This window comes from Bicyclus anynana, chromosome 2, assembly GCF_947172395.1.
Source record: "Bicyclus anynana chromosome 2, ilBicAnyn1.1, whole genome shotgun sequence".
In the NCBI taxonomy this organism is placed as follows: Eukaryota; Metazoa; Arthropoda; class Insecta; order Lepidoptera; family Nymphalidae; genus Bicyclus; species Bicyclus anynana.
In genome coordinates, this window is record NC_069084.1 from 2,145,316 (window position 1) to 2,289,494 (window position 144,179).

General features: G+C 35.3%; 5 protein-coding genes across 13 annotated transcripts; 3 read left to right on the top strand and 2 right to left on the bottom strand.

Annotated features, from left to right (window-relative positions):
• Nucleotides 1–18,159: 18,159 nt before the first annotated feature.
• Nucleotides 18,160–107,051, top strand: LOC112043746 (protein Wnt-7b). 9 transcript variants are annotated; one of them, XM_024079303.2, is made up of 9 exons: nucleotides 18,160–18,401; nucleotides 52,136–52,412; nucleotides 83,828–83,959; nucleotides 84,494–84,591; nucleotides 99,031–99,142; nucleotides 100,518–100,683; nucleotides 104,291–104,490; nucleotides 105,012–105,154; nucleotides 105,884–107,051. In XM_024079303.2, exons 2-9 carry the CDS (start codon nucleotides 52,288–52,290, stop codon nucleotides 106,033–106,035), a joined length of 1,128 nt encoding a protein of 375 aa, XP_023935071.2. In that variant the 5' UTR covers nucleotides 18,160–18,401; nucleotides 52,136–52,287; the 3' UTR covers nucleotides 106,036–107,051. The 9 variants fall into 9 exon arrangements, with proteins under 9 accessions (XP_023935071.2, XP_023935072.2, XP_052743826.1 ...); XM_024079304.2 differs by having other exon boundaries at nucleotides 100,518–100,674; XM_052887866.1 differs by having other exon boundaries at nucleotides 52,142–52,412.
• Nucleotides 107,052–109,978: 2,927 nt separating this feature from the next.
• LOC112043747 (GATA zinc finger domain-containing protein 1) lies at nucleotides 109,979–112,635 on the top strand. Its single transcript, XM_024079305.2, has 4 exons — nucleotides 109,979–110,392; nucleotides 111,001–111,145; nucleotides 111,699–111,885; nucleotides 112,399–112,635. The coding sequence occupies exons 1-4, from the start codon at nucleotides 110,139–110,141 to the stop codon at nucleotides 112,563–112,565; spliced, it is 753 nt and encodes a 250-aa protein (XP_023935073.1). The 5' UTR covers nucleotides 109,979–110,138; the 3' UTR covers nucleotides 112,566–112,635.
• Nucleotides 112,636–114,366: 1,731 nt separating this feature from the next.
• Nucleotides 114,367–118,997, top strand: LOC112043749 (U6 snRNA-associated Sm-like protein LSm6). The gene is made up of 2 exons (XM_024079307.2): nucleotides 114,367–114,605; nucleotides 118,094–118,997. Exons 1-2 carry the CDS (start codon nucleotides 114,515–114,517, stop codon nucleotides 118,240–118,242), a joined length of 240 nt encoding a protein of 79 aa, XP_023935075.1. The 5' UTR covers nucleotides 114,367–114,514; the 3' UTR covers nucleotides 118,243–118,997.
• Nucleotides 118,998–127,163: 8,166 nt separating this feature from the next.
• LOC112043759 (uncharacterized) lies at nucleotides 127,164–129,550 on the bottom strand. Its single transcript, XM_024079321.2, has 3 exons — nucleotides 129,336–129,550; nucleotides 128,091–128,173; nucleotides 127,164–127,440 (listed from the first exon to the last, which is right to left on the bottom strand). The coding sequence occupies exons 1-3, from the start codon at nucleotides 129,366–129,368 to the stop codon at nucleotides 127,323–127,325; spliced, it is 234 nt and encodes a 77-aa protein (XP_023935089.2). The 5' UTR covers nucleotides 129,369–129,550; the 3' UTR covers nucleotides 127,164–127,322.
• A 1,238-nt stretch (nucleotides 129,551–130,788) lies between these two features.
• On the bottom strand, nucleotides 130,789–141,088 carry LOC112043751 (calcium-independent phospholipase A2-gamma). The gene is made up of 10 exons (XM_024079308.2): nucleotides 140,474–141,088; nucleotides 139,572–139,894; nucleotides 138,292–138,429; nucleotides 137,774–137,869; nucleotides 137,234–137,432; nucleotides 136,821–136,907; nucleotides 136,410–136,528; nucleotides 134,643–134,837; nucleotides 133,687–133,915; nucleotides 130,789–133,152 (listed from the first exon to the last, which is right to left on the bottom strand). Exons 1-10 carry the CDS (start codon nucleotides 140,592–140,594, stop codon nucleotides 132,887–132,889), a joined length of 1,773 nt encoding a protein of 590 aa, XP_023935076.1. The 5' UTR covers nucleotides 140,595–141,088; the 3' UTR covers nucleotides 130,789–132,886.
• Between the last annotated feature and the right edge of the window lie 3,091 nt (nucleotides 141,089–144,179).

Here is a 144,179-nt window from a genome sequence, read left to right on the forward strand (position 1 = left end):
ACTGGCTCGTAGACTATAAGGTAAATCAAACAAACATTTGTAAAAACCACTTGGTACAGTGACATAAGCTTGGAGTTTAAAATGTCTAAATTATGAAACATCTAGCGGATGCCTGCGACTTCGTCCGCGTGGATTTCTTATCTTATCATCAACTTAACTTGATCAATTTAAAAATTCATGAAGTTAAGTTGATGATATTTAAAAATTACCTCTTTCATTTAGAGTTTAGATCAACCGGGCTTCGGATCACGTATCCTAATGGTCCCCTTGTACTAAAACTTGTACAATCCTTGACAGAGTAGCTAAAAATAGTCAACTGCGATTCCGATGGTGGGTCGAAGAGGAAAAGCCTATGCAAATTTTGGGAGGAATGGACTGACGAAATTTTTTCTAAGGCTCGGAGACCATAAATTCAGGTCCTGATCGGTCGAAAGTCGAAATTATCTCTTCTCTCTTAAGGAGGTTCTCTTTTAAGGAAAGAGTCCTGAATGCATATAAAATAGGCCAATGATGAAAATTATTTCAAGTATCGATATCATAAATTCGTCTTTATAATTCGGCTGTATCTTCAAATGACCATTTTCGTCAATCAAAAGGGTTCTGAGTACAAGCGTGGGGCTGTTTTTTTGTCACCGTGTCCTATTGTGGCTTATCCATGAGTATAGGAACCTCGTAAATATGTCATCGGCCCCGATTATAGCATTCCGGATAGTGACACCATGCTTCCACAAACAATTTACGACTGATTTTAATACACAACAAGAACTTCTTGGTTTTTATTGAGAAAGAATACAATAAGAAACTTGAGCTTTTTCATCCTAATAGTTTTTTACACATCATGCCCACGTGAAAGTGGTGGCGAGATATTTATATACTTTAAACTACAAAATTCTAGACTAATAATGTTTGACTCTATAATTATGTATTAGTACTATCAACTCTTAATAATAATTACAGAAACTAAGGACTTAACGTAACGTTACACCAACGATTTCCTAATTCCGCACTGCTGGTAATTTCTCGGATGAAAGAAAGGTAATCCAATATTTCAAGCCGAACTCATAACCCATCCTCACACACCACCCAGTTAATCCAGGACCACCTGAACCTTAAGCAATAATCATCATCATCACGGACTGCCTATTAGGTACATGGACTTCCAACAAAACGGTATGGCGCTATGGCGGCTCGAGACCGTTTTGTTTGCGGCTCCCTGCAACCCGCTTGATGTCTTCGGTCCACCAACACTGCACTTTCCGGTGCGGGGTCGCCATTCCAGCTCCTTGAGACCAACGTCCATCGGCCCTTCGCAATAAGCGCTTATAAGCAATAATATCAGTCAGCAGGCAGTGTATAAGCCACGGCCTCCGTGGCGCAGTGGTAAGCGCGGTGGATTTACAAGACGGAGGTCCTGGATACGATCCCCGGCGGGCCGATTGAGGTTTTCTTAATTGGTCCAGGTCTGGCTGGTGGGAGGCTTCGGCCGTGGCCTACCACCACCCTACCGACAAAGACGTACAGCTAAGCGATTTGGCATTCAGGTACAAAGTTGTGTAAAACGAAAGGGGAGTGGATTTTCATCCTCCTCTCAACAAGTTAGCCGGCTTCCATCTTAGACTGCATCATCACTTACCATCAGGTAAGATTGTAGTCAATGGCTAACATGCAAAGAATAAAAAAAAAGGTTTGTAATATATTGTAATATCACATCCCATTCGTAATGGTAAAAATGGTCACCCTACGCCTCGTCCTTCAAGCCAAAGGCTCGATATTATTTACAGAGATTTATGGAATAACCTGCAACACAATGAACGTTAGCTTATATCTTTTGTTCGTACTCCACCGCCGCGATGCAGTCGATATTGGCGGATCGGTTTCTTATTTTTCATTTATTACTATGTAGATAGGAGATACCCACGACTTTAGATACCTATCGCTTACCTTCCTACATCTTGTAGAAAATGATTTTTTTTTTAAAGTCGGTAGTAGTTTCGGGGCCAATGCGGAAACAAACAGACAAAAGACTAATCTTACCTCCATAAAATATTACTTGAAATAACGGATACTATATATATCCGTTATATACTACCGTTAATCACGTTAAATTATCATCATCATTAACAGCCGGTGGACGTCCACTGCTGGAGATAGGCCTCTTGCATGGACTTCCAAACAAAACGATCTCGAGCCGCCAGCATCCAGCGGCTCCCTGCAACCCGGCTTGATGTCCTCGGTCCATCCAGTGGGGAAGTCTTCGAGACCTGCCCCCCTATCCAAGTGGCACGTCGATTCTCTTTCTACGATCGAAGCGTTAACGATCGTAGAAAGATGATCTGATCGCTAACTGTGGCCCTATTAAAAAGGCTCAAAGTCACTCTTGGCGCAGTTAATTTTGAAACGTATTTAACTGAAACCTATAAAAGACGTAGTACGTCTGCTTAAATATAGTTTAAGTCTCAGAGTTTTATGTATTTGTTAGTAATATATTAGAAATTTCAAGAGCATATTGTATTGAAAAGTATATTCGTACTGGATCGTCAATTGATTTTTTTTTTCTGTCTGAGTAGGTGCCGATAGCTCCCTGCGGAATCACTACGGCGTCACCGGGGGGGTTGGGCGAGCGCAGAAGCATCGCCTGATGTGACCCGAAGGCTGAAAGAAAGATAGAGGACGCAACGGCTCTCTAAGGGCGTCTCCTATGAGACTCGGACCTCGGCCTAGAGGGCCATTCTGGAGGAGGTAACCGTGACCTGAGTGAATCAGTCCGGACGCCCCCAAGATCGTGACTTAGAAAACCCACGTCCGGGTGACGTTAGATATCGGGGACCTGTGTAGCTTGTGATTGTATTGCCTGGGATCGTCAATTGAAGGAAATCTCCAATTGTGAGCGAACTCTGCGCGCGTCGGTACAACACTCAGTGGAGGTGGATATTTTGAAGCGCGTATAAATAAGCGTTTATTGCACTTTGTCTCATAAACTCTGCCACTGTGCCAATGTCCCACAGTGTAGAGATACAGTACAACCAGTACAAGCCACTTGCAAGCGGTGTATCCGTAATAAATACTTAGGCATCATGACTCTGAACTAGTTCTAAGGTTTCGTCAAATGCATATTCATGAAAATATGATAGATTCATAGATTAAAAATAAGCAGACTGCATCTCTCTGTCAAACAACTGAAGCACTTTAGTGGCGCCGAGTGTGAATGTGTGTGATTTAACAAATTAATGGCCCTCTGTCTTCATTCATTTTTAACAAACGTCCGTTTGCATATTTAATAGAATAACTTGAATTGAAACATAAATTATGTACCTACCTATCTACCACTCATGCACCTTTAAGTTAAATAAATTTAAGCACGTTAATTAAAAAAAATAAAAACTTAAAAGCGCAAAATAACATCTTTGTTCCTGCTGTTTTGCTGTTGATTACCTGCTAATCAATTTGAAGAAAACAAAAAAACATTGACTAAAATTGAGAATCTAATCCTTTTTTAAAGTCGGTTACAAATAAATAATAAACCGATTTCTATGAAAACCCTCTATAAAAACAGAAAAATAAAATCATTTTACCAATAAAATTTTTAACAAAAAATTTAACCAACGTCAAAATCACAAAAATAAACTAAAACGATAAAATCATTATGTTTTAGGATATAAAGACAGTTCTATCCCAGTGGTTCTTTCAGAAACGGCTTTAACTATTACGTCACTGGCTTTGCACCATCTTCAAAGTGATCAGAAGGTAGCACATACGATGTTATTTTTTGCTTTTTAGTTTATTTTTGTGATTTCAAGTCGGTTAAATTTTTTTGTTAAAAAGATTTTATACAATTCTTCTCATTCACTTTTAGTACCTATCGATTTTAAATGTTGTAACAATTTTGACTATCGACTCGTATATCAAAATAGCTTCAGTTCGACATCAAACAACTGGAAGAAATTGTTGAAGGAAAGTTATATGAATGGGATTTATCGGTAAATTCGTGTTGGGTACCGAATTTATTATTACAACCATTGTGACAACAATTCGCTGCCTCTCTTTCGAAATTTGCCTGCCAATCGTAAGGTCCTAGGTTCCCAGATACATTTCATAAGCCAATTATCAATTTTAGGAAACTATTGTAGTTTTTCTGTCTGTAGAGTCCTTTTCATGAAAAGATGTCCTGCGAATAAAACCTGAACTAAAATTGACAGTGTCTTACATAAATGACAACAAGACCGCCATTACCAAATGACAATGAGAACCAATATGACATTAGCGACGCTTCTGGGGGACTTCTTTCATGAAAAGGACTTGAATCGTCAACTCTGGTATTTTTACTTAGTTGATAAATAATAAGTTTGTTTAAAAAAAACGTCGTCTAAACGTCAGCTATTTATGATATTGTTTTTTTGTAACACAAAAAGCAATAATTGTAATATCTAAATATATTTATTGCATTCATTGTCCTTTTAAAGACCTTGTTATCGGCTAAGAAACTATACCCAAACAAATTACTCAGAATAATCTTCTTAACTTCATAAACAGTAGTAATAATACATTTATAATATTTATCAAATATTTATTTCTATTGAAATAAATAGTCAATATAAATTCGCGTCTAAAGTATTTAATTTAAGGGAATGTGTCCAGCCGTGGGCGGTTATGGGCGACGATAAACCATAGGCGTTTAGCAAACATTATAGTGATGTGCGGTTATTTCGTACGTAGTCAAACGCGAAACCAGGACGTGTTTATTGATAATTAAGGAATAATCGGGATGTAAAAGTCGAGAACGAAGATTTGATACAAACAGCTCAATAGATACGAGTTAATAGGTATATAAACAGTTCTTACAGTGGCGAAATTATACCAGCTGATGCCCGTGGTGAATTCTTTGAGTGAATTGATTAGGCTCAAAAAAATCTTACGTAATTTTTTTTTCAATGTTTGATTACTTCAGAGGCCTCGGATGCTGGAGATCCTTTTTAAGCTGTAGGCCCGTAAGATTTTGCAAAATATAGTTACACCACTCAGCTCTTAATAATAATTAGCCTGCTTTTAACTGTTAGGTGATGTCAAATGCAGATTAAATATAATAGTAAATTGTTTAAAATCGTGGAAAAGTGCTTATTTTATTTGTAGTCCCTACAACCAGTAGCACAGAGAATCCTGTACAAGAAACTCTTTATTTCTAGTAGATATCTATTATATCTTTTAAGAAAACTAAACTAAAATGAGTTTATATTAATTTGCACCAAAAACATTAAAAGAAATATTTCGTGTGTAAATATTTATTTTTTTCAAGACAACTGTACTAACAGAGACACAAGATTAGTCGGGATACATCGTCCCGACTTGGGCCAACACTAGTTTATTAGACTAAAAGGTTTGATACAAGTTTATGTGTTACAAGCGATAGTTTATGAGATTTCGCTACTTATTGCAATTAATGGCAGATTGGGCCTGATTTAGGTTTTAACAGTTTTATCTCAATAAGTTTAGGCATTATCATTTCACACAGCATATGCATTCCAAATAAGTTAATTTAAATTTTACCAGTAAGACATAACTAGGCACAGTTATTATTTATTTATCTATCTACTTGTTATGGATGTGATGATGATGATGATGATAGATTTGATTTTTGTTGTCTGCTTACATTGAAACTACTGAACCGATTTGAAAAATTCTTTCACTGTTGGGAAGCTGCACTATCCCCAAGTGCCATAGGCTATATTTTTCCCCCGTATTCCTACGGGAAAGAGAACTATGCGGGTGAAACCGCGCGGCATAGTCTGCATAGTCTGATAGTATGTATATCGAGCTATATCACAATCTCACCTGACGGTAAGTGTACTTATAGTATGTCATCATCATCATATCAGCCGATGGACGTTCACTGCAGGACATAGGCCTTTTGTACATCACGATCCTGAGCCGCCTGCATCCACCGAATCCCAGCGACTCGCTTGATGTCTTCAGTCCACCTTTGTCGACTAGTCCCTTTCTAGTGCGGGGTCGCCATCCCAGGACTTTGAGAATGTATACTATGTAGTATGTATTATGTTAGATATGTAGTATGTAGTATGTTAGATGATGCTTAATGTATTTACAATTAGCTTAGCGAGACGATGATGATAATATTAAATGAGTGAACAGCTTTATATAAAACCCAGATTCGATGGTATGTTTATTGAAGTCGTCAAATTAAATAAGTATAATAAATTGACTACTAAAATTAACATAAAATTATTGTACCTACTAAATACAATTAAAGTAAGGGTTTTTTATTTATTCACTTGCAATCTAATAATCTGATACAAAGGTAAAAAAAACTTCAGCAAAATCACCTAAAAATCTATTTCAATAATGGCCGGTAGTAGACGCGACCGGTTCTATAAAAACGTGCTAAACATCGGCCATTAACAGGCGAGACTTTATCTTATCCTTTTATCTTTGAAAAATTTAGCAAATTAACAACGCCGTTCGGCCATTAGTATTGCATAAGCCGAACACATGCATCAAAATAAACTGCGGGTTTTATTGGTTGAGTGTAGCGGATTGGTAAGCGGAGCATTGACGTTATATTTTAGGTTTAGGATTAATATTTATGGCTGCTTATTTTCAGAATATTACTAACTCTTGTGTAGACATACGTTGGACTAATTTAGGAAAATCTTTAAATAATATAACCATTGAACACAGTTGACTCTGTTATAAGTTTCACAGTTTCCCTTCGTGTTTTTATAACCCTATAATGCATTCATTATCTGCTATTTCAAAATCTAATTTAATTAATTAAAAAAAGAAAGGAGAACGCCAGGAACTGACCCAGCAACTTTTTTTCAATGCATAAAATTAAAAGAGAATTTTCTCAATTCTCTGCATGTGTGAAGTCTGCCAATCCACTTTGGGCTTGCGTGGTGGACTATCAGCCTAACCCCTTTCATTCTGAGAGGAGACTCGAGCTCATCAGTGAGACGAATATGGGTTGATAATTATGAATAAAAAAATAGTAACAAAATTATGCTCGAAAATTACTATTTATTGGTGAGTAAAGTTCTATATCTACCCTTTCTCGCGTTCACCATTGAAACTTGAAAATCCGAAAATAAATACAAAAATAATATTATGAACTTGAGATAACTATAAATATTGTAAACATGGCAGTCATCACATCCAGTAACACCAATTTTTAAATCTGTAGGGCCTTAACCCACATGCTTGATTAATTTAGTCAGGCGCACACATTTAAAGCTTTAAAAATGTTAATTACATTTTTCTAAACTACCCTTTGAAACGAATATTTAGTGTATCCAGACCCTCAAAGTCGTCCACACAAAAAGCAGCGGTCGCCAAAGCGGCAGATCTCGTCGCGTCGAGATAAACACGTCAGCGCGCATATCGGCCGCCATAAAACGCGTGACGGATCGCTACTGGCGACAATGGGGTGACACCTTTTTGGAGATCCGTACGCGAATTTTATTCGATGTGCGTTTAAAACTTTTACTTTGAAGAGACTTTAAACCAACTTTAATCTATACTTATAATAAATCTGTAGAGAGGTCAATTCTGTACATAAAATATATTTCCAAAATAACTATCAGGGGGTGATTAGATTGATAGTGATGTCAAAAATGCAATCAGTAAAATTTTCGTCTGTCTGTATGTTCGTTATAGAAACAAAAACTACTCGACGGATTTTAACGAAACTTGGTAGAATTATTCTTCAAACTCCTGGGCAGGTTATAGTATAGGTACTTTTCATCACGCAATGCATCAAAGCAGTGAAGCAGTGAAGAGAAATGTTAGGAAAACGGGAGAAGTTACTCCATTTTTACAGTGATACTGCCACTTCATCCACGTGTAATTGAGTTATTCACAAATCCCGCTGAAACCATGGATTTTACCGTTCCAAAGATTAATCCAGACAAACGAAAAAAAAATTTAAAAAGCTTTTTTGCGTTTTGATATCCTGGAAATACCTATTACGCACTTGAGAAAACACTGTTATTTTGGAATCAAAGACAGATACTACAAATTTATTTGTATGTATTATGCAAATATCTATTTATTTATTTTACTGGCAGGGCATTATTACGTCACAAATAAAAGAAGATTTACACTGTGATAGGTGCCACGTTATAAATTATCTTTTTTCCTTAAACTATAAACTGGTCTAAAACACATATCTACTAGTACCATCCCACAATACACATATTTGGGTACCTATCTCATTAAAATGATTTAAACATGACATTTAAATTCCATCAAAATTACGAGTATTATTATATCAAAATTATTATTTTACAAGATATAATTAACCAATTTCCATTCAATTTCTTTGCCAATGTCGTCCAAGGCTTAAAGATAAAGATCTAGATGTTTACAATCTTAGTATCAAATTACAAAATTAATATTAATTTTGTAATTATTACAAATTTAACTTACAAAATAATAATTTGTAAATCATATGCGTAACTAATTGGACGATATCCATAAATTGTTCTATAATAATAATTTAAATGTATTAATTGATTCTTTATTTAATAAGATCATTAAAGTAGCCTACCGTTAAAAAACATTTTTTTAATAATCTTTGTAGGTAATATTATTTTATGAGCCTAGAAGATTAAACAACTTAGCGATATTTATGTGGTGATAGCCCAGTGGATATGACCTCTGTCTCCAATGCCGGAGGGTGTGGATTCGAATCCGGTCCGGGGCATGCACCTCCAACTTTTCAGTTGTGTGCACTTTAAGAAATTAAATATCACGTGTCTCAAACGGTGAAGGAAAACATCGTGAGGAAACCTGCATACCAGAGAATTTCTTAATTCTCTGCGTGTGTGAAGTCTGCCAATCCGCACTGAGAGGAGACTCGAGCTCAGCAGTGAGCCGTATATGGGTTGATAACGACGATATTTATGCTGCTATTTTTCGTTGCGATGAGACGAAAGAGACATGAAATGTAAAATAACTCTTGGTTCATATATCTTGGGCCTACACAGAATTCTCTGTACTATACATATTTGATACTTATAAAATTATTGGCAAATGTTCATAAAATAAAATAATGTTGTATTAAATAAATATGTCATTCTGATTTTAAATTTCATAAATAATCAGTTGTAGATATTAGAAGTGATAAAAATTTCATTTGACCATTGTTTTTATGAAATAAATAAATTATACAGAACCCTTCACTCAAGTGAACTAAATGTATCAAATGCGTCCAAAAAAATGGTCTCCCTTTCCCGTGCGACCAGTGGGCACGCTCATTGTTTTGTGAGGCCATTTGTTTACAAATTAATTGACAACAAGTATACTTTCGGACCCTTATAAACTAATCTGACTAATAAATCAATTGTTGTCTAAACTGGGCATTTTTTGTAGAGTGAACTGAACTAGCTCGGACCATAAAAAAATTTAAATAATGAAAAAAAACTTGCCACAATACAAAATAAGAATTTTTTGCACATACATATAGGTGAGTTTCGAACATCAATTCTCTTGTCGTTTAAAAAATTCCTCAGTGTAACAATCTTTATTGTATCGACAGTGCAGCTCCTATGACTGTTTTAAGATCGTAACTGTTTTAAGTTTGCCACGGTTAAGTCTGAGTACTTTTATGGTTAAAGCAGAAGATAGATGCTAGAAGAAAAAGGAAAAAAATAATGTGGTCTTTCAGAATATGACTGAACTTTGGAAATCAGTTTTCCAGAGAACGTGACAGCTGAAAAGGGGCGTGGAATGGATAAAACATACAGCCGAAAATCTTTTCAGTGGTTCAATAAGAGTTGTCTATCATTATCTATACTAGTCTATATATTTTACACTAGTCTATAGGTGTAGTATCTATTAGACTACTAGTATAAAGAGAAAAGACATTTTTGTATTTGTGAATGTTTATAACGAATAAGCTCTGAAACTACTGCACTGATTTTAACCGTTTTTTCCTTCATAGAAAGCTACATTACCAGCATGTAACAGATGATGTTGTATTCCACGGGAATGGAAACTACGTGGATAAAACCGCGGGACGTGTACTAATTGTGAAATATAATTGTCAAAGACTATAGACACTATAGACGTGGCACTTTAATGCATCCTTAAAATATGTGACTTAAAGCAATTTGTGGGCTATTCTATTTTATATCCTTTGTACACGCCTCGGTCGGTGTCTTTGCGTTTAGTATACCTTAATTGAATTACCTATAAAACCTCTCGTTAAGGTTACCCATGTTTATGGCCAAATGCTTAGATACAGTAAAGCTGTATAACGTAGGAGGACAGTAATTCTCGTTTATAACATACTAGTCGACGCCTCGCGGTTTCACCCGCATAGTAGGAATACGGGGATAACATATAGCCTATAGTACCTACCCGGTGATAGGGTAGCTCCCCATCAGAAAGATTTTTTTAAATCAGTTCAGCAGTTTTGGAGTATATTCAATGCAAACAAACAAATAATCAAATATTTCTTTATAATGTTAGTATACACTAGCTGCAATAGGCTTCGTTTGCGTGAAATTTAAATTTTTACCAATTCCGCAGAAACCTTAATGGTAACAAATGTTCGCCACACGCTAGATATGCGCCGGCTCTTAGTGACAATGTTAACATTTTATGGATTGATTTGAAGGTAACCTCAGCTGCGGGTGAACGTAACAATCATAATTCCCACACAAGCGCCGTAAGATAATAATCGTATGTTGTATTGATAGCCGGACAAACTGATACGGTAATCGGTCGGTAATAAGACGCGCCGTTTTCCTAGAGTTCGCGCCGCGAACGGACGCTATAGCGTGCGCCAGTGTCATTATGATGCTTGATTTTTTTAATTAATTTATCATCGTGCTTTGTATGTATAATACATGAAATCAAGCTTATATTATTAATTTAATTTTCCATTATACTAAAAACAGCAATGTCAATAATGATAGTTTGATAGTAACAAATGTGTTGCACCATGCCAGATATGCGCCGATCCTTAACACATGCTCATTTCAAGCACGAAAGCATGCTACTATTTAGCTGTTGCTACTTATTAGCATGTGTATTGCAACAATGCTAATAATGAGCATGCTTATTTCGAGTTCGCTCAAGAATCAACAGTCGTGCGATTTATGAGCATGCTACTTGCTGCGCGGGTGGAAGGGGGCTTTTAGAGCGTCTGAACAGGTTTGCTTATTGAGTATGCTAGTCTATCAGCATTGCTATTCTGTATTCTCTTCACATTCATCTCTCTCTGTCTAACACGATACTATAGACAGAGAGCGATAGATACAAATTAGCATGTGTAATTGGAATGTTTGCTTAGAGCATGCTTATTCAGAAGAATAGTTAAAAATAGCATGCTTATTGCTAGCAAATGTAAACTGATGATAAGCATGCTCGTATGGAGCATACTTTTTTAGCATGCTATTTTAGAGCATGTGTAACAGTACCTTAAGTGACAATGTTAACATATAGATTGATTTGAACGCAACCTCAGCCGCGGGCGAACGTAACAATCATAATTCCCACACAAGCGCCGTAAGATAATAATCGTATGTTGTAGTGACAGCCGGACACACCGACACGGTAATGGGCCGGTAATGAGGAGACGCGCCGCGGGCGGACGCTAGCGTGCGCTAGTGTCATTACGATGCTTGATTTTTTTTTAATTTATATAATATCGTTTTGTTTACGGTTACGGGCTATTAAGTTGTTTTACTTTTTTTGTAAACTTTGTGTTACTACGTAAGACTTGATTGTTTTTTTTATTATTTTTTTTTAATTTTACTCTACTCTTTTAACAAACTATAGTAAAAATAAAATTTTTGAACAGAAGAAATAACTTAAAAACGTAAATTAAATGGTAAGCTTTTTGAATATGCATCATTGAATTCTAAAAGTGAAACGTAAGATTGTTTGGCAGTACTTGCACCAGATAGGTCCAGAAATATTACTGCCCAAATCCAAGCGACAACGTAGTACGTACCCAGTTTAACTGACAAAAATCTTCTACGTTTCACTCGAAGTATCTATACTTATAATAAAACTGTACTGGGTGAAATTTAGTACATTGAAGATATTTTGAAATACTGAGGTCAAAAATATTTTTATTTTGTATGTCTGTCTGTCGGTATTTTATGTTGACCGGGCATGCATTCAAACTACTGAAATAATCCAAATGAAACTTGGCACGATTTAAGGCCATAATACGAAGAAGGATACTTTGTGTCATAAAAATTAAATCAGAAGGGAGTGAAACAGGTTTGAAAGTTTACATCGATCTCCACGCGGATGAAGTCGCGCTAGTCCGCTAGTAGCAAATAAATCAATGCTCTTAATTTCAATTAGATTTGTTCAGTATAAGTGTTTTTCCTGCTTACGATTACGAGGACGTAATCGTTTCGTGTCCAATAGACACTTTACTGCAAGTTTAATCATCCTACTAATATTATAAACGAAAGTTTGTTACTCTTTAACCCCGCAACTACTGAACCGATTTGGCTGATATTTAAAACGAAGGTAGATAATCCGGGATTAACATATAGGCTACCTTTATTCCCGAAAAATACCACGGATTTTGCGAGATTTGCGAAAAACTGAATTCCACGTGGAAGAAGTCGCGGGCGTCCGTTAGTATATTGTACTTTTATTACACGTATTCTATACATGTGTTGAGCTTGTAATTCATTATGTTCGTTTTGCTCTATTTGTCTCGGAGACATCGCTCGCTGTTATCACTAGATCTCGCTCTATCTATTATACTCGCACTAAAATCTCGGAATCGAAAGGACAAGTTCATTTCCTTTGAATCATTAAATTGCCGCAGTAATATATAACTTGTGTTGTTGGAAACCGATATTTTTAAATAAAGAAACAAACTGCTCTCTGTGGTTTGGATGATCTGTAGCCGTGACGTCCTGGATACTCCTACGTCAAGCTATATGAAATATTGTGTATACTTACCTAGATATTTAAACTACAGAGCTGATTTTAATATCATCATCATCATCATTATCAACCCATATTCGTGGTTAGGCCAACAGTCCACCACGCTGACCCATCGCGAATTAGCAGACTTCACACACGCAGAAAATTAAGAAAATTCTTTGGTATGCAGGTTTCCTCATGGTGTTTTTCTTCACCGTTAGAGACATGTTGGAGGTGCATGCCCCGGACCGTATTTCCGTCCGGAATCGGAGGTAGAGGTCATATCCACTGGGCTAGCACAGATTTTAATGTGGTTTTCTCTAATAGATAGGTTGATTCAAGATAAAGTTCTGAACCTTTACAACAATAAAGGAGTGGTTCAGGGTTCCACACAACGCTCGAAGTTACATGAGTCCGCTACTCAACCTAACAGATGATTATGATACTGGAGCAACACAAATTAGTACTAACACTAGAAGACGGAGTATAACCCAAAGAACCGCAAAACAATAATCAGAGGCGTTTCGAAACAAACCGAACAACTCGAGAACAACCGAGCGGGGTTGGGTTACGCGCGGTGTTGTTTAGAGACGATTTGGTACCGCCACCAAAATCAGTAAGTATAGATTTTTTTAAAAACAACTTCTTTACAGTATTTGAATTCAAACTTTCATGAAAGTACTGTTACACATGCTCTAAAATAGCATGCTAAAACGTGCTATTAAGTATGCTCCATACAAGCATACTTATCATTAGTTTACATTTGCTAGCAATAAGCATGCTATTTTTAATAAGCATGATCAAAGCAAACATTTCAATTACACATGCTAATTTGTATCTATCCCTCTCTGTCTATAGTATCGCGTTAGACAGGGAGAGATGAAAGTGAAAAGAATACAGAATTGCAATGCTGATCGACTAGCATATTCAGTAAGCAAACCTGTTCAGACGCACTAAAAGCACGCCCCCTTCCACCCGCGCAGCAAGTAGCATGCTCATAAATAGCACGACTGTTGATTCTTGAGCAAGCTCGAAATATGTGCTTTCGTGCTTGAAATGAGCATGTGTAACAGTAGCTTTATTTAAGTAGACTATAAGCATTAGGCATATTTTATATATATGTACTTGAATAATGAAAATTTTAATTGATGTATCAAATTTAGTTTCTGAATTAAGTAATGTGTGTTACCGAAGATTTAAACAAAACCCCCGAAGAACTAAGTCTGAAGATGGACTTTTAATTTTTTTAGGCTGAAAATTAATAATTTATATTCCAGATATCTTGTAAAAAATAATTTACTATGCCTCACTTAATAGTACCTATGCGTTTTGTTTAGAATTTATGGTACTTTATGGATCGCTCGATTAGTTACGACTTAAAAGCATAACAAACAAATAAACAGTCAAACTAACTTTCAGATTTACAATATGTGATCGTGTCTGTTAGCAATATTTTAGACGCTCACTTTGATAATTGAGATGTTTTTTGTATAAATTAACAATAAAGGGCAAACGTTATAATATATCAGTTTTGCGGACAGTACTCCAGATATTAGGGAAATCTGCGGTTTGCGGCTGAAACGGAACCTTACTGAGTAACGGGGTAGAATGCATAAATTCATGAGATAAGTTCATCTAGACGGACGAATAATTTTATGTTCATTAACATTTGCATGAATAATTATTCATTATTCATTTATACGTATTTCGCCGGAGGCGCTAGTACCCATGAATATCTGGATCATAATGTATCTACATTATAATTGTAATGAAATTGATGGATATAGTGAGGGCAGTGTCCGGAAAAAACTACATATCGATTGATGTATTACAGGCAGCCTCATAAATTCTTGTGTTTATTACAAGTTTATTAATTCAGCATTTAATAAGTTGCTTTAATAATGACGGTAATTATGACATACTAGCGGACGCCCGCGACATCGTCCGCGTCGTTAATTGGGAACAGACAGAAAGGTAAAATGTGTAGTGGTACCAATTAAGTATTGATAGATAGGATAATTTGACTTACTTTTTCTGTCAGCATTCCATTTATATTTACATTTTCTCTGAATCTATACTAATATTATAAGGCTGAAGAGTTTGTTTGTTTGTATGAACGCGTTTATCTCAGGAACTACTGGTCCGATTTGAAATTCTTTCAGTGAAAGATAATTTTAGATAGCCCATTTAACGAGGGAGGCTGTAGGCTATATTTTATCCCCGTAATCCTACGGGAATGGAAACCACGCGGGTGAAACCGTGCGGCGTCAGCTAGTCCTAAATAATTATAACTTAAGGATAATTTATTTTTGCGTAATTGCGTAATAAGATCATTTATAACAAACTACTATATTTTTAGTTTTTATATAAATAGGATTTATAAGTGAGTGAAACATTAAATCAAATTCATTTAAATTCAAGCAATTCAGATTAATAGCTACATAAATAAGAGACCGGACTGTAAAGCAAGAAGTGCTGCATAGATGGTCTGTTTAATGATGAGCCGAGGTGCTAAGCTTAATATGCTTTGGTCCTTAGCGTAATATGCTTTGGTCCTTAGCTCAATATGCTTTGGTCCTTAGTTTAATATGCTTTGGTCCTAAGCTTAATATGCTTTGGTCCTTAGCGTAATATGCTTTGGTCCTTAGCTCAATATGCTTTGGTCCTTAGTTTAATATGCTTTGGTCCTAAGCTTAATATGCTTTGGTCCTAAGCTTAATATGCTTTGGTCCTAAGCTTAATATGCTTTGGTCCTAAGCTTAATATGCATTGGTTGTAGATGTAAGATGTACAAGACATGCATGCACATAGGTTAGTGGAACTGAAGGAACGACAGCAACGCTGATACATATTTGTATTATTAAATTATCATCTGCCGTTGAAGAGCGAGATAACGGTTTTAGATAAACCGAATTTCGATAGTCAAAGTCAAAATCAAAGTCAAAATTCATTAATTTCAAATAGGCTTAGTTTACAAGCTCTTTCGAAACGTCAGGTAATAATATTAAAGTTATGAGGGTTCCAAACGCGCCTTGGTCCAAGAAGAGCCCACAACAAATTCAGCCAGGTTATGCAGGATACGAAACCACCTTTATAATAATTTAACAACACGTTTCTGCTGAACCGACACTCCTTTAGTTTACACACATGAACCCTAAACCCTCCTATCCTGTCACAGTACAACTTTAATCATAGCGAAAACACTCATCAAAAAACACTTCAACCTACCCAACACATAGCTACATGCACCGTTTGAAACGAAAAAAGAAACAAATCGTATTTTAGAAAAATTTGCATTTTTTATTAGTAAACAATAATCATATTTCAAATTTTTATATTTACAATTTTATAAAATATGTTAACGGGTTTTAAATACTGTACCAGTGGGAAACGCGAGCTGATTATGTTACCGAGTGGTTCAATTTACGAGTGAACAGTTACAACCAGTTGTAGAAAAGACATCAACGGGCGTTCAGGACCGCTAGCCCACAAATTGCGTTTCTTGTATTCGTGTCAGTGTCGATAATTTTTTTTTTACAACTTTAGATTTTTATCGATGACTGGTTTGCACATGACTACGATCTCGTCTGATACGAGTGTGGTAGATTGATGTTTGTCATCAGATGTCATCGTCTAGACTGATGACGATGACATCTGATGACAAATCAAATAATTAATATTATTGTCATCAGATCAGCTGGCCTTTTCAATAGCTTGGAATACCTTTAGTTCATATAACCAACTAGCTATTGTTAGTCATAGACTTATAAAACAGGCAGACAGTATTTCGCCGTCGAACAACTGAAGCGCCATAATAGCGTTGAGTGTGTGAGTGTGAAGTGTATTTCCGAAATCTATGAAATGAATGGCAGTCTGTCTATAACTAAATGTGCATCTGTGTGCGTGTCAGTATGTTCGTTTATATGCGAACTAGTAGAATTAGGGTTTGTTTTTATTTTTATTTTAGTTTAGGAGATGGTGTCTGGACTTTTACGTCTATGTTGTAAGTAATTCTTAAATCACGTCATTCACTGTTTATTTAAAAAAAACATACATACAGCCGAACGTAGAACCTCCTTCTTTTTGGAAGTCGTTTAAAAAGTGAGTTTTTTTTCCAAAAAACGGGACTAATTACTTTATATATTTAACGATTTTTTTGTATGTACCTACCTACTGTTAACGGTCTCATTTAAAAAATTTACATCTAGTTGGGAACCACAGATTTTTCCGGGACTTATGAACGCGCGGATGAAGTCGCGGGCGTCCGCTAGTCAACAAATAAAATGAATAAGTAAGCATAGAAATCGAAAGCTATTTCCCATAAGCGTTTCGGTGCTATTAACAATATATTATGTTATTCATATAAACTGGTTGGGCAGGCAAAGTGCCGCGAGAGTGATAAAAAGATAACTAGCCACCTCAGGGCGTTGGAGATTACCATCAGCTGATGTTGATATGACAACCGCGGCTGTGCGTAAAAGGGTTTCGTGTTATAGAGCCGATACATCTGTTTATTAATAAATACCACTTTTTTTAGATAATGGATGCAACTACTTTGGCTCTCGATTCTCATAGCATTAGTTTGGAAACAGAAACTCATCATCAAATTTCTTTTTTATGAAAATTAATGAATTTTTGTAAATTGTAAAATGATATTTTTTTGGAAAGATCGTTTTAAATGGTAAAAAGATTAAATTGTTAACTGTAAAATTAAAAATAGTTTTAATTTTTTTTAACTTCGTGTATCAAGATAATATTATAATAAGTAAGCGAAAGTATAAAAAAAATAATAATCAATTGATTTACATTGAACATAAGTTACTGTCTGAATAAACGGAATTTGAGTTTGACTGTATTATTTTATACCAGAACATGAAAATTTCTGTTTTTTACGGCACCCAGACATGAATTCCAACCACGTTCATAAGTCTTTAGGAAACGTTACCGCATGGGTTAGTTGGCTTTTCGCGGAGGATAGCTAAATAAATAAATCCTTATATATTCATGATGAACTTCCGCAAAGTAACGCCTGCTTATATCCAATACACGAATAAAGTCAGATACCTATCTTCTAAAAAGATAGCGATATTTCCAAATGTTATTAATCTAAATTAATAGCAACATCCATTGCTGCAATTATATTTAAACGGTCAAATTGCTCTTGCAGACAGAGTAATGTACACAAAAGTCTACGAGAGCAATAAAGTAAATGACACGATGCTCATTCCGAGTCACTCTTAGTGGATGCTGGGAGCTCGATTGCAACGGACGCGTGACGCGAGCTTTGCCATCGTCGGTAAAATATTTACGTGAAAACTTTTACGGAAATTCTGTTTCAATTTATTTTGTGTATGCGTACACAAAAAACATTCGTAAGCATTTGACATTTATTTATTGAAAGTGGACTGAAGGTGACTGTGTTTATTTTGAGTGTATTTTTCTTTTTTTTTTACTTTTTAAAGTATTGAGGTAAAATCGTATGTGAAACCGTAAGTTTTTTTTTGTAATAAATAATATGTTATTAATTTTATTCGTACCCATTATTTTAATTTCATATTTCGTATCGTATTACGTCAAGAAATTGCAAATGATTATTATAAATGAACGATTTATTCAATAAATTAATTAAATACATTGCATAAATATCAATCAACCGATTTAGCTGCAAATGGATGAGTATTAATTAAAAAATAGCGAGAGGTGTTTAAGTTATTTTGATCTCCGTCTCAACAATTTAAACCTATGGATATACCGACTTCGTTCTCGCAAATCAAACGGAAATCCATATAAATAAAAATTAAAATTAAAATAGTATATTTCGTCATCGTCTTTATCGTCAAAATATCAATCCTTACGTCAATAGGTACTCCATTTACTATAAAGGTATATTATCTAATCATATCTGAAAATTGCATGAAAATATTTGTTCTTATTTTGGAGATTAACGTAAACATAGAGAGAAAGAAAAACGAAGAAAAGCCGGTGTTTTAAAGTCCAATACCTACATGTGTATTTTTAAATATATATATAGGACTTATATCTTTTCAAGTATGACTAATTATTTCCCCCAACTAAGGAGAGGCTTACATACTCACTAAATCATATTAGAGCCTCGCGATAGATATGTTACAGATCCCCTTCCTCATACAAAAATTACCCTCGTGAAGTAGGTAAACATAATCGATAAATAAAATAAACTTGAAATAGTCAACTGTCTTCCATCATTGTACCTAATTATACGTTTACAGCTGTGATTTTCTCAAAAACTTTTAAATGGGTTTTCATTATGAAAATACATATTTTTAGTAAGTAATGTTATTATAAGTACCTTCATAAGTATGTACATCTGTTTATTAATAAATACCACTTTTTTAGATAATGGATGCAACTACTTTGGCTCTCGATTCTCATAGCATTAGTTTGAAAACAGAAACTCATCATCAAATTTTGTTTTTATGAAAATTAATGAATTTTTGTAAATTGTAAAATGATATTTTTTTAGAAAGATCGTTTTAAATGGTATCTACGTTAACAGTTGTGATTTTCTCAAAAACTTCTAAATGAGTTTTCATTATGAATATACATATTTTTAATAGGTAATAAGTACCTTCATAAGTACCTTACTTATGAAGATGTCCTTTTAACATAATTTTATTAAGTCTATGTAATTCGAAATACAATAGATAAGTTATTAATAAAAATAAACTTCACAATAGTACAAGTTATGTTTATTTCGTTTTTGAGCAACGTTATCATATAGAAAACATGTGTAACCTAAACCTTGTTTTTATTGCGTATCATGCGTTTTTTTTTTTGCTTCAGTGCATTTTGCATGCCTATAATTTACAATTCATGATTGTTACCACAGAATAAAGAATGATCCAGAATGAGTCTTTACAGCAGCGTGATAAAGTCGATGAAACCCATAAAACCCAAAAATTACGCGTCTCCTTGACATCTGCATATGCAAACTTTTTTCATAATTTGTATTTCAACATTTAACACTAACAACAATTACGTAAATTTATATAATAATCAATAATTACCATATTCCATCTTATTTCTTTAGTTTTTGTAAAAAGTTTTAAAATATTTAAGACGCCATTTTCTATCGAATAATATTGAAAATTACTGATGCGACGCTTCGTGTCGTACTGACTCGAGAATGTATTCGTTTTTGAATTTTGTATTTGGAACGGCTACGACACCGTAGTGTTTCGTGCGCTCTATCTGCATATTATTCTTTATTCTGTGATTGTTACTTATATCGTTAGTTTAGTGGTTATCTATGAGGCTTCGTAATATGAGGTCTTGGATTTGAGACCTGACTATGTAGTAGGTATAGAGATTTTATTTTCTCCAATTAGTCGGTTGTAGAAAATAAAATCTCTATACTACACTTAGCCGTGATAGCCCAGTGAATATGACCTCTGCCTCCGATTCCGGAGGCAGTGGGTTCGAATCCGCTTTCAGTTGTGTGCATTTTAAGAAATTAAATATCACGTGTCTCAAACGGTGAAGGAAAAACATCGTGATGAAACCTGCATACCAGAGAATATTCTTAATTCTCTGCGTGTGTGAAGTTTGCCAATCCGCATTGGGCCAGCGTGGTGGACTATTGGCCTAACCCCTCTCATTCTGAGAGGAAACTCGAGCTTAGCAGTGAGCCGAATATGGGTTAGTATGGTGGTAATTAGTCGGTTGGAGTGTTGGGAATCGAACCCACGATCTTTCGATACTAAGTTTGGTACCTTTATCGAGGAGATATTGAGGCGACTGAACTATCACCAACAATTTACAATGATCTAAAAAATATATATTAACAAGTCAAAATGAAGTTGCAGGAATTTAAATTTAAATTACTTATTAGATATAATATTCATACTACGGACGGAACCCTGTTTATTGGAGTTCAAACTCACGCTTATTTTTTTATACCACCCGTCAAACCGCAGTTAACAGTTGAGTGTGGTTTTGACTCGCTCCAGTTAATCCGTAAGCAGTTACCTTCCATTGACAGTCAAGCGACACCTTCGGCTTTAATTGCTTTCTATGCTCATATAATTATAATGGCTCTTGAGCCTTTATAATTTAAATATTTACTTATTTGTGTTTAAATGGAAAATCCAGGTTGTAGTTTGACCTACTGACCCTTTTATGTGAGTCCTTTGAAAGATATCGTCACATTTTATTTAGCCGCAATCGCACGAGAGTTTTTTTAACGGACTTTAAACAAGCGTTCAAATATATAAAGTTAAATGAAGGTCTATTTCCACTGCCCAAAATTTAAAATGCAACACTGCTCGAAAAAAAACGCGTCAAGTCTTTGTTGTGTGAACATATACTTGGGTATGCATTTGTTCTATTTTAACGCTTTTTTAACTTCCTTTAAAAAAATCTGTCGTGCTAATGGGGGCTAAATTGTACCAAAATTTAGGTTCTAAACCCCTATTCGCACGAGCGCTTATTTAACGGACGTTAAAAATCCGTTCAAATAGAACAAATGCATTCCCAAGTAATTTTGGGCGTTAGAAATAAACCTCCATTTAACTTCATAGTATATTTGAACGCTTTTTTAACGCCCGTTAAAAATACGCTCGTGCGACTGGATAGTAACTCATTTAAAGAAGAACGACAGATTTAAGCAATTGTTTAGGCCATCCCGGGTAGGAGGGCACCACAGCCAATCGAGAAAAAAGAGCACACGAAAGTTAAAGGAATTTCATATATGGATAGTCTTCCCCACAGGGGAAAATTGCTTTGGGCATAAGTAATTTAATCAGTAAGAGCTCAGTAATTTGAAGCCCTACCTCTTTTCTGTTACGGGGACGAACTAAATCAGAAAACCCTTGCGTTTTATCCCAGTCCGTTGGACTATTGTCATGCCGATTCTTAGAACAGTTTCTACATGTTTTATCTACCCATATCTCTACGTATAATCCCTACCCTAGTTAAAAACCTTTTGCACGCCACTGTGCATCTGCCTTTGCTTATGGACATATCCAATCCAGTCCAGTCCTGGATATGTCTATAACTATTTAAGAAATTATTTAGGCCATACCCTCTAGGGGGGGCACCAGAGCCAATCGAGAAAAAACAGCACACGAAAGTTAAAGCAATTTCTTAAAAGGATAGGGGGGCCCACAGGGAAAGTTTTCGGGCATCAAGTTACTAAGCACTGGATCCATGTTGCTGCAACGGGGATTCACTAAACCAGAGAGTCCTTGCGTTTGATCCCAATCCGTTGGACTATTGTCATGCCGATTCTTAGAACAGTTTTTACATGTTTTATCTACCCATATCATATAGAGGATTACCAGCAAAATCTCTGTATAACTTGCTTAAAGACCTTGGCCTCTCTAGAAGTGCAGCTAGTTCTATATTAGAACGAGTATCCAAAGCTGCTCTAATAGGATCTTACCAAATTTGGATAGGTAGGGAGAACAACACGAGCAGAGAAGGGGAGTGTTGATCGATCGTCAAGGAATTCCTTAACCCTACATCCAGTAGTCACAAGTCCTGGACTTTGCTTGGTGTTTTTCTCTCTACCACGCGATGGACCCGGCACCCGCACGGTGAATCCATGGAATGGATATTCATCTCACGTATAATCCCTACCCTAGTTAAAAACCTTTTGCACGCCACTGTGCATCTGCCTTTCTTAGTTATTACTAATTGAAACCTTGCACGCACACAATATTAAAAGCAAATATGTATTAACGTATCTATATTCTGTACGCCGAAGACCTTACTTTTCATTATGTTAAATTATTGTAATTCGTGTAAAAGTTAATGAAAAGTAAACAAATAAAACAACTTCACACGCAAAATTTGCATTCTAAATAGACAATTTATTTAAATTCGTTAGTATTTTGTCAACTCACGAGTTAGTTTGAGACATTTTGAATTGATTTCGGCTTCTGATAACAAGTACGGAACACTGTTAAATTCAAAGTTTATGTAAAGCGCGGACGCCCAAGGGGAACCAGTTTTTTTCTGATAACTTTTTACTAACGTCTTATCTTAATGAAACAAAGCCCAGAAACTTAAAAATTCAACTACGAAAACCGTTCAGCAATTCTAAAGACTACTATGATCAAACAGACAAATTAACTATACACTTTCAATTTGAATTTTGACGGCCTCCGTAGCACAGTGGTAAGCACGGTGGATTTAAGACGTAGGTCCTGGGTTCGATTGAGGTTTTCTTGATTGGTACAGGTCTGGCTAGTGGGACGCTTCGATTGTGGCTAGTTACCATCCTACTGACAAATGTCTCAATGACAGATGTCGTGTAGAAACCGAAAGGAGTGTGGGTTTCATCCTACTCCTAACAAGTTAGCCCGCTTCCATCTTAGATTGCATCATCACTTACCATCAGGTGAGATTGTAGATCAAGGGCTAACTTGTAGAAAATGAAAAAAGAATGAAAAAAACACATGATTAATATAATAAAAACAATATGACAAACAAACCCACTAAAGTTCTGTTTCTTTTCTTTGCAATAAAATAATACGTCATTGGAAATAAGCTTCATGAGACTGTAAAGCTGACTTTGCCCAAAAACTCCGGGCGGAAAAATAGTATCGAAAATTTCTTACCCGACCCATGCCTCGAACCCAGGACCTCGTGACTAAGCCACATAGGCTATCCACTGAACCAACGAGATTGTTAGTTATTAGTAAGTTTACCTTAATTTTCGGACTAGCTGACACCCGTTTCTCCCGCACAGTTCCCGTTCCCGTAAGAATACGGGGATTAAATATAGCCTTAAGATATTCATAAATAACGTAGCTTTCAAGTGGTCAAAGATTTTTTAAAATCGGTTTAGTAGATCCAGAGATTACCGCTCACAACACGACAAACTTTACCTCTTTATAATATTCGTATAGATACTCGTAGCCATTTGATTACAAAAATATCACCTTTAAACCCGCCAACCTGCATTGTAACAGTGCAACCCGCATAGTGGGGTTTAGCCCAATATCCTCTCTCATATAAAAAAGGATGCCTGGCAATGTAGTGGAACAGGACAAGTTATTAAAAGCTTCTAATGAGCTTTTTACAAACATCTTTCGTCAAATTAAACGAACTTAAAAATAATCCGTTAACAAGTGCGCAAAACGCGAGGAAAAAACGCCGTAATGAGTACTTACTTTTCCGTCATCGGATCATATTTTTAAACTTGTTTTATTAATTAAGGCTCACCGCACACCTGTCGCCCCGAACTTAATTTCGTCAATTAACCTTTTTTTTTTAATTTCCTCATTCCGTTACAACATGGACCAGATTTACCAAGTTTCACAACAAACTGTTTGATTGGATTTAATGGACGATTAAAAGTAATGAAAAGTATTTTTACGGTTGTAACCATGTTTGAGAATAGTTTGAGGTATTTAACTAGACCATTTAAACTTATGACGGCCGTGTGGCGCAGTGGGTAGTGACCCTGCTTTCTGTATCCACGGCCGTGGGTTCGATTCCCACAACTGGAAAATATTTGTGGAACATGGGTTTTTTTCCAGTGTCTGTGTGTATTTATACATTATATAAGTATTTATATGTAGTATATAAATGTATATGAATATTATAATATCAACTATCTTAGTACCCATAACACAAGCTGCTATGTATGCTTACTTTGGGGCTAGATAGTGATGTGTATTGTTTAAGTATATTTATTTTTTTATTTTATTTTTTTTTATTTTATGTTTCGTTTCTTTTGATTAAGAAATTGTAGCTAAGCTGAATTTTTTAATAATCGAATTGGTTCCAGTCTTTCGTTCAGAAAAAAAATCAAAAAGAATACTTTATTCTTAACTAGCTGAAGTCCACGTCTACCTTCGCGTAAAATTCTATGTTTGCAAATCCCATGGGAATCATGGATGTTTTGGGAATAAAGAAAGCTGTATGTAGAATATGTTCTGTTTCAAGGTCCAATTTTTCTCTATAACAAATTTCATCCAAATCGATTTAGTGATATAGTGGTGAAAAGGTAACAAGGTAAAACTTACTTTCGTATTTATAACATTAGTATGGATTTTTTCAAAATTAACAAACAACGTTTTCTGTTACTAATCTAATATTAGAGAAAGGTTCAAAAGATTTGATTTTTGTTTGTAGTTATTTATGATTTAACTAAAAAACTAATCGACCAATTTTAAAACTTCTTTTATCATTAGAAAGCTACATCTTCACCGAATAATTTTAGTTATATTTTTTTTACCTGAAACGGGAATTACGCAGCTGAAACTGCGAGGCATCTACGGATATTAATAATTTAGCTAATATTTAGATTAAATATTATAACACAAGGCTATTTATTCATTTTCGGAGCAAAGTTTAGGTGAGATAGATTAAATAAGATAATAAACTAATAAAAACAGAAGCAGCTATTTTCATCTAATTGGCAATAAAACTTTACAATACAGAAATGATTTGCGCAATAAAACCTTAAACGCTAAAGTGGGCTATTAAGTTATAAATCGTGATAAATTAATTTTCATAAGTCTATAAGTTTTCAATAAGCCAATAAAAATTAATTGGCGGGGCCGTACGTTTTTGGGATGTTGAAGTTAACTTGACATATTGCATAAACATGATTAATAAATTATTTATTGCTGAATTATTATAAAATGACGTGTTTTTATCTGGATAGCAAATTACCAAAGGTTATATTTTAACAATCTACATTGTTATGTATGAGTAGACAAAGATTTTATACTGTTCTAGTTGACGCCGCGCGGTTTCACCCGCGTGGTTCCCGTTCCCGTAGGAACACGGGGATAAGATAGCCTATAGACTTTCTCCATAAATGGGCTATCTAACACTGAAAGAACTTTTTTAATCGGACCAGTAGTTCCTGAGATTAGCGCGTTCAAACAAACTCTTCAACTTTATAATATTAAGTATAGATATGCCCCTAGCGCATCGAAACTGAGGCAAACAAAGGTACCAAATTGACCTTATTTCAATTAGTCGCATAGTAAACAACGAAAGTAATTTAAACAAATAATACCTAAATATTGATATCTTCCTCATGTCATCATCATCATGGCAGAGAAAAATGTTTGAAAGTAATTGGTCACATTTTGGACAAAGTTATTATTCTTAGATTTTCAATATCCACTGGCAATAATCTAACTTCTGAGAAAAAGTAATAAAAACATCTTTTACAAATACAATTAAAAAATAATCGGCAATTGTTATGACCAATATACCTAAATAAGCCTCGCGGTTTCCCTGTTGTTAAATTATAAAATATAAAATAATAGGTTAATGTAATATAGCCTTCATTAACTAATGGACAATCCAACACTGAAATGTTTTTTCAACTCAAAGCGTAGTTCTGGAGATTAGCGCGTACAACCAAACAAACTTAAGTATAAAATATTAATCACATGGTATTGATGATTCACGAAGATGGTTAAGCTAAATACGGTGATTAAGAAATTGTATATTCATAAATATGTATGTGGTATTAGTATAATAAATTACGTATGTCATAAAAATCAATTGAATAACAATTTTAATTATCCTAGACGGATACGGTAAAGAACAAGTGGTATAAAAGTAGAAATATTCCAGAGTACAATAAAATGGTTCGATGAGTCAATCAATCTAGTATACCTAAACGAATAAAATTTACAATCACTTACTACGCCATCTACAGCTCGAGCAGATTAACTTTACACCTGGCTCGAATGATGTTTGTACCGTGTTTGTTTTGTTATGTTTGGTAACTAGGTGTCAAGTTAATTCGCACGAGTTCTATATCTAGTTGGCGTAGTAGTAGCGGTAGTAGTGACAGCACACATCGATGTGTTCAACAACAACAACAAAAAATTAGAGTATAATTCGTTATTCATTTGACACAATAATAACTAGCTGACTCCGCGCGGTTTCACCCGCGTGGTTCTCGTTCCCGTTGGAATACGGAGAAAATATATATCCTATAGCCTTCCTCGATAAATGGGCTATCTAACACTGAAAGATTTTTTGGAATCCGACAAGTAGTTCCTGAAATTAATGCGTTCAACCAAACAAACAAACTCTAATATAATTTATAATATATTTTAAAGAAAATTTTATAAACAAACACTACATTATTTTAAATAAATAAGTTATGAAATGATATGCGTTTACTACCTTCATTTCTAATTTGTTTGTTGGTACATCGAGTAGCGCTGTAGGTCTGGCTGGTGGGAGGCTTCGGCCGTGACTAGTTACCACCCCACCGGTAAAGACGTACCGCCAAGCGATTTAGCGTTCCGGTACGATGTCGTGTACGAAAGGGGTGTGGATTTTCATCCTACTCCTAACAAGTTAGCCCGCTTCCATCTTAGATTGCAAAAAAAACACTCCTGCGATAGCAATAGTGAATATATGACTGAATTTGTTGAAACTGAAGTTTGTCGGTCTATTCGCCAAACATATGATAGGTTGAAAGTTTCAAGAGTCCAGAGTACAATGATAATCGATTGATGATTCATCGGAATACGATATACGTAAACGAATAAAATTTACAATCACTTACGACACCTTGTTAGACGCACCGATTGTAAATGATAAGTGCCCACCAATCTATTTAATTATGACAATAAAAATAAACGTATTAAAATCAATGAATCATTGGTAAGGGAGATAATGCAAATTATAAGTCTGCTCTGTATTATAAGACCTCTCGGTTACAGGGCAGCTTATTTTTTGCTTTAATTAGTAAAATGTGTAAATTAAACCAATATATAAAATACACAGACACAGAAAAAACTGAAGTAACAATACGGCGATTGATGAAATCAATAATAAATAATCGTTAATTAGTTTATTATGCACAAAGCTCTCCGATCCGAAGCTGCTCTGTTACATTTACAACACAACAGACAATTAACATCGCGGCGGGGTGCTCGCTCTATCAATTAATTACACTGTAGTGAACAACACTGATGTAATGATGCCTCTACACGTTTGTTATGGACTGTGCTTATAAAAAAAACAAAATAAGTCTTTATTGCTGGTTTTTATCTTTACATACAACTTGCTAACAAAGTAAATAAAATGTAGGATTAACAACTAGCTAAAATAGTCATTTTCCATCCGATTGATCTCCCTTTCAAACAGCTTGTCTTGTACAGGCAAAGGCCTCCTCTAATATTTTTCACGTATGTGTCTTTTCCTATTCGCATACATTCTGGTCCTCCTATTTTCTTAAAATCATCTTCCCATCTCTTCATCTGTCTATGTATATTGTATATGTCTATTGCGTTCTCTCATTCCGTTATTATTTTTGTCCTTTTCTCTTTCTTTTCTCTCAACATATGTCCCGTCCACTGCCATTATAAAGTATAATAAAAAAAGCTGAAAACTGTATCGCATACAATTATAGCTGAATTAAATGTAAGGTGTTGGACTGGTTAATTGCCTTGTTGGTCCAGTGAAGTTAGCTTGTGAATCTTAAAGTCCTGATTAGTTAAAAAAAAAACAAATTTATTAGAATTTTCGTCCAAAAATTTCTCAATAGCAGTTTGAAAGTCGGTGAAATAGAAAAAAATTCTTGTGACTCTTAGGAAGAATAAAAACTCTTTAAATTCTCCACTATTATTTGTTTCTAATCGGTATAAAATGGCACAATCTCCCTTATATCAATTGTATTAAAAAAATAATTAATTTTACGGGGCAATGCACTTTTCAGTTGTGTGCATTTTAAGAAATTAAATATCACGTGTCTCAAACTCTCTTAATTCTCTGCGTGTGTGAAGTGTGCCAATCCGCATTGCGCCAGCGTGGTGGACTATTGGTCTAACCCCTCTCATTCTGAGAGGAGACTCGAGCTCAGCAGTGAGCCGTATATGGGTTGATAATGATGATGATGAAACATTTTAATCAGTTATGATTTCTTTCTATATTCGTTTTATCAAAGTGACATTGTGTCATCCAAAAGACGTGAAAAGCAACCATTAGCAAACCTTCACCCTCGACGCTTGCAGAAACAGAGAAAAATTACAAAGAAAAGATAGAGCAACAGATAATAGCTAATTAATTATTTATAAAACAAACAAGCTACAAATTGCACAACTTGGTTACAATTACAACAAAACTGACAATTAAAATCACCGCGGGGCGTCTTTTACTATAAATTAATTAGTAGCTACACTAGCGATTCAATCTGACCCTGCTGCGACAGGCAAATAGAGCCAAAATACACTGATTGGTGGAAACTTCATAGTATTGGTAGATCAATTTGTGAAAGAAAAAGCCGCGTGGAAAGGCGATAAAAAAAAGACGTTTAAAGTACCAGGCATGTTACTATTAAAGCAGCTTCTAATTTCAACAAAATTGAACATTTTTGCAAAGAAAAATCAAAAAATCGTTGATCTTGAGTGTCTCTATTTTTGCAGTACTTTTGTAATGTATTGGGAGTTATTAACCTTTTTAAAAATACTGGCAAATTGTTCAATTAACTTGACAAAAAAAAACATTGTAAAGGGGGTATTATAAAATATAGTACCTAATTATGTCCCTAATGTGTATAATTATAATATAATAATTACAGTAGAAGTAGTTTTCCTATGAACAGACAAACTTGACGTTTCAACTTTTAGCAAGAGTACATTTGTTTTTTAATTTTTTTAACATGTGTACTCTAATCCTATAAAAATTAGAACAGTGAACTAACTAACAAAAACACCTACCGTTACATATCAATAATATATTAAAAATCCAGTTACAATTGGCTCTCAATAAAATCCTACTGTAGATGGTAAAAATACATAAAAGATGTCTGTCTTACACGAATCCGCCGGCACAGTATAAATCACATCAAACTATGTATTTATGGGCGTCATTATCATTTTATGTGTTGCCGTGATAGGCCGTCAACGCAGAAGTGACATAACCTTAAAGAAAGAAAAGTATAAATATGCATGTAGTAAAACGGTAGAAGTCAAGAGTACAGCTCCTTGGAACCTAATTAATATGTTATAAACCAATATGTGGGTGGCCGCTATTGAATAAAAGTTTGAGTTTGACATATTCGCTACCTAAACACCACGTGACTATTTTCTTCGTATTCCTGACAGCAAACCCTTGCATTTAATACCCATATATAAGTATACTGTGCCCATATCATGGACGTGCATTTAAAATAGCCTGTCCGCCATCTTGAACGTCCGCCATATTGGATTTAAGTCACGTGACTATTTTTTAACCGACCCTTTTATTGTATATCCATATCATGGGGGTGAATTTCAAACAGCCAGTTCACCATCTTGAGATCTAAAATTTTCTTACATACATAGTTACAAGTAAAGCTAATAAAGGAGTGTTAAAAACTTACATAAAGCAATAAAAAATATTGTATTTTGCTCTTTCTTCTTCATAAGCGACTCAAAAAAAGAAGGAGGTTTCTCAATTCGAATATTGTATCTCTTTCATTCATCTTATAATACCAACGCCCTCCAAATTGAACGCACAGATCATAACTGGGTTATCATCTTTAATCTCAGTTTCTGGTAGTTATGGTAGGACATGCTGACTACTAATGCTAGGTAGAAATACTACATATACTTCTATTTACACAGTTAATAGATTTATACTCTAAAATTATAGTAATAGATTTGATCACCATTGCAATCTATTTATAGGCACCATTAAACAGAAGCGCTAAAATAATGTAAGCAATCAAACGCAGCAGCAAACTAAATCAATTTGCTAACGGTGGCTGCCATGTTTATTATTTCTGAGACCTAGAAAACAGATGAACGTTTTCCAAATGTCAAAATAATGATAAAATAAGAGCATTTGGTATGCAACGCGGACCACTTTAGATACCGGCTAAATGAAAGACGTAATCTTCGCACTCGGACTGTGGGTTATAAAGTTTATTTTTAATTTTTATGGTGGTAAACTGCACTTTGTATCATAGAGTGCAAAAAGACATTAAAGTTTTCGAAACTGTAATGATTTTTTTATTTTTATAGTAAAGTTTTGTAACATTCGTTGAGCAAATATTCTAAACTTTTTAAATAACAAAAAAATATATATATATTTTAATGGATTTATACCTAATACTATCTATGAGATATCTATCAGAATGAGAGGGGTTAGGCCAATAGTCCACCACGCTGGCCCAATGCGGATTAGCAGACTTCACACACGCAGAGAATTATGAAAATTCTCTGGTATGCAGGTTTCCTCACGATGTTTTTCCTTCACCGTTTAAGACGCGTGATATTTAATTTCTTAAAATGCACACAACTGAAAAGTTGGAGGTGCATGTCCCGGACCGGATTCGAACCCACATTTTCCAAAATCAAAGACAGAGGTTCACTGGGCTAACACGACTCTTGGATTTGGATTGTCAGGATAGTAATATTATTCCTTCTTAGATAGGTGTTGTTTTTAAACAAGGAATATTTTTCATAAATTAAACACCTGCTTTTATAATTAGTATAATATGTTTTATTTATTTATTATTTATGTTTGCAATCGCAAATAAATAAAGCTTATACCTTTTATTATTGTGTAATTGTTTACAATGATTATTTATTTATTTCTACCATAATTATCTTTAAAACGAGCAATTTTTTCATTAGATTAGTCAAACAGAAAGGTGTCCGATCTTTATGTCTTTATCCTGGAACTATAACCCTCGATCCTCATGCCGATTGTAGAATTAGGCAGGTATGCAGGTTTCCTTCACCGTTTGAGACACGTGATATTTAATTTCTTAAAATGCACACAACTGAAAAGTTGGAGGTGCATGCCCCGAACCGGATTCGAACCTACGCCCTCCGAATCGAAGGCCAAAGTCATATCCAATGGGCTATCACGGCTCATCTAGATTAATAGTACTTACTTGTACATATGTTTTCTGTGTTAATAGTAAACTTGGCCTAAAGTATCATGACACAAACTGCATACATTACCTACAATTCAATAAAGGTGCCATAATAATAACGCACTATTAACTCTATAATATAGTAACCTTAAATGCCCTCCCGCAGCGCTAGACGCTGTAATCTAAATCAAACTAAACGCCATTTACGTGCTAATCAAATAACTCATAATCCACAATAGCTCTAACAGAGGAATGTACTGCGAGGTCTTAAGTTCAATCCCTACTCGCATTACGTACACAAGCTTTTCAATTTGCAGGAGAATGAGATTTATTTGACAAACAAACAAACAAACTCGTACAATGAATTACAATCTTGTCTCTATAGCTCTAGGTTCAGAGGCCGGGTTCGGAGTCGAAAAGTTTCGGTTCGCTGTACTGGACTTGACAACTTCTAGAGGAAACAAGATTATTGGTTATTTTTAAAAGACATTTGGCCTTTTTCAATAAAAATACACCTAGAGAGCATCGATCTTCTATACAAAGTGGATGCACAATCAGCGACATAAAAAACGTCTCCACTCAATGAGTGCCAAACACTTCTTGGCACTCAATTCAAGTAGTCACATTTTCAAATTCAACCTTACACTTAATCCTTAAAGTTAAATTTGCTCTGAATTTGGGATTTTATTGATTATTGGACTATATATAAAGGCCTTTAGGTATAATTTTCTTTACCAATAATTCTAAAACTGCCCAAGCAAAATTGGCCAGTTTTTAAGTGACGTTTTACATGTTTGTGCATCCTTTTATTATTAGAGGTCAGTGCTGGAGAGGTGTATTTTTATTAGTATGTGTCATCTTATATATCCGACAAAATTTCAAACACTTTTCATCTGGTATCCTCAACATCACTTGTTCCGATTATAAGCTCCACCACTTCAGAGGCTGGTATATTGCAGGAATGAAGTGCGAGTGTGAGAAAAGACACTGAGTTTTTTCCGAAACTGTGTAGCGCTCCGACACTGACCTTTAAGGCATTCGCTGATTTCTTAGAGGTGTCATTCATTAGCGACCCTATTTTTCAGAAAACGATAGTCTTAATTGATTCATTAGGACATCGTTTAACGACATCTCCACGTAACACGTACAATGAAGGAACATTTTCAGCACTAGACGTCATACTTCAATCAATTTACACAAAACCTTGATGAATTTATAATATCTTCCGTTCTCATCTATACTAATATTATAAAGAGGAAAATATTATTTATATGTTTGTTTATTTGTTTGTTTGTTTGTAATGAATAGGCTCAAAAACTACTGGACCGATTTTAAAAATTCTTTTGCATTCGAAAGCTACATTATCCACAAGTAACATAGGCTAAATTTTATTTTGAAAAAAATAGGGTTTTCGATATTTGCGGTTTTCGGACACAAGGTCTAAAAAATCAACTAGAAAAGTTACTTATTTTGCGTACGCTGCCTAAACTATAAAAGATTTAGGCAGCGTATTTTAAAACACCTAATAGTAATAAAAAAATCATTTATTCGGCCAAAAAAACATAGAATAATTAGGAGGAAACATGAGACTTAATACTAAATCTTCGGCTCAATGGGGCGCTGCCTCAGCTCTATGCTGAAATCCAGCCTGAAAATCAGCGCTACAGTTATTTAACTGTAGCGCTGATTTTCAGGCATGACCTCAGGATGAGCTGACGGACTCATCGGGAAAGCGTTGGGTCGTTTCCTATATTGGTTTCAAAATTTAAAAAAGATAAATACTGTACTACTATGTATCCACATACCTATAGTAAGTTCTCTTTCCAAGACAATGAAGAGTAATTTACAAGTATTCAGTTTTTTTTTTTTTAATAAATATACTTAAACAATACACATCACTATCTAGCCCCAAAGTAAGCATACAGAGTAGCTTGTGTTATGGGTGCTAAGATAGTTGATATTATAATATTAATATACAATTATATACTACATATAAATACTTATATAATGTATAAATACACACAGACACTGGAAAACACTCATGCTCATCACACAAATATTTTCCAGTTGTGGGAATCGAACCCACGGCCGCGGATGCAGAAAGCAGGGTCACTACCCATTGCGCCACGCGGCCGTCAGTTGTTAATACTTGACAAACTAATCAGGGTTTGATTCTCGAACCTGACAAAACAAATTAGCAGCTATACCTAAAGCCTACACCCAATCTTATACGCCCCCTGCGGTGCTAGGCGTTAGAATCTAAATCAAATTTTGCGTTCTAATCAAATAACACCAAGCGCATAACACGATCGAATATGTATACAACAACGTATTTATTGAACAATGCACATAAATATCATGACTCAACCCCACATATGGTGCTCGTTCAAACGTCTGTTTTGATGACTATCGCTAATATCTGATTGATACTAATCAGTAATCACAAATGCAACCAGATCAGTTTCTAGAACAAAAAATAAAAGCTATGTGTACCTACATACTCTACCATTACAAAGGTCAACACGTCGATTTTTAAATTAAACTGATCTTAATTGAATAACCAGAAGATGTTTCTGTAAGTTTTTGTTAGCATACTTAAAACACAAATCTTTGACTTAGACTCCGCGCCAAGAAAAAAGTCCCGTGGCTGAAACTAAAAACTAAAATTGACAGCGCCTTACAAATGACAATAAGAACGCCATTACTAAATGACTATGAGCGCCATTTAGAAATTGGCGCCGCGTCTACGGGACTTGTTTCGTGGCGCGGAGTATACTTAAAATACGATCACAAGTGGCTCCACTCAATACAGAGGTCGGATACGGACTTCAGGAAAATCATTTTACCCGGGATTTTTTTTAGTGGGAACTTAGCTTCCCGGTACTTGTTTAAAATCCTTAGCTTATAGAGATTCAACATCCATGGCTATAGCCTACCAACATACCATACCTGTGCCAATTTGTAAAATCCTAAATTTATTATTAAGGACGTCATAAATACCTGATGCAGGTCTGCTGGCCTATTCACTGTTTTGGTATTTATTATCAACTTATTAAAATAAACATCAAATCAATTGACAAAATATCATTTACCTTGTTATGATATCCACCAGTAACCACCGGATGACATTTATATCTATACTTATAATAAATCTGTAGAGGTCGATTCTGTACATGAAATAGATTTCCAAAATAACTATCAAAAATGCAATCAGTAAAATTTTTGTCTGTCTGTCCGTCCGTATGTTCGTTATAAAAACAAAAACTACTCTACAGATTTTAACAAAACTTGGTACAATTATTCTTCATTCTTCTGGGCAGGTTATAGTATACTTTTCATCACGCTATGATCAATAGGAGCAGAGCAGTGAAGGGAAATGTTAAATGTTAAGGGAGAAGTTCTCCATTTTTACAGCGATACTACTGTGAGGTCTGGATTAAAGAGGTCTAAGGGCGGACGAAGTAGCGGGCGTCCGCTAGTTTTTACATTGAATCTCAATTTCGTATATGTCAACTAGCATACGTCAAAGATAGTAAATTAGCCTGCTGATCGCCAAATATTTGTATCTTCTATCTATTTGAGACTCTGCAATTTAGAAATCTATATAAAAAACTAATAGTCTGTCCGTCAGACATCGGATTAACTTAATTGGACACGTCGGAACACCGCTCTATTGTTTTTTGCTTTTGCTGGTGGTCTGTGTATAAACTATTGTTGTTGTAATCCGGTTTCGTTTCTGCTGTAATAGAGTATCGGATGATCCCTGTTTTCACTCAATTTCTAAAAAAAAATACTTTTGCTGTGAAATCGAGGAGGCTTTCATTTAATTTAGATTTAGAAAAAGTAGTTTCTATTTTATATTATTACTAGCGGACGCTACGCGACTTCGTCCGCGTGGAATTCAGTTTTTCACAAAACCCGTGGGAACATGCATGTGTTAATCCAGAGTAAAATTTATTTCTATTCCAAACTTCAGCCAAATCGCTTCAGTTGCCGCAGCGTAAAAGAGGAACAAAGATACTTACACACTTACACGCAAACTATCGCCTTTATAATATTAGTTTATAACCTTACCTGTATTCTGACTTATGTGCCTTCCGAACCGGTGGTAGAATCTTTACAAATAGTCAACTGACGTTTCAAAAGTGCTTGTTAACTGAACCTACATGAAATAAATGAATTATGAATTAGAATTTTGTGTATTATACTAACGCCTGTCTGTAAAAATATTGTAAGTAGGTATACGTAAAATAGTTCTACCTATTTATTACCTCATTGTATCTAAAACGTCAAAATAATGCTATTTAATCTAACTACTAACGATTAACTTATATAGTATTAGTAGACTTTGTTATTTATTTCTAAAATCTTATATAAAGGTTTTCTGAAAAATTAAACTAAACTAGAACAAATTCAAGGAAGTCCTATTAGAACCTATTTGAAAAATTCTATCACAGTTAGGAAGCTATACTTTCCCCGAGTGCTATAAGCTATATTTTATCTCCATATTCCTACGGGTACGGGAACCACGCGAATGAAACCGCACTGTGTCTGTTAGTACGAATATCTTAAAAGTACTCGTATCCCATATTTATGTAGATACTCGTAATTTGAAGAAGCTAAACTGACAGTCAAATATAATTATTTGTTATAAAATATAAAGAGATGATAAGAGTTTTTAGATAAATACTTACGTCAGCCACAAATCTATGATCTATGATTAATCTAATATTAATCACAGATCAAGGTTACGTATAATTGGATAAAGATTTTCGGGTGTCAGTTTATTTTCATTTTTATATATCGTAATGTTTATCTATGGATTGATATGAAATTTTGACAACTACTAGATATTATGATATTATTTTAGGGTCAAAAAGTATGTTTTGCTTTAAGGTCCCTTTTACCATTAAACTAAAATTAATCTTAATCGGTTCACCCGTTTAGCCGTGAAAAGGTAACAGATAGACAGAATTACTTTCATTTCATTAATTTATCATCCCATATTCGGATCAATGCTGAGCTCGAGTCTTCTCTCAGAATGAGAGAGGTTAGGCCAATAGTCCACCACGCTGGCCCAATGCAGATTGACAGACTTCACACACGCAGATAATTAAGAAAATTTTCTGGTATGCAGGTTTCCTCACGATATTTTTCCTTCAGCGTTTGTGACACCGTTTGTGATATTTAATTTCTTAAAATGCACACAACTGAAAAGTTGATGGTGCATGCCCTGGGACGGATTCGAACCCATATCCTCTGGAATCGAAGGCAGAGGTCATATCCACTGGGCTATCACGGCTCTCGACTTACTTTCTCATTTATAATATTAGTATAGATTGCACACGATTCGTCCATAATGTATTTCTACATACAAGGATTTAACTTTTTCAATTTAATTAAATTTTAAAAATTAATCTAAAAATAAAAACTGATCATTCGGAGGACTTATGTAACTGGATTTATTAGAGAACAAACATAACATATTTGCCGATGTAATAGATTTTATTTTATTAATACAACGTGAAGGAATCGTTGGCATTTGGGTCGTCTGTTATAAACTGTGATTAAAACTTCAATTTACACTTGATTAAGGACGTGATACACATATATCGCAAATAATTTCGATGTAAAACGATGTAGATATTTTTTTAAACATAATAATATATATTAATCATTAGTGATTAAATGCACTGTGTTTGATACCTACTTCATCCATATTAAAGTACCAACGTAACTCTGTTATTAACCGACTTCAAAAAAAGGAGGAGGTCCTCAATTCTTGTCCTCAAGTCTATGTTTCTTTCTTTTGTGTGTACTCGTATGTTACTCGATTACCCGATTACTACGACTATATCAGGTTTATATGATCACTTTGAAGGTGGTGCTAAACGCCATTTCTGAAAAAGAATTACATGAAAGAACACTGATTGAATTAATACATCATCGGGTTAGCACCGCCTTTAAAATTTCACCTGCAGGTGTAACGAAATATTATGATATTTATCGATTTTTAGTTTAGTTGATACGTTTTATATTTTTGAAGTTGGTTCAATTTTTTTTTTTTTTTTTTTATTACATGTATTTTGTTATATAAACCTCTGAACATCTGAACCTCTTTGTGAATTTTGTTAGACCTCAAATAAATAGAATATTTCCTGTTTATCGCCAGATTGAAACTTTATAGTGGTCAGTGGTGTGGAGCTTAGGGCGATTCTGTTAAGATATTAGTCATTGATAAAAAAGCGTGATACAAGAGGTTGATGTTACTTGCTTCTCATCACTGCCACTGATAATTTTTAGAAGCACTAATATTTAAATAACCGATGATCTGCCTTGATCTAATGCTGTTTTTATCACAAGGACTTAAAACACGGACTTAAAACATGAACAAGGACTTAAGTTAAACTTAAGTCCTCGTTCATCATCGTTTTATAGAATACTAGCGGATACCGGCGACTTTGGCCGCCATTAGAGGTCCCGTCGTTGCGTGAGGTCTACTGTAAAAAAATATTTTTTTTTATTCACGTCTAAAAAATATGTCGATTTTTTTCAATCTAGTAGAACATTAACGAACCCTTTAAGACTATTTAAAAAGAAGGACCTTCTCCTTTTTTGAAATCAGTTAAAAATTAAATCACAGTAGCTTACATTAAACATTTAGTACACCAAAGTAACACGTGTTGGTACGTCTACATTCATTACCATGTAAAGATCCCAACTGCCGATACCGTTGAAATATTAACCACTTACAGCTGACTTTTGGTTCAACGAGTGTTTAATACAACCAATTTATCCGTAAAAGCCTACATTAATTCACTTAATGGTGCTGAAAACAATGTTATTAGTCAATTTGCTAAATTAACCTAATGAAGTTATTTATTTTATTGAGTTAGCTAACTATTTTACAATATTACAATAATTATATTTAACCTTTTAACTCTTGTATTTAGCTTTGAATAAATTTGCAATATACGATGACATTTATAATTCTTACTGGCAGACGCCCGTGACTTCGTCTGTGTGGAATACTCTGAACCTTCTTACTTCTCACAAATTTCCCCCTTAAATCTGAAATTTTCAAAAGCTTTTCTTATTTTTCTTTTCATAAATTAAACTAATGTTCTCAGCTTACTAGCTTCAATAGTTTTGGCTGGCCGATACACCGTCCACCTCCCACGTAATAAATAGTATTAGTAATTTTATCATTCATCTTCATTCCAGGGGATATGACCTCTGTCTTTGATTCGGAGGGCGTTGGTTCTAATCCGGTCCGGGGCATGCGCCTATAACTTTTCAGTTATTTTAAGAAATTAAATATTACGTATCCCAAATGGTGAAGGAAAAACATCGTGAGGAAACCTGCATACGTGAGAATTTTCTTAATTCTCTACTTGTATGAATTCTTTGCCATTGTGCCAATTCGCAATGACCCAGCATGGTAGAGTATAGGCCTATTCCTTCTCAATCGGAGAGGAGATTTTTGCTCCACAGTGAGCCGAAAATTAGTTGATAATGATGATGAATTTTATCATCCACGAAAAATTTGTAATAGTGAGTTAAATTAATGACTAAATAATGATAATAAGTAATTACTGATTATTATGAACTTCCGCAAAGTCCGGACTAAACTACTTCTTCTAATTATTAAACAAATAAAGGCTGACAAACCTAAGATAAAAGTATATCACAATACTATGTGTGTCTGCCAACTTTGCCTACATATGCAGCAATGATACAGTGAAAGCTATAATTACTTGAAGTTATTATCGGCTAAGTAGGTTTATAGCTTGAAACTCGGTGTGTACAAGCGAAAATAGATCCAGGAATGTGTAAGCTTATTGTTTTAGTCTCGTACAAGATAACAATCCGCTATTTCTACTCTCCATATGCCATTTCCTCTAATCTTATGCCTACTAACAGCAATAATCTTGAACTATAATTTCCATTAGAACCGTGATAGCCCAGTGGATATGACCTCTGCCTCCGATTCCGGAGAGCGTAGGTTAGACTCCCATCCGGGGCATGTACCTTCAACTTTTCAGTTATGTGCATTTGAAGAAATTAAATATTACGTGTCTCAAACGGTGAAGGAAAAACATCGTGAGGGAACCTGCATACCTGAAAATTTTCTTAATTCTCTGCGTGTGTGAAGTCTGTCAATCCGCATTGGGCCCGCGTGGTGGACTATTGGCTTAACCCCTCTCATTCTGAGAGGAGACTCGTGTTCAACACAATATATGTACCATCAAATTATTACTAGAAAATAAGAGAACTAACAACATAACAATCGAATAGTTATGATTTTGTGTGCAATTTACAGCTCAAATTATATACTCATAAATGTCAAATATTTTGTATATTTTTACTTTGCCACACTATTTAAAATGGCAATAAAATATTTTATAGTATTTTTATCGTCTGTGTTTTAAATTTTAATTAAAAAACGTTTAAATGTTAAGTATCTAAATGGGATTATAAATTATAATTAAACTTATTTTTCTATGATAAGCTACCTGCTTATTACCTATTAAAATAGGCTTTGTATTTTGAAAATATAAGAAAATATTTTTAAAACTTGCAAACTCATGTGGAATTCGAGGGTGATACGTAATATTTAAAGAATATTTACATAAATTATATAAATATTTTAAGTCAAATTAAATGTATCAAATAAATACTTTACTGTTTTGATTGTCTTAACCACAAAGACTGCAAAGATAAATTAAAAAATAATAAATTAAAACCCTTGCGATCATTTTATACTTTTCATGTCTTCATACTAGTACTAGTAGTATATTTTAGTAGTAGTACATTTTGGGTACTTTTTTACAAAATGTTTTCCGTAGTAGAAATAAAATTCAGTAAATATCTTGTAGCGTAAATATCTTCAGTAAATATACAGCGTGCTTCGCGATTACATTTTATAGCAAAGTGTGTCTGTATTCCAGTATCATAACAAATCATTAAAAAGATCGTAAAATACTAAAGTGGAAATTATGGAGCTTATTTATTTATATCACGTTTTCATTTTGCGACACACTCAATTAGAGGGTAGTCGGAAATGTGAAGCAAGTTTGTAATTACAGCATAACTTAGGGTATCCATGTTAGCATTTTTAAAATGGAGCTGTGTATAAATATATTTTTTAATATTTAACCGACTTCAGTAAAGGAAGTTCTGTATTTGTTTCATATTTCGGTTTTTTTTCAATAGAGCTATAAGTTTTTGATTTAGTTGGGTCGTTAATTAAATGCACAATAAAATTCTTACTTAGTAAATAATTATGGCGGCAAATATATTTTTAGTTTTATTATAAAATACAATTAGCTATGTTCTTTAGACTTAATTCTTCTTCTGATAATGTTCTTTTGTATAGTCTCATTCCCTTTGTAAATAAATAGACAACAGGTGAAAACGATCTACGACAAATCGAAATTTTAATGCATCTTTGAACTTTTGAGCAAATTTAGACCAAAAAGTACTTTTTTATGTGGGTACATTTATACATTTTTTTTATAATACTTTATTTTTATCTGATACTTTAACACTCGATAACAACTCAATGATTCCGATTAGTTTTTTATGACAATCCGAAAATGGATAATGTCCCAAATAAGCAGAAGGGGTGGCCACCTTAACCGTAGCTTCATTAGTGTTTAATTACCCGTCCAGCACTTGCTGCAGCGGGAATCGAACCCGTATTCCGTGGTCATACAAACCATGACACTTATTGATCGGAATCGCCTTTGCGTCAGAAAAACTTGGCTTCTTGGTATACCCATATCAGTCGAACTTAAGTGGATGCTATTGTCATACAGAATTCGACTCTATTGTTTAGTGGAGAAAGTTCTAAATGTTTATGTGTTTTGCTATCTGATTGTTGAATTGATTTAAGAAAATCTTTTATATACTGGTAAGCGATACGTTGTTATTGTCCAAGTATAGAAAATCTTGGGTCGTAAAAGAAACGTAAGGTTTTCAGTTCTGTAGATAACATCTGTTTGACTTGTGTTCCATCGATAAGTAATAATGCTAACAAAATTACTGCAGTATGCAAAGATTATATAATAAAGATATGTCACTAGCGTGTCAAAACTAAGGCCAAAAAAGCAGCTAATTGACCGCATTTCATTAAGTGGCAACGAAAATTTACCTAAATATACATAACATAAAATGTCGAGTGTTTTTTTATTCTTTACAAGTTAGCCCTTAATTACAATCTCACCTGATGGTAAGTGATGATGCAATCTAAGATGGGAGCGGACTAACTTGTTAGGAGGAGGATGAAAATTCACACCCCCTTTCGGTTTCTACACGACATAGTACCGGAACGCTAAATCGCTTGGCGGTACGTCTTTGTCGGTAGGGTGGTAACTAGCCACGGCCGAAGCTTCCCACCAGCCAAACCTGGACCAATTAAGTTAACTCAACCGGCCCATCCGGGGATCGAACCCAGGACCTCCGTCTTGTAAATCCACCGCGCATACCACTGCGTCACAGAGGCTGTCAAATTTGAGTGTTTAGAAGCTTTAAAAACTGTATATACATAGATATATAATGGAATTAAACATAAAATTGTGCATGTGTGCGTCAGTGGAGTTGCTAAATTCGGCTCTTTTTAGCGGTGGTTTTGTGGTCACGTAACATGTCTATAGTACGTATAATGTCGTTGGCAGTGTGTGCCACAGAAACAGATTTAACATAGGTATCTTTGTCTGAATGTGTTACTACCGTAGGATCCTTAATGTGACCTCAGTGCCATCACCGGCGAGATCTCTGCGAGAAGTAGCCGAGTGCTAGGTGACGAACGCGATATCAGGAGAGAATATCTCTCTTTGTCAACGTCATCTGTGCTGGGGAAGACGCTGTATAACTCTAGAGAAAAACAGAAAAATCAATGAAATTCTTGTAAATCAGAAAAACTTTTAGTCAAAAATTAATTTGGTACTGCAGTACCCTATTACGCTTACAAGAATTGATATTTGTACCTTCAATTTAATCTATTTGTACCTTCAATATAAAAGACATTTTCATTATTATCATTCAAGAAATCTATACAAGCAAACTTTCCTCACATGCATTTCGACACCCAAACCAATTTGTTTAAACCTTAAAAGTAACTTCTTTCTGATCAATGAATGCGAGTTTCATTGCATTCAATTAATTGTTAATTGTGTAATCACTATGTACTCTTAACTAATGGCCGGTCAATTATCAATTTGTTTTATAGGTTGCCTAGATAGGTGATTAGGCGTAGTGATTACATTCTTTGTAATCGTGACCATTTCTTGAACCCACTTACTTTTCTGTTAATAGCATTGTAGGCGTATTCTCATAATTATACTGATTCTAGGTTAGAGTGGGTCATAACTCATAGATCCATTGGACTGTACCTGTCGTTGACCTAATAATAATTTTCTTTTTCTTTTTTAAGCGTAATTTCCTTTCTCTTCAATTAAGTGAAAAGCTTTTGCTATGAAGGTGCTATGACAATAGTCCAAATAAGATATACTCTTGACCTCTAAGACTTGAGTCTGAAAATTTTAGTGGTTACACTCTAACCCAACCCACATTAGAGTAGTGCGGTGGCTCCATTTCCCCTCTCCTATCATAAGGAAACCCTGACCGTCTATTGCACCGTTAAAATAATTATAATTGACTAATTGCTATTAGGTCTAAGCATGTTATGGTGAGCCCTAACCGTTTGATGTTTTTTCTTATGTACCAAAATCAAAATACGAGTATATCTTGCTTATTTAAATTTTTTGTATCTTTTTTTTTTGTACTTTTTATTTTACTATAAAATCATCATCATTACAAAGTATAAACTAATATTAAAACTACCTATCTATATTAACTATTTATAGCTATTACGTTATTACTTAATATTAACAAAGCAAATGTACTTTTGAATTACTATAACTAAAGACTTGGGCGTCATAGAATTCATTCGAATAGATGTTCATTAGTAAGGTGCCCAGAAAGCTGGCAGTATTGCCACGTTGTATCGCAATACTAATTATTATCTGACCTAATGGGGATGATGACTAGGTTTGAATATATTGTTTTTTATGATATATTCGGGTAAATAAGGTCAATGTTAACTAATTTATACGTAAAAAGCAAAGATTGTCTGGATATTTGCAAAATAAATAAGATTATAAAATTTCAAAAATCTATTAAAAATCTTTTATCGTAATTAGATAAATAACCATAGTTTCTTACATTAAATGTGACATTTTTTAATAAACTATACACTACTATACACATAAACGCACAAATAACAAAGATATTAGTAATTTTGTTTGAACGCCCATACAAATCTAACGATTATTATGTACCTACGACGTCATTAGTTCGTACCATTTTGTATAGGGCATTTTTCAGGGATCTGCAGCAGTGCCGCAAATCTGACTCTTTAAATCCCTGTAGCTCCGAAAGTAATAATCGCAGACATCCGGTTACTTTTACAAAATTGCTTTACTATTAGCATACTCCTAATTTATATACAATTTAAAAAACTGTCATCATCCCTATTATAGGTCAACCTTCTGGTCATGGGAGGCGTCTACTAATCCCTTTGCGATTTCCTTAAAAAGAAAGCGAGTACTCGGACCCCAATTTTAATATACTTGCCCCAAAAATTTATAAACACTATTGAAACGTCAAATATATATATTTAAAATTGTAATTACCTTACTACCGTTTATTGTTGTACATATTATCCGTCCATCTGGCGGTATGTCAGTCAAAAGTCTAAAGCCGTAAACATTACGACAGCCAGTCACAGGTGATAATAAGTCTGTTTGTAGAGACAACTACTGATCCAGGAAATAAATTATACTAAAATCCGTTTAAAAGTTTATCTGTCTTTATGTCAGTTAGGTATGCACTGACCCTAAGGCTATAAACACTACGACAAGCGGTCACAAGTGATAATAAGTTACTGTGTCACATAATAAATGGCCGCCGCATGCAATAAAGCGATGATACAATGCATCGATCCGACGCCATACATCAGCAGAGCCTCATTATAAACGGCTTAGCGAAAGGCTCAATGTAGGAGAGACATCGTAATAATATGCTAATGAAATATTTTAAACCGGTATTTGCCTTACGCATTGGTCGAGTGGGTATTTTTTATTTATTTATATAAAATTCTTTATTGCACACAATGTCATAATAAATAAATAAAAATAAAATATCACTATGTAATAGCAACTTGAAACTAACAATAGCATGCAAAGGCTTTGGTTAATTCGTTTTGAAAAAATATTTATTTATTTATTTATTTAGTATGATGTGCCGTGTTCAGTTCCGGTCGCATTTATTAGTATAAAGTTGGCTGCAAGTCTTTTATTCAAATACATCTAGAGGACTTGTTCACGCTTGCATCCAGCGACTTCCTGCAACGCGGTTGATGTCTAGTCCACTTTGTCGGTCCACAGTTGACTTTCCGGTGCGGGGTCGCTTTTACTGTTCCTTCAGACCCGAACGTCCATCGGCTTGTTTCTTTTGCGAATCTCTACAATCAAAACAATATATTATGCGGGAAGAAGGTAAACTGTAAAAAGAACGTTTAGAATTGCAAAGAAACAGATAAACACTATATTAGAAAGGCAGCTCAAAATCAAATGGTGCAGAAAGAAAGAAATAAAATATATTTATAACTACACTAGCTGACGCTACGTGGTTTCACCCGCGTTGTTCCCGTTCCCGTAAGAATACAGGGATAATATATACCCTATAGCCTTCCTCGAAAAATGGGCTATCTAACACTGAAAGAATTTTTCAAATCGGTGCAGTAGTTCCTGAGATTAGCACGTTTGCAGCACAAACAAACAAACTCTTCAGCTTTACATTACACAGCAGCGCAGTGTTACACACGGCGAAGAGATGACATTCGTCTTTTGCGTCGGAGATTTGTAAGTATTCCTCTACCGCCATCAACCCACATCTATTTACATAATTCAATCTAAATCCGCATGGACACGCTCACACGACCGGGAAATCGAACCCGCGTCTAACGAAGCGACGCTACTATAAATCGACACTCAATACTCGGCTCAATATTGACTATAACTATTCATAACCGAAGCTAACGAGATCAGATATCTTTGGTGTTGTAAATTTTAGTGAAATCAAACCTTCTAGCTCGATTTGACACTTTGCTCTTGTTTTCTTAATTCTGAAACGATTCTTATGAGATACTAGCAGTTGCTTCGTGGTTTCACCCGCGTACGTTCCATTGCTAAGAAAATTAAAACGCCTGGAACTCCATTATCTATTGTTTAGTGTGCTATAAAAATGAAGTTAAATCACTTACATAACTCGGTCAAAACCAGGGTGAAGTGCCAGTGAAGTATATTACGCATCATTTAAGTGACATTCAAGAAACAATGTCCTTCATCGAGTCACATAAATAAAAGCGATTTTACCGAGCGGAGATATCGATATTGTTCATGTAGCTGTTATCAACAGTTGTAACTTGTAGAAAGTTTACAAGGATCGTGTACAGCCGACGAAGTTGATGGTCAAACGTGAAACGTTCAAATTGAGGGTTCTATGACTTTTATATTGACGTAAATACGTCTTCACTTGCTTACAATAGCCGAAGAATAGGACGATTTTTATGCAGGTTGGTGCGGTTGACCATCAATCGGAATGATGACAAGACAATGACTTTGGAGGACACCGGTCATTATCATTATATCTGATATTGATCAAGAGTCAATTATTGTCACCCTAAGCCCGCTAACTCCATGTAAAGACTAATAAAATTTTAATAAAAAAAATACAACCGACTTCAAAACCTAAAAACGTACCCACTAAACTAAAAAGCGAAAAATAACATCATAATATGTTCTACCTGCTGATCAGTATGAAGGCGGTGCTAAGCCGGTGATGTATTAATTCAAGCCATGTGAGCATATCTTATAGATTTAGATTTTGCAGACAGTGTTGTTTCATGTGGTCCTGTCAGAAATGGCTTAAATTAAGACAACACCGGCTAAGCACCGACTTCATACTGATCAGCAGGTAGAACATATTATGATGTTATTTTTCGCTTTTTAGTTTAGTGGGTACGTTTTTAGGTTTTGAAGTCGGTTGTATTTTTTTTATTAAAATTTTTATTATTTTTCAATTTTTAGTGTAAAATTTCATCTCAAACGAATACATCAGACACCTAATGACAGTCACAACCCATCTTGGTACAAAATTCTCAGCAATACAAATTAATCAAGCCCAAGCACGAGGTAGCTACCGTAATCCGTCAAGGGGTTCCCTTCATTGACCTTGGTCTTCATCATCAGACCCCTAATAACAGACACAACTCATCTAGGTAGAAAGTTCTCAGCAATACGAATTAATCAAGGCCAAACACAAGGTAGTTACTGTAAACTGTTAAGGAGTTCCCTTAATTGTCCTTGGTCTTCATCACCAAACCCCTAAATGACAGTCACAACCTATCTATGTGGAAAGTTCTCATTAATACAAATTAATCAAGCCCAAACACAAGGTAACTGCTGTAAATCGCCAAGGAGTTCCCTCGTCTGTTTTATGACTCCATCATCAGATCGATTTTAAACCTTCATAATTTTGTATTTCTCAAAGGTACTAAATGGAAAAGTTTACAAACACATTAGACACCCATATAATTTTCGAAAGTTCCCCTCAATTTCTCCAGGATTCCATCATCAGATCTTGTCATGATGGCAATGGGACCAAATGGGGACTATACCGTTTCAAACAAAAAAAGAATTTTTGAAATCGGTCCAGGCGTCTTTGAGTAATCGGTGTACATACATAAAAAAAAAAAAAAAAAAAAAAAAAATACCGACCGAATTGAGAACCTCCTCCTTTTTGAAGTCGGTTAAAAATAAATAAATAACTGCCATTGACTGCCGCAGACTGCAGTCGTCGGTAGCAAGCGAAAGAACTTCGAAGAAACTAAAAAACAGAGCAAGGTTTTTAAAACTCATAATAAATGTAATAAACATGACAATTTTGCTGGCATAAAATAAAACTTCTATTAAAAAAAAACCGGAGTTGAATGAATTGTTTAACACGATGAATGTATCATCATCAAAGGTTTTGTCACTATTTTGTACATCATACTGAAATACAAACGATCACGATTTATGTACACTACAAACCCTCAATAGCTCAACGGTAAGAGCAGTCAGACTCATCACCGAAGGGTGGTGGTTCGATCCCCGCCCCGTTGGTCTATTGTCGTATCCACTCCTACTCCACAGTATTTCCGGAATACTTGGAGGGGAATGGGAAAATTGGTAATTTTAAAAGATATGGTAGTATGGTTCATTCTAAGAGCCGATGGACGTTGGGGTCCCAAAGTGCATGAATGGCGACCCCGCACTAGTAAGTGCAGTGTTGGCCGACCCCCCACCAGGTGGACTGACGACATCAAGCGAGTCGCAGGGATTCGCTCGATGCAGGTGGCTCAGTATCATGATGTTTGGAAGTCCCTACAAAAGGCCTATGTCCTGCAGTGGACGTCCATCGGCTGATATGATTATGATGATGATGATGATGAAAAGATATGGAAAATATTCTTTAAAAAAAATACGCTAAATTCATAATAGCCTTCGCTGTAGTTGGTTAAAAGCTAATTCTACTCACGGGACCCCTAAACTGAAGATTATTTCAACACAATATAAACTCTACAAGGGAACGCTATTAAAGTGCCCGTAATATTCTCATTGTCTTCAAATTGTCTTATTATAAGCAGATAAAATGTGTAAGTTATGCCTTTTCTGTATCAGGGAGGTAATTCCTACGTTGTTATAGAGGCGCATTTTAAAATTGTCGTTAAAGTCTAGATACTTGGACTAGAAATTCATATAATTTTGTTGATAAACTATTTTTGGAGTTCAAGTTAGAATGATGTTTAGGGTTCCGTGCCTCAAAAGGAGAAAACGGAATCGAAGCACGAAAAGTAAAAATATTAGTTTTGTTTTTTATTTTTTCTTTCTTTTTGTAGACTGGGCATTATGCTGAAATCGCTGAATAATGTCAAATGAAATTGGCACGATTTGAGACTATATTACGAAGACGTTGAAAGGATACTTTTTGTCGCAGAAAAATCAGAAGGGGTATATAGGGGTGGAAATTTTGTATGAAAACTCATTCTTTTTTCAATATACATTTGTAAAAATTAGTAGATGCAATACCAGAAAAATCCATAAATTAAAGCTTTACAAGGTTTTTTTATAATTCTACCCTTAAACGGTTAAAAATGTCATAGAAGTCTTTTAAATAAAATGTTCATGTTTTGAGTTATTTTCTCGTAAATGGTTAGTGAGTGAAATAGGGATTGTAAGTTTACATTTATTTTCACGCGGGCGAAGTCGCGGGCGTCCGCTAGTTGTCAATAATACTGACTGTGTGCGTGCACCCTGAGCGTGGACATTTAGATGGTAATCGCTGATATACGAGACCCTTTCACACTTACCTACTCTTATCATAATTTGCTCAATAACAGTTCAGTTAAGTATGAAATATTGTACAGTACGGACTTTCTATTTAAATGCAGGATAACTTATAAGTGTGGACAAATCTTAAAGTAATATAGGTTGACAGATCTAAAAATAGTACACTAATTTTGGATTAAGTTGGTAAAATCACACATAGATATTATAGAACATAGTCTACAGTCGTCTCTTTCTCTGTTTGTTCACAATAAACTCGAATACTACCAAACGGATTTCCATACCTACGGATTTCATCAATGGATGGAGTAATTTATCTATCAATCAATTTATTTCTTTGCATTATTTATACAGGTGGTCGGTAGATGTAGATGGTAAATGTATCTTGCCAATTAGGCATGCAAATTATTTATTAAGTATTTAATGATTCAGATGACAATTCACCATTTAAAATTTACATCTTTACAATTAAAATATGTATGAAAATAAAATAATATCAACTTAAATACTCATTTACACTGTACAATTTATAAAAAGGTTTAGGTATAATAAAGTATAGAGAATTGATAAATATGACCTCTGCCTTCGATTCGGAGGGCGTAGGTTCGAATCTGTTCTGGGGCATGCACCTTTTCAGTTATCTGCATTTTAAGAAATTAAATAATTATCACGTGTCTGAAACGGTGAAGGAAAAAAAACATCATGAGGAAACCTGAAACCTGAGAATTTTCTTAATTCTCTACGTGTGCGAAATCTGCCAGTCCACATTGGGCCAGCGTGGTGGACTAAGGCCTAACCCCTCTTAATCTGAGAGGAAGCTTGTGCTCAACAGTAAGCCAAATATGAGTTGTTAATACAGTTGTTAGGTAAATCAAGGTTTTGTGTAAATTGGTAAGAATATGACGATAATCGTAAACATACACGTCGAATTTTTGTATTACTCGTAATATAGTAATCTATAGAAATGTAGTTTCATGCAAAGCATTCAAAATTCATACTAAACTAAATACTTACTTACAAAAAAACATAGTCTTGAATTGAGAACCTCCTCCTTTTTTTTGAAATCGGTTAAAATACCTCGTTAGCGTTAGTTTACTTACTGTGTAAAAGAAACCCGTAGATACGCAAGTTTCCGTAGTGCTAGTCACAACTCACAGTAGATTGGGATATTCGTTGAAATGTCAGTCAGTCAGTCAATTAGTGTAGTAAAGTATTCAAATCAAGAGTTTAAGGGGTGGGAGGGACCTTGAAAGTATTTCTAAATTGCTGTTAATATACATACTGTCAGTGTACTATGTTTATTTGCACTTACACAAGGTCTTGAGACTGGAGATATTTTATAGATATAGTACCTACTAACTTCAGCATATTTTTGTAATTAGGTAACCTATTTAATATCGTCCACTTAGAAGGGGCTAAAAAAACTGCGCGTCCCGATGAGGGCTGTGACCTTGAGGACCATCTTATAACGCAGTTAAGCCGAGTTGGATTCGGCGGTTAACATTATTCTTGAAATAGGGTAGTTGACTCATATCAAATTTAATATAACCAACATTAATTTCGTGTAGTACCTAAATGGAAAAAGGATCCGAAATTAACTCAGAGGCACAATTATTATCCCCCCACTTTAATATACTCGCATAATATATTAAAGTAGGTGTGCCTCTGAGTATATATCAATATAAAATAATAAAAGTTAAGAATTTCGTAGAAAACTTAATTTAAAAATTAAGGATTTAATCAATTTTTGCAAACGATAAAAACGCTGTCCATGTTGTGATGTTATGTGAAGTTTCTTGATGTCACTAAAGAATTAAAACAAAACTCGTGGAATCGAGGATCTCCTCCTTTTTTTGAAGTCGGTTAAAAATATATTAATTTGTTTTCAATCTAGTAGAACGTTTATGAACAATTTAAGGTCCTTTTAAAAAAATGTCAACTAGCGTATTGGTTCTACTGAACTATCATTTAGTCTCATTTAAAATACATGGCTAACATAAGAAATCTGAAAATTTCAGCACGTTACTCCTATATTTACTCTTATTACGGAAGCGTGTACAGCAATATTTTGTTATTTGGTTAGCAATGATTACCACGTTACGTATATTCACTGCATGATGTATGACCACTATGGCAGTACCGATTTCGACAACGGCGACGAGCAGAGTTTCGATTTTTTGATTAAAATAATAATAAATTTACAATACCTATAGAAATTCCTATTTTCTAGGGGATCATGTCATTAAAGGTACTCCCACTTCTGAACCAAGAATATATGAATAATAAAGCAATGCATGCAAAACTGAATCAGACTGGTCGTTAAAACATTACAACAATTAGACTTCTACGCCTATTAGATTAGTGACATTGTATTCATATTAAAAAAGCGGTGCCTCATCGATGTTACACATTTATCTCCAATATTAGTCCAAACATTTATCGATGTCACGCCTCATAATAAATGTGTGATACTATCAAATTATTTACCTATTTTGGTAAATGAACCACACGATCAGTGGGAACGGAAAATTGTGTCAAAATAGTAACGAAATGTAACAAACGATTATCCAATAATGTTTAGTTGACTATTGTCCAATAATATCACAGTAACTATCGAAATCTTGCTTCGTCTTCTATATAAATAAAAAACGATAAAGAAAACGCATCATTTGAGAACAGCTTAAGCGATATTTTATGTGTTTGTTTATTTATTAGCTAATTCGTTCAAAATTTAAAACATTTTTAATTTACAACTATTTTATTACAAAAATGTAAACACCAATAACACCAACTACTCGTAATTATAGGATGACAAACAGATTCTTTCGTATTTAAAACAATAATATGTTTTTTTTTTATTTTAATAGCAAAACGTGTTTCAAAACAAAAAATATTTTACCTCAACGCTTTAATTAACAAGAATTTAAAGTTACAGAGTGCCTGCATAAATATTATTAGCATCTAAACAATATTATGTTAAGTGCACAGAAGTCGACAAGAGAAAAAGTGCTGGACAAAAAAGTGACAGTGAATATGTGTTTAAAAAGATAAAATCGCAACAAATAATTAGGATGTGACGCCATGTTGGAATGCGTGCGTCGCGCAAGCCCAGTGGTGCGCGCGTCGACGATAGCTGGACAACATTTCTTTATCAACACGAAGATCGTCTTTTTACTGGTGCCCTTCATTTTACTTCTGTCTGTGAGGTGAGTTTCTTTATTTTGTATCTTTGCCTTTACAAAAACTCTAAAATCAAAATCTAAATTCATTTATTGCAAGTAGTTTACAAGGATTTTTGAAACGTCAATTTGACTATTTGCTATTATCAACACCACCACCATTTTGGAAAGCAGGTTCTGCTGAGAAGAGCCGGCAATAAACTTGAAAGTTGATCTTTACAATTGTTAAAATCATTACAATTTCCTTTACTTTTAGGTCGTTGGATCAACTTCCACCTTCATACAGAAGGTGATCTAATGGCCTTCAAGCCTACCAAAATTATACAGATTGTGTAGTAACCTCGACTCTCATTTTACATTTAAAGTTAAAAAAAGCTTTGAAATTGTTGTACTTTTATGACAAAGATTCGTGATCTCTTATTAATATTTGTCATTCATATCGTTAATCGAACATTTTACCACCATTCACATATCTAGTTAACAGTATAGTTAACAATATTAATGTAGGTCAGCATAAACAAACCCCTACAGATATACCTCCCTTATGCAGAACCCCTACACACATATAGAATACTGCTCTTTTAGACTCTGGTAAGTCAAACTCTACATTTCCAGAAGAAAAAATCCTCATTTACGTAGGCGAGTGGTTATCCTTATCATAATGTTAAGTTTTAATTTTAAATAACTTGAGCAAAATTTAATAACGAAACAAAATATTTATTAAAAGTCCTGAAAGATTTATGTAATTTAACCATTTTAAAATTATTACTGTAGATATAAAGATACATATAATATTAAACTTGATGAACGCTGTTGACTGTAGATAAATTTCAAATTATCGACCAGAGGACGGTTATAAAATGGAACAGCGTAACTAACATAAATGCCAAATTATCGAGCTCATATATCATGGCATCTTATTAAAGCATCGACGGAAGGACGATGAAAAAAAAAAACATTTTAAAAAGGCTCATTCCTTATTTCAACAAAGGAAAATGAGACGATAATAATACTGTACCCTATAATTACGTTCAATAAATCTGCGAATATAAGGCGAAGCGGACAAAAACCAATTTTCTATACGCAGAACAAACAAAAAACAAATAATATAAGATCAAAATCTTTGTGAACATCAAAAGCTATTAACTCTGAACATGCGAAGTGAATAGAAATGATCTTGTTAGCGTACAATTTTGTAAAGATTTTGACGTAATTTTGACGAAGCTTCGCCTTGAGAATTTGTGGGAGGTGGCAGGTAGAGTAAAGTAAGGTAAGAAGTTCCACAGCTTTTGAGATCGTATATTTAAATTAATAACAACTATCGTTAGTTTGAAAGAAGCCGACACAAAAATACCTTTCATAGACTATAAGAATTGAATATTGGATAGAAGCAGGCATTACTTTGCGGAAGTTCATCATGATTATATAATGATTTATTTATTTTGCTATCATCCAAATAATATAGTCTTTGCAATTGCACGTTGTAGAGTCAACATCTCCTGAGGATGCTCCGGTTTCGGGGTGAAACGTACGTAGAGAGTATTTTGTCGGACCTGGGTGACGTTGTCGCATGGGTTCGCCGAATTTTCGCGGATGATAGCAAAATAAATAAATCATTATATATAAGAATTGACTAAATAGGGTTTTTGTGAATCAAGAGTTAAAATTGCCTATCTATAACTACTTCATTGTAATTTTGGTAACTAATATGTTAATTCAGCTATTCTTTTCAAATTGTTAATCTAGGCGTTCGAATTCACAAACAAATGAAATCAATAATACAAATTCTTCTACGTTTCCAAATTGATCTAAAATTCGGCATTAGAAATAAATACCCACACCTGTTCACCAGTTCTCCCAAATAAATAACAGATGAGGGTATATATTTCTTATACCCGATCTCGTACTAATTCAATAATTATAAAATTATTATTTGTTTTGACACAAGAACTGAAAATCTCAGAGTTTTCAATAGTACACTTTTGTAAAACAAGCTCACTATCTAAGTTTTTTCGATTTATTTACATCTGTAGTCTAAGATTTACATTGATAAGTGTGTACAGAGTACACCTAGCACAATATAAGCAAAGATGCTTATATCGAATTTATTAGTTAAAATTAATATATCCACAAATCTCGCAAATGTAAGCATAATATAAATGTCATCAGCATGTATTGACATAAATCTCAACATCAATGAACAATATGACGTTTACAAGTACAAGTGACAGATGATAATGTTGTATGAATGCGAAATAACTTCCAAATCGTCGACAGTGAAACAAACAAGTAACCGCGTGATATTTCTAAAGGTAACTTGATGCTATCAAACCCATTATTACTGCCAATCCTGTCTGCCATAACCACTTTATGTGAAATCACCTCTGTTTCGTCCGCACAATGTAAATAACACCGTATGCAACTTAATTTAAAGTCACAAATAGACTAATTTTTTATTTTACGAAATGACAACTGATAGATTTGATGTGGAACTTAACACTCCTCCCATCAACCTACAGATATATAAACTTATTCGGACATATTTAATTTGAAATGTAGTAACTTACTGAAATATGAACTTAAAAAAATATATAAATAGGTCAAGAAATCAGTACCAGCTTTACTTAAAAGTTGAAAACCAGAAATAATCTACCGAGGTCAAAAACTTTCACTTGAAAATTTTCAAAATGTACTAATATTAGGTATACTGAAAATATCTGTAACTCCCGCTTGAAATCCGACTAACAGTTAAAGCAGTATAGAATGAGACATAGGTACTTAGATACGACCCAAAACATAAGATTTTATGGTATAGGTATTCTAATAACCCATCCTTACTTTTATGAGAGGAGATATGTAGCTTAATCCCACCACGGTGCTCCATTGCACTTTGACGAGCTTAAAGTGACAATGGCTGACTCATTAACTACCATTATCAAATATTAACGATGGCTTAACGAGTAATCTGAAGCATGCGGTATAACATCATTAAGTACTATAAAATACTTACTATTTTAAATTGCAATACACACAGTATTGCAATTTAAATAGTATGTATTATATATTACACACAGTATTATATATTAAAATAGTTGTATGTAATATAAAGATTCAGGAGGTGTTAATTAATATTTTCGATGTGTGAGTTTACCTCGTACCCCTCATAAAACGACAGACAATTTTGTAGATAAATTTGAGTGGGATACAAGTCCAAAGAATTTAACTCGATCGACAGAATGACAAAGTAAGTTAGAAGCATCAACCAAAGCTAGTTACACTTTATAATGTTGAGGGGACGAACGCGTCTTCGAAGGTGGATATAAATGGGATGTTCGACGTGATTAGTGCTGTCACTCAACAACCACGCTGATTGCGTTGACTGACGTTAGATATGTTAAGTCACGATGCTCGTCTTGCTGTGGTATTGCTAGCTATCTCTGATGCAATTGCTGTAAGTGTAAACGTTTAATACTGTTACGAAGAGAGTAACATTAATTTGATCAGTCTGTCAGCCTCTGTTATGAATTATGAAATAATGCTTGATAAACATAAATAAATAAAACAAAACTAGCCTGTATTTCTGTTGTTTTAGTATTCAACTTTCCATATTATAAGTATTAAACACAGGGCCGGCCCGTCCATACGGCGAACGGAGCGGTCGCTCCAGGCGCCAAAACCTAGAGGGCGCTTAAATGGTAAGGAAAAGTAAAAGAAATTTCTTTTTTTCATGGTCACAAAACATACAAACGTATGTTTTTTGACCATGGTTAAGCAAATGAATGAATGAAGGAAATTTTATACTATTACTATTGAACTTCAAAATGAGGGTAATTTCAAAAATGTAGGTATGACATTCCGATTCCGTGACTTTAGGCTACGAGCTATTCAAACGTCCCTAGCATAATGTTAGGTGCAAACAGGAGAGGCGCCATAATTGGATTTCGCTCCATTCTAAAATTTACTTCGGGCCGGTGCTGATTAAACATAGGAGTTACAAATACAACTAACTAAAAACACTGAATTGTATTCATTTGTATGATATCCCTTTATTAAGGTTTGTTTCACAAAGGCATTCTCTAAGGTTTCTCACATTTTGTCTTTTGTCATTTGTATCCATTCTGGTACTGTTATTTTCTTTAAATCATCTTCCAGTCTCTACATCATGAAACGGTTTCTTGATATGGATTATTAAAACATTCGTTGATTTACACGAACACATAATGTTGATGACATTAATAATGTCCTCATTTTTAAAGAACCTTCCTTTATTGCGCAAACAATAAAAGGAATATATATATATCTATGTTAAAACTTCTCAAGTTTTTTTGTTAAAGCTTCTAAAGTTTTTTAATGTTCTGTTCCAATTCAATACATTTTTACAACTATTCAGTTTTTAGAGTCTTCCCAAAATCTACGATTAATTATAACAAAAACTTCTTTAAGCGGCCTCTGTTATATTTAAATACCTAATCGCCAAATCTTCTCGGAACTCATCAAATATTAGGCTAAAATACCGAGGAATAAAAATTCTTTGGACCATTGTGATTCATAGGGAGAGGCATCTAAAATACCCATAACTAATGCGAATCATTTCGGTAACGGTTTTGTTGTCTAACTGCTGGACCACAGTGTCTCGTAATTAACTATCATTCAAATGATTTTTTTTTTTATAAATATTTATTTGTTTTTGAATTAAACCATCCAAAATGTTAGTAAGAATTTAATAACTTCGATACGATAGCTAAAATTCAATACTTTGTTCAAATTGACTGACCTATTTCGGAGATACACGAAATAAACATAAATTGATCTTTTTAACAGTATAAATAACGGACAATAAATTGTTGATTATCTGTTGTAGATTCATCAATGGACAAACTTTCTCCTTTCTTCTAAAATTACAATAACACTTTCAAAAAGTACATCAATCGGAAAAACCGTTAAACATTATTGTGGCGCATAAAAAATAATTTAAGCACGTTAAAATTAAATGAAGACTTCTCGACGGAATCTTGTTAGCGAGTGACGTAAACGGCGAAAAGTCATAAATCTGGAATTTATTGTGGTCCGTCTACTACCGCATTATGTTTGATTCACGTTTATTTCTCTCTAAGCGATCGTTTACACACGACGTGAATCTGCCGCCAATTGTAAAATGACTCATTTTCGACCCTAGTGTGAACGTATATCAACGAACTGCATTTTTACGTATATACATGTAGAAATTTACTTGCATTGTCAGAAGCAATTCAGAACACTGATGACAACAAAAAATAAAGTTACAATTAGGAGTTGCACATCCATCATTTATATGCAAAAGTTTACAATATGCAATTCGATAACTAAAACATAAAGACGTAATAATAGATATAAGTCGTATAACAAAAGCCGTATTCACGTAAAATGTGCTGCCGTATTCACGACACTGCACGAAAACATGGTTTTAATTCACATTATTCTATACAGCATATTATCATTCACAGAACATTGTGACGTAGTACATAGTATAGTATAGTAAATCAATGACTATACTATACTATAGTATGTGTTATGAACGAAAATTTAAATATGTATGGCAAAGCAGTTAGGTTAGGTTTTGACGGCCTCCGTGGCGCAGTGGTATGCGCGGTGGATTTACAAGACGGAGGTCCTGGGTTCGATCCCTGGCTGGGCCCATTGAGGTTTTCTTAATTGATCCAGGTCTGGCTGGTGGGAGGCTTCGGCCGTAGCTAGTTACCACCCTACCGACAAAGACGTACCGCCAAGCGATTTAGCGTTCCGGTATGATGTCGTGTAGAAACCGATAGGGGTGTGGATTTTCATCCTCCTCCTAACAAGTTAGCCTGCTCCCATTTTTGATTTCATCATCACTTACCATCAGGTAAGATTATAATCAAGGGCTAACTTGTAAAGAATAAAAAAAAAAACGTAATTGCGTTGTTTGCTCAAATTCTGCAAAGACTTTATTGTCTACTTCACGTTAGGTGTGAACGAAGTCTTAATCGAAAAGTTTATTACGTTTCAGACACTAACAACTCCTCAATATAATAACCTTAATGGAATTAAGTACTTCGTAACTTGAGTGAGGATCTCTTTATTAGTGGTAAACATAAATATAGGTTTAAAACGAACATTAACGCAAGCCACTCACGATTTAGTTGTCCATCATGTCTGAGAGGCGCTTAAAGGACATGGGCAGTAAAAAAATATCTAAATATTATGGTTAATGGTATGGTTTTGATATTTTATTCACTGCTCACTTCCTTCGTTCTGCAGACTTGTGAGTAAACTTGAGAAAAATATAGACCTTTCTATCGGGCGAAGAACATAATTTTAATCTGGTTATTAAAATTAAAAATATATCCAAAATAACTTAATACGAATTATCTTTGAATATTGTACTGAAAGAATAAAGTGAAAATTGAAAGTGAATAAAAAAGTTTTACGGTCAAAAAGACCTTGGTCTGCACCGGACAAAAATTAAAAAAAAAACAGACAAATGAATAACACTGTAAACGTGTCAACGTGAACGTTAATAATAGATCTATATTTACCTTGCAACTGTGAATCTGCAAAGACTATATTTTTCAGACAATGAGATCTTCAGGTAATGCGTAAACATGTTTTCTATGTTTATGAGTTTTATTCAAATAATATTGCGCTTTAATGATCACTACAGTGAATTAATCTTGTTCATAAAGGCTCAAATATGAATAATTTTGTCATTATAAACACTGTATCGAGTTAATAATCACTCGTAACCAGTAAATACAAATGTCATTTATCACACGTTTTATTATTTGTGTACTACATTTTGATTTGCTGAACGTGAGAACAGAGTCGTAACTGTAAGTTATTGCGAATTATCAATTCCATAATACACCATAAAATCGATAGATATTATTATAGGAATTCATAATATTCGAAATTCTAAGATTGATATTACTTTGTTTTGTATGCCTGCAGGGTATTTAGACTTTAGGCAAACAATTTGAGGTAAATTAAACCAATAGTAAGTAAAGTAATTTCTATTAAGCAAACTTTAACTAAATTGTTGCATAGATAAGTGTATATTTGTTAATTTTCATTAAATTAAATCTAGCACCTCTCCGTTGTAAACTAAAGCATCTCCAACTACGTCAAACTACACGTCTGTCGATTCCTGCAAGGAACTAATTAGCGGGCGCCCGCGACTTCGTCCGCGTGGAATAAAGTTCTTCAGAAATCCTGCGGGAACCATGGATTTATGCGGGATGAAAAGTAGCTTATATATATATATCCAAATTTCAGCCAAATCATCACAAACTTTCATACAAACTTTCCCCCCCTATTTTAACCCCTTGGGGGTAGAATTGATAAAAATCCTTTCTTAGCGGATGCCTACGTTATAACATCTACCTGCCTGCCAAATTTCAGCCCAATCCGTCCAGTGGTTTGGGCTGCGCGTTAATAGATCACTATGTGAGTCAGTCTTTGAGTTTTATATATTTAAATGTAATGTTACCAATCCAATCCACGACACCTAGCAACCTCTTTATACTCTGCAATATCATTAGCAGGCTAGGACCATCGAAAGGTCAAGTCTAGACCATTCAGAGGTCACATATAGATGCTAACTGTATGCACTCATCAATTAAATATAGGAAGTCCACACAGTTGCTTCTAGTCTTCTAAATAGCATCGTTTTAGCAAATATTATCAGTAATAATTAGCATTGCCGTAACAATACAAGGCTCGCGCAAGGCTAGCAATGATTACTTACTAATAAATAACTTATTTAATACGAGTACAATCGTAAACATCACATTTATGATTATTGCCTTGACTCTATGAAATTATACTAACGTATTCATAAGTAAAGTGTTGATTTACCTGGTACCCTGGTGGTGGTGGGTATTCAAAGACTCAAACTGGAAGTGCATGGACCAAAAATTATACTAACTTGAAAAATGTATAGGTCTATTACCTTATAAGGTAATAACTGAAATAGCGCAGTATCTGTAAGACCGATTCTGGTTAAAAAAGTGACGTCATCCGGAAATCTCCCTGGTGAATATTTAAAAACAAAACAAAGCAATTTGTGTTATGCCAGATAAAAGTAATTTACATACTGAATATGCTCACTCTTAAACGTTTACAGTAGCAATGTTGATTTTACTTGTAGTTCTCTAACCTCTTTTAAAAAACTCATCAAGTTTACTTAATGATTAAGGATTAGTTTAGTGATTTTTGCATTTATATTGTTGTCTCGTGTAGTGTTGTCATTTAAGTGCTGTTCATGATAATTTATTAGAATAATGCTGTGGTCACACCAATAAGGTGGAATCGTATTTAATAAGTTTTATGTATGTTATTTCATATTGCAACATGATTGTACCCAGTACTGTGATCAAAATATAAAAAAAAAAAAAAAAAAAATAAAAAAAAAAAAAACTTTTCAAGTGAAATGTATGAAGGTATACGTTATATAGATTAATTTGGACTCAACGTCTATGCTACTACTACTGCCCAACATTATCGTAGATATGACTTAAATAATCTTTACTATTATTATAAAGATGAAAAGTTTGTTTGGAAATTTGTTTGTTTGAACGCGCTAATCTCAGGAACTACTGGTCCGATTGGAAAAATTATTTCTGTGTTAGATAGCCCATTTATCGAGGAAGGCTATAGGCTATATTTTATCCCCGTATTCCTACGGGAACGGGAACCAACCAACCGGCGTCAACTAGTTCGAAATAAAAGTCCTACAAAATCATTAGACATGTTAATACTTTTTATTACGCAACGTAATAGGCTTACAAGTTTGATAAGCGCCCTAATCTTTCGTATTTTTTCTCCTTTTATCGTGTTATTAACATGACAACCCAACAACTTAATAGATAGCTCCGAGCTATCTGTTAAGTAGTCCGAGCTATCTGTCAAGGATTATCCTTGGGATCCCATGAGCTTTGGCATTAGAAAGTGGTAAAAGACAATTATTTATAAGGGCGCATTTTAAATTAAGCTTTTAGTCTTGATATTTAAAAATGCTTTCTTGCATGCTTGCATGCTTCCCATTAATAATACTTTTGCGATTAAAAAAGATAAGTTATATGAATGTATTGAATATGGCTTGTTTTATATTTAATACTTACGTATGCATACGTGTATGTACTTTTCTATTTCCGCCATTTTTCTCAATAACTACCTTTTTTGAATATGTACTAGCCATTTGACAGAGTATGGAGACTAAATGGAATATAGTAGGAATACGGGGATGTAGCCTTTGTTAATCGCTAATTATTTAGCTCTAAATTGTTAATTTTTTTAAATCGGTCCAGTAGTTTCGGAACTTAGTCGTACCTCACAAACAATCAAATCTTACCTCTGTAATTTGAAAAAATAAAATATAAATAATAAATATATAATTTTTTATTGCAACCCACACAAAAAACAGAAACAAGATACATAATATTTATAAAAATGCTAATATCATTATAATATTAAGTATAGATCAACTCGGAACAGCCCTTCAGGTCCATACCCGCCCCGTTGGTCTATTGTCGTACCCACTCCTAACACAGTCTTTACTGACTAGTTGGAGGTGAATGAGAATATTGGTAATTTTTAAAAGATATGGCAAATATTCTTTAGAAAAAAAAAGAAAAAAAATGTGTGTCCGTGAAAGAAACCTTCTAATATCAAGTTCACGTATGTAATGACACAGAATGTATATAATAACGCATAATGAGCCACTGTCCGCGTCACACAGACCGTGTCGCATTGTCCGTCCGTCCATCCGGTCCAGTAATGATATACTATTATAACGTATAGAGTTTCCAGCCGCTGTTTTTTTGTAATAAGTGACATTTTTAGTATTGTGACAGTTGTCAAGTGTATTTTTTGTAAGTACCGTCGCGATGAAATGCCTTTAATGTTTTGTTACGGAAAGAGTCGTTCTGATTTATAAACTAGCGACTCACCCCTTGTCCCGCCACGGATAGCAGAGAATTACTAGCTATAAGTTATTTTGTTTTTGGTGTCAAATGCAAAAAATATGGTCAAAATTTATTCACTGTTGTAGCTTTCCATTGGTGAAAGATTTTTTTGACTTGGTTTATAGGGAGGGGCGTAACTACCGCCATATCAATGATACGGGGCCCCCTGATAACAGAGGTCCCTTATGTATAAAAAAAAATTGTAAAATGTAATCCACTGTTAATATATGTCCCGAAAAAAAAACAGTAAACTGCCTAGAGTTTCGGAATAAAATCAAAAAAGGTTTTTTGTTTCTTTTGTGAGATCTTTACTCTTCATTGGCCCCCCAACTAATAGTGATACAGGGCCCCTTCAAGGCACGCTACGCCACTGTTAGGCTTAAGAATGGCAGCGTAACAAACAAACAAGTTCTCATTGGCATGTATATAAAGAATATTTATTTTTTTTATTTATTTATTACTTCTTTTTTTTTAAATTTTTAACAACATAAGTATAATAAAATACAAAACATTATTAAAAATTTATAAAAAAAAATTCACCCTCCCGCTGCGGGACATTTGAGTGTCCAAGCAACCGGTGGTCAGGGCTCCAGAGTGAGGAACCTCCTCACAATACGCGCCGTCTCAAGAATCACTGCCTTTTGTATCCGACTCTTGATCCAACAGTTAAGCAAAAGCTTCTTAAGATGTTGGTCGAAGCTTTTCGCTATAAGACCATTGACTGAAACAACTATCGGAACAATAATAGTTGACTCAACATTCCACATGGCGGTAATCTCGTGAGCAAGGTCCAAGTATTTTGATACTTTTTCCTTTTCGGCTTTAACCAGATTATCGTCATGTGGAACAGTAATATCAACAATTATTGCACGACGCACTGACCGATCGACTAGCACTATATCAGGTCTATTGGCTACAATATACCTGTCAGTGATAATCGTTCGGTCCCAGTAGAGCAATGCACTGCTATTTTCAAGAACTGACGCTGGGTCGTACCTATAGTAAGGCATCTCAAAATCGATAAGGCCATATTGAAGAGCAAGCTGTTGGTGGATTATCTTGGCTACTTGATTATGTCTGTGCAAGTATTCGCCGTTAGCAAGGTGAGAACACCCGGACACAATATGCCTGAGGGACTCCCCAGGACGATGACACGCTCGACAGATGTCTAGAGTGCCATCTTTCATAATGTGTTTCCGGTAGTTTCTCGTCTTTATAACTTCGTCCATAATTGCACAGACAAAACCCTCGGTTTCCCCAAAGAGGTCACCGAATTGCAACCAAGATACAGATGTTATTTGATCTACATCCGGCCCAGTAAGGGCCTTGTAGAATCGTCCATGCAACTCCTTGCTCTTCCATATTGCCACACGATCTGAGTTACTGATTACTATAGGCTTGCGCCAGTTCTCTTTGCCTAGGGATAGCGGGGTAAGTCCCTTATCCACTGCAACGACATCCTGATACATACTCACATTCATCTTGAGAAAATGATCTCTGAGATTGCACACCTCACGATTATGGAGGTTCCTGGCGTTTAAGAAGCCACGTCCTCCACACTTGCGTGGGAGGTACAATCTCATTACAGATGAACGGGGGTGATGCATCCGGTATGACGTCAGCAGTTTACGGACTTTACAGTCCAGGGAATCCAGTTCGGTTTGAGTCCACTTTAGAATGCCAAAAGTGTATATGAGTAAGGGCATGACCCAGCTATTAAAGGCACGCACCTTGTTACCGCCTGATAAAAGACTTTTTAGGACTTTTTTCAGGCGGCCAAAGAAGCGTTCCTTCACTACCTGTTTCATATTCCCTGCCTCAATACAAAGTGCTTCTGTCATTCCAAGGTATTTATAGGTCTCGCCTTCAAGGAGTGATCTGAGAATGACAGTTTCTGAAATAACTATATTCTCGGAGCTCACTATCCTTCCTCGCTCTACATTGATGACCGCACACTTGTCTACACCAAATTCCATCCTTATGTCATTGCTAAAGGTTTGAGTAATCTTCAGCAATGACACTAGGTCTGTACGCTTTGATGCATACAGCTTGAGGTCATCCATGTAAAGCAAGTGAGATATGAGCTCACCACCCCTGCGAAGGCGAAAGCCTAGCCCTGAATCCCGCAGTAAAGTACTGAGAGGATTAAGGGCTAGACAAAACCATAAAGGGCTCAAACTATCGCCCTGGAAAATACCTCGCCTTATCCCTATCAGTTCATTCGATTCAGAACACTCAGAAGCGCCTGGGTGACGAAGAACTGTCATCCACTGTCCCATACATGACTCAAGAAAAGAGCATAGTGTTGTATCGACCTTGTACAACCGCATGACCTCCATGAGCCATGAATGAGGCACCGAATCATAGGCCTTCTTGTAGTCTATCCAAGCAGCCGTGAGATTTTTTCTGTTTCGCCGAACCTGTTGGCAAATAGCAGTGTCTATGAGGAGAAGTTCCTTTGTACCACGAGACCGGGCCTTACATCCATTCTGTGTTGGGGCCAAAATATGATTTGCATTTATATGCATCGTTAATTTTGATGACAGAATGGATGTAAGGAGCTTATAGATGGTGGGTAAGCATGTTATCGGTCGGTAGTTTTTGGGGTCTGTGGTACTTCCGGATTTGTGTAGCAGGAACGTGACACCAGTTGTTAAAAATGCCGGTAGCGATCCAGTGTCAATGGCATTTTGAAATTGCACTGCCAAGATAGAATGGGCGCTACGAAACCATTTTAACCAGAAGTTGTGCAATCCGTCCGGTCCTGGGCATTTCCAGTTTGACGCCGGACGAATTGCACAACTTACATTTTCTGTAGTAATGGATATCGGAATCATTTTTTCCACCATTGCACACTCTTCCTTGACAGTACTCATCCAATCGCCTTCAGTGTGGCCTACGGGGGCCGACCAGATGCTACGCCAGAAATCTGACATAGCATCAGAAGTCGGAGGTTCCCCATCTGTCACACAGACACTGGATCGTTCCCAGTTCCTGTACACTTTCCGTTGGTCACTTTGGAAGATCCTATTCTGATTATACCGGTCAATACGCTCTTTATAACGCCTAATGCGTTGTGCCCATGCATAGACTTTCTGCTTCAAGAAGTCAATGCGTTCGGTGACACAAGCCAAGTACTGGAACGGACGTGTGTCAGTCCCAGCAAAAGCCTGAGTCACAAATCGCATAACTCTAGGACGATTGTTGCCCTCCTTGAAGCAGATTAGCTTAGCTATGAGAGTTCTAGTCAGTGTGATACGCCTTTCGATTCTGGTCCGCCAAGCTGGTGCTTGACCCGTCCTCTGCGGAGCCGTGCGTGGTTCAGGGAATTTGACACCCGCAATACGACACGCCGCAACGGCTCCACAGAATAGAATCGAATGCGTATCACTTAGGTCCTCAGATGTTACGAGATATTCACCTAAAATCTGATCTAGAACCCCCACTAACGCCATATTTCGTCTATGTACAGGCAAACGAGGCAATTTTGGTCTTAAATTAAGAGGCATGTACCTATACGTCATAATAGAATCCTCCAAAGTTCTCCTCAATTGCTCATAATTCTGGCTACTTACTTGCATATCGATACCATCCTGTAGCACCTCTGGGATGTTGGTTTGCATTGTTTGCTGAGGTAAGCTACGGATGGTATCGATTTGTACTGAAGTAGAGCGCAGTCGTTCAAGGTTAGCTTCATCCAGCAGATGACGTCGCTGGATTGCTCGCACCTGATCCGATAGTCGCTGCGCAGTCACGATCACTGTTGGCTCAAGAGTCTGAAACATAGACAACATCCTTGACCGGTACGCAGTAAGGTTAGTTCCCCCCTCTGTTGCCCCATAGTACGCACGCATGACGCTCTCATTGAGTGGACGAGACCATCTCATGCGGCGCACTATACCACCGGTAGCGGGAGCACTCACTGGAGCCCGCAGCTCCACTTGCCCCAAGCTCTCCGGTAGTATATCGTCGTCACTCTGCTGCTGGTATTGTTGCTGTTGTTGTTGCCGCCGCCGTGTGGTGACACCCCGATGAGTCCCCCGAACCGGAGTGGGTGTCACATCCCCCGCAGATGTTGGCGGGGTTTTAAATTCCTCCGGCGACGACGGCGATGATGACGACGATTCATAGTTCTTGATTTGTGCGCTCGTTCTGCCGCCTCCACGACGCATGTTTTATCTTATTTGGGTTCATTGTAATATTTATTATTAATATGATTCGATATAAATCAGTTTGAATTTTCATTGTGTTTATTTAATATTAAAAACTCAAAAGCTTATCCTAACTGTATTCTTTCTCAATAAAAAAATGAATTAAAACTCAAAAAGGATTAAAAAAATTTAGGTAGGACCGCGGCACTTCTGCACTTGTTTCGTTTTCGTTAATCTATCTAAATATATAAAACTCAAAGGTGACTGACTTACATAATGATCTAACAACGCACAGCCCAAATCGGGCTGAAATTTGGCATACAGGTAGATGTTATGACGTAGGCATTTGCTAAGAAAGGATTAAGATCAATTCTACCCCCAAGGGGATAAAAATAGGGGATGAAAATCTGACGAAGTCGCAGGCGCCCGCTAGTCATTTATAAAATAAAAAAATCTTGAAAGGAAAAGTGGTGGGGACCTATTTGTGGTTTATACAATGTACCTTTTTAAAACATACCTACATTTAAATCGAAGATTTTTTATCGATAATTTTAATGTAAAATTAGAACAGCTCTACCAAAGATTTACTACATTTGTGATAGCGTGTTAATAATACTTAATAATAAGATAATCCGTGTCTCTATCAGACAAAACCCACACAGACACAAATATATTCCCGTATTATCATATCATTGGGCTCTTGGGTGTAATTTGTAGTCTATTACACGCCTTGTATGTGTTTACATAAATCAGGGAAGCCGTTTTAATGAGATCCGATAATTTCTATATCGCCCTAATGATAATATATATCGTGGGTTCCGAACCGATACATTCCTTGCTGTGTGTTCCTATTGGACCTATATCATTGCACCCTACACTAAAAAACGTTTAAATGTGACTATTTATTCTACCTCTCCAACTAATTGAAAATTATTTGCTAAGAGCTGGCATGATAATAATTCAGTGGGCAGGGATTAAATCCAGCATCTCCAGCCTTAAACCCAACCGTGGAGCTACTGAGCTTAGTAATGTTTTCTGCGACGGAAATCGGTTTACCTTTGTAAAGTATAATATAATACGTAACCTTTTGACAGGTCCGTTGGTTTATGAAACTTTTTTTTTTTATTCTTTACAAGTTAGCCCTTGACCATAATCTCAAACAAACTGAAAGAGCATCAGCAATGCACAAATACATCTATTATTAAAATATTATCCCTGTAAGTGGTTGCTAAGCTTTTTGAGAAATGGGTATCCGAATTCCGTTGGTGGTAAGTGTCATGTGGCTGTTATTACACTGCCAACCATGTCACATGAACACAGCTATACTGCTGGTGATTAGTGGCAGAAATTATAGGTTAAAGTACTTCCACCGATATACAATATTTCTTACTAATACTTGTCACAATAAGTTGAAATTATCTAGATAAGTAAGTACATCAATTTGAGCAACGGAGTCGGTAACAGTGTGGAACAAACCAAATCTTACATAACGCTTTATCAAGAAGTCCGATTCACATGTTTTCTTCGTATACGTACAGACCACCTCTGCCTCGCTCGGTTTTAAGTTATTTATTTGGCCCGAGGACTAAATTCTTCGGCGATTGGACTATTTGCATGCCTTCGGAGGAATTTGTCGATGACTTTGAAGATTATTTACAGTTCGGACGGTTGGCGCGGAGCGGGAGTTTTGTGGAAAATACAGTCTATCCTTTTTGTAAATATTTAACTAGATGACTCTCCACATTTCCCATGGAAATACTGCGATAAAATATAGCCTAAGTTATTCCTTATAATATCAGCTATCAGCCAGTGAAAATCTTGTCAAAATCGTTGCAGTAATTTTAGTCGGAACGAACAAACTGACAGATAGACGAAAATTTTATCAAGTAAATAGGTAAGTATATACATTACAAGTACGCTACTAATCCTTCACTACTGTGATCTGATAACAGCTATCGATACGAGAAATCAAACGCTAACATTCACATGATCTAGTGTCAAGTGACCTAAATCATTGAAGATTGTAAATACATAAAATTAGAGTCTCTGTCTATTTTGAATCAAATTGACTTGATTGTGCAACCCAAAACTCAGTCTATTTGAATGACCTAATAAAATATTATTTTTTTTCTTTATGACTACGATTTCTTAGTTTTCTACGTGTGTGTAGTCTTCTAATCTGCATTTGGCCAGCGCGCAGCGTGGTAGAATAAGGCCTAATCTCTCTCATTTTGAGAGGGGGAGTTGCGGGGTTTTGAGTGCTCAAGCAACCGGTGGTCAGGGCTCCAGAGTGAGGAACCTCCTCACAATACGCGCCGTCTCAAGAATCACTGCCTTCTGTATTCGACTCTTGATCCAACAGTTAAGCGAAAGCTTCTTATGATGTTCGTCGAAGCTTTTCGCTATAAGACTATTGACTGAAACAACTATCGGAAAAATAATAGTTAATGATCAACATTCCACATGGCGGTAATCTCGTGAGCAAGGTCCAAGTATTTTGATACTTTTTCCTTTTCGGCTTTTACCAGATTATCGTCATGTGGAACTGTAATATCAACAATTATTGCACGACGTACCGACCGATCGACTAGCACTATATCAGAGTTTACTGACTCAATATTATTATCCAACGTAAATCCATACAGGATAACAAATTGTCCGTGGATGAAATCACGGCAAGCAATAAACAAACCCCAATTAAAATTTCCACACAGAAATCTTAATTGCACGTCTAGTTTGCATAAGACAAATCGTCTTGGACCCCAAAATGATGAATGCAGAACATTATTGGTAGGAGATAATTAATAATTGATTTATAGTATAGTTTAGAAATTAGGCCAAGCTATTTAAGGCCGTTGAACTCGTATCGGGGTCAGTTTAGACCCCCTGTGGTTCGCTGAAGGTGTAGTGAGATGAATTTATGTATCGAGGTGTCATTTCGGTCAAGCTAGATATGGTATGGCCGCCCTAGCGTGAAATTGATGTGGAAAAATCTGCCACTTAAATATAGAATTATGTGATTGATTCTGTTCCTGACTTAGTAAGCTATTTTTAAATTAAGGTTAATAAATTGACATTGCAGGATTGTATAAATATTAATGTAAAAAAACAAAGGTTAAATCAAAAATCAGTTCAATCAATCTTCTTAATTAATGTACTCAATTTTGTCTCTAAATGACTTAAATAATTATTTTTACAACAAACGTTAATTAGACATCAACGGGAGCGAAGTTGCACACAACAGTTACGAACCAAATAACTTCCTAAGATGTAGAATATGACAAAGACTGAGATAAACATACATTCATACATACATTACGTACACTCTAAAACATAGATAGCTTTATTTTGCTGAAGGGTTATTTTAATCGTCGATAGCATTACGAGTATATCCGCGGAATTTCTCTATAAAAATGTTGTCTCTTTAATATTCATCGTGATATTTTGTTCTTACACAACGACATAGTACGTTCTATGTTGGTTAAACTTAAAGTTACTCCAGTATTATAGTAACCCAAAAAAAATTAAGAAAGATACATTTAAAGGGCGCTTAGAATGCGTTATCTTAATGTACTGATTAACAATTTAGTGGTATTTAACAAAACAAATCATTTACAAGGCATCCCCGAGCATTGACCATTACTCGTAGATTACTTTGACTATGAGGGCGAACGTAAATTTTTACGATTCTGTTAACACACGGTCGCGCAGCGCTTCCAACTTTGTGCTTGTTTACTGAGTTTTAAAAGAAAGTTCTTTATGACAAAAAATTTTATAGATTCTACTACTGCTACACTTATGAATGCCGTTGCAACGATAATTTATCTTTTTTAATCTATTTCGAATACCTCTTGGCTTTCAGTCCAACCCAGAACACTGCAAAATTACGCTAAAATTACTTCGTGATGTGGGTACACAAATGCACATATTCCCAAAGTTATATTTATTATTCACTGGTTTTAATTCCACAGACTAATATTTTTTACGTTCTCAAATATCATGGATAACATAAATCAAGGACAGTACCTTATAAGAAATATTGATGACAAGTACAACAAAAATATCAATCACATTAACATCGATACATAAAGTTTGAAATGATAATTAACAGAAATAACTACATATTTATAAACTAATAATTGTAAGTGTCGCTTGAAGCAAGCGTTTGTTTGTCATCGGCTAGAGCTGTGTGTGGTCAATAACAAGATAAATGGGATATTTGGATCGCGCGTGTATCTGTAACACGATGTTGTTTATTGTCGAACATTTGTTTGTCGGCCCTTTGAGATTTTCAGGTTTCTAAGAAGTTATACAAGAGACATTTACGAGTATGGCTAATAGTCCAAAACTTGACCACGATCACTTCTGTATATAATTGTTTACTGTTTCTGTATAATTGTTTAATTGTTACGGCAAGAGTTTTGATGACGAAACTATGGACTTGGGGATTTCTTTTTAGTTAGCCTTGTATACAGAAAACTAATCTATCCAATGCGGGTTTAGGGTGTTTGTTTAATGTTTTACTCTTTATCAATTGCTATCGAATGTTTATGATAATGTGTAAAATAATAATCGCGACTCTGTAGAACATGCTCTCCGAGGCACAAGGTAGTACCACCACTAACTTCCCAACTCCGAGCTGATATATTTGCTTTTGAAAAAGCTGTAGAAGCTGGTCATTGATAAATATTTTATACCTGAACTCAAGGATAATAATTAATACATAAGTAATAGGACATATTATTACCTATGGTTGGAGTATGGGCTTACAAATTTCTCTTTTAAAATCACGAATATCTAGCTCTTATAGGCTCTCAATCTATTACGATTGTTCCACAGAAGCTTTCACCTACTTCTCGTATTTCACCCGTACTTGCATTGCTGTATTATTAAAGTTCAAAACTTTATACTTATTGCGCTCATATAATCTATAAAGCTACATTTTATTGGATCTTCAACTCCTACAGTTCACTTTAATAAACAATTATATGTAAATCATCATTGCATAGTATAAAATGAAGTCGCTTCCGCTGTATGTTCTCTTAGATCATTTAAACTATTAAATGTATTTTAATACAGGTTTCAGCAATAGATTGAGTGATTCAAGAGAAAGGTTATATTATGTATAGTATAAGAAGTACACATTACAGGCAATATATCAGAGATTTAAAAAGTGGAGACAGCTACTTTTGAAGGTCTTAAAGAAATCCTGTAGCATAGACTAATCTTAATAAGTCAATCTATTTATTTAAAATATAAAAGATTTTTAATATTGATATGGTCACTATAAGATGTTTTTAGGTTAGCTAATCACGTAATAACTTGAAACAGAAGATCCCTTAATTACGGACAGATTAAAGCAATCGACTTGGTATTACATGGATCTCACAACTTTTTGTGGTAGAATAACTGATTGCGGGAATTGCTACATTTTACAAGTGTTTTTTTATGGCATTAATCTTTACATTCTACATAGCACCTGTGCGAAACCGGGGCGGTTCGCTAGTGAATTATAAATAATATTTACTCCATAATATTTATCCAGTATTCTAAGTGAATAAGATAAGTCAATTATAAAACCTTTTATTGTAATTAATACCAACCATTTATTTGTTTGTACTAACATTAATTATTCTGTATTAATCAAACCTGCCGTAATGACTATGTATTACTGGCGGACGGCAATTTGTTTTATTGTAACAAATTGGACTTTATCATTGACATGATATTTAATTTAATGGGTTGCATATTTCATATCATTAATCTGTGTTGATACTATAAATGTGTATGTCTGTTTGTTACGATTTCTCGCCTTAACTTCTTAAACGATTACCGTAATGTTTTGCATATACGTTATAATCATCATTATCTATGACAACCCATTTTCGGCTCACTTTTCAGCATGAGTCTCCTCTTATAATGACAGGGGCTTTTAAAAGCTGGGCCGAGTGAAAAGCTGATACGTGTAAGTCCATTCCCTCAACAGTTTCTACACAACATCATAATGGAACGCTAATCGGATACCAGTACTGAACCGAACCACGGCCAAATGTTTTCCTTTTTTGAAGTCGATTAATAATATAAAATCCGAAATTGACCCGTGCTGGGAATATTTCAATAAAAAATTTCTTTATGAGCAAAGCTTCTAAAAGCGAAGTTCAGTATTATTGACATTTCAAATCCTTAACCAAAGCTAGAAAGCGTGAATCTTAGATTTAACGCAAACTTAACTTACAAATACAAGACTTAACTTACAGTCATTTACAAGTAAGTGTAACAATTAAACAAAATACAGTAAAATTTCCCCGTTAATAAAATACTAGTTTACTTTCAATCTCAAATTAAGGAGAGGGTTACGGAATTCCAGTTAAGTTGAACAATCCAGGAGGTGATCGAACCCTTCAAAGTAAATTGTCACAGAGCTTATCTTCTCAATTTATTCATAGATATTTAAAGTTAATACAATTTAAAGCGATGTTATAATAATAAACGCGTTAAGAGGTCCTTTATCCTCCATCACACTCGAATAGGACTCGGCGTTGAGTCTCGTCCGCAACCTAACAATGTCACGCGGATGGCACTTGGTGACGAGCGGAGCGGAAAATAAAATATTTATTATGGCGATTGCTTACAATCAGAATCTTGAAAATACCTATACTAAATAAAATGTAGATAATCTGAAACAAATATTTAAAAATACTATTAAAAATATTAAATAAAATATTTGAATATTAGTAGACACCCGCGTGGTTTCACCCGCGTATTTCCCGTTCCCGTAGGAGCCTATTCAATGCAAACAAACAAATTATGAAATCTTTCCTCTTTATAATATTAGTATAGATAACACGATACAAATAATTAAAACTAATGTGTCAGTTTGTAATTTAAAACACAAAATGCATATGAAAGTACAGGAGTAGCTAAGCCTACTTTTATTTTACTAGGCACAGACCGTCAGAAAATCAGAAACTTGATTCTGATTCTTGAACTTGTATTTGTAAGTTAAGTTTGCGTTAAATCTAAGATTCACGCTTTCTAGCTTTGGTTAAGGATTTGAAATGTCAATAATACTGAACTTCGCTTTTAGAAGCTTTGCTCATAAAGAAATTTTTTATTGAAATATTCCCAGCACGGGTCAATTTCGGATTTTATATTATTAATCGACTTATGTGTGTTTATAAATACTGAAAAACGTTTTTGCTGTGATGACATTCCTTAAGTTTACATACACAAACACGTTTGTCTTTACTATTTCGTCAAACCGTTTTACTGAAATAAAATAGTGGTGAGTTTTTCACTTTATCGCTATTTATCGTGTAAGAGTCTCTACCTTACTTGTGGCTCGTCAAATGCATTCTATCTGGCGTTCCGTAACGACGCATAATTTTATACAGCGCTTACTTTAGCGATGTTCGCTTATCGTCCAGATAACGATATATCGTATTATCGTGGCCTATTACAGATTATTAACGTTCTATTTTGTACTATATCTATACTTTGGTTTGTACTAAGTACACAGGTAATACCACTACACTATGGGTAAAATTTTGTACTAAAGTATCTAACATAATCCATACCAATAATATTATAAATGCGAATGTAAATTTTTTTGTCTATCTGCCTGTCTGTGTGATTAATTCGATCTAAAAGCAGAACATGGGTTTTTATCTATGGTTCTCATAGAATGGCTATTGGAAATTTGTAGTCTGCCTTCCGAACCGCTAATATTGTAAATTTGTTTGGAAAAAAATAAAAAAATGTTTGAAATTTTACTTTGACGGTTATAACAAGGTATCAAATTATGAAAAGGATAATGTGCCAAAGAAGGCGCATGATATTTTATTACTGGAAAATTCATAAGAGAAAAGTTATGATATACCGTTGGCAATTTCCAGTCAAGAGTATAACTAAGCAACTTCTAGAAAATACCACAATATATTCAAGAAAAAAAAATATGAGTTTATGACACCATTAAAAACATTTTTGCTTGTTAAACTTTACTTTAAATAAATATCTTTTTGTCCGAAAAATAATAAATCCGCCAGTTTACTAGTTACAACACCCTAACAGGGTTCTATTGTAATAATTATAATTTAATAACATTAATTAATGACAGTGGACGTCCATCGGCTGATATGATGAGGATGATGATGAATGACATTTAATTTAGGACATGTATTTTTATATAATGGAAATGTAACTATAATTAATGAATAAATTAATTGCGTTGCACTGTTGGTTGTATATTCGTTTACCATCAGGCGTGTAGGTAGATGAAGTATAGCAAAATATTAAATTTAGATATCCCATGCAGAATCTGCGTAGCACTTTACATCTTCTTGTATCCTAGTCCACCTTAAGAGCTTGTTAAATGTCTATCAAATGAGCACTCTAAAGTGCTTGTATATGACATCGTTGCATAGAAACGACACATTATTCAGTGCCGTGACCACTCCGGCTCAGTTTAGCTTGAGAATAATATTGCTTATCTAATGGCAGATAAATATGAATCGCTGCCTCTTACAGCAATGGATATCGACGTTCAAGATTACATTACTGTCGTATAAAGCTTAGATGATGATTAGATTTTGTTATCGGACTATTTTATGGATATTTGTAAGCTTTAACACGATTGGCGTGCGATAAAACTTACACGTACTTTGTCTACTTATAACGAAGTAACAGACGCTCCGCGAGTATACCTGTAAGAATACGAGGATTAAATTAATATATTTTTAGCAGACTCAGAAGTAGATTACGGAAATAAGAAAACCAATGTTGAACAAATCGAACTGTAACCAAAACAAGACTAGAGAGAGGACGTCTCTTACTCCATCATCATCATCATCGTCATCCCATATTCGGCTCACTGCTGAGCTCGAGTCTTCTCTTAATTAACAAATCAAACTGTAACGGCTTGGAGTACCATAATGTCGAGGAACGGGATAGCGACAATGTAGGGGCTGTGAATACTACAATAGCGCGGTTTGTTATAACTAAACTATGCAGGCTACAAAACTCAACAGACTTATTACAGCTCAGCCAATTCTGACTATAACTAACAAAAACAAATTCATTTTGGTTACTGTTCACTTTACGTGGGAAATGCGTTGTTTATCATTTTATGCGCGTAGTGTGTTATTTATCCCACTTCTGATTTTAGCAGACTCAGAAGTAGATTACAAAACTGAGAAAACCTATGTCGAACAAAATTCACAATATTTGTCAGGACAACTTAATTAAAAAAATCAAACTGTAACTAAAACAAGACACTATAACCAATTTTATTTAAGCTACTAGCAGATACCGCATGGGTTTACTCGCGTGGTTCCAGTTCCAGTAGGAATACGGGAATAAAATATAGCCTATAGCACTCGGGATTAGTGTAGCTTTCCAACAGTGAAAGAATTTTTCAAATCGGTTCAGTTTTCCAGAGACTATTGAATACAAACAAACAATCAAATCTTTCCTCTTTATAATATTAGTATAGATAATTTTAGCTATAATCTCGAATGAATATCCTGAAATAGTAAACTACGGAGGTTTATAACACTAAATATTTCTATTTGTCGTAATTGAGTTTAGTAAATTGAAATATACGTTTGAAAGATAAGTTCAGACGGGAGCCCACGCGAGCGGTGGGCGCCAATTACTTGGTGATTTATTTGTATTGCTCTTAAATTGATAAATAGAAATTTGTAATTATAAATGGAAATCAAAGTTAATTATAGACTAAGCATTAGACACGGAAGCCTACAGGCAGACTCAGCCAGAGTAATATCACCAATGTCCCAACTCTTGAAATTTATACTGCTATTTTCTTAAAAGAAAGAAGAAGTTTAGTGTACAAACTGACCCAGGATCCGTATCCAGCCTGCAGGTATATTATAGCCAGGATCCGAACCCAGCCTGCAGGTATATTATAGCCAGGATCCCAACCCAGCCTGCTGGCATATTATAGTAACCACTGGATTGGATTATCAAGTCAGTTACAGATTGGAGTCTAATTCACCCTTCACCGTTCTATAATAGGACTGTTTTCTTCTCTTATGTAATCTACACCGCTGCGTTCTATATCCCTTGGACGCGTACTAAACAGTTAAAACCTTACTCGTATACGCATTGCGAAGATATAGAACGCCCTTCCAGCTTCCGTTATCCCAACCACCTAGGTATAATGTCGGATATGTTTAAGTCAATGAATAGAAATCTTCTAGACAAGCGTATTTCACCATCTGCTGCATTTATACCAGAAAAGAAGTTTGAATTGCGACCTCACAACAGACGTGACGTCCCCAATAGTTCGACATCCAACGAATCGAAGGAAGCTGCTGGTCGCGTGGCTTAGGACCAGGCTTGAGGCTTAGTTAGTGGAAGTGTTTGGAAGTACCTACAAAAGCCTACAAAATATATTGCATTAAATATACATCAACTGATTTAATAATGCATCAGAAGCAGACGAACCAAAGTCACTGACATAGCTCAGCGAGTCGCGAAGCTGAAGTGGCAATGAGCAGGACACATAGTTTGAAGAGCCGATGGACATTGGGATCCTAAGGTGCTGGAATGGCGACTTTGCACCGGAAAGCGCAGTGTAGTTCGATGCCCCACTAGGTGGATCGAGGACATCAAGTGGGTTGCAGGGAGCCGCTGGATGCTCGCGGCTTGAGACCTTTTTGTTTGGAAGTCCATGCAAGAAGCCTATGTCTAGTAGAGGACTTCCATCGACTGTTAATGATGATGATGGTGATAACTTGTATATCAAGTGTCTGCCCTAATCAATCACCTTACGCACGCCACTGATGAATACGGTATATTGTATTTAATGATACAAATCATATAAATAATTGGCCAGATTTTAAAAATCTATAGGTAATTATTTGTTTGAAACTATTTTACGATCAGCTGATATCAATGAACCAACTTGCCCAACATGAATGTGCTAACCGTAAATTATGATTGCTTTTATTAAATTAGATATTAACAAATTACAACATTGAAAATTACATCCGCAGCTCGTAAAACATCACAATAATAATATTTATCCCGTTTATCAGTAACTACGAGTTATCAAGCACTATGTCCTTCATTCGTGGGGAGGAGACTTGCGCGACATTCCTGATGGATTGCAGACCAAGGGATCTTTATATAACTAATCGACAAACGATCGTCATGTGAATATTTTATACTTTTACAATTCAATCAACCAAGAATAGCAGCAGAGATTTTTAAATTTTCAACCATGTTATTGATTTTTTTTATCTGCGTCATATCTAAGTAAAAATGTTACCATAAAATCAACAATTCCTAGGTATATGAAATATTAGTATCAAATTTCTACTTTGTTTTATGAGTACATATTATTAAAACTATTTTACAAAATAATTCTTGGCCTCTGCATCAAAATGTTTTCTTTCTTTATTATATTTAAAGTTAAAACATTATATTCAATATTGTCAAACATTTGCTTCGGTTATAAGTTGTAATGCTAATTAGAAAAATATTTTAAATCACATAATCGTGAGTTTTGTGTTTGTCTCAATCTCTCTATTTACATAGAGAGATCGAGTATAGTGTTAAACAAAGAAAATAGATGATTAATGTGAAACAAACCTAGTCGAGTTACAGCACTAGTAAACCTCCTTACAGTGCTCGGGTAATCGAGAGCGTCTACTCTCAGGCGCGATGGTCGACGGCGCGAGTTATCTGGACCACAATTCACACAATTATTAGCTACACAGACAGACAAGGCTGAGTGGGTAACACCGGTTTGCTATATTGAATTTTGCTGTAACGATACGGAGAAATTATGTTTCCTGACTCATAATTGGGTGAACCATATTATTTTATATAAACCCGGACATGCTCACCTGAAGCTCCGTTACCTGCCGAATAAAAAAAAAAGAATCTTGTCCATTCAGGATAATATGAAACTTTGGACGACAATAGAAATTTCCACGCGAAGCAGATTTTTGATCACGAAAGGCCGTGGGAGACAATAGTGTCCGATGCTTAGTAACTCATGTTAAAAGCATCAGAAATACTAATAAAAGTAGTGGAGGGACAAGATGACATTTTCAGGATAAAAGTTTATACTATATACAATATTGGGTCGCAAAAATACTCCCCAATTTGCACTATTTCTGAGTATTTTTATCGAGATAAATCAAATAACAGACACCCGCGTAGTTCTCATTCCTGTGGGAATACGGGTATAAAATATAGCCTATTTTACTCGGTGAAGATGAAGCTTTTAAAAGTGAAAGAATTTTCACAATCAGTCGGAGTCGCTTTTATCGTTAAATCGTAATCAAATGTTACCTCTTTATAATATTGTTGATAAAGAAGAACGCCATTATTAAGTTTCTGTTCTGGTTCGAATAAATTGTTGATCCAATTTACACCACACATACCTTCCAGTCCTAAATCACTAACCTGAAAGTGTGGTTAAACTACACCTAATGCACTGTTTTATTTGATCCACTGATAAGAGAAAACTTGTGCAAAAACTTAGAGAAATGATAACAAAAACTTACTACTGAACTTGCTCGCGTTTAATGAGATTATATTTCTTTATATTTTTTTAACGATGACGATCTCTACTACTGAACCATTTTATAGTTTTCCATAGACTATTTTCACTTTTTGGACTAGGGATGATAGCGGGCGTATACCGAACAAATCTAAATTTCATAAAAATCGGTTGAAAGTAATTTTAATGTCTAGGAATGTTTGGAGAAGAGAACACACATACGAACCTATAGCGTATCTAAGTACTAGCGACAGACCCCAAATTTTCATAAATATCAGAGCGCCGAAGTTATTTTTTGTAACCGACTTAAGTACGTAACGTATGTTTTTTCTTCAGTATCAATTTAACTAATTCAATAATACTATATATATACTATTGAACTATGGAATACTCATTTAAGATTTTAAGTTTACATCGCACATGTCTGTAGACATGATTTTTCCGATTTGTAAAACATGAAGCGATTTAAGATTCATTGCCTTTGCCGACTAAATCCAGATCCAACCAAAGTTACTTGTCTACAATTCGTAATGGCGTACACAGGGTTTTTAAATAAGGTAGGCACTTCACGTCCAAATTGGTCCAAACAGAAAAGTCTTTCTCCAGTCCAGATCCTTAATGTGTCCTCCTGGATACACATAAACTATTAAAATACCCACTCAAACACACACAATAAATGCATCCGTTCTATTGTATTGCTTTAAATATTAAATAAATGCTTAACTGTAAGAAAAGCTGTGTTTTAGGTATACACGATCCAGATTCGTAATGTATCCTCATGGATACACATAAACCATTAAAATACCCACTCAAACACACACAATAAATGCATCCGTTCTATTGTATTGCTTTAAATATTAAATAAATGCTTAACTGTAAGAAAAGCTGTGTTTTAGGTATACACGATCCAGATTCGTAATGTATCCTCATGGATACATACACATAAAAATTAAAATACCCACTCAATCACACACAATCAATGCATCTGTTCTATTGTATTGCTTTAAATATTAAAGAAAATGCTTAGCAGTAAGAAAAGCTGTTTGTAGGTATAGCAGTAGACCACTAAATTGATACTGACGATGAAAAGATTTCTGCATAGAGACCGCCATTCTATATTGAATATTTGTGGAACAAATCAACTAAATTTAGGTAGGACTAACTGACTAAGATAGACACTAACATAGGCAAACACGACCTCATTGTCTGGAAAGCCAAAATGTCACTAAGCCGAAATCACAGAACATCGAGCTATAATAAAATTTATTTCTAAATATATTAGGTTCAAAATCGCACAATCCAGAGCAACAGGTGGCATAATATCGTCACCAATACTTGTCTATAAGAAATTACAATTTTAAAGAACTTTGAACCCTATTATAAACAGATCAAAAGTTAAAATACTTTATAACAATGTCCAATTAAAATGTAAGGAAATATATTCTTTGTGACAATACAGAAGGTGCTATTTTCGCGTGTCAATCAACAGTGGACGTGTAAGCCGTCGTCTCATTAATACGTTGACGGTAATGACATGTACCAATTAACGGTGAGCCGCGACAGACCGACAGGCAATTCACACAACTCCTACACACATGTAATGCAATAGACATATCGAATGGGAAATGTTTAATTTCTATGCATTTATTTTTATGTGTCTGCACCTTTGGATCAATTGACAACAACTTTTAAATCATCAAAATGTCTAATATTCAGAGATCCGTAGAACATTTTGTACAACTGATTACTATCAAGTTATTTTTTCGTGACTAGCTTCATCTCGATGAGACAATCAATTTTTTTATTTACGAAAATTCTTGATTCTGGTAGCTGAGTTACCAGGAAATAAAAAAAATCTGACTTACTCATGAAAAATTAACTTCAAATCAGTTGTAAAAAATGTTCTACGGATCCCGGACTATAAAGCACTTATATTATTGCACCAGAGATTTAATTGTCTCGATCTATTGTTGTAGAAGGTGGTGGTGGAACTCTAATACTGGATACCCTCGTAATAGCCCAGTCAATTTGTCCCCAGTTTTAAGCTCTACATTTTTTATAATAAATGACATACAAATCATAACACTCAGTTATAGGACCATGTTATCAACCCATATTCATCTTACTGCTGAGCTCGAATCTTCTCTCAGAATAAAAAGGGTTAGGCCAAATAGTCCACCACGCTGGCTCAATGTGGATTGGCAGACTTCACACACGCAGATAGTTAAGAAAATTCTCAGGTATGCAGGTTTCCTCACGATGTTTTCCTTTACTGTTTCAGACATGTGATATTTAATTTCTTAAAATGTAAGCAACTGCAAAGTTGCATGCACCGGACCGGACCGAACCAATTTACCCGTTAGTTATAGGAACCGAGCTAATCTCGAAAAACTAAGTTTTGCGACCTTGAATAATTTTCGCCGCAGACTGGAGATTTGATGAGACTTTTGAAACAAAAGAAGACCTAAAACATCAAATGAAGATATACCCGAGTTTACAGATTATCTCTCATTCTGAGTTTTAATCCTTATTTTACTGGAGTATACAATTATTATTAAGGACAAAATTTTATCCTTGAGACCAGCGTTTACGTATAGCGTTCAGGTATTAAGATGCAGTTACGCAATTAATTACCACCATGCCTGTCAAAACAAGTAGCACAGCAGGGTTTCAGTGATTTTACAGACACTGAGACTTAGAGTGTTTTTCAGATGGCATGGGTACTTTAACAGTCGCCTGTATGACGTTCTTAATACGTACTATTATCGTAAATCGCGGCAAACTTTCAAGAGCGAAACGGACGGTCACCCGGAAACGAACTGTAAAATCATTCATTTATTTCAAGACACCTACTCCTATGTCTCCGGTTAACGGAGATAGAAAGAAAAATCGAAGGACGTGATTCTTGATAACAGTTGCTTTCGAATAAGCGATATATAGTTGCATAATATCAAGTACGTGCGTTGAAAAATATCCCAACCTTAACGCTAACTTCAAACAAAGGCGTCCTAAAAACGTCCTTTACGATTTAAACGATGACATGACGGCATTGAATGCTTCCCGGGTAACAGAATCACAAGCTACACAGCGTCTTCGCCGGCGAAGATGAGGTCCCCGTTAACTAACGTCACCTGGATCTGGATTTTCTAACTCACGATCTTGGGGACGTGCGGACAGATTCACTCAGATCACGGTTATACCCTCCCGAATTGCGCTCTAAGCCGAGGTCCGAGTCTCATAGGAGACGCACTTATGGAGTCGTTCCGTCCTCTATCCTTATTTCGGATCTCATCAGGCGATGCTTCTGCGCTCGCTCAAACCCCCCGGTTTAGCCGTAGTGGTATATGGAGCAATCGGCACTTACACTACACGAATAAAAAAAAAGTTAAAACATAGAGTCGTTAATTATGTTTAAAGACGTAGAAAAAATTACAGTTTCAACCACAAATGTGCAGTGATATTTTTCTCGGTCCTATTAATTATCACAATCTTGTAAACTGAACCGTAACAAAAAAGCATCGAAAATGTCATTCATTACCACAATCTCAGTAATTAACAAAGTAACCCAACGGAAGTGGTACGTAGCTATTGTTATTACAAAATTTAGCGGTCGTCTGAATGAATGTTTGTCAAAGCAAATAGTGCCATTTGTGTTCAATGACTGGCAAATGAGCGTTCCATCAATCCATTTGTTTTGGGAACTACGGTATAGCCGCTCGCTTCGCTGAACATTTAGATCACGGATACATTTTAATGTAACGGTAATTACAAAGTTTGGATGATGGTTGAAACAAGTAGATTTGGCTAGGTTCAATAATGATTGACATGCGATTGGAACGCGTGAACACGCGATATTATTTCGCATGAAACTCCACTGAATTTTTCGGAGACAGTTTTCAAATTAATTTGTTTTCTTCTCAAGTTTTTTATTTATCATCAGTTGTTTCTGAAATGCCTTGATAGCCCAGTGATATGACCTCTGCCTCCGATTCCGGAGGGTGTGGATTCGAATCCGGTCCGGGACTTGCAACTCCAACTTTTCAGTTGTATGTATTTTAAGAAATTAAATATCACGTGTCTCAAACGGTGAAGGAAAAACATCATGACCTACATATCAGAGAATTTTCTTAATTTTCAGCGTATATAAAGTCTGCCAATCCCCATTGGGCCAACATGGTGGACTATTGGCCTAACCCTTCTCATTCAGAGAGGAGATTCGAGCTCAGCAGTGAGCCGAATATAGGTTGATAATGATGATGATGATATTTCTAAAAGATAAGGAAAAATTATGAAATCTTTCTGAACATCACTCTCCTGAAATATTACATCCTAAAAATGCCGACATACCTTCTGAGGATGATCGAAGATTTGAAGTTTCATTAGAAGTGATGAATCAATGCCAATGTGCTTCCTGACTCGGTGACACACATTTCAAAAAGCTGACTGCAGCGTTCGTGCTCCACTCGACTTGATTATTGTGCAGTTTTAACACAATTTCAATGTTACGCTGGTTCTCTTTTGTGTCTTTATAAAGTGGACTGTATGTTTCAATGAATGTATACATATAAATGACGGTTTTAGCCCAAACTAATAAGTTATTTAAATAATTTGCACCAACCATGTGTCGTCTCCACCTTACACGCACACACGATTGCATTTCAGTGATCGGCGACTTAATGATGGCGTCTTCATTTAGCGACGAAGTAAGAGCAGAGCAAGAGCTTTGTTGATGTTTTTCTAGGTTATATGTGTGGCTTATGATTATTATCGTTGTTGCAGGAACAGCGCGTCGGGCGGAGTGTCTCTGGGCGCTCACCTAGTGTGCGCGCGCGTGGCCGGCCTCACCGACAAGCAGCGCGCCATGTGCCGCGCCTCGCCCGCCGCCATCGCCGCTGTGGGCGACGGACTGAGGTGCCTATTGTTATTTGTATGAAACACATTAACAGCGCGTCGGGCGGAGTGTCTCTGGGCGCTCACCTGGTGTACACGCGCGTGGTCGGCCTCACCGACAAGCAGCGCGCCATGTGTCTGTCGCACCTCGCCCGCCGCCATCGCTTGTTGTTGTTTATAATATGAACCATCTCGGCTGGGCAGCGTTCGGGAAACCCTGCGACATCTTTACGCCAAAATTCCACAATTCCTAAAGACAAAAGTCTTGGAACTGTGCTTGTTGCCAGTTTGAACGATATATGTCTTATCGCATCGTTAGGCTTACACTGGTCTGCGCCTAACCAGTCTTACTGACAAACGGAGCCGCATCTAGTCCATTACTGAATAATTATGTGGAATGTTCTTCCCAGTCTGAGTGCCACCTATAATTTGAACTGTGTGAATAGAAATCTTCTGTACAAGCGCGCCCCAACTTAACTTCACCATTACTTTCCTATGGCATACTTCTAGTTAAGAACAGCCCTACCTTTTGTTGAAAAATGTCTTTTTGTCCAGAATGGCGTACACAGAGTGTCGGTCTCAGCTGGGCGGCTACCGGTGGAACTGCACCGGCATCGGAGACGGGAACGACTTCGGACATGTCATGCCTTTAGGTGAGCTACAGCGTCATACTGTTACAAATCTCATATCATTTTAATTTTCAGCCTATTTAACAGCCCATTGATCCAGGCCTTTCTCCTTACAGTAGAAAGCATATGGATCTTAAACACGGGAGATGTTTAACCTAACCTTTAACCTTACGAAAGAGGAAAAAATGGAGCTTGAACACACCACGCTGCTCCAGTGCGGTTTGGCGGCTACGTCATTCTGTCTCATAGGTCCAATGGTTATCCTGTGTGGCTTCGGATCACGACATCCGGGGTTCAATTTGTAGGTCAAGTTATCAAGTTATGCAATACTCAGCTTTCTTTCTTTTAAGAAATTTTCAGTAATCTATACTAATATTATAAAGCTGAAGACTAAGTTTGTTTGTTTGATTGAACGCGCTAATTTCAGGAACTACTGGACCGATTTACAAAATTATTTCTGTGTTAGATAGCCCATTTATCGAGGAAGGCTATAGGCCTATAGCTATTAAAGTACGAGTAAGCTGACATTAACAAAACAAATGAATTAAATAAGATAACATTAAAAAAGTGGTGTATAAAAAAGTGTTTGTATGAAGTGTCCTTCCTTTCAACAGGCATTTATCTTAAGTGGACGTCCATCGACTGAAAGTGGTGAAGTATGTACAAAACCACCTATAGACAAAAATATACAGTTGTTTTTTTTTACTACAGCCTGTTCGTGATACGAGACAATCATCAACGTATGTACCTAAAAAGTTTAAAATTAAAAACATATTAGAGTTTTCTTCGTGGGTAGTCTCCCCCCAAGGTTCGGGCTATAGATTACAATTTTACGATCTGTTCACAGTAGGCAATCCGATAATTGATTGTACGGTCGTTAAAAATTGGTATATTACGTAAAGTATACAGACTAATGAAAAAGATAGAGGTCCCAATAATAATAAAATTCCTTGTCTTTCAACCATGAAAATCATGAAAAGTGTTCGCTTGGTCGGATCTTGATCGGAAACAGAAGGCAGTCGTATTGCTTGAACTACAGATTCAGGAATAGCAGGGAATCGCACTTTTTTATTAGAATATATTTTGTATATTTTTTTTTAAACATTATTTAAAAAAAAATAAGTAAAAATGCCTGATAATAACGAAATTGACAATACTTTATATAAATTCACGTATCGCAAGCATACGTTCAATTTAGTTTTGATTTACTTTATTTTTAAGGTTAAGTTTTTTATAGAGTTCATTTTGATTATGGAACCAATTTTTTTTTGGACATTACTAATATATAATTGACTGAAATTATAGATAAACATTATACTTTCTACATCTATCCTTTCTACCAAGTCTACGTAAAAGACGCAATAAAGTTAGTAGTAACAAAGATGTGATGCTCAAAAACAATAAAAACACTAAACATTGGTCGGTCGTGCTCAGCGCCCGCTCGTGATCGGGAAATAATATAGCACTGATCTACGGACGTTGGTTAAGGGATGATTTATTTTAGTTTCATTGACATTCCTACAAAACCTTTCCTTAATTAATTAACTAACAGACGCCACGCGGTTTTACCCGCGTTCCCGTAGGAATACGGGGATAAAATATAGCCTACAGCTCTTCAATAGCGATAGTGTAGTTATTCAATAGTGTAGTTTTCCAACAGTGAAAAAATTTTTGAAAAGGGTTCAGTAGTTTGGGGTCTATCCAATGAAAACAAACAAACAATCAAATCTTTCCTCTTTATAATATTAGTATTAGTATATTATATAGTTTAAAGATTAGCGGAAGCCCGCGAATACGACTGCGTGGAAACCCTTTGACGAAAGTTGATCTGAAAATATCTGCTATTGTGGACTTTTTTCTAAACTTTATAAGAGGAATAATTCGCTCACATATTATATATTTTTGCGTAACCTTAACCGTTACATAGCGCACGTAATGGAAACTCTCAAATGGATTTTTTTCCCTTTTTCACCATATACTTTATTGACGGTCCACTACTATTGGTTGAAGCGTAATGACATAGCATTCCTCGATAAATGGAATATCCAATCCAAAAATAATATTTCAATTCGAACCAGTACTTTCTGAGATTACTAGACATAGACATAGACCAGAAAAGAAAGAAGAAAGAAAATTTGTTTATTTGACACAAAATAAAATATTAAAATATTAACTATCTCAAGTTGCTAATCGAATCCAGGAACCAAACCATAGTGGCGAAAAATGGAAAATTGACGAACCACTTGATACAAACTCCGTTTCTCACACATCCATACATATTCATACATGAATATGTATGTATTGGTATTGGTAATGAACCGTTGACACAGGCGAAATTGCAGACCTTGCAACATCGTCGCAATGTAGCTTGTCTGTCGGTTTTTTATCGGATATACTTTGGCGAATGTGCTCAGGAACTTCACCATCTAGTTCCTCCTTCCCCTTTCTACCACAGAACAGCAAGATGTCGCAAACGGTGGCATCCATATATTGTGGATGTCCAGGCAACTCGTACGAAAAGATTTGCATCTACATTTCTAATTCGTACAGCAAAAATTTGGAATGCCCTTCCGGCGTTTGTGTTTCCTGACAAATACAATTTGGACACCTTCAAAGCTAGAGTGAATAGGCATCTTCTAGGTAAGCGCGCTCCAACTTAGACCGCATTAATGCTTACCATCAGGCTTAATTGTAGTCAAGCGCTGGCCTATATTGCATAAAAAAAAAAAAAGTATGGGTTTTTAAAAGGTAACTTGGCGGGAATCGGCCTGTATGGACTTTTCGCCGCTGGTATGTATGTTACTATGACCTTGTATCTACATATGTATTCTGTGCTACGTTTTACTTTACAAAACATACAATATTGAATTATGTTATATCTCTATTTTTTTTAATCAAAATATTCTGAACATCCTGTAAGTCAGTAGCAGGTTTTTTATCTCTCAGAAGTGCAGGTTATTGGCCTGTATGGACAACATGCAAATAATCTGCTTAGGCGATAAATTTTTTCCTAGATTTATGTGTTATACAAAAACTATTTTACGATGACCGTAACGAACTGACTTTACTGATAATATCTATACATTTTAAATTGGACATTTTTGTAAAAACAAAGTTCCACATTAATTCAATACTTAATATTTTTTTTTGCTTTTAATCGTACGGTAAGTAATAAAAAAATATCTAATAAAAATTTAAAACGTGACAAGTTTGAGTTTTGGTTCGCATATCGAGTGATTTTATGATCTTCTTATAGGTTCTCCTGTAATTTATAAGTACCTACCGACAAAGCTAGGAGTATTTTTTTTTTTCAATTTTAAGTTTACCTAGTAGTTTTTGGAAGTAAGGATTGATAAACTTGTCAACTTGGAAACTATTTATTTTAAATTAAGAAGAATAATTTCAAATATCTATATCTATACTAATATTATAAAGAGGTAAAGTTTGTAAGTTTGTAAGTTTGTCACATTTTTTAAATGGGGTAATCTTCGGAACTACTGGTCCGATTTTAAAAATTCTTTCACCAGTAGAATGCTACATTATCGGGGAGTGCTATAGGCTATATTTTATATTGGTATCATGTATATTAGCCGAGTTATCACAGTTTTTGTCATACAGGTCGGACTGAAAATCCTCTTAAACAGACTTATTCGCATGCGCTGCCTTAACTATTGTGTAAAATTGATGTAATGTATGGAGACTTTATGTATCTTTAAAAGTTCTACAAAAAAGTCCGCGACACCATATATCTATCTTTTATATATTAGCAGATATAGTACCTTTTGTGTTTTAAAAATCATTAATTTTATATACTTAGGTTTACGTCATTATTTATACAACTAAACTTTAACCCTTATTAAAATAAATTATTTAATAATCACAAGGATATTATGGAGATAAGATTTGCCCTTTACAGTATGTTAATTACTTAAATAGTTTCGGAGATAATACAAAATTTCTAAAAGACGCAGAAATTCCGCTATATGACGCCCGGCGCTTTCATTTATGTAGTTCCCGTTCCCGTGTGAATATGGGGATCTAACATAGCCTATGACACTCGCAAATAACGTAGCTTGCTATTGGTAAAACAATTTTCCAAATCGGTCCAGTAGATCCAGAGATTACCTCCTACAACCACACGAACTTTACCTCTTTATATTATTAGCATAGAAGTCTCTATTTCTCTTGGTCATACCACCATGACTCTCGAAGGACTGGACCGATTTTGCTAAGGGTAGGAGTAAGATAGAGAAGATACAGGGTAGGGTAGGGTACGGGTAGGGAAGCGTAGGGGTAGGGTAGGTTTAGGGTCGGGTTTAGGGTAGTGGTAGGGTAGGGGTAGAGGTAGAGTAGTGGTAGGGTAGAGGTACAGGTAGGATAGGGGTACGGGTGGGATAGGGGTAGGAAAGGGATAGGGTGTAGATAAGGTAGGGGTAGGTTTGGGATAGGGTAGGGGTAGGGTAGGGTAGGGTAGGGGTAGTAGTAAAGTTGACATCGAAATTTACGCGGACGAAGTCGCGGGCGTCCGCTAGTATATATATATATATATATATATATATATATGTATTTGAAATTCCGACGAGTTTTCATTTCATACCACACGATGCAGTTGGCATATTTTTTTAATTCTCAATCTTGCCCTCACCCAGTAAGAAAATAGAGAGTTCACCTGTGTTTTCGCACACTTGTGTACTAAAACATCTCCCAATCTCATTTTCAAAATAGCCATCATGTATTAAATTCGGTCGGGAACACATAATTACATGCCTATTCATAAAACTCCCTTTCGCTGTTCTACTAACAGTTAATCAAGGGAAATATAAAAAAAAACCTCCAACACAACGCATCGAAAGCAAATACGTCGCGGTATCACACCCACATTGACAGCGGTGATTTATACGACACGACTAATTGACTTGTGTTTGTTTAGTGCACTGCCTACGGGTTTTATACGGTGGGATTTGATTATTAGGATATTTATACCTCACGATTTACAATAGCTCCGCCCTCGTGAATTATATATCTACATACTTGCTGGCGCCAGCAGGGGCAACGTAGTGGGAGTTAAAACTCTATATCCCCTTTATAAGAAGGGAAAGTCTTCCGTTAAATATATAGATACAGTTGCCACATTACGCTCAATATGAAAATTAGCTCAATAGATCAGGTAAAAAGAGGTTGGGATTGTTTTTATTGGAAACAAAAGTAAAGTTTTTAAAGTTTTATTCTTTTCCTGTTTTCTTTAGTTAAACTAAACAATTAAATATTTAATAATGTTCCTTCAAACTTACATAAATTAATAATATTGTTTTCAGTCCTTCAAACTATGATTAGTTCCTTCAAACTTATATAAATCAATTCGTTAATGCCGCATGAAAATCAGTGAGTAGTTTCAGAGATTAGCTTAAACAGATTGAGACGTGGTTAAGGAAAAAAAAGAGGTAATTTCAATTAAATCTAAATATTTTATAAGCACATTTATTTCGTGTCGTACTAATTTTTAAAGTCCCGCTTTTTCATTTGCGTAGTTCCAGTTCCCATGAGTAAACGGGGACAAAATAGCATATGACACTCGCTAATACTGTACTGTACTGTACTGACTTTCTGGTAGTAAAAATTTCGCATCTCCTTGACAACCGCATATACAAACTTTTTTCATAATTTGTATTTCAAAATCTAACACTAACAACAACAACATTATTACGTAAATTAATATGTTTTTGTGAACAGTTCTTAAAATATTTAAAATCATAAGACGAATTTTTTCTTGAATAGTATTGAAAATTACTAATGCAACAGTTCGTGTCGTACTGACTCGAGAATGTATTACTTTTGAATTTTGTATTTGGAGCGGCTACGACACTATCATGTTCCGTACGCTCCATCTGTATATTATTGATTAATCTGTGCTCTTTATAATATAAGTATATACGTAGAGATTTATAAATCATATTCGTTCGTGGTTTACATTAAATTCCTACTTTTTATTCACGACTATATGAATATCCTCATAGAACAATACAATACCTTCAGTCGTGAGCAAAAAAAACCAACGACTTACGACACGATTTCAACACAGTCGTGGCCCGTCCTGTCAAGTTTATTTATTTTATTCAATGCGACGTTAATTGACAGAGAGATTCAAATGCATTCCAAATGGCATTTGAATGGCCGCCATTTTTATTAGATCATTTTATGATGACAGATCGTTTTGGCGGCAAATTAGATGCCAGAGATTCAAGCTTATTTGTCCGGAGAAATGTTTATTTATTAACTGTGTAATTTATTTGTAGTTATAAAGTTATTTTCGACATTCTAATGCATAATAAATAAAGGTTATTTGTTAATCGTTTTGTTAATGAATATAAATTTTTATTTTTATGGTGGGCGCGTAAAATTTATGTACATGAGTTACTAATGCGTTCTTAATTAACAAATATGTATATTGTATCTTTGTAATTACATGTATTTTAATGGATTTTTGTAGGAATAAACAAATAATTCAATAAATCTTTATCATTTCAAGAAACTCCAGCGTGCTTTTACTGCTACTCTAACAAGATGGTGGAGGAGCAACAAGATATAGACTTAGTACCTTTACTTGATAGACAGCACTGGCGAAGCTTTCATAAAGAAAAGGGGATATAGACCTTAGACCCATCACGTTGTTCCATGTTCCAATGAAGGTTGGCAGTCTTAGGAGTATGTTAACGACTTATTTTGACGGCCTCCGTGACACAGTGGTGGATTGAGGTTTTCTTAATTAGTCCAAGTCTGCCTAGATGATGATAGATACGATGTCGTGTGGAAACCGTGTAGAATCCGGGATGTGGATTTTTATACTCCTAACAAGTTGGCCCGCTTCCATCTTAGATTGCATCATCACTTTCCATCAGGTAAGATTTGTAGTCAACTAACTTGTAAAAAATTAAAAAAAAAACGCTGATGACACCTACCGGCAACAGGGGCCTTAGCCAAGTGGCATGTCGATTCTCTTTCTACAAACGCTAACGCTTCGAAAACTAACAAAATGTATGGGAATGACAGAGCCCATCGACAACTCTATCACGTGACCTGTCGATAGTAAATGTCTTTCCCATATATTTTTTTTTTAATTTTCGAAGCGTTAGCGTTTGTAGAAAGAGAATCGATGTGCCTTAAGGCTACAGGCCCATGACAGCCCTTAAGTCTATCCGTAAAAAAATCCATACAATATGTTCAAGATCCGCTTTTAGACAAATACAGTACATGGATAACTAAATAAATTTAATCCATTAGTTGAATAAATGATCATTTTACACGGAGTCAGCTAACGAGATAGCGCCGCTCCGTACCCTGTGTTCAATCAGATCATTTGAATATCACACGTAATAGCGGCACGAACACTAATTGAGTTATTAGTCTGTTGGAGACGTGACAAAGTCAAGATAAATATCAGTTGCATAAGCTTAGAGACTCTTCACACTAAGTCTCTTAATACTGCTTATGCTTTTGTTAAATGTTTGCTGAGCTTATGATTTTGCTAACATTATAAAATAGTTACTAGTGGTCGCCGAATGATCGAAATTTGACTATAATTTCTGCTAAGTATTGGCTTTAATGGTTTCTTACGAACCTTTAGCCATTGCACCAAGAGTTCCAGACTACCATAATGATTGCAATTGTCACTTAAAAGTTTCGCAATATACCTACAGTGTTGTAGTTGTTTGTACAACTTTACAGCTTATAATATTATGATCATAGAATATAAAGTAACAGCCCGCGTGTCAGTATGTGTAAAATTACAAGTTATTAATAAGAAGTTGGTATTAAAAACGGGCAGTGATAACCAGTTGTGATTTTACCATAGGGCCCAGTAGGCCCAAAAATGTGGGAATAAACAATGAAAAATAACTAAATTTCAACAAATTACAATTATTTCTAATTTTGTCACTTTCTTTTTTTTGAAACTTCAAACAGTTTTTATTGTTTTATTTACATGTGCAATTATCCCCAAGTCCTCGGAAAATCAATTGATTTTGATAAAAGGTAATAAAATGTCTGTCATATGGGTGCTGACAAAGGGACGGCTAGTACTTTAGGGCCCTGGGGCGGCCAAGACCACTAATTCGCCACTGGTAATAGCCCAGAAGAATGAGAACGTTGAACAATATCATCATAATCAGTTAACATCATGACCATAGATGTTGACCAAAACCGTATGTTCACTTACAATTCGACCATTATAATTTGTAAACTTTAGAATTGAATAAGCCATTATAGCCCAGTGGATATGACTTCTGCCTCCGATTCCGGAGGGTGTGGGTTCGAATCTGGTCCGGGGCATGCACCTCCAACTTTTCAGTTGTGTGCATTTTAAGGAATTAGCACGTGTCTCAAACGGTGAAGGAAAAACATCGTGAGGAAACCTGCGTGCATGAGAATTTTCTTAATTCTCTGCGTGTGTGAAGTCTGCCAATCCGCATTGAGCCAGCGTGGTGGACTATTGGCCTAACCCCTCTCATTCTGAGAGGAGGCTCTAGCTCAGCAGTGAGCCAAATATGGGTTGTAATGTTGAAAATTGAATGCTCGAGTCTACGCCTATATCCCCTTTTTTTAAATTAAAAAGAAATCGGCTAATGATGAATTGGGTTAGTGTTTCACATCGAGCTTCATGATTTGAATATCAGCGGCATTTAATGTTCGAATCTGATAGTCAGAAACATTAATTGAGTTATTAACCTGTAGGTATAAGATAGCCCGCTGCAGCCCAGCACCCGTCGCCTGTCAGCACTGACAGCTGAGTGATAAATATCACTTTAATAAAGCTATTTAGTCACCTGCAGTGAAAGGCTCTAAATAAACAAAACTTATTAACTATCAAACGACACTTAGGTAATGAATGATTACAAAATGTATATTTACAACTAGAAAGTTGTAATTAACATTTTGTGTAACTGCTCGTTGGTTCAGTGGTTCACAAAGTTCGGGGTTCGAATCCTAAATCGGGCTATATTTTTGATTAGTCCACATAATTATCTATTTTAATAACTAAATTAGTAAAACATCTCAGTCTGGAGTTAGGAAATTGGCAGGAGTGAAGCTACTACCGTATCAGCCCTATCAATAATACGAGGCCTAAGGAATACTTTGGCCCTTTGTGAGAGCAAATATTGGTAATATGTAATCCACAATGTCACTTAATCTGGTGTTTCCCGGAAATTAATAAAAAAACTATAGAGTTGAACTATAGTTCGGAAATAACAAAATTTAAAAAAAAACTTTTTTTTTTACGGCCAAGCGTGCAGCCAAAAATGGAAACACCCTACATGGGTTAATTCACTGTCAATCATTTATTTTAAGCAAGCATTTTTGTTTCTTTTGTGAGAAATCTTTACCTTGGGCCCCAACTAATTTTAATACATGGCCCCTCCCAGGCACACTACGCCACTGGAAGTTAGTGTTACACCCCTGTGCCTCGGAGAGCATGTTAAGCCGTCCTTGGTCATTCATATTTTCGTTTAATTGTAATCGTACCAAAATTTAACATTATCACCCTACGCCCGCTAACCCTCATTCGAGCAATGTTAGGATTAAGCTTTAAGTCTCCATTTATAACTTACTGGGCCTGTAGTGGGCCATTAATGTCCGGCCGCTCAGCAATTGCATTTCCGACACCTGTCATTGTCAATGAGATATTTAAATATCTTTTGTTAAAATGAATAAATTAAAATTTGCGTTGGTCGCAGAAAGAAATCTTGGCTGAGAAACATCAGAGAGTGGACCGGGATCGCGAGCGCCGCACAATTATTTCGCCTCGCGAAAGATAGAGACGAGTTCAAGAATCTGACTGCCAACCTTCGCTAGTCGGAGAGGCACTTTAAGAAGAAGAAGAAGAAAATGAATAACGAGTAATAACATTAAAACATTAAAAATTAAATGATTATGCCAACTTACTTATTGTTTATGGGCTATAATTATTAACAATTAATTAATTAACAAATATAAAAGGGTGTCATTGACAGGTAGGTCTGTCGCAATCTCTGAGCGGCCGGACTTTAATATACACATTTTTATTAGACGATTTTATTCAGAGAATAACGATACTCGTAGCAAGTAACAAGTAACCTTGTGTATTTTTTATAAAATCCCATGAAAAAGTGTAATTTATTCCACGCTAACAGATAAAACATCATAATTATTTTCTTAAAAATGTATACGGAAAATAATAATCAGAAATATTGACGCTATTTACGTACTAGCTATTAAAGACTGTGTCCACTTAAGTTTCGTAAAAATGAATTTATGACAACTACACCTATCGTGGCTCAAAATAGAATAAATTAGGTGCTGTTCATCCATAATTCATCCCCTTTTTAACCATTTACAAATTTTCTTCTTGTAGATTATAAAAGATAACTTTGTCCATCTTAAAGCTCCTAGACCTACTCTCTATAATCTATGAGTATTTCAGTATCAAAATTCAATGAACGTTGCAGGCAAAGGTATTCACTGCGTTAGTTGCAGGTACAAAAACAATAAACGCAATTACTTCCTCACTAATATTAGTTCGGATAGTTTTACTCCTACAAGGAACCTACACGTATACTTGCGAATGTATTTTTATATCGAAATACGAAGAAAATCCATACGTTGAATATTAAAGATAAATAACACATATCTAGTATTGCATCCGACGACAGCATTAGCATACTAGAAGATGTATAGACCTGATCGAATGCTGGTGGATAAATAAATAACTGGATAGAAGTCATCGCGCGCACGATATTTCATAATAAGAATTAGATTTTGTGAATAAACTCGATTCGATGCGTTGCTTAGAGGTAAGGTATCTTTAAAAAAAAAATAACGTCATATATGTGTTTTTTAATTTGGTAATAAATTCTGTATTGACAGAGGTCTCTCTTCATTTTACTTTCCCTATATTCTATAACTTGTAGAGGGAAAAAATAAAAAAAAATTGTGCCACACGGTCTGACTATAGAATTATAAGTACTGGTACCGACTCGTAAATCTATGGGTCTAACACTAGTTGTCTGATGCCTCAACCACTTGGGTATGACCAAAAACTTAAAAATAAATAACTTAAAAACGTAAATAGTCGAATCATCAAAATACCACTCCTGAAAAGGTTGCTTTTAGTTAAAACCTTGAACAAAGCAGCTCGTTATCTATCTATCTATCTTCTATCTATACTATAATAAAAGAGTAGAAATCGAGTGTCTGTACTTTGACCAAATTTAACTAAAATCAAGTTAGGGCGATTAGAAATGAGCAATAGAATACAAAAATATTTTTTTTAATTTTCTTGTCTGTCTGTCTGTCCTTCTGTCTGTATGTTCGCGCTATTCTCTGGTTCTACTGAGCGGATTCTGATGCAGTTTTCACAAATAGATTAAACAAAGTTCAGGGCAACATATAGGCTTTGTTTCATTAAGATCGGACAGATAGAAAAAAAGTTATCTTGAAAAAACCGGATTGCTCAAATTGATTCGCAGGCGTTATTTGGAGAAACGAGTTTTCCACTAAAACTGTGTAATAACGATATTGAGGCACATATTCTATACTCAACTGACCAATTTGTTTGTTTATTTGGTTGAACGCGCCAAGCTTATCATAGGAACTACTTAAAAGTTCAGGTTCAAATTGGATAATTCTTTTTGTGTTTAAATAGTCACATTGTCTGCTTTTTATCGTATAATGGTATGCAAGTTTACTGTTTCAAGCAATAACTACTTATTAGATTGACCTAAAAGGAGATCATTCAGAATTGGGCCTTTATGAAAGTGTATAATAGAAAGAAAGAAAGAAAGAAAGAAAATATATTTATTACTACATTATGCCACACATCACAATTATTTAAGAATAATACCCTGCGATATGTGGCATAACCTAGAAAAAGGTCCTAGCTCAGCATATTGATGTATGCTCCCCATAAACAACAACAATAATAGCTAATCTATACTTTTGTCAAATACTGTACATAGAAGATATTTTAAAAATTTTTCATCACAAAAACCGGAACGCGCGGCCTTTATTATTTATTTATTCGGCCGCGAACTTTATTATACACCGGCCTTCGGCCGGGGGTTTGTGATATGGCCTCTGATCGTAGCTACGGCTGGGCATTTTACCGATGCACAAAAAACGGAACGCGCGGCCTTCGGGTGCGCACTTTATTATACACCGGCCTTCGGCCGGGGGTTTGTGATATGGCCTTTGATCGTAGCTACGGCTGGGCATTTTACCGATGCACAAAAAACGGAACGCGCGGCCTTTTGCCGCGCACTTTATTGTGCACCGGCCTTCGGCCGGGGGTTTGTGATATGGCTTCTGATCGTGGCTACGACTGGGCATTTTAGCGATGTACAAAAACCGGAACGCGCGGCCTTCGGCCGCGCACTTTATTATACACCGGCCTTCGGCCGGGGGTTTGTGATATGGCCTCTGATCGTGGCTACGACTGGGCATTTTACCGATGCACAAAAACCGGAACGCGCGGCCTCTGGCCGCGCACTTTATTGTGCACCGGCCTTCGGCCGGGTGTTTGTGATATGGCCTCTGATCGTGGCTACGACTGGGCATTTTAACGATGCACAAAAAACAGAACGCGCGGTCTTCGGCCGCGCACTTTATTGTACTCCGGCCTTCGGCCGGGTGTTTGTGATATGGCCTTTGATCGTGGCTACGACTGGGCATTTTACAGATGCACAAAAACCGGAACGCGCGGCCTTCGGCCGCGCACTTTAGTGCTCGCCGGCCTTCGGCCGGGGGTTTGTGATATGGCCTCTGATCGTGGCTACGACTGGGCATTTTATCGATGCACAAAAACCGGAACGCGCGGCCTTCGGCCGCGCACTTTATTGTGCACCGGCCTTTGGCCGGGGGTTTGTGATATGGCCTCTGATCGTGACTACGACTGGGCATTTTACCGATGCACAAAAACCAGAACGCGCGCCTTCGGCCGCGCACTTTATTGTGCACCGGCCTTTGGCCGGGGGTTTGTGATATGGCATCTGATCGCGGCTACGGCTGGGCATTTTACCGATGCACAAAAAAACGGAACGCGCGGCCTTCGGCCGCCCACTGATTTGTAGCCCGGCCTTCGGCCGGGGGCTTATGATGGGGCCTCCGACCGTGGCTATGGCTGGTCATTTTACCCAAGCGAAAAAAACGCGCGACCTTCGGCCGGGCACTTTATTGTACACCGGTCTTCGGCACTTTATTGTACACGGGCCTCCGACCGTGGCTAAGGCTGGGCATTTTACCCAAGCACAAAAAACTTCGGCCGGGGGCTTATGATGGGACTACCGACCGTGGCTATGGCTAGGCATTTTACCCAAACGAAAAAAAACGCGCACTTTATTGTATAGGGGTTATGATTTTGTATTTTTCATATATAAAAAAATCGAAAATGTAAATAGAAGGGGCGAAGGGTTCGAAAATGTACATCGATTTTCACGCGGACGAAGTCGCGGGCATCTGCTAGTGCTGCAATAAATCAATATAAATCAAACATTTGGAATACAGCATTGGCTTCATTTTCAGCTGGTACCTTGATCCTTATGTCAAAAGACGTGGATCGTAATACTTCGTGATTGACCATGAGCATCAGGAAAAATTGATATTATTAAGCCTTCGAACTGTTTTGATCCCAACGCCCCTCTAAGCCAAGATTTACGTACTCGTAAGTCTCGCAGCAGACACTCTAAGAGAACTGTTCAAACTCCCACTTTCTCATAGCCCTCGGTCTCTACTGTAACATTTTCTTTTCTCTTAAGTACATTATAGAGCTTATGTGCTCGCTCAAACTCCTCAGTAACACTGCTACGTTCATCTCTTTCTCTGAGGTCGTTCCTTCATTTCTGAAGATCGTGGTCCTGGTAAAACCCCAAACTCAAACTGGTCTACGTTTTCCACCGGCTTCTGATGGTGGCAATTTTTTCTAGCGTGTAGAAATTTTCTTTTATCCTCTCTCCGCTGGTCAGCCCAGCTCACGTTTTGGTGAGCGGCCCCTCGATCTTTCCCGTCAGTAATGCCTCGAAAAATAATGTGCTCGAAATACCACAGTATACGTTGGTAACATAAGGAGGAAAGCTTAACCTTGACTCCGATCTGTGATAGACTAGACAAGTCTATGCGCTTGGCTGTCCATGGTATTCTTAACATGCGCCTCCAACACCACATCTCGAACGCGTCTATTCTTTAAGCCTTTTTCTTGTTTTTATGGTTATGGTAACATGATGACTTCTAACTTGGGAAGAATACAGGAAATTACCTACTATTATTTACCTGCATATACTACTATTTACCTGCATATACCAGTAAAATTGTACTTAAAATATTAAGTACCTAAGTTAGTCGAAGAAACACCAACTGATTTTCATCAATAACAATCATCCATAACAGTACAGTTGTTTAGTATGACGTAGTATTAACAGTTTCAACAACAATTTGTTGCAGCGACCCGGGAAGCAGCGTTCACGTACGCGATAACATCGGCCGGAGTCACTCACGCGCTGAGCACGGCGTGCGCGCGCGGCGACCTGCCCGCTTGTGGCTGCTCCTCCAACAGGTGACCATAGACTGTAGATGTAGACAAACCAAACCATATCGCAGTCCAGAGGTAGGGGAGTGCGGGGTGTGACGACAGAATGTTATTTAAACGGGTACATACCACGATAAAACGACGAGATTTTTAATGTCTATATTTCGACCCAGTTGCATGGATCCGATCAGTTGGATGAGTTCCGTCGTGACCACGATCCATGCAACTGGGTCGAAATATCGACATTAAAAATCTCGTCGTTTTATCGTGGTATGTACCCGTTTAAATAACATTCATAATGAACAACCACGAAATAAGTTTAAAATCATTAGTGACGATAGAAGTGAGCGAGAGAGGTGCGGCAATACGAGTAATAGCGGTAAACACATAACTGAGTCTTCGTAAGCGTGATACAGAAGAATTTAGCAAAGATTACATTAAATTCTTATACAGTAGGAAATAACACAACTCAAACACTTTTTACTATACAAAACTCGTCCGGAGAAATGTTACCACCGTATTTATATCACCCGTCAAGTACCATAGTCTCATGTTATCAATAACAACTTATATTCGGCTCACTGTTGAGCACGAGTCTCCTCGCAGGATGAGAGGGGTTAGGCCTTAGTCCACCACGCTGCAGCGCGCTGGCCCAATGCGGATTGGCAGACTTCACACACCTAGAGAATTAAGAAAATTCTCAGGTATGCAGATTTCCTCACGGTGTTTTTCCTTCACCGTTTGAGATACGTGATATTTATGTTATCGCCGTTTAGTGTTGGAAATAGTAGTCAGTGACGGATATGACGTTGCTCGATCTCGTGTTGGCTTCAGTGTGCTCGAGGCGTTCGAGGTGTCCACAACTCTTGCTGTGTAATTCTTTATGGGTTACTTGGGATAGGCGGGGAGAGTGACTTGAGTGGAAAAGGGGAGTGTTAGTCGACTGTCAAAGGATCCTTTAACCCTACACACATCGTTCACAAGTACGTGACTCCACTCAAGGTCATTCTCTGCCATTCTAGGGTCTTATTTTGGTTACAGTTTGATTTGTTAATTAAGTTGTCCTGACAAGTGTTGTGAATCATAACCTTTGTTCGACATTAGTTTTCTTATATTTGTAATCACTTTTGTTGTGCAGGTTCATGAGGCTGCGCAAAATTCTTCACTTCTTAAAATGCACACAACAGAAATCTTGGGAGGTGCCCCGGACCGGATTCGAACCTACGCCCTCCGAATCGAAGGCAGAGGTCGAAGGAGAATTTTCTTAATTCTACGTGTCTGAAATCTGCCAATCCGCATTTGGCCAGCGTGACTAAGGCCTAACTCCTCTCATGGTGAGAGGAGACTTCGTGTTCAAGAGTGAGCTGAATATGGGTTGTTAATGATGATGATTGTTTATCAGACGGCGGTCTCCAAGTCCTACGGAGCAGTTCCAGTGGGGCGGGTGCGGGGAGGCGGCCTACGGCGCGCGGTTCGCGAGACGCTTCCTGGACTCGCGGGAGATGGAGGCAGATGCCCGCAGCCTCATGAACCTGCATAACAACCGCGTCGGCAGGAAGGTGAGCGAGGTAGCTACATGATCAGTAGCCAGGGCCTGTAGCCAAATTACACTCGATATCGATAACCGCTAGTATATACAAGGATGAAGGTACGGTAAGGTATATCGAGGCGAATCAGATCAAAACAAATAAATTGAAAATTTTGCTTGAGAAAGCAAGTCAAAGTGCTTGTTGTACATTTTGACAATTTAGCATTGATTTAAACATACCGATAAGAGCAGAATAAGTCAGTGAATTCATTTTGGCTATATAGCAAAGATAGCTAGGTTACATTAGAAACTTTTCACTGTTCAGAAATCAGACCTTAGAGAATCATGAAAATTATTATAAAAATGATTTGCATAATCATAATCAGACACATTTGGAATCCTCATTGTCTGGATTTTTAGTTATTTGACTTTTTTGTAACTCAATATATCAATCAAGTTATCACCATTACGTGAATAAGTAATAAGTAGCTTTACTGTCAATTCAAATTGACCATGTACCTACCTACTAATTCTTACAGAATAAATGTAATCAGACTTTATCTTTGACTATCCACGACTTGAATATCTTCAGCTGGCGCCTTGAATCCTGATTAAGCGTCTTCGATTTACCTCTGTCATTTTCTACACATTAATTCGTATACCATTCACATACATTAAGGATGCATTTGAAGAAATTGCCCCGACATTACTACTGCTGCCGCAGAAATTATGCTAATCCATATTAGCGTTTCAATTGCGATTGGAATGAGGTTTCCTACGTTTAAAGAGATCACTCATCAATATTAAACAGTAATTTGTAAGATTGTACATGTTACTGCGGTCCGGAATGTCGATTCAATAAGATGAAATTATGTACTAGCAGAGACAGGGTGGTGTTAGTTGGAATGGGAATTTCTCCATTGGAAACCGTGTTTTCTTTAATGATGAATATTTTATGAATCGACAAATAGTACATTTTCTTCTGTTTAATGGTTGCTAACTCTCGCTGGTTCATTTTTTCTTTCTGTAACAACTAATGCTTCATAATATACCCATCGCCTGGACTTTGAACTAGTGCTGAAGTTGTGCCATGTCTGACAAGTACTCTGGTACTCAGAACAAAAGGACGAAATGTCCCTCTAAAGGCGTCTCTTGGAAAAACTTCGTAATGAATATATACTCGTCCCTTAACCATCAGGTCCTACGAGATTAATGAGAAGACTCGCCTGGACATCTTTACTTTTCATTGCGCACCCCTCATGCCTTCAAAAACAATAATTATTGCCTGTACCTACCACTTAAGTTACGCGTCTGCCTGGCTCACCAGGCCACGAATATTTAGCCAAAAACACGAGTAAATCACTAATTTAACAATAAAAAATATAACGGTTGCTTGGGCACTCAAATGTCCCGCAGCGGGAGGGTTGAATTTTTTTTTATAAGTTTTTAATGATGTTATATTGTTGTGTTATTTTTAATGTGTATATTTTATGTATAACATTGTTAAAAATTAAAAAAAAAGGAGAAATAAACAAATAGATGATGAAAAATATAAAGAAAATATCTTTATTACTACATTATGCCACATAAACACATCACAATTATTTCTAGAGACACCAACACCTGGGGTCTGGGATGTGATTCCGCTTTTTTACACTCGTCGATGTAATATTCGCCTAAAACAACTTTTATTACAATTTGGACTTTATTTCTATGGGATACCAAATATAAAATGTCATTAACAACGAATTTGCCATGGAAATGAGCGATGTCACATCGCTGTTACTTAACAGAATGCTGGGGGGGGGGGGGGGGGTTTATGTGACATACCCCCCCCCCCCCCCCCCCTCATCAGCATATTATTATTATCCTAGATATACAATTATCGTATCGTAATAACTATGTATCTACACGCACATTTCAATATTGAATAGAGACAGTTGCTAATCAAATATCACAGTATAATATTACATTATGTTTTCTACAAGTTTCCTCGAAAGAACCCGCGGGTCCAATTACGATATTGAACCAAAGTATAGGGTATTTTCTGAAGTTGATTCATCGCCCCAGGGTCTCAGGGAACATCATGATTTTGGTTCCCATGTTATGTAGGTAATCAATTTCCATTTCAAGGTGCTCATTTCCAGCAATACAGGGTTAGTTTGCCATTAGGCGCAATTTTGTTATAGAAACAAAAATCTACATGATAGATTTTGAGCTACGTGCTATGCTAGAGCCCTGTCACGGGAATATAAGGGGTCCGTTTTTGTACGTATGTACGTTCAGAACCCTAAAAGCTGCTTAGACATCTAATTTGGAAGATTAGATGACATGTAAGAATTTTTAAACCTATGGATAGTTTAGGAGACATCCTCCCTTTTCCAAACGTCATTCTATTAGCCAGTACCTACTTATGACTGATAACTTTTTTTTACGAATATTTGCCATATCTTTTACACTATGTGCGCTGTAGCATGGTGCGGTACGCACAGTTGCCTTATGACGTTCATAATACGTACTATTTATATTATATATCGCGACAAACTTTCAAAAGTGAAACGAACTGTCACCCGCACCATGATATAGCGCACGAACTGTTAATATGACCAATATACCCTTTCTTCGTATATTAAAGTCTGTGACATTATTACAGCAGATGGAGATCAAACCCATGCTTCTCGTTCGGTCGGACTCTGACCTCAAGTTATTCTGTATCGATGTCTCGTCTTGCGAGCTCCGAATTTATCTCTCACTCTCACTGTCTAACACGATACTATAGAAAAAGGAACACTTGCAAGTTATAAAAAACATCGTTACAAAATAGCCCTCCGATTCGAGGTGTCGATTCCGGCCCTTTCATCGTGAACAGTCTTTAGATTCAATGAAACTTGAAAAAACCGGAGTGGCGAATCCAGTAAAACAAAAAGTTAATTTTATACAGAGTGTTGTTGATAATAATTAAAAACTTATTGGGTGCATATTTGAATATTAAATTTGTTGAAAGCTCTCAAGATACTTAAGTTTACGTACATACATTAAGTTTTTATTACTCGCTGTAGGCTTCTGTTCAATTACCGCCATATTGGTTTCTTTTTTTTTTATTTCCAACTCGCAGCACGCAATGATCGTCTTTTCTACAGCTAACAAATTGTGGTAGTTTTTAAATAATTTCTGCTGTATCCTTTACAAATGAGTTTATATTATTTTTTAAATAGGGCAAATTAAGTATCCGTGCTATTTTAGTACCTTGCTACATACACTACTTTTATAACTGGAGACTGTCTGTGTTAAATAAAAATTAAAACTTGTTTACTGTATGAAATGTTATATAAATAAAATGGAAGTTTCTGTCTGTGTTTTTAAATAACTGATTAAAAATTTATTTACACGATACTAAAACAAGCGTTTTAAAATTTTTTGTCTGTCTGTTTGTCCTGTCTAATTTCTGATATGTCTGAACTGATTTTGCTGGGACTTTCACTGGAATATAGAATTAGAAAGTTATGCAGCAACTTATTTTATTTATAACATTTTACAGAGAAATACATGGTTCCCGCGGGATTTTTAAGAAACTGAATTTCACGTGGAAGAAATACCAGGCGTTTGCGACTATATGAAAAAGTCACAATTAGCACAATTATTCACAGATGGTAAAAGACTTAGTGCGACGAGAGTGCAAGTGTCACGGCGTGTCGGGCTCCTGCGCCTTGCGAACTTGCTGGCGCGCGCTCCCGCCCTTCCGCGCGGTGGGCGCCGCCCTACGCGACAAGTACCACCGAGCGAGGCTCGTCGCGCCGCACCCGCCGCCGGCCACGCACGCGCCACAGACACATCTCGTCATACGCAGGTAGAGTGTACCCTTGCCGCCCGACCGCGACAAAGAAAAAAAAAAGAAAGTACTACCGAGCGAGGCTCGTCACGCCACAGACACATCTCGTCATACGCAGGTAGAGTGTACCCTTGCCGCCCTACGCGACAAAAATTTAAAAAAAAAAAGTACAATCGAGCGAGGCTCGTCGCGCCATAGACGCATCTCGTCATACGCAGGTAGAGTGTACCCTTGCCGCCCTACGCGACAAAAAATTAAAAAAAAAAGAAAGTACCATCAAGCGAGGCTCTACTTTCTTTTTTTTTTTAATTCAGTCGCCGCCGGTCACTTACGCGCCATAGCCACATCTCGTCATGCGCAGATAAGAGTGCACCCTTGCCGCCCGACCGCGCGGTTGCAAAGTTGGAAAGTTAGTCATGTTAGAAAAAATAATAAATTTAATATTACTCCGGGCATTATATTGAATCAATTCCTCTTAATAAACCTAAATTATAATATAATATGAATTTTGTTGAACTAAGAAATTATACAATCAACAGGTCAAGACAAAACGCTGGTGTGGGCAGGCAACCCCGCAAGTCTGAGCTAGTGTTCCTGGACCCGTCGCCGTCGTACTGTGAGCCTGATCCTGTGTCTGGCTCCATGGGCACGCATGGGCGACATTGCAACAGAACCTCAAGGGGTAAGCCAAAGCAATATTTAAATATCACAATCAACCTACTCGCTGAATGAAGAATAACAAAATTCTAATATATAAAATTCTCGCGTTGACCGATTTTGATGAAATTTTTTGTGCATATTCAGTAGGTCTGAGAATCGGCCAACATCTATTTTTCAAACCCCTAAATCCTAGAGTAGGGTAGTGGTAGGGTAGGGGTATGGTATAGGGATAGGGTAGGGGTAGGGTAGCGGTAGGGTAGGGGTAGGGTAGGGTAGTGGTAGGGTAGGTTTATGGTATAGGGATAGGGATAGGGTAGGGGTAGGGTAGCGGTAAGGTAGTTGTAGGGTAGGGTAGCGGTAGAGTAGAGGTAGGGTAGGGGTAGGGGTAGGAGTAGGGTAGTGTAAGGTAGAGATAGGGAAGAAGTGCAAATAAATACATTAATAAGTCAAAGCGAAGCTTGAGCGGGCCCGCTATAATATTCTAAAAATATCCGAACTTCCTATCGGTGCGTATATATATTAAAACCCATGCGCATTTACTTGACACCTGGCTACCAAACACATCCATACAAACACAAAACAAGCATTATTCGAGCAAGGTATCAAGTTAATCCGCACGAGCTGTACGTTCGGATAGCTGTAGTATAAACCCCGAAGCGTAATTTTTTTTGCTAAGCACGGCTTTTATAAGTCAAATAATTTATAGGTCAAATTATTTTTATCAAACAATTTAACATTCCTATTATTTCAGGAGAGGAAGGCTGTGAAACTCTTTGCTGTGGTCGCGGCTACAATACTGTGCGGACCGAAGAAGAAACAAAATGTAATTGCCGTTTCCATTGGTGTTGCCGTGTTTCGTGCGATAAGTGCATCACTCGTACAGAGTTACACGTTTGTAAGTGAGCGCCATCTAGCGACGAGTAGCGGAACTATAAAAAAGTGGCTCTGAGAAGTTAAAAAGTTGAGAACATGTAATATTAATAACATTTTAAAATATTTAAAAAAATATTGTAACTGTTCATAATTTTAACTGAAAAATAAAACTTTTAACCTAAAATTACATTATGAAAATCTGTGAATTAATATGATATAAAAGTTCTACTCTATGATACAATTTTTAGTTTAAGTATTAATTTTTAATAGTTATGTACTTAATATGACATTTTGTATATAAAGCACCAGTATTTTATAATTTACATATAATAATATAAGCAAGCATTTAACATAAGACTCGGCGGCTTTAAAATTATTATACTTTTAAGATTATTATTTTCTTACATATCAATATTCTGATGATCATTGATCTGACTTACTTATGCTTTGTACAATTCCAGTTTATAATATCTAAAATGCAAACAGATAAATCGAAATAATATCATTGTTTAATTGTAAATTTGGTAACTATTTTGTATAAATACCTACATTATTGTAGCAACATTATTCTCATTTTATATAAGTGTAAACAATTTATATATGTCACAATTATTTGTAATCCACATCCATGAACGAGTGGCGCATTAAATATGTATAATATTTTACTACTTTTCACACACGACAGTACCTATGTAAAATAGTATATAACTTTAGTTAGGTTATTAGTTTACGGTCACAAGTTTAAAATAGGTTTGAGTAACTTTGAAAATTATTAATACCTAGCTCGGCAATAAATGTATTTTCAAAGAAGATTCTTCGCATAATAAAAAAGGAATAAAATCCCATCTGCAATTCACATGCATAGTAACTCAATTGCAAACAGCAAAGTCAACAACTTTGTATGTACTTACTCATTTGATAGTGATAATAATATTAAAGTATACTTATATTATAAGAAACTACAATTAATGCATTCCTTTTAGTGTTTAAGTCCTAACTTATTCATATCACATTACGATTTTAAATAAACCTTTTTACGTGCATAATTATTTTGTTTTATTCCCATAAAGTAGCTGTGACATGTGCTTTTAGCCGCGTGGTTGGTTCCCTAAACGTAGGAATTTGGCATAATCATTGTTATTATCGAGACTAGCACACACCCGCGATTTCATACAAGTAAATACTCTTATCCTTTGCATTTAAAGAAGAAATAGTTAGTTATTAAAAAGTTTCTCCACTATAGAGACTTATCTAGACTACTTCTCTAGAGACCTTTATAGTTCTTATATGAATTTGTCAAGGATTTCGAAAGGTTACCGCGAAGCTAAGTTTTTACCATACTCAACTATGGTAGAACTTAGGAGCAATGGCTGACAAGCTGGCAGCCTTCTTAACATGAGGTACCGATCTAGCTATCGTCGACTCCCAGTCCAAAATAACTGTAGGTATCTTTGCTTTGATATCGTTTTACTAAAATAGAAACATTATAAGAACGTCAACAGTTTTAGCAATGGATGATGTTTAAATCATTACCGATCACTATCAACTGTTAATCATAATGATCGAGGCCGATCGCTTAACGTTATCGAGAGGCATGGGGGATATAACCGCTACACACCCAACTCCAGACCGAGTATTTTATCTTATTTCTTAGAATAAAGATAAGCTCAATATCTTAAAGTCCGACTCAGGATTCGTAATCCGAAGCCACAAAGGCTAACCCATTTGGTAATCTGACGTAATAGAAACCAATTATAGCTTTAAAATAAACACTTTATTGAATTTTTTACCAACTAGGTACTTCATTAATATACTTCAACAAGGCATCTTCATATAGGTAAATGATAAAACTTCATCGAGTACCCACTTACCTACGTTCATTAAAAGTTTTCGGAAGTGGCATCCGGAAACCCTTCGACAATGCGAGTAGCTGAGCGCAATGAACTAAAAGTGATGTGTCAAAGTAAAGTTTTAACGATTGATTGGATACACGTTAAGTTATTTCATCGCTGTCAGACAAGAGTTAGTTAACAAAAGTTAGCTCTTGTCTGGCAGCGATGAGTTCAGGAGTGGGATCTGAACCGTTAAAGTAGGAATTAAATGCAGTAAAAGCTCATTATTCGCGGGGGATACGTTGTCTAAATGTGTCGCGAATACAGAAACCGTGAATATGGAATGGTAATTTATATGGAATTATATGGGATACGTTCTTGGGTGACAAAATAAAAAACAAATATATAAAGAAAAAACAATTAATTGAAGTTATTGATTAACTATTATCTTCACTCTTAGACAATGGTTCGAAGAATTTTGAATTTTTTTCTTGCTTGAAATTTTCTATTCAGAATGAATTTAAGCAGTGGCATTCTTAAACCATCCATTCGCATTTTCGGAAGTAGGTATTTGCAAGTTTAAATTTGCAGATTTATACGTCAGTTTCGTCAGTCAGATCCGCGAATAACGAAATATTTAGCCGCGAATATAGGAATTGGGACGCAATTTTTTAATCCGCGAATAGTGTAAACGTGAATAAAGGAAACGTGAATAAGGAGCGTTTACTGTACAAGTATTTGCTACTTTGATGGATTCTGTGATATAATAAAAGGAATAATACTACTTACAGCAAACGCATAATAAGAACAACCTGTTTAACATTGCTACAAATAAATAATGACAGGTTAACAAAGCTAATATAGGCATGACCATTTTACTACTGAATATTTACTAGCGCTTCAGTAATAGCGGCGTCCAAACATCCAAACATCCATACGAACTTTCGCGTTTATAATATTAGTAGGATAGGATAGTAGGATTTTATTAAGAAAAAAAAAGTATCAAAATACTTGGTTCTTGCTCACGAGCTTACCGCCATATGGAATGTTGAGTCAAATAATTTCCGATAGTTCCGATAGTTGTTTCACTCAATGGTCATAAAGCGAAAAGCTTTGATCAAAGCCTTAAGTAGCTTTCGCTTAACTTCTGGATCAAGGGGCGAATACAGAAGGCAGATATTCTTGAGTCGGCGCGTATTGTGAGGAGGTTCCTCACTCTGGAACCCTGACATCCGGGCACTCAGATGTCCCGCAGCGGGAGGATTGAATTTTTATTTATAAAATCTCAATAGTGTTTTGTATTAATTTTGTATTTTATTTTTATATATTTATATACACTATATTGCACAAAAGAAAAATTTTTTTTAACAATATTAAAAATTAAAAAAGGACAAATAAATAAATGAGAGAAAACAAAATATGGAATTTACCACTACATGATTTACTTTGATTGTTAAAAGTGAACTTAAATATTGAAAGGGTTACAATATCAGCTTTACCGAATGCGTAGGTCGTTTACTAATCGGAACAATACATTGGTCTATTTTGTGGGATACTGAAACAAGGTTACTTGCACAATTATTATTAATTTGCTTGTTAGGTTTTATCATTATCCAAAATTCGGATGACAGGAACCGTTGCAACGTAAATTACGTGCAAACCAAAATCCTATAAATCTCAGTTTGTGATAGTTAGTGTAATAAATTATTCGTGACATTTTGTCGCTATAAACTACGCGGTAAAATAAATTCACTTGACGTGTAATCAGATACTAGTCGTAATTTACCAAAACGAGATTTATATGCAAATTAAATGTGAAACACAAGGGATTTGGCTAGCTTTCATACATCTTGTGTTTAGGACGTAACTTAATTTATTTTTTAAAATGTATTTTAACTATTCGATAAGAGATGGCAGCAACTGTAACAATTACTTAATCTGATGTATCTATTGTTAATACATGAAAACTCATAGATGTAAATGTAGTTCCCAAATATTTACACTGATGGGATCATTTTAAAATCATTAAATATAGACTCAGTCCTCAGATTAACCGAGTCATATAGGAGTCCTACGAAAATAAATTGACAATTTAAAACCATAGACTGTTAACTCTAGCTACTATAGATACTGACAGTGACACTGACACTGACAATTGACACAACAACAACAAACAGTCAAACAAAATATTTTTCGTCAAACTTTGTTTTTAAATTGCAGTTGTTTCTTAGCTGCGATTTGATCTAATTTTTAAATGAAATTAATAAAAATAACAGCATAAGTTTATTGTAATAGGTAAAAATGCCAAAACCAACTTGTGTTCAGTGCAGTTCCAACGATTCATTGCTTTGGCGAAGCGCAGAGAACGGACAAATATGTAATGAGTGCCATTTATCAAACACAGCTAATAAAGAAATAAACGCCGATGTAGCAGCGATAAAAACTGAAAATGAAGATAAAGAAGACACAGAAAGTAAGAATGACAAGGCGGAGGGTGAAGCAACACCCGCCAAAGCAACGGGGAAAGGGACTCGGAAAAGTACGCGATCGACTAGGTACCTAAAGAATTTATTTTATTGTACTCAACTAGCAGACCCCACGTGGTTTCATCCGCATAGTACCCATTCCCGTGAGAATAGGGGAATAAGTTATAGCGTATGTTATTTGCTGATAATGTAGTTTTCCATTGGTGAAAAGTTTATATTGGATATTTGAGACTAGCAACGCCCGCGGTTTCGCCTGAGTAGTTCCGGTTCTCGTGAAAATATGGGGATAAAATATAGTCTATGACACTCGCTAGTAATCTGGTTTTCTAGCGGTAAAAAAATTTCAGTTCAGTAGATCCAGAGATTATCCCTACAATACCACAAACTTTAGCTATTTATAATATTAGTATAGATGTCCCTCTTTTAATCTTATATGGGATAAAAAAATATATATTGAGTTTAAGAAATAGTAAATATTACAAAACTATTCTTGAGTAGGCAGTATGTAGGCAAAACAAAAATCTGATTTTTTTTAATATACTTGTTTTTCCTTATATTATGTTTGAAATAGTAATCTGCAGTTCTACCTTCTATAAAAAATAATCATTCTTTACAATATATTTATCAAATAATAAATTCATTTGTAAAACTGTTACAATAAAATTCTTCAATATCAGGTACAAGGCAAAGACACCAGCTCCTGCCCCTTCAAAGCCTGCAGCCCCACGTGGCCGAGGCAGACGGAGCATTTTCAAGAGGCAGCCATTAAAAGCTCCCACTGCCACAGCAACTGTAGTCACAAGTGACTCTTTGTTTTTTAAGGTATGTAGTTGAAATAATCTTTAAAAAAGGATGCCAAAATCGTACATTACTCATTTTTACAAAGTAAATATGAAATATTCTATAATACATAGTCTCTATCATCATCACATTCAACCATTGACTATATACTTTTAGAGTATGTTGTATGTGGCCCACCTAATGGGGACTTAGTGTTTCTGCACTTTTCCAGTGCAAGGTCTCTATTCCAGCACTTTAGTACACAAATGTTTATCAGTTTTTCAAACTGTAGCTTGCCCGTTGCTACTTTAACTGTGATGCTATTATATAGCTATACTAATAACTTTGATTTTTCTGTAACTCTATTCTCATAATGAATTAATTTTCATTGTATACTAGCGGACCTGGTTAAGCTTTACTTTTAAAAACCATTGTCATACTTCAAGGAATATTCTATAAAAGTTCAGCCATTCTCAAAATTTGTGTTTTGTACTCGAAATTTAAATTAATTGTGTGTTTATAAAATGTATGGTTAAAATTTTAATGCATTATTACAACATTAAGTTAACCATTAACCATTTTCTTTTTCAACCAGGGTTCATACATGCAAGTTGGAGATATAGTATCTATGTTGGATGTGGACGGTGGTACATTCTATGCTCAGATCAGAGGTTTCCTCACCGACCAATACTGTGAGAAGAGTGCAGTAGTGACCTGGCTGTTGCCTACTAAAGCTAGCCCTCCGCCGGAGAAGGGATTTGATCCAGCTACTTACATTATTGGTAATTATTTTAAGAAAATGCCTTTTAATATATTAGCCATATATTTTACAAAACAAAGGTCTTGGGTTCGATTCATGGCTGTGCCGATTGAGATTTTCTTAGTTGGACCAGGCCTGACTGGTGGGATGCATCTGCCCTGGCTAGTTACCACCCTACCAACAAAGACATACCGCCAAGATGCTGTATAGAAACTGAAAAGTGGTGTGGATTTTCATCCTCCTCCTAACAAGTTAGCCCGCTTCCATCTTAGACTGCATCATCACTTACAATCAGGTGAGATTGTAGTGAACGGCAGAAAATTGGAAAAAATAAAATAAAAATAAATGTTTCAGTCATAATTTCCAATACAACAGAGAAAATAAACCTGGCAGTCTGGAAGTTGTGATTAGCTGCCAGTTATTTAATTATCTCAACCTCTTATTTATAAGATACTAATAGACAACGAGAAGTGGCATTAATTTTTATTTATATAGCTGAATACTGGTACTAATATTCATTTACTTATTTTTGAAGGACCAGAAGAAGATCTACCTCGGAAGCTGGAATATATGGAGTTTGTAATGCATGCACCGTCTGATTATTATAAAGCAAGCAATAGTCCCTACCCACTCACAGACAATGAAGTGAACAATTACAATGGATTCATTTGGACAAGCCTTGAACCTAAAGATAGAACATAGTTTAATGTTACATTATAATATTTGTATGTTACTGTGTTTACTTATGTAATGAATAAATGTGTTCCGCTAATTGTTTATTCGTAAATCTGAATTAAAATATTAGTATGGGATAAATAGTAATGTTAAGAGTTACTATAGAAGTCCTCAACACTTATTTATACAATAAAAAAATTCTTATTCTGCTACTTCTCACTAGGTGGCGCTTGCGAATGTTTGCTTGGTATGCAAATAAAAATCTTAAAAATGTTTATTTCCGAAAATAGTTATCTACACAATTTTACTTTGTGTATGAAATAAAGCAATTAAGAACTACGTCGTAGCATTTATTAACTGTATTCTTGTTAAATTTAAAGGACAATGGTCTGGTGTTTGTTGATAGAATTCATAAGCGTCTACTAATGTAAACTATTACAGTTTGTAGAAAATAATTTATTTAATTTTTTGAAACAGAGAAAAAGGTCCAATTAAGTCCAAAAACTAAAATATATTCACATCAATTACATTTAAATAATTGAGTATGGCAACCATACTATTTATACGATTATTGCATATATCGGACAAGTAGGGACGCGCACGATACCGAAAAGCCAGTATCGAATCGAATAAAATATCGTCATTGAACTACACGTATTCAATGACATCAGTTTAATTTCAGTAGAACAAACATATAAACTAATATTTATGACGAATTAATATAATTATTTTGAAATATATATAAAATATTTTGATTTTCCAACAAGTAATAGTAATTAATTTAAATGCAATAGGTACACCTTTAAATTACTTATTTCTAATCATGACAAAATACTGCTAAAGTTCACTCTTACTTGGCGGCATTTAAGTAATATACATTTACGTAATAAAATAAACAAAATATAATAGTCAAACATGTTAATAACAATTATTACCAACAGTAAGCCATATGATATATTTTAATAATCAAAAGAAAGGAACAAGTGTTTACAAACGTATTTATTGTTTAAGTATGTTCGACATGATTTTAAATAAACGTAAGTAAAAATAGTAAGTAATTTCCTGAAGATTACTTATTGATTACAAAAATAACAGTATCGAAAGGAGATCGATAATCATTAATCGATATTATAAAGTATCGATACCTACTTTTACGTGTTCCTATGACAAGTTATGCACTAACAATTCAACTGTGAACTGTCAGTCAGTTGTCACATCGCGTCGTAATTTCGTTGTTTGCGTACTTAAGCATCTTGTAAATCTTGTTGCATTTTTCCGATACTTATCAAATGATTTTCTGTACCTACATTCTTTTTTAACGACCGCTTATGTTTATGGACACCGATTCTCCTACTAAACTACTGACTTAAAACACTATTGTATTAAATTCCACATTGGTTTTTAGATTTAATTAGGAAGGTTCATTTTTATAAAGTATGTATATTATCCATGTCTAAGGGAGGGAAAAATGGGGATCAAACCTACTTTTTATGTTCTTCGATCGAACCCAAATACCCGGCTTCATAATCATGGAATACTTAAGACTTCAATTTAAAAAGTAGGTCTCTATTCGTTGTTGACAAAACATAACCTCTAAAACTTCAAACATAAATATCTCGAATTCCAGACTTCACATAATATTAAACCATAAGAATAAATTGTTAAGAAAATAATTATCTATCATTTTATATTTTTTTCATTCATAGACGCTTGAAAAAAATGTCAGCAAAAATTTGTTTGGAAATAGACCATTGTCCTTTTCTTTATCTGTGGCTGTATGTATTATTGTCTGTACTGATACTCTCAGGTTTGTTAGTTGTTACTGTACTTGTACTCTGTGGTTTGTTTTTATTCCGTTTGTCGGTCGTTTTGTTTTATAGTTTCAACAAATTATAAATCAATTAATTAACTTCGATAGCAGTTAAAGTTCATCGATATCGCATTCGCAGGTTTATATTTTCTTTACACGTTCAAATATGAGTCGTAAAGAAGCTCTCTCATCGTTTATTCAACAAATTCACGGACGTCCCGTAGTCGTGAAACTCAATAGCGGAGTTGATTACAGAGGTAAACAACAAGCATTTTTATTATATTAAGTACACAAACCAGTAAATTTTCCATCAAAGTATAAACTAGTTGCATTTTTGTTATATTTTTGTTTGGTAAGGTTAAGTTATAACCTGCATGTTATAATTTTAATGAATACTAATTATTTAGTTTTTAAAATTAATAGCAACCCTGAGCCACATCACAGATGCTCACAGAGCATGGTACATCTAGTAGGTCCTGTTTATTAAGATCAATTATAGATAGTTATAAAGTTAAACATTATTACCTTGAAAGTGTTGAGTAGTGGCACTATATGAAGCTTGAAATCCCCTCTCCGTTTAGGGGCCCTGCCCCATTTTTATAACCCCATACTTGGGCTCTTGATAAGGATAAAGTTTAAATGAATCAATCTAAGCTTCTACATCTTTACTCAATGTGTACTGTTAACCAATAAATTAAAAATAATGGTAGAAAATGTGTATCATATCATAACCTTTTTTTTACTTCATCACCATCAACCCATATTCAGCTCACTGCTGAGCTTGAGTCTCCTCTCAGAATGAAAGAGGTTAGGCCAATAGTCTACCACGCTGGCCCAATGCGGATTGGCAGATTCCATGCAAGCAGAAAATTAAGAAAGTTCTCTGGTGTGCAGGTTTCCTCACAATGTTTTCATTCACTGAAACAGGTGATATTTAATTTCTTAAAATGCACACAACTGAAAATTCCAACACACACCCTCTGGAATCGGAGGCAGAGGTCCACTGGGCTATCACATATCACATGGCATATTTTTTCTTAATTATGTATTAAAAAATGTATTAACTGTATCTAATTGTTCTAAGCTTATTAATCAAATTTATTTTCATTCAATTAAGAATAAGTTAATTATAAATATTATGAGGTATGAAATGATTAGCGATTTATTCCCTCATTTTTAATTTGTTTGTTGGTAAAGAGTACTCATTGTGTAGGGCTGATTTTTTGTAATAACTTTAAAGAAATTTTTACACTATAGCCAAATATTGTTATTAGTGATGAAGCTAATAATGAACCTATCAGTTGTACCAATGAGAATTTTATTATGTAATGAACTTTTATAATGTTTAAATACATTGTAGTGAGGTCTCAGACATGCAGACTTCTGAATAATTAAACATTTACACAGTGACATCAGTAGGCAATTTTCAACAACATTGTGTATATTTATTATTGAAGTAAGGTCAAACTTTATTACTTGTGCATTAGCTGTTACGATGCCCATAAATTACATTATTGTGGTCTGAAAGTAATTTATGAGAAGATTATGACAATGAAAATCCCAAGATCGTTTTTCTATTGACAATGAAAAAGATTGTACAATATTCTAGTTGACACTTTTTTTTAAATGGTTGTTATCTTAATGTCTGATATTGATTTAAATTATTGTTTAATAGTATCACCATTTAACTGCCTGCCTACTCTCATCTGTGCAGGACAGTGGTCTGAGCTCCAGTCTCCACATTTAAGCTGTTATCTATACTAATATAATAAAGCTGAAGAGTTTGTTTGTTTGTTTGTTTGTTTGATTGAACGCGCTAATCTCAGGAACTACTGGTCCGATTTAAAAATTTCTTTCAGTGTTAGATAGCCCATTTATCGAGGAAGGCTATAGGCTATATATTATCCCCGGGAATAAAATATTTCTTCTTCTTCTAATATTATAAAGCTGAAGAGTTTGTTTGTTGGGGCGCTAATCTCAGGAACTACTGGTCCAATTTGAAAAATTCTTTCAGTGTTAGGTAGTCCATTTATCGAGAAAGGTTATATATTATCCCCGTATTCCTACGGGAACGGGAACCACGCGGGTGAAACCGCGCGGCGTCAGCTAGTTTAATATATATGTATACTAGCTGACGTCGCACGGTTTCACCTGTTTCCCGTTCCATCAGGAATACGGGGATAATATATAACCTTTCTCGATAAATGGACTACCTAACACTGAAAGAATTTTTCAAATTGGACCAGTAGTTCCTGAGATTAGCGCCCCAAAAAACAAACTCTTCAGCTTTATAATATTAGAAGAAGAAGAAATATTTTATTGCACACAAAAATACAATTATAAATTGAGACATTAAAAACATTTAATTAACTTAGCATGCAAAGGCGGCCTTATTACTATAAGTAATCTCTACCAGGCAACCCCTGACGAGAGAACTTGCAAAGAAAGAGCGGGAAGGTGCAATACATTATATGTAATTATATATATAAATAATTAAATATATATATATATATATATAAATATAATATAATATATACGTAAATATAATATTAAATTATAGGGGAGAAATTAAAAGGTGTACAGTTTAAAGAAGGTAAAGAAATTAATAATAATAATTAGTATAGATACAAGTACATAAAAAAAGTGAGCCATCACGGGACATCTGGTAGATGTGTAACATCAACATTATTTTGTAAAAGTAATATACAGAAAATAACAGATTGTGATAGGAACTAAAGATGTCATACACTATAGGTGTATATCTGAGCTCAGTGTAGCGAGAGAGATGGCTTAACGCCGGATCGAGTGGGAGAGAATCTCACAGTTGATTGCGCATGGCGACGCGTCGCCACGCCGTACACGATACTCCATATAGACTTCATATTAACGTGCGGCTATAGATGTTTCACATCAATAAACATAAACTATACAACTGTTATTAACATGGAAGTGTCCTACAGAGGATATTTTTTAATTACAAATTAATTAGTACATTCACCTTGGCCCTGCTGCAAAATTCAAAGTAATCCATCATGTGTTAACCACTCCTACATTAAACTATACTGATCTTACATAACTATGTTTGTCTCACATTAAACTCAAACCAAGGTTTCACTTAGAAGTGTTTGTTCACTAATAGGGCCACAGTTTGTATGGTCATTTGCAGCTGAATGAGTTATGTATGGAATTTTGTATTGTTATAATACTTTGGGATATAAAATGTACAACAAAGTTGTTTGTGTGTGTTTATTTTCATAACTAAATAATATGAGGATATAAAATATACAACTAAGTTGTGTGTTCATTCTTCTAACTAAATAACAAGGTTTGCTTATATAGGAAATAAAATTATACATAAAAATATGACAGTTTTTACATTCATACATAGTAGTGATAACTCGTGCACACTAAATTTGCACGAGTTGTACAAATAACAATATTAATAACAAATATGGATTTCAATAGGATGCTCTATTTGAAACTCCATCCATATACAATTGGATAGGAAACATCAAATTTACACAAAACAGATTGTGTATTTTAATGTATAATATAAATGCAAAAATGAGTTGTTGGTTTGCCATACTTTCACAACTAAATGCTACTGATTTTCTGAATTCTTTCACCAATAGAATGATATGTTATTAGCGAGTTACATATAGCTTATAAATAAAATGTACTTAGCTTATATTTTCTAGGCGGAACTAAAGATAATTTTTTATGAAGTTGTTTTTTTTTGTTTTAGGGGTTTTAGCCTGCTTGGATGGGTACATGAACATAGCGTTAGAGCAGACAGAGGAATATGTCAATGGACAACTCAAAAACAAATATGGAGATGCATTCATCAGAGGCAATAATGTTCTGTATATAAGCACACAGAAGAGAAGGATATAGTACTTGTAAAATAATAATAGTCAATGCACGCTTAAACAAAAAAATATTGACACAGATTGTAAAAATAATAAATAAATCAAAATTTCAAATATATCTATTCTGTGCTGTAATATTACTTAGATCTGTAATGTCTATACCTAATTCAAGGTATGTTTTAACTTTTAACTTAGCCTTGTAATGAGTATGAAAAAAATAACTTTTCTTTGCCCTTGTATAAAGAGTTAAAAGAGTACCTGCACTAAGATTATGAATAAGATTTTTTTTCTTCATTCATTTGACCCTGAAACTACAATCATACTACATCGTTTTTAATTTCTACGGAAAGCAACATTATCAGCGATCAGCGATTTGAAGGGAACGCGGTGGGAGGGCAGTCTTTGTAAGTGTGCATTGACATTAAAACTAGGATAACTATGTAAGTAATTTGTACTTTAAAAGCATATTATACAGTAAATTCTTACTTTTAATAATTAGTATTTTAATATTTTACATCTACTCCTCAAATACACAGTGTATACCTATTTGTTCAGTAAATCACCACTGTAAAGAATCTTCAATTCTGAGTTATTTATTTTTTAATTTTCAACTGACTTCAAAAAAGGGAGAAGGTTCTCAATGGGGATGATGACTAGGTTTAAATATATTGATTTTTATGATACATTCGGGTAAAAAGGGTCAATGTTAACTAATTTATACATAAAAAGCAAAAATTGTCTGGATATTTGCAAAATAAATAAGATTATAAAATTTCAAAATCTATTAATTTTTTTTTATCGTAATTAGATGAAAATTCATACACTTTTAGCTTCCTTACATTAAAAGTGACATTTTTCAATAAATGAACTATAAACATAAACGCACAAATAACAAAGATATTAGTAATTTTGTTTGAACGCCCATACAAACCTAACGATCCGCGAGCCAACGACGTCACTAAATCGTGCTATTTTGTATGGAGCGTTTTTCAGGGATCCGCGGCCGCGCCGCAAATCTGACCCTTTAAATCCTTGTAGCTCCGAAAGTAATGATCGCAGATACCCTGTTACTTTTACAAAATTGCTTTACTATTAGTATACTCTTAATTTATATACAATTTAAAAAACTGTCATCATTCCTATTCGAAGCGTATGTTTTACTTAACTTAACGTAACTTCGCCATAAAGTAACCAATTTTAAAAAATATATTTTTTTGTTTGACAGAGTATACAACCAGATTTGTCCCATTTCATTTTCATGAAAATCGGTTTAGCAATTTTGTGTTAAAATTAAAATAACTGAAATACGTCTTTGAAATCGGTTAAGTTGTTGAATAAACATTGGGTTTTTAACTCCTTCTTTAACTCGATAACAGTGAACGGATCTGAATATAGTTCGGCATTAGACTTAATGCTAGTCGCAAGATTAATAATAATTTGAATTGCAAATTGCAAACAGGGCATTTTTATAGTCACGTAAAAAATCTATGTATGTAATATAAAATTTTCTCTGCATATACTTAATTGGTGCATTTCGTGCAGAATTGTCTATACAGTCTCAGTATTTAGTGTGTACAATATTCAATTCTAGAAGCAAACCAAACTCTACAGTTTGCAAAGAAATGGCATAAAGTTTAGTCTAAATGCTGTTTCTGCACGAACTGCATTTTTTCATTTGACTGGACTAATGTCCTTGGACTAATGTCCTTGGACTAATGCCCTTGGACTAATGCCATTGGACCAATGTCCTTAGACTAATGCCATTGGACTAATGCCCTTTCTGCAATTTGCGATTCAATTAGAGTCTACTAGCACATGTGCTACTTTTTGTTTTTTTTATATTTACACTGGTTAATTGTGTGAAATCGCAGGCACAACCAGTTTTCAATAATTGTAATTTATGTAGGCAAGATATGATTAGCACTACATACTCGTAGCTATAAATCACCAACAATATATATATTTAAGGTGAATATGTATCTTCATTTTTATTAGCGCCGCTGTAAGTGTAGGAAAATTTGACATCGCCGTATTCCTGAAAAAAAAAATTAAACATTGGTGTGTGTCAACTCTATTGAGCGACCTTACGCCAGCCACACACGGTCAACGGTACCGTCAAGTCTGTATCGCCCTTAGGAATGTGGGCAGTGAAAGAAATATCAATGTATGTATATTGTTGTGGTTTCGATTTTTTTTTCACTGCCTACAGTCATTAGCGAGACCGACACTGGTTTTAGGATGTGGTTAAAAAAAACGAGACGAATATCTTAGCATTCCATGGATTCACCATGCGGGTGCCGGGTTGATGGCGTAACAGATAGAAAAACTCTGAGCAGAGTTCTGGACTTGTCACCAAAGGACGTAGGGTTAAGGAATTCCTTGACGATCGATTAACACTCCCCATCTCCGCTAGTGTTGTTCTCCCTGCCTAGCCAAATTGGGTAAGATCCTACTGGAGCAGCTTTGGATAACCCGTTCTAATATAGACCTTGCAGTTCTGGAAAATAATTTTTCTCAAAAAATATTTTTTAGAAATTTTTAAAAAATATTTAAAAAATGTTCAGCATTGATAGAGATAGATAATATAACAAATCATCATATATCAAAACATCACTCATCACTTGATTTGGGAAGAAATTTAAAATTTTGTATACCTATTTTATAAACTTTTTATCAAAATAGTATATCAAAGTAGTTCGAGAATTTGAACAAAAAACATACATACAGCCGAACGTAGAACCTCCTCCTTTTTGGAATTCGGTTAAAAAACTCTTAGAAAAAGGAAAACTCCGTTTCTCATCGACCTAGGGTTCGAATCTAGGACCTCGTGATTTAAAACCATTTAGGATAACCATTGCACCAACGAGGCAAGCTCGTAAATTAGGTATTATTTTAAACTTGCTGAAAGTTATTTTCAACTTTTTAGTAACATTTAAAAAAAAAAAGGTATTTGGTCTAATATTTTGTTACATTACCGTGTCGCTAGAGGGTCCTCTTCCATTACCAAAGGCAGCAATCAGTTTTTCTCCTCTGTAACCATATTTGCTATTATACTCCTCCCTTGCGTTTTTACCCGCCTCTGGATCGAAAGGTATATCCACTTTATAATTCAGTATTCTCGGATTGAACAAAGGCGCCCAAAAACTCGAAAAAGGCAAACACTCGTAGCAAACCAGTGTTGCTAGCACGAAAAATACTTTTATTAACATTGTTTTTTTTAAATTTAATATTGATAATTTACTAAAAAGAGGTTTTAATTATGCGAGCGGTTGTGTACGAATGAATGGTAGCAGGAAATACAGGCGTTTTAGACTCGTAAATGATAAATAAATATAAAGGTGTATTACACTTTGAGCGAACAAATATAGTTTTGTTGAACTCGCTAACAGGTTTCAAGGATTAGTGTAGAGGTCTTTTTGTTGTCTTAAGGTCCAAAGGAACGGAAAAATTAAGCCGTAAATAATATTTGTTTACAACTGTTAAATATGTCCTTAATTAAATTGAACAAAAAGTAATTAAATATAATATAACTGTATAATAAGTAAACGGATTTTTTTTTCGGATTTTTACTAGAAAAAAATCGCTAACCATCCAAAGAGGTAGGTAACATATCGGTCCAATTTCTTTATAGTAGGTACATACTAGGTATCAGGGGCGTGGCTACCGCCATATCAATGATACTCGTTCAAGGCCCCCGGTCTATGGGGCCCCTTACGTGTAAATGTGTAAAATGTAATCCACAATCTCACTGAATCTGGTGTTTCCCAAAAAAAAAACGGCCAAAGTATAGAGCAATTTCTTTTTTCCCGGGTTAATAGAGCGCTCAAATGTTGGAAACATCCTAGGTTAAGTCACTCATATTTATTTTAAGCATTTTAAGCATTTTTGTTTCTTTTGTAAGAAAATTTTACCCTTCATTTGGGCCCCCAACTAATTTTGATACAGGGCCCCAAGGCACGCTATGCCACTGCTAGGTAGGTAGGTAGTTAACGTGAAAAATATATTATAACTAACTACGTTAAAATTACTAAAAATCCTTAGGTAGGTTTTCACGTCAAAAAGTTATCCATATAACCTAATAAATTATTGTGTATCGCGGAGAAAGTAGCGGGCAGTCGCTAGTAAAAATAATATTATTTAATATTAAATTTTAATAAATTATTAAAATAATAAAATTAAAATATGCCAAAAAAATTATATAGGTATCGAAAATGTCGGTACCTATAATTGAGGAGTAAAAAACATTTCGAGGCCAGACAAAAATCACTTCCTGGTAATGACCCCAATAAAAGTTTCTACAACAGTGGACATTTAAAGAACCTCGATGTTATTGTCCTTACTTTTTAAATTATAAAACCTATTTTCAATTCAAATATATTTAATGCTATTTTGAGTTTGTTAAGCTTTCAGGACTGGCAAAGCAAAGTAAGCAGCCTAAGTACCTAACTCCTTAACATCGGCTATGTGCCAATGAAAGTCCTGTTAAAATCGGTTTAAGTTTGTTGTTTAAAAATTATACATATATATTATTCTTCCTTCGTATTTATCTGAATTGAAATAGATACTTAATTGTTCATTTAATTTGACAAATAGTTACTAAAACTTAATAAATGAAGGATAAGGTATACTTAAATACCTAATAAATTAATATCGTGTTTATTAAATGTAACATAACTGCTACTTAAAAAAAGTAAGTATACTCTGTCATATACGTTGTATGCTACAATTACTGCTGACTGGGTAATAGACCAAGATCCCAGTGCCTCACACAGCTCATGTCTTATGTGGCTTTTGTCATACAGACACCTCCCTTGTGGCAAACCGTTGAGGAGTTCCTCATCTGTGTTACAGCTCCATCATCAGTTTAAAACCAGGCCTTCATTACTTTGTAGTGTCTTATAAACACTTAATGAAAAAATAGACAAGTCATCCTTGCGATTTTTGTATATAGTAATATAGTTTCCCTCAAATTCAAAATTCATTTATATAGCAAAAGTGCTTGTAAACTGAGCCTACTTGAAGGCTCAGTTTACAAGCACTTTTGAAACGTCAGTTGATTATTTGTAAAGATTCTACCACCGGTTCGGAAGGCAGGTTCTGCTGAGCAGGACCGGCAAGTAGCTCTTTAAAAAAAAACATACAGTATTATAATTTACAAATTGATAACATCATTACAATTTCATATAGTTTTACTTCCTGTGTGAAGGTGGAAGCTGATCCAATGGCCTCCAGGCACCTTTATCATTAAAGAACTCATCAATGGCGTAGTAACCTCGACTAAGTAAATGTTTTTAACACATTGTTTAAAGTTATGCATTGGCAGGTCCACCACAGTCTTTGTGATCTTGTTAGAGAAAAGTACACACAAACCTACAAAAGTTAAAACTTAACTTCAATAAAAGAGTGTTCTGGTCAACACAATCGAATGCTTTGGACAAATCACAAAACACACCAATAGCATACTTAGAACTTTCCCATGCTTCATAGATATGGTTTAAAAGTTTAGCACCTGCATCAGTTGTATTGCGACCTTTTGTAAAACCATACTGTTCAGGATAAAACTAATTGTTACAAGTTGATTTAAAATGATTTTCTCAAAAACCTTGCTAAATGTTGGCAATATTGTAATCGGTCTATATTATTATTAAGATCAGTTTTGGCTCTTGATTTAAAAAGTGGTATCAATTTGCCATGCTTCATTAGGTTCGGAAAACGGCTTAAAGTGCTCTCCAAAGCACATGCTCCAGGCTGAGAATTTGTTGGTCAATAAAAGGAAAGGTGGTCCAGGATTCAAATCCAGGACCAATGGCAGGACCAAAGGCAGTTAAAAAATATATTGACTTCCAAGTAAACGCGTTCAAAATAAAAAGTTTAGCTGTTTAAAGTCTGCTGGTTATTTTTTGTCACACTCGATTTTTGTTAAATCCAACTTAACAGACACTCTTTTGATTATTATTTATATTGTATATTTACTTAATTATATTACCTATTATGTAGTTATTACTATGTATACTCGTGGAGAAGTGAAACATTAATTTTTATTCGTTAACCGACCTTGGCCATAAAAGTTTAATACGTATCAAATTAATAATATATTGGTACAGGAAACATTCAGGCATATCAAGTTTTAATAAGATTTAAAATCTTTATTGTAATTATAATATGTTATAATAGGCATATTTTGTCGGTATTACGTTCTAGATTTATATTTATACAAGCGAATGCCCGCTGTTCTGCTCGCGTGACTTTTTAATGAACTTTCCAATCCTGATTTGTTTGACTTAAGCCAAAAAGTAACGACATGAAAATCTGTCCAGTACAGGGCTTGTCCAAGTGTAAAAGCGTCATCATCATCGTTGAGCACGAGTCTCTTTTTAGAATGAAAGGCGTTAGGCTAATAGTCCACCACGCTGGCCCAAAGCGGATTGACAGACTTCACACGCGTAGAGAATTAAGAAAATTCTCAGGTAGGTATGCTATGCAGGTTTCTTCACGAAATTTTTCCTTCACCGTTTGAGACACGTGATATTTAATTTCTTACAATGCATATAACTAAAAAGTGGAGGTGCATGCCCCGGTCTAGATTCGAATCTACGCCCTCCGGATCGAAGGCAGAAGTCATATCAACTGGGCTATCACGGCTCACGGTAGAGCGTACTTCTTTATTTTCGGCAAAATATGACTTTTGGAGTAATCTCAACCAGTTGCCTGAGACAGTTACTTATTTAGCTTCATGGCAACCCTTCACTATATAAAGAAAGATTTTTTATTTATGTTTAGGAAATATAAAACCTGTAACACTATATTTACCAGTGCTATTCTGTAACTATGTTTTGTATAACTCCCAAGTTCGAGTTTCGATTCACCTCTATCTTTCTCAGTCTATAGTATCGTGTTAGACAGAGAGATATAGAGGTGAATTCGAAACTCGCATTTCTCGCAAATGCAAGTTTCGAAAACAATATAAAAACATAGTTAGGTACAGTGCCGGACTAATAACTTTAATGCCCTACGCAATATCCTAAGCCTCACCCCCTATCATTAAGTTTTGTAGTTGCAAAGATTAATTTAAATAAATAACATCTATTCATAGAAAGTACAATAGGTAGGTAAGTAGGTATGTTTTGTTCCTCGAGCCCTTATCCTAGATGGGGGATTTTTAACCGACTTCCAAAAAGGAGTAGGTTCTACGTATGTTTCGACTGTATGTATATTTTTTTTTGGAATATTAGATTCGTTTCGGTTTTAATTTTTATTTTCTCTCTGATGCATCCTAGACGGGGTTGCTCTAATCAATGGCTTAAATAGCTTATATGCTATGGACTGACCATGATGATGATGGTGATGATATAATGAAAACTGCTACTTCCTAAAGCCACCACAGTCTCTAACACAGTCACACACAACACTCTTAACTCTTTTGTCACTGCTTTAGTTGACTCCCACTTACCTATGGTTACGAGCATGAGTTGTATAAAAACTGCCTGCTCCTCCTCAAATCAAATCAAATCAAAAATCATTTATTTAAAGTAGGCTCAGTTTACAAGCACTTTTGACACGTCAGTTGACTATTTGTAAAGATTCTACCACCGGTTCGGAAGGCAGGTTCTGCTGAGAAGATACCGGCAAGAAACTCAACAGTTGCTCTTTTGAAAAAGTCATACAGTATTATAATTTACAATTGATAACAATTACTGTTTACTTTATTTATAGTTTTACTTCCTGTGTGAAGGTGGAAGCTGATCCAACGGCCTCCAAGCATCTTTATCATTAAGGAACTCATCAATGTTTCCCTCTCCTTAAAAGACTTTTTGTTTTTTTATTCTTTAGGGCTCGCGCACACGGGCCACCGGCCACAAAAATCGCTGCTACGGCATATTTCTTGTAGTTTTCATACATTTTATATGGACTCGCCGCACACGGTTGACGTCGATGACCGCCACACGCTGCAATCGTCGCTGCTCGCTTCTTGTGGCCCGCACCGGCCACTAAACGCCAACACTAAACTCCGCCACACGCCACTCTCGCGATTCCGCACCCCTCTCTCTCTTATCTCAGTTAACCTGTTAAGAGTCGGAAAGTAGCAGCCACCGACAGTAAGTGTCGACCATAGATTAATATACTAATACTGTGTCGACCACCGGCCACAAGTGGCTGTCGCGCGGTTTAGCTACTTTTGTGGCCCCTTGCTTCTTGTGGTGGCGTTTGTGGCTATCGCGTGTGGGCTCAGACTAAATACATAAGGACTAGTATCGCACCCAAATACACGAACAAAATTTTCTGCCATTTTCTAAGGAAAACGAGCTTAGATTTCATACATATCTTATACTAAACTAGCAGTTTTTCTTCGTTTTCTACACCATATAACTAGACAAAAAGGTATTTTTACGGAGGTTTTTAACCGACGGACACGATTGTAAACTATGAAACATCGATTCTTTAGAGACAGTGTTTATAATCGCATAAGATCGTTGATCATATACTTTGACAGAAAAATAATGTCTTGCGAGGCAGGTCTTTATCTAATTAGTCTGAGCGTGTGGGCCGTATGACGCGACACTTAGGTACAAGTTAGCCCTTGACTATCTCAATCTCACCTGGTAACTGATGATACAATTTAAGATGGAAACGACCTAACTTGTTAGGAGTAGGATAAAAATCTATACTCCTTTCGGTTTCTACACGACATCGTATCGGAGCGCTAAATCACTTGATGGTACATCTTTGCCGATTGGGTGGTAACTAGCAATTATAGCCGGGAATCAAACCCAGAATCTCCGTCTTGTAAATCCACCGCGCATACCACTGCGCCACGGAGGCCGTCAGACGTTTTACGGTTTTACATACAATGGGATAATTTTCCTTGAAAAAAAATAATCGTCGTCTCTGTCATTAACTAGGCTTAATAAAAAAAACAAAATACCTATACGTTTAATTTATTAATAGTTGTATATTTTTATATTTACATTTTTTACACATCAATCGTCATAATATATTTTTATTATGTATGTTTATATTCAATGCACCATTTTTGATAACAAGTTTTGATAAATTTATTAAATATCAAATTAAAATACACGAACAAAAATGTTTTTAAATTATCATTCAATGAATGCCTTCAAGAGGAGAATATGATTTGTACTGGAATAGTTCCTTGCCTCCGTAACCATATAACAGCTTTCCTTTGCCATTCTCGTCATAGTATGGATACCGGTATTTTGGTCTGAAATAAGAAATCGTAATTAGTAAGTATCATGTATTTGTTTTCTCTAAGTAATCTATAATAGTAAAAACTAAAAAATTCTTCGTGTTTTTTTTTTATTTTCAAATAGGGAAATCCGGGCAATGTGGACACACCCTGGGCAAAGTGAATATCTTCATTAATTTCAAAATTATGCATCCGACTGCTGTCACCCGTCGTGTTATAAAAAAATCAAAGCATCAGAAAAGTGGTTATTTGTTACGATAGTTCAATTTATGTTATTTTTGTAGATTATTTTAAAAAATTTAATTTATTTTGTTTAAGTAATATACAGTAACAATTTTATTTATGTCTTATAGTTTTCTTTCCATAAGCTGACAAACGTTAAGGTGTCTACTTTGCCCGGACTTCCCCTAAATCTGCAAAAGAACAATAGGCAGCAAAGTATGAAAACTATACCCAGGCCGTAAAGATGTAAAATAGAGTGTTAGTTTATGGACTCTTATTTTACGATAATGAGGGTTTCATTATTATGGATATTGTCATATTTAACAATTGTGGCAATCGAACCCACAACCTTGGTTGCAAGTCCGTAGCTTCGTATCCATAGCGCTCGAGTAAATCCAAAAACCTCCTCTTCGGCTCCCCTACTATATGAATTATTTGTTTACCTCTCAAAGTACTGGAAATTAGGAGCTCTTGGCTGTGGTACTGTGGCCTCTGCAGCGAGCATCATCGACAGGATCACAACGAGCTGAAATACATTTGAATTCATATTTAACAACTAAAGCTCCTCGTTTTCACACTTGTTGTGTGAATACGGGGAGAAAATCTCACAAATAAAATCGAATCCGTAGATCCGTAGAGCCTATAAACTCACAATCATAACCTCTTTATAGTATAAGACCCGCGTCTCCAGTGTGAAATTCAGTTTTTCACAAATCCCGCGGAAATCATTGATTTTTTCAGTATAAAAGTAGCCTATATGTTGCTCAATAATTTTCCTCTATCTTCCAGTGAAAGACCCATTAAAATCTTTCAAAATTTCAAGATTAGACCGGACAAACAGACAGACATACATAAAGTTTGTTTGTGTTTTGTTATCGTGTAAGTAACTGTAAGCACATAATAGGTACAGATTACTTTGTAATCACAGATAGACACTTCAATTTTGTTTAGTATGTAGTAGGTGTATTGGTTGTCAGTTTTAAAATAAATCTTACCTAACATTTTAAAGACGTAAGGTTTATTTTGGTTGTTTTATTAGGCTCCGAAACAATTTAAATTTTATTCCATCGATGGAAAGCACAATAAATTTGATTTGAGTAATATAATAAGCTATATCCGATCCGCGTATTCCCACAGGAATGAAAAACCGCGGGATTTTGCTAGTTAGGCGTACACTTACTACATATAAATGGGCATACCCTGCTACCCTCGATGGCTTATGATGACTGGTAAGGTGGTAAAGAATTATTAGAGCTCAATTTTTTTTTTTTTATATTCAAATCACTAGGGGAATTTTCTGTAGATGTTGCAAAATTGCGGTAAGGAATCTACGGCTTCGATTTATAAACTGTGGCTGTGGATGTGGTAAACTTATATCTATGGGTAAACTAAACATTAAACTCCGACGAATCGTAATAAATACGTATTACTTACATCGCCATCTCGTGTACAGTTACGAAAATACTAGACTTATTCTGCCATCTATTAACGAATAGCAAAACCACAACAAGCTACTTTTAAAGTTGTCTATTGTTGTACTTCTGTCTTCTACCGTTGTACGGTATTCCATAATTTTAAACAAATATTTCGTAATTAATGCATCAATTAAAAATAAATAATGAAACTAAAATGTTTGTCATTATTCAGTAAGGTACATTTAATTTATTTAAGGACGGAAAGTAACTTACCGTGAAAATGAAAAACCTCCAATACTTTTCCATTTTGATAAAATCCAAAAAGGCGGGAGATTCGCGAATCACTGCGTTTTATAAAATGAAATAAAACTGAACTGTCAAATGAGAACGTTTTTTTACAAACTTTTAAACCGTAACACTTTTAACGGACGATCTCTTCGCACGGCGAACGTGCGTCGGTGAATGTAGCGGTTACAAAACTGGCTTGGGACGTAAGACGTTGGGTTGGGAAAGTGTGTCTCGAATGTTAACGATTCCTAATAACCCACTTGTCCAGAAACTATGTTTCTTTGACCTTGGAATGCATACCATTAGCATGTTTTGTCATACAGTAAAGTTGCATATAGGTTCCACATCCACATGAGACTGTAGAAGTTTTATGCAAGGTTCGGTGAACTTGTAGAGAATGTACGTATACGTTTTGAATGGTCTTGATATTTGTATCCGAGCACAATCCTTATTTTAATACTCAGTAAACATCTGACTTGGCTATGAGGGCAGTAAGTAGGTAACTTAGGAGAACATACTTATGTATATTTCACCCATAGGTACCTACATGTAATTCTAAAAGGCGCAAATGTGTATGTTTCTTATTGCTCTACGCCGCAACTATACTAAACAGATTTGGGTGAATTTGCGAATGGAGATAGATCGATCAAAATCGGTTTATAGCTTTATGCGATCGGAGTCACTGCTAGTAATTATCATGCACAAGAAACTATTATGTAATTTAATCTAGAGATGACTTTTGAGATGAAGTATATATACGAGTAAATAATTGCTTTGTTTTATTATAAAATTGCTTACTTATATGGTAAGTATATTATAAATTTATCAAGCATCAAGATTAGGCAATCCATGTATATAACCAGAGCAGTGTAACATCAAAGTGAAAGTTGTACCGTAATGAGCTTATTACATCATGACTCTAGAATGATCCTTTATCTGTTACAGTTATATTTTACTAGCGGACGCCCGCGACTTCCTCCGCGTGGAATTTAGTTTTTCACAAATCCCGCGTGGATGGATGGATGAAATGGACTTTTCCGAAATGAAAGTAGATCGTGTTAATAGAGTAAAATCCATTTCCAATCCAAACAGCCAAATCGCTTTAGTGGCCGCAGCACAAAGGAGTAAAAAACATACAAATTTACATACAAACTTTCGCCATATGATGTGTGATTCTCGAAAATTTAAAGACATTTAGGGCATGGTACTTTAATTTTCACAAAAAAAAATTAATTTAATTAAATCGTTAATATTTAAACAACAGAAAAATATCATGGCTGTCTGCATTCACCAGATTCCATTTAACGTGATATTAATAATTATATTATATTGGTTGGGACTGTAACTATAATAGTGAAGCTATTTTATTATACTTACAGAATTCATAATTTTGGTCATTACAGTACATCTTTAGGACAGTGAAATGAAACAAAACTAGTACATTTGATATTATATTTCTTTGATAAAATTACAAATGACTAGAAATATCCGCTGCAGTATATCTTATTACGAGCTGCAGTATATTTTAATTTATTTCTAAAAACTACAACTAAGTCCAATAAATTTCGTTTTAAGTATAAATTCAACATTTACATATTTATTTTTAACTTTCCTTTAAATATTGCACATAATAATTAACAGATTCACAATAATTACTAGAGTTATAATATAATTAATGGTGTCTATATATTTATTGCAGGAAATCTTAACTAAAGGTGTTTTTCTTATGTGTACATCTTTAGCTATGAAATTAGATTAACAATTCCATTTAGTTAGTTTGTCTATTTTATTTCTGCAGGTTTTGTGTACTGCCAAATAAATCAGCAAAGAAACAAAATTTTTATATTATTTCATTTACAACATTAAGCATTGTTTTAATGTACATAACTATTTTCTAAATGTGACTTCTTACAGGTAAATATGTATTTTAATATAACTACATCTAATAGTGAAGATATATGAGAATGTTTAAAGTTGATTCCAACAAGCTATTTTATAGCACAAAACTAAACTATCTTATCTATTAAACTATTAATTTTTTATTACATAATAAGTAAATTATTTCAAGTATCAACAAATTACAAGTCGCGCTATACTTTTAAGAAATAAAAATTCCTTTATTTTTTTTCAGAATTAAATGACACAAAAAGTAACATTCACTAGATAACACTACTTGCAATTCAAAAATTGCCATACAAATTAAATTCGATTTTTTACATATCACAATAACAAATTAATGTGTACTATTTAAGGCGCATAAAAACACTTTATAAGTGCTATTACATCATTATAAATATCACTTACAATATTAATAATAAATGCAAGACAAATCTCCCCACAATCAACCCTCAACTTCAACTAAAGAAGTCGGAGAAAATCCTGCCCTACATTTAACAATAATTTATCGATGATTTTCAAAGATTTTATACTACAGATAATGTCACTATCACTTCGAAACTGAGGCGGACAAAAAAATAAATAAAATTATAAACAACGAAAGTTATTGAAATAATACACATAAATTGAGTATATACCTAAATATACATATAATCAAAATAACACAAAATTATGCATGTGTCATCACATCAAGTAGTAGAGTAGCTAAATTCGGACCACTTTGTAGTCACGTAAGATATCTAATAGTAGAAAATCTTTGATGATTTTATATAAACATCTGCGAAAGGCGAAAGAGCTGCGCTCCCGGTTTTATTAGTATATCGTGATTTTGTTTGATATTTTTTAACAAATCCAGATAAACGCAAAACGTCACTTGTCGTCTCTTTCATTATCATCTTAATAATACTCTTTCTTTCTCATATTTCAATAAAATCAGAATTGCGAGAGTTTGAGTACTCTATCCAATTCCCAATATGAGATATATTCTTCATCAAATAAATTGGTATCAAAAAAGTCATCAAAAGCAAATACTATTCCTTTTTCTCTGTTTTCCCAATACAATCAGTAAGATTAGAACTCTTGCAGATTCGCAATGCGTCAGTATGGGTGCTACGCATCAATTGAATTCTAATAGAAAAAAAAATACTAAAAACTACTATTCTCTCTTTTTCCACTTAAATAATAACTCTCTCATATTCTAACAAGATTATGCGTTAGATAGCATCTTACAACTGCTTTCTTTTCTCTCTCCGGCTATAATACTCTCTCTATTATGTTTTAACAAAATAAGCAACAGCAAGACTTGAATACTTTACAGTATGTCAGCTAGCATGGCTGATATCTGTCAACCAAAACCAGTGAACCAGTTTATAACAAACAACTCGCTTTTCTCTCTTCAGCTATAATACTCTCTCTCGTATTTTGTTTTAACAAAATCAGTAAGACTCAAACTCTTGCCAATTAGCTATTTGCCGGTTAGCATGGATGATATCCATCAACCGAAACCAGTAAAAATCATTCATAACAAACCACCACTCTCTTTTCTCTCCCACTATCACTCTCTTGAAATAAAAAAAATCTCTCTCTCTTATGTTCCAACAAAATCAGCAAGAGTCAAACTCTTGCTGATTCGCAGTACGTCAGTTAGCATGGGTGACACCCATCAACTGAGATCGGTAATGTACGTAGTCCATGATCTTCTGCGAGATGGTCCTCTCTCTGGTGAGCATGGCTGCTGCCTGTTCGAACTTGTGCTGGTTCCTCCGTATGTAGGCCATGGTGTCCGTCACCATGTTCTGCAACTTTTGGGGGTTGATCTCGTCCATTGCACACTCTTCCATCAGCGGGGGGTTGAAACGGTAATAGTTGCCTGGTGGTAGTAGATCGTTGACAACTAGGTGGACACCTTTGGAAAGAAGAAGTAAGTCTCTTGAGTCTTCAGTTTAGAAGGAAAAGGTAATAGCCCAGGACTCGTGGAACATTTTTAGAATTGATTACTATCAGTTAAATTTTATCCGTTAAATTAAAAGTTAAACCGTGAGTAGCTTCATCATGGCATCTTCAATGGGATTCATACATAATATAAAAAGAAAACCCTATTAAAATTGTAAAACTAACTGTATCAATGTATGAAGTAAATAAAGGCTTTATTATTATTATTATTATAACTTCATCGTGATTTTCAAATTTTTCATTTACTAAGATACTTGATTTTTAGGACATTGTGTCTATAACTATAAATTAAGCAACAGTAAAAAATAACATTTTGATAGTAACAACTTTTGGTAAACTCCCCTCCTCCCAACTTGTCCCAGTAAGCTACCAGAATCAAGAATTCTCATAAATAAAAAAGTTATCTATAAAAACTCATCAGCGCTTATCATCAGGTGAGATTGCTGTCAAAGGCTAACTTGTAAAAAATAAAAAATAAATCAAATACCTTCAGTATCAGTGGCTGAATCCAAGATCTTGTTGAACTTGTCCTTCCAGCTGGTCCCGGGGGACTCCTTGGCCAGCCCCTTACTCATGAGCTGGTAGTCCAGGTGCTTGTTGAGTGCCCGGCCAGTGCCCACGGATATCACTGTGCCGTTCTTGACTGCGTCTCCGTATAGCAGCTTGGCTTCGTGGAGCCCCACGCCAGTTGGGTTGTTGACCATTATGCCACCGTCCTGTAAAAGTTTTATATTTTATATTATTACAAAAAAAATAGATGTTACTATTATATTAATAATTGGGAATTTGTTATAACTTCAAAATCAAAATTCATTTAGGTTTTTCAAGTAGTTTACAAGGACTTCCAAAATGTTTGACCAATTGGATATTAAATATTGTTACGGGGTTTCTTGTATTGGACTAATAAATGTATGGGCAGTTTACAGACAGTGAAACTAGCACGGTGTATACTTCCGCGGACCTCGGGAAGCTGAAACCCTGTTATAGGTTTACCTCGTGGCGCAGTAGTATGCGCGGTGGATTTACAAGACAGAGGTTCTGGGTTCGATCTCCGACTGGGCCGATTGAGGTTTTCTTAATTGGTCCCGGTCGTGGCTAGTTACCACCCTAGCGACAAAGACGTACCGCCAAGCGATTTAGCGTTCTGGTACGATGTCGTGTAGAAACCGAAAGGGGTGTGGATTTTCATCCTCCTCCTAACAAATTAGCCCGCTTCCATCTTAGACTGCATCATCACTTACCATCAGGTGAAATTGTAGTCAAGGGCTAACTTGTAAAGAATAAAACAAAAAAAAAGAATTGCTATAACTTCAAAATCAAAATTCGTTTAAATATTTCAAGTACTTTACAAGCACTTCCAAAATGCCATATTTGACCATTTGGATATTAAATATCGTTAAGGGGTTTCTTGTATTGGACTAATAAATGTATATGCAGGTTTACCTGGTGCAGCAAGCCCTGCAGCCGGAACTCGGTGAAGTAGGTGGGCGCGGCGGCGGAGGCGCGCACGGCGTGCCACAGCTTGGCGCGCGAGCTGCCCGCGAACACGGAGCGCACGCGGAACCCGCACTCGTACGTGCGGAACAGGAACGGCGCCAGCCGCGAGCCCGAGTTCACCACGCACGACACCAGCGCCATCTGCACATTACAATACAGTTTGTTTTTTTTATATGGTATAAGCTCGCGCTTGACCACGATCTCACCTGATGGTAAGTGTAGATGTGAAGGTGATACGCGCTTGCCTAGAAGATGCTTATTCACTCTCATCTTAAAGATGCCCAAGTTGTAATAATTAGGAAATACTGACTTCGGGAGAGAGTTCCATACCCTAGCCATATGTATAAGAAACGAAGAAGCAAATCGCTTCGTACGAGTCCTAGGAATGTCAATGACGTAGGGATGGAAACCTACCCGGTGTCTTGCAGTGCGATGGTAAAAAGGTGACGGTGGTATAAGCTCAAATAGCTCCTGTGCACACTCTTCGAAATATTATCATCATCATCATCACATCAGCCGATGGAGACTGAGCCACCTGCATCCAGCGAATCCCCTGCGACTCGCTTGATGTCGTCAGTCCACCTGGTGGGCGGTCGACCAACACTGCGCTTACTAGTGCGGGGTCGCCATTCCAGCACCTTGGGACCCCAACGTCCATCGGCTCTTCGAACTATGTGCCCCGCCCATTGCCACTTCAGCTTCGCAACTCGTTGAGCTATGTCGGTGACTTTGGTTCTTCTGCGGATCTCATCATTTCTGATTCGATCACGCAGAGATACTCCTAACATAGCTCGTTCCATCGCCCGCTGTGTGACTCTGAGGCCTTCTTATGAGGCCCATAATTATCAATCTCTCAATACATTAAAAACGACTGTGCTAAAATGATCGATCTCTTATTAAAAAGTGGAAGCACAATGAACGATCAAAAAAAGTCCCTACTCAATGAGTGCCCAACACAACTTCTTGGCACTCAATTCAAGTAGTCGCATTTGCAAAATAAATTTTGAACTCAATCCTTAAAGTTGAATTTTCTCTGAATTTGGGATTTTATTGAATATTGGACTATATTTAAAGGTATAATTTTCTTTACTAATAATTCTAAAACTGTCAAAGCAAAATTGGTCAGTTTTTAAGTTTTATTATTAAGAGGTCAATAAGGTCAATGACTCAATACATTAAAAAATCATTGACCACAGAACTAAAGCAAAACTTCTATAAAAAAATAAAATGATACACGAAAGAAAAACTTTAAAATTAGTAGCGTTTAGCGCCATCTCTTGTGTCATACTCGCATCACTTTACAGGCTTCTACCAGTTCACAATTATGCCTTTAAAAGATGCCTATTCTATATAAAGATATACATCTGCCTTATAATACAAGATCTTTTTGAAGTAAGTTAGGCAAGGGTAAGTTGGTGACTCCGTAAATCCGAAATTATAATCGGGCGATACGCACTGTCATCTACAGGCATAGTGAAACAATGCGTGTTATTTTAAACTATCAATAGATGGCGTTCTTAAGGAACTTTGAAACAATCCCTTATGTACAAGTTCAAGAACCTGTTGTTATGCCTTAGGCACAAAGATGGCGCTTATTTTTTATTTTTGAGAGTAGTTTTACTTCAGTCGCGTGGTCTAAAGCACACTTTTATTTTTGTTGGTGTTCTGTGTATTAAATGTGTGTTCAGAACTGTAGGTGGTGAGTTGTGGTACCTTGGGCGTGTCGTGCCTGTTGCACTCGGTGAGCGTGCAGTCCTGCAAGTTGTCCTGCAGCATCTTCTCCCACGCGTCCGTGTCGTAGTACGAGTGCGTCCACACTAGGCGACTGGTGCCTGCAACAATGTGCGTGTTATATATTAACTTCCCACTATTTACTTAGTACCTACTAACATATTGCTTTTACTGTTTCAAAAAACGAGATTTGATCAATTGGACTTCATCAAACTTACATTTCATAAAACAATAGAACGAATTTGGATGTAATCCTTATACTTGTTGATAACAAGTCACAGGCGGTATGCTGGGAGTTTTCTCTCTGCCACAATGGCTCTGGCACATTAAATCTATGGGATACTAAGATATTCATATTTCTAACATGTTTTCTAAAAATTTCTAATAACTTACCACCAATTAGAGAGGTATTGCCGAACATCTGCTTTGACAGTGTGTGATACATTTGGTTGGCTGTGTCTAGGTTGCCCACGCCGCTAGCTGGAACAACAATCAAAGATATAACGCATGAACATTGTAGCACAATTGTAGTCCCAAACCCACACCTCCCTTAAAAAGGCTATTAAATCCTGATGATGGCAACAGTCAAGCTCCAAGTGCTTCAGGATCTCTATCTATTTTTTTTGGTGTGGCAACACAGTTGACACACACACACCATAAACATCTGTTCAAATTACTCAAATTTATTTATTGCTTAAACTATTAATTTTATGTATGTTTATTGCCCAAATCCAATTTTATCGTAATATTTATTTATGTATTACTATAATGCCTCTAATGTCCAGGAAGAGTTAGTTCCAACTCACAGATCACAGCAGCAATGATGGCCCCAGTGCTGACGCCGACGATGTAGTCGAACAGGTCCTGCACCCGGCGCCCCGTCAGCCGCTCCAAGTGCCTCAGGATCTCTATCGCGATGATCCCTCTAATGCCTCCGCCGTCTATGGAGAGTATGTTCGGACCTCTGCTCTTTGTTGGGCCCGTGTAACCCATTAAAGCTAGTGCCTGGAAAAAGAATTTTATAATTGAAAACTCCATCTTTTGGGATAGGGAGAATGTACTAGGGGTATCATCACTCTCTTAAGGATTTACAGTTTTTGTTAAACTAAACTCACTTGCCTACAAAATAACTATTCACTATAAACTTGAAGTTACCTATGGGTACATGTGGTAAGGAAAATGGAAGCTGCATTCCAAATCTTTGCAGTAATATCAGGAAAAATAAATGAATGAATTGATTGAATGTCTATTTCTTCTTAAATTTATTTTGACTGAGTATTCAAGTTGAATTAAACAAGAGAATCAGTGCCAATTTAGCAGAAAAAAATAAGATAAAATGTCCTTACCTCATTGACAATTCCTTTAACATGTTTAGTGGTCGAATCTTCTAAATTACCCTTCAATTTGTGTTGCACTCGCAACAGTGCTCTGACAGCACCCTCCTGAAAAAACAAAATATCATAATATAATATAGCTTATGCAAACCAAGACAATTTTTTGTTGTTGTATGTTTCATGCAATCTGTCATCAGACTATGAGCAGAGGCAATATCAGAAGTTGGCCCCTCTCCAGGGGAAGAAGTTCCATCAAAATCTCCTTGACTAATTAATAATTTTGGCTGGTGGGAGGCTTCAGTTGTGGCTAGTAACCACCCAAGCAACAAAGACATCAGCCAAGCGATTTAACATTCCGGTATGATGTCTTGTAAAAACCGAAAGGGGTGTGGCTAACTTGTAAAGAATTAAAATAAAATTTTTAAATTTCTTGAAGAATGTGCCTCTGGGCTCCTCTGTTGCTGCCTTCTATCATCATACTCCTGCACGCCTGTATTGCATAAATGACTCAATTGTGTTTTGATATTTACTTTGATAGCATAGTCCCTGGCCTCTGGATACTGTTGCAAGTGCTCTATGAAGTGTTCAGTCCTCTTCAACAAACATTCTGAGGTCTCCGCGGTCACTATAGCAGATATCACATATGCAGTTCGGGAATGTATGGACGACTGTAACAAAAAATGGGAATTTAAAAATTAATCAAGTGAGACTTACATAATCTGTTGTGAATAATAATTAATTGATTTATTTTTAGTTTCAATAAAGGAAAATAACAAATAATTATCAAATGGTTTAAAACAATATTCTGGAATGCAGAGATATTTTCTTAAAAATAAATATTGTTAATGAAATAAAACAACTTTAATCTAACAGTGATAATATCATGCATTTTAGTCTTGCCAATAAAACTAAATCTCAATGTCATTCCTATTCTGCTTTGACAATATTATTTTGCACCTTAAATATGAGCAAGTAAAGTCTAAATTCATAAATAAAAATGAATGTCAACTGAAATTCAATATAAAATTTAGTAATTGATCCAAGAAAAATTATATTAGAGATATAGAATAGGAAGTTGAATTATTATACCAATATTCATTATTACCTATGTACCTATATTAAATGTTTAAACTGTTTCTACTGTTACATGTAGATACATATTCTACAAGTCATGTATGTATTTCTGCTAACAACAATCAACAGATGTTCTACTTTACTGAGCATGTTTGATAAGAAATCGTGCACAGATACTTAGATAGCATGTTTGCCACGTGTTTGGCACGAGTTCACAACACCTACTTTCATGTCTTGACATTATTATCATAATTCATCATTGTTATAGAATGAATAGATATGTATTGAATAAATTGTAGGTCACCAGAATATTATTGAACATTATGATAGTTTACACTCTTGTAAAAATCATGCAAACATAGAATAAATAGTATGTCTAAGGAGAAAATAATTTTGTATATTTTAAAATTTACATAAATTTTTTGAATTGATTAATGAATTTCTCAAAAATTTATTTATGTTACATAGTGAAAAACTGTATTGCAATATTTACAATGTTCTCCAAAAATATTACAATATATTGTGTGGGCATACACCCAGTTAGGAGCAAATGATTACTACAATAACTTATAAGCCCACCAACCTGTTTATGAGCAGCATTGTGGAACTAAAATCCCTCTCTTATAATAGGTAGGAGTTTTGAGAAGGTCATTAAAAAAATATATGATTAGGTCTTCAAATGTTTAACTACTTATAATATTTCCATTTTGAAAAAAATACTAAAATAAATACAAACCTTTGTAATAATAGGCTTATTTGTTTTCCAGCTTGACTCAGATATCTTTCCAAAATGTAGATCCTTCTTCAATTTGAATCCTTCCCAAAGACCTTCTAAGGTGATTTCCTTTGCTTCTGAACCTACAGTCAGTCCTTCTTGAGATATTTTCTGTTCAACAGGCTCTATCTTTTCCTTAACTCCCAATCTGTCTGTTACTTTATCTGTCTCTTCCACTGTGGTTGTATGCACTTTATAGTCTATTGCTTTTGGTTCTTTTTTAACATCTGTTACTGTTTGGGTCAATTTTACTGAGACTGCTTTTTCAAATTTCCTTATTAAATCTAAAAATAAAATTGTTGTTATATTACAAAATTATTTCAATATTATAAAATTCATTTTATTTTGTTGAAAAAACTTACAGCTGGTAATGGAAAATATAATAAAACAGAAGGTAAATTACTAAGGTGCAGTCAAGAAAGATGAAATTTGATATAATAGGTTAATTGGCTATTGTACCATAAGATCTTTTTGAAGTATCAAAAGGGAGAAATGCCAGGAAGAACTTTACGTCATAGCATGGATATGTAGTGGTAATAAAATAACAGTGACAGATTGTTCTCAGGTTATTCACTGGTATTATATCACCACTTTCTAAAAATAGGACTGATTTGCTTATTATGTAGAGTTCATTGACCAATAGTTTGATAAACCTATATTTTATTTAATGTATTGGAAGTCCAACCTCTTTGTAAATATCGTGATGAGCAACACACTCAATTCATTGTTCTTACAAGTTATTATAAACTTAAAGAAGTTTTATTTGTGTTATTCATATAGAAATAACAAAGCAACACCTGTTTCCATTTACAAATAAACACGAAAATTGTCCTAAATTTAATGAAAGATATATTTATACATACTTTCCCATTGTTCGGGTGAGGCGGGCTTTATTTTCTGCACCAATTTCTCTACTTCAGCATTCAAGTTACTCATAGAGAGGTAGTGCCTTATAACACGCCACTGTCCTCCTAATGACGACATTTTCAACACTTTATTTTACTAAAACGTCTTAAATCTAACTAGTTATAGTTTATTAACACAGTAAACCAGTTTTAGATAAGTATTTAAGCCACAATATCGAATAACGACTCGCGTCCGAGCCCAAGTCACGTAGGCAACTTATGACTGCAATTAAGTCCAAGTAATTATTCCTTCACAGAGTTCTAGCGTCACAGTTATCACACCCAAGGCTAGATCTATCTATCGATGCTAGTAAAACACTACAGTTTCGCGCAAAATTCAGTCAAATAAATTAAAATTCGACAATAAAAATAGATCAATGACAGCGCAATGACGTCAAATCGCACGATCAGTGTTACCAACAGAAGCAGATCAAAACAAACAATGCGACGTTCACTATAGTTATGCCTCGTTTGAACTTATTTATCGGGTATTCACAAGAGATAATTAACTTGTTATTTGATCAGGAGTAAATTGTAGACTGGTTCGGCGCGTGTACTACAACAAGTTTTATACTTGAATACAAACATGTTTGTTTGCGAAGCGCCTACGAATCACGAGAGAGAATTGTGCCTACGTTATCGTCACACCTATCGTGTGGGTCAATGAAAATGCTCCAAATTGTAAACAAACATCGTACGATCTTGTTTGTAACAGTTCCAACTTTAATGACTAGCCGCTTCTGCTAAGTCTATTACTGTCTACGTGTCTAATTACGCAAACGTCTGGTGCAAACTACGAATCCAGTAGTCTAAATCTAAACAAAACGCAAAATGCCCAACGTTTTATTATTCGCTATTTTCATAATAAATAATTAAATAATTACTTTAAGTAGATAACTAAATTAAAAAAAAATTGTAATTGCGTAGATTGTGCCTAAAGGGAATTGCTTTTTACATTATACATACCATAATAGGCTTATACATGATATAATATGGCTTGATTGTCCAATTAAGCGAAAGCTTGTGTTACGATTAGGCACGACTGTCGAGTAATGCGCAGGAACCAAACCTAGTCCCTCAGTCAACTATATAACCGTTGAGTTGAGCTATAGAGACAGAGTGAATTGTTTCGAGTTCAGAATTTCATATGACAGCTTTTATTGCAAATAAACTGAAATTAAATATAAGACAATATACTCGTACCTATAATATAATATTTTGACATTATAAAAAACTTAAAAATGATGATAGGTGCACTAGATTCAGACTAATCTACTGGCTGACCATATTTTGATGCGACTATCATAGGGAGGTCAGATACATGAAAAAAACGGTTGCAATAACAGTCACGGGTAGCAACTTTATTACAATTACTAGCGGACCCGGTCAAGCTTTGCTTTGACTTTTGTGCACTTCTTCTATACCCTTACTTACCCTACTCCAACCCTACACCTTCCCTACCCATACCCTACCCTATCCCCACCCTACTCCTACCTTACTCCTACCATAGCCCTACCCTACTCCTACCCTACCCCTACCCTATACATATTAAAATTCAAATTATTACAAATCGTTTATATGGGAGTATACATTTTTTTTTAGTCTTTTTAAATTTTTCTCGCCGTAAAAACCATCCTAGAACTTCAACGAGCATTTAAAAAAAAATTGACCAAATAGGTCCAGGCGTTGTTGAGTTATGCGCTTACCAACGCATTTTGCGATTCATTTTTATATTATAGATTATTAATTCCAATTTTCAGTCAGTAAAATGGCAAGTGCAATTGTCACTGAAATGTCATTTTACTCAAAGATTTGAATTTAATAATAGAAGAACATTTCAGTGAGACTTGAGAGTTGCACTTGTTATTTGACTGACTGGAATTAATCCGCCGACTATAGAAATAAATGGAAATATTGATGTCATCATAGCATTTAATAAGTACCTAAGCCAAATGACATAATAAAGACTTAGCCATGCTATGCGTAAATTGTTTATCGGTGGCATGAGCGCAGTTATAAATATACTTCAGCTGTTTTATCGGATATCATAATAAATAAATAATTATTGCGAATGTAAGTCTGTTCGCTTGTTACGATTTTAACGTCATTATTATCGACCATCTACTATGAAATCTTATATAGGTAGTTGGTATAACTAAAATACGTTAAACACTTTTAATTCTAGTCCGCTCGGAGTTGCCATATGCCAAACTATGCAGGTAATATACGGACTGACATATATTTTTGTACACTTCACAGCTGCATCGTTTTCAGAATTCAGAGCAGACTAGAAGTTTGGTGAACTTTTTACAGATAATAAATTAACAAATGTACTTAATGCTATCAAACCCATATTAAAACATAACAAACAATACATTTACTTTAGTGGTTGTGCTTTACAGGTACTTATGTGGGTACCTAGTTAGGGTTGCCAGGCCATAAAATGCAAAGGCCGGACTTCGCACTATATAAGGCCGGACATTTTGGCCTAAAAGCCGGACATGTTTTTTTTTATTGCCAAACTTATTGTTTTTACAGCTGGCAAGCCTATACCTAGTAGATACCTACTCGTACTCTCAGCAGTACCAGCAGTACGTACGTACGTACGTAATCACTATTAAATATGCAAAGTATATAAAGGATTAAGTACACTGTTATCGTGCTCTTAATTGTTTTCATTGTAATTTATTATCTTAACAGTTGCTTTGTTTTGCAAAAAATGCACGTGACAGTAAGTGCGAAGATGATAATGTTATTGTGTTGTTATTACTCATTTGTTATCTTCCTTTAGTTTCAGGTGATGTTTTAAAGAATTTAAGCGCAGTATTCTACTTATTTTTGTTTACATTTTGTTATTCTTCAATTCTTCATACGCAACCACATCTAAGTCTATGACTATCGTGTTTGTTTTACAGACCACTTGGCTTACGTTCAAAATTGCTACTTTCGATATTTATTTGTAATAATGTTTCAAATTATTATTTGCTACGCAGTATGTAATATATAGAGCCGTGATAGCCCAGTGGACCTCTGCCTCTGATTCCGAGGGTGTGGGTTCGAATCCGGTCCGGGGCATGCACCTCCAGCTTTTCAATTCTAGGTAGGTCCAGTCTGTCAGGTCTGGATCATTGCTGGTGGTATGCTTCGGCCGTGGCTAGTTACCACCCTAACAGTAAAGACGTACCGTCAAGTGTTTAAGCGTTCCGGTAGGATGTCGTGTAAAAACCGATTTTCCTAACAAGTTAGCCCACATCCATCTTAGATTAAAAAAAAAACCGTGTACCTACCTACCAGTGAAACGAAATTTATTTTATTACCTACGTGCTAAAAAAACGAGGAAGCGTAAAATATTTCAGACGATAGACGATAAATAAGAATTTCGCACGGAAGTAAAACCGAGCGAGGATTATGTAATGTTATCTTTAAATACAGCACTGCGCATTTAGCGCTCAAGGACATCTAGATTGTTTAAAACATGTTTTACTAACGTTGTTCATACTGAGATAGTATTGTTGATATTAGGTATAGATCCCAGCAAGTAAGTTGAACCAATATGACATTACAGCGCAGGTACAATTATAAACACAAGCGATAGGCGTGCTCCGACGCAGCCCGGTACATTTCAAAGATGTTTAATAATTGAGAATTTTTTACGCATTTCTAA

Bases quoted from the DNA above. Each gene is read 5' to 3' on its own strand.
- LOC112043746 (XM_024079303.2), top strand. From the start codon at position 52,288: ATGTTGGAATGCGTGCGTCGCGCAAGCCCAGTGGTGCGCGCGTCGACG. The intron at 84,592-99,030 runs GTGAGCTACAGC...AATTTGTTGCAG, and splicing joins CGGACATGTCATGCCTTTAG to CGACCCGGGAAGCAGCGTTC. The intron at 100,684-104,290 runs GTAGCTACATGA...AATTATTCACAG, and splicing joins TCGGCAGGAAGGTGAGCGAG to ATGGTAAAAGACTTAGTGCG.
- LOC112043747 (XM_024079305.2), top strand. From the start codon at position 110,139: ATGCCAAAACCAACTTGTGTTCAGTGCAGTTCCAACGATTCATTGCTT. The intron at 111,146-111,698 runs GTATGTAGTTGA...TTTTTCAACCAG, and splicing joins GTGACTCTTTGTTTTTTAAG to GGTTCATACATGCAAGTTGG. The intron at 111,886-112,398 runs GTAATTATTTTA...TTATTTTTGAAG, and splicing joins TCCAGCTACTTACATTATTG to GACCAGAAGAAGATCTACCT.
- LOC112043749 (XM_024079307.2), top strand. From the start codon at position 114,515: ATGAGTCGTAAAGAAGCTCTCTCATCGTTTATTCAACAAATTCACGGA. The intron at 114,606-118,093 runs GTAAACAACAAG...TTTTTGTTTTAG, and splicing joins TAGCGGAGTTGATTACAGAG to GGGTTTTAGCCTGCTTGGAT.
- LOC112043759 (XM_024079321.2), bottom strand. From the start codon at position 129,368: ATGGAAAAGTATTGGAGGTTTTTCATTTTCACG. The intron at 128,174-129,335 runs GTAAGTTACTTT...AATGTATTTCAG, and splicing joins GGAGGTTTTTCATTTTCACG to CTCGTTGTGATCCTGTCGAT. The intron at 127,441-128,090 runs GTAAACAAATAA...TTCTTATTTCAG, and splicing joins AATTTCCAGTACTTTGAGAG to ACCAAAATACCGGTATCCAT.
- LOC112043751 (XM_024079308.2), bottom strand. From the start codon at position 140,594: ATGTCGTCATTAGGAGGACAGTGGCGTGTTATAAGGCACTACCTCTCT. The intron at 137,870-138,291 runs GTAAATATCAAA...TTGTTTTTTCAG, and splicing joins CCAGGGACTATGCTATCAAA to GAGGGTGCTGTCAGAGCACT. The intron at 134,838-136,409 runs GTACCACAACTC...TGTAATGTGCAG, and splicing joins ACAGGCACGACACGCCCAAG to ATGGCGCTGGTGTCGTGCGT.